Source organism: Pseudophryne corroboree, chromosome 4 (genome assembly GCF_028390025.1).
Source record: "Pseudophryne corroboree isolate aPseCor3 chromosome 4, aPseCor3.hap2, whole genome shotgun sequence".
Taxonomy (NCBI): Eukaryota; Metazoa; Chordata; class Amphibia; order Anura; family Myobatrachidae; genus Pseudophryne; species Pseudophryne corroboree.
Window position 1 is genome coordinate 434,008,914 of NC_086447.1, and position 144,179 is coordinate 434,153,092.

At 46.4% G+C, this 144,179-nt stretch overlaps 1 long non-coding RNA gene across 1 annotated transcript; it reads left to right on the forward strand.

Annotated features, from left to right (window-relative positions):
• Window positions 1–5,416: 5,416 nt before the first annotated feature.
• LOC134911478 (uncharacterized) lies at window positions 5,417–92,925 on the forward strand. The gene is made up of 3 exons (XR_010176609.1): window positions 5,417–5,511; window positions 92,544–92,621; window positions 92,715–92,925. It is a non-coding gene; the product is annotated as an uncharacterized LOC134911478 (long non-coding RNA).
• The last annotated feature ends 51,254 nt before the right edge of the window (window positions 92,926–144,179 follow it).

Consider the following 144,179-nt stretch of genomic DNA (forward strand, 5'->3'; position numbering starts at 1 on the left):
GGTGCAGGGCGCTAGGGGGGGCGCCCTGAGCAGCAATAAAAACACCTTGGCTGGCGAAAATACATCACATATAGCCCCCAGGGCTATATGGATGAATTTTAACCCCTGCCAGAATCCATAAAAAAGCAGGAGAAAAGTCAGCGAAAAAGGGGCGGAGCCTATCTCCTCAGCACACTGGCGCCATTTTCCCTCACAGCTCCGTTGGAGGGAAGCTCCCCTGGCTCTCCCCTGCAGTCACTACACTACAGAAAGGGTTAAAAAAGAGAGGGGGGCACTAATTAGGCGCAGTATTAACAATACAGCAGCTATAAGGGGAAAAACACTTATATAAGGTTATCCCTGTATATATATAGCGCTTTGGTGTGTGCTGGCAAACTCTCCCTCTGTCTCCCCAAAGGGCTAGTGGGGTCCTGTCCTCTATCAGAGCATTCCCTGTGTGTGTGCTGTATGTCGGTACGTTTGTGTCGACATGTATGAGGAGAAAAATGATGTGGAGACGGAGCAGATTGCCTGTAATAGTGAGGTCACCCCCTAGGGGGTCGACACCTGAGTGGATGAACTGTTGGAAGGAATTACGTGACAGTGTCAGCTCTGTATAAAAGACAGTGGTTGACATGAGACAGCCGGCTACTCAGCTTGTGCCTGTCCAGACGTCTCATAGGCCGTCAGGGGCTCTAAAGCGCCCGTTACCTCAGATGGCAGATATAGACGCCGACACGGATACTGACTCCAGTGTCGACGGTGAAGAGACAAATGTGACTTCCAGTAGGGCCACACGTTACATGATTGAGGCAATGAAAAATGTTTTACACATTTCTGATAATACGAGTACCACCAAAAAGGGGTATTATGTTCGGTGAGGAAAAACTACCTGTAGTTTTCCTGAATCTGAGAAATTAAATGAGGTGTGTGATGATGCGTGGTTTTCCCCCGATAACAACTGATAATTTCTAAAATGTTATTGGCATTATATCCTTTCCCGCCAGAGGTTAGGGTGCGTTGGGAAACACCCCCTAGGGTGGATAAAGCGCTCACACGCTTGTAAGGGCTCTATCCTCTCCTGAGATGGCCGCCCTTAAGGATCCTGCCGATAGAAAGCAGGAGGGTATCCTAAAATGTATTTACACACATACTGGTGTTATACTGCGACCAGCAATCGCCTCAGCCGGGATGTGCAGTGCTGGGTTGGCGTGGTCGGATTCCCTGACTGAAAATATTGATACCCTAGATAGGGACAGTATATTTTTGCCTATAGAGCATTTAAAAGATGCATTTCTATATATGCGTGATGCACAGCGGAATATTTGCCGACTGGCATCAAGTCTAAGTGCGTTGTCCATTTCTACCAGTAGAGGGTTATGGACACGTCAGTGGTCAGGTGATGCGTATTCCAAACGGCATTTGGAAGTATTGCCTTAATAAGGGGAGGAGTTATTTGGGGTCAGTCTTTCAGACCTGGTGGCCACGGCAACAGCTGGGAAATCCACGTTTGTACCCCAGGTCGCCTCTCAACATGAGAAGACGCCGTATTATCAGGCGCAGTCTTTTCGTGGACAAGCGGGCAAAATGTTCCTCATTTCTGCCCTGTGACAGAGGGAAAGGAAAAAGGCTGCAGAAATCAGCCAGTTCCCAGGAACAGAAACCCTCTCCCGCCTCTGCCAAGCCCTCAGTATGACGCTGGGGCTTTACAAGCAGAATCAGGCACGGTGGGGGGCCCGTCTCAATGAATTTCAGCGCGCAGTGGGCTCACTCGCAAGTAGACCCCTGGATCCTTCAGGTGATATCTCAGGGGTACAAATTAGAATTCGAGACGTCTCCCCCTCGCCGTTTTCCTAAAGTCGGCTTTACCGATGTCTCCTTCTGACAGGGAGACAGTTTTGGAAGCCATTCACAAGCTGTATTCCCAGCAGGTGATAATCAAGGTACCCCTCCTGCAACAGGGAACGGGGTATTATTCCACACTGTTGTGGTACCGAAGCCGGACGGCTCGGTGAGTCCGATTCTAAATCTAAAATCTTTGAACACTTACATACAGAGGTTCAAATTCAAGATTGAGTCACTCAGAGCAGTGATTGCGAACCTGGAAGAAGGGGACTACATGATGTCTCGGGACATCAAGGATGCTTACCTTCATGTCAAAATTTACCCTTCTCACCAAGGGTACCTCAGGTTTATGGTACAGAACTGTCACTATCAGTTCAGACGCTGCCGTATGGATGGTCCACGGCACCCCGGGTCTTTACCAAGGTAATGGCCGAAATGATGATATTCCTTCGAAGGAAGGGAATTTTAGTTATCCCTTACTTGGACGATTCCCTGACAAGGGTAAGATCCAGGGAACAGTTGGAGGTCGGTGTAGCACTATCTCAGGTAGTGTTGCGGCAGCACGATTGGATTCTCAATATTCCAAAATCGCAGCTGGTTCCGACGACTTGTCTTCTGTTCCTAGGGATGATCCTGGACACAGTCCAGAAAAAGGTGTTTCTCCCGGAGGGGAAAGCCAGGGAGTTATCCGAGCTAGTCAGGAACCTCCTAAAACCGAGCCAAGTCTCAGTGCATCAATGCACAAGGGTTCTGGGTAAAATGGTGGCTTCCTACGAAGCAATCCAATTCGGCAGATTCCACGCAAGAACTTTCCAGTGGGACCTGCTGGACAAATGGTCCGGGTCGCATCTTCAGATGCATCAGCGGATAACCCTGTCACCAAGGACAAGGGTGTCCCTCCTGTGGTAGTTGCAGAGTGCTCATCTTCTAGAGGGCCGCAGATTCGGCATTCAGGACTGGGTCCTGGTGACCACGGATGCCAGCCTGCGAGGCGGGGGAGCAGTCACACAGGGAAGGAATATCCAGGGCTTATGGTCAAGCCTGGAGACATCACTTCACATAAATATCCTGAAGCTAAGGGCCATTTACAATGCTCTAAGCTTAGCAAGACCTCTGCTTCAAGGTCAGCCGGTGTTGATCCAGTCGGACAACATCACGGCAGTCACCCACGTAAACAGACAGGGTGGCACAAGAAGCAGGAGGGCAATGGCAGAAGCTGCAAGGATTCTTCACTGGGCGGAAAATCATGTGATAGCACTGTCAGCAGTATTCATTCCGGGAGTGGACAACTGGGAAGCAGACTTCCTCAGCACGACCTCCACCCGGGAGAGTGGGGACTTCACCCAGAAGTCTTCCACATGATTATAAACCGTTGGGAAAAACTCGACAGGTATTGCGCCAGGTCAAGGGACCCTCAGGCAATAGCTGTAGACGCTCTGGTAACACCGTGGGTGTACCAGTCAGTGTATGTGTTCCCTCCTCTGCCTCTCATACCCAAGGTACTGAGATTGATAAGATGGAGAGGAGTAAGCACTATATTCGTGGCTTCGGATTGGCCAAGAAGGACTTGGTAACCGGAACTTCAAGAGATGCTCACGGAGGATCCGTGGCCTCTACCTCTAAGAAGGGACCTGCTCCAACAAGGACCCTGTCTGTTCCAAGACTTACCGCGGCTGCGTTTGACGGCATGGCGGTTGAACGCCGGATCCTGAAGGAAAAAAGGCATTCCGGATGAAGTCATCCCTATCCTGATCAAAGCCAGGAAGGATGTAACCGCAAAACATTATCACCGCATTTGGCGAAAATATGTTGCGTGGTGCGAGGCCAGTAAGGCCCGACGGAGGAAATTCAACTGGGTCGATTCCTACATTTCCTGCAAACAGGAGTGTCTATGGGCCTGAAATTGGGGTCCATTAAGGTTCAAATTTCGGCCCTGTCAATTTTCTTCCAAAAAGAACTAGCTTCAGTCCCTGAAGTTCAGACGTTTGTAAAAGGGGTACTGCATATACAGCCTCCTTTTGTGCCTCCAGTGGCACTTTGGGATCTCAATGTAGTTTTTTGGGTTCCAAAAGTCACATTGGTTTGAACCACTTAAATCTGTGGAGTTAAAATATCTCACATGGAAAGTGGTCATGCTGTTGGCCCTGGCCTGGGCCAGGCGCGTGTCAGAATTGGCGGCTGTATCCTGTAAAAGCCCTTATCTGATTTTCCATTCGGACAGGGCGGAATTGAGGACTCGTCCTCAGTTTCTCCCTAAGGTGGTTTCAGCGTTTCACCTGAACCAACCTATTGTGGTGCCTGCGGCTACTAGGGACTTGGAGGACTCCAAGTTGCTAGACGTTGTCAGGGCCCTGAAAATATATGTTTCCAGGACGGCTGGAGTCAGAAAATCTGACTCGCTGTTTATCCTGTATGCACCCAACAAGCTGGGTGCTCCTGCTTCTAAGCAGACTATTGCTCGTTGGATTTGTAGTACAATTCAGCTTGCACATTCTGTGGCAGGCCTGCCACAGCCAAAAATCTGTAAATGCCCACTCCACAAGGAAAGTGGGCTCATCTTGGGCGGCTGCCCGAGGGGTCTCGGCTTTACAACTTTGCCGAGCAGCTACTTGGTCAGGAGCAAATACGTTTGTAAAATTCTACAAAATTGATACCCTGGCTGAGGAGGACCTGGAGTTCTCTCAATTGGTGCTGCAGAGTCATCCGCACTCTCCCGCCCGTTTGGGAGCTTTGGTATAATCCCCATGGTCCTTACGGAGTCCCCAGCATCCACTTAGGACGATAGAGAAAATAAGAATTTACTTACCGATAATTCTATTTCTCGTAGTCCGTAGTGGATGCTGGGCGCCCATCCCAAGTGCGGATTGTCTGCAATACTGGTACATAGTTATTGTTACCAAAAAATCGGGTTATTGCTGTAGTGAGCCATCTTTTCTAGAGGCTCCTCTGTTATCATGCTGTTAACTGGGTTCAGATCACAAGTTGTACGGTGTGATTGGTGTGGCTGGTATGAGTCTTACCCGGGATTCAAAATCCTTCCTTATTGTGTACGCTCGTCCGGGCACAGTATCCTAACTGAGGCTTGGAGGAGGGTCATAGGGGGAGGAGCCAGTGCACACCAGATAGTCCTAAAGCTTTCTTTAGATGTGCCCAGTCTCCTGCGGAGCCGCTATTCCCCATGGTCCTTACGGAGTCCCCAGCATCCACTACGGACTACGAGAGATAGAATTATCGGTAAGTAAATTCTTATTATTGAATTGTTGAGGATAAGTGAGTTTACTTTGGTGAGTGCTGAGTTCTTTGTTTGTATATATATATATATATATATATATATATATTAGAACAGAAGATGTATAGTGGAAGCACATACTGACTGGCCTTCACTACGGCTTTATTTCGTCAGAATAATCACAGGTCAGCAACCTTTACACAGTACAGTGATCGTGGCCCTGTCACTGACAGAGATCTACTCCTTAGTCACTGGACAGCTTTCCCAGCTTTGGTCATCAACATAAATCCCCCCCCAGCGTTTTATACCTTAGACTCCTCCTCCCCTTACCAGACTGTCAGGCAAATGACACTCCCGCCCCTTGCCTTTAAAAGGGAGCTCTTCACAGCTGCTCTGGTTGATTAATCACATGCTTTTAGTTGCCTCAGACTGGAGAGAACTGCACAGAAATTTAGTGGGTAAGACACACATTTCATGTCCTCCAAATGCAATGGTTTCTTGGACTTAATCGATAAACACCCCTGGTTCCTTTTTAGCACACTGACCTTATTGCCAGATATTCCTCTCCCTAGTATTGACAAGTTAGGTGACGTAGACCTCTTGAGGAGCACGAGTATCCGGGACAGGGCATCTGCATTTTTGTGTAGGGTCTCAGGCCTATGTTACACTGTAAACTGCAAAGGCTTATAGCAGCAGGTACTACCTGGTATCCTTGGTGTTCACCACTCACTTTCTCTGCATCCACTGTAATGGAGCATGGTCCGTACGGATAATTCTCTCCCCAGCATAGTACTTATGACCAGGCACTCCTGCTCTCCTTCTGGCTGACTAATAATAAGCTTCAGCTGTCCTAGGCTGGAGAGGAGAACTGCACTGAAAATAATCAAACAGGTAAAACACACATTTCCTGTCCTTCAAGGTTTTCCTGGGATTAACAGATTTTGCATGTCTGGCAGACCTATAATTAAGATGGGCATACACTATACCATGGGTTTTCAACCTGTGGCCCTCCAGCTGCTGTGAAACTATACATCCCAGCATGCCCTGCCACAGTTTTGCTATTAAGATATGCTAAATCTGAGGCAGGGCATCCTAGGATGTGCAGTTCCACAGGAGCTGGAGGGCCGCAGGTTGAAGACCCATGCACTATATAATTTTCTCTTACGTCCTAGAGGATGCTGGGGACTCTGTAAGGACCATGGGGTATAGACGGGCTCCGCAGGAGATAGGGCACCTAAAAAGAACTTTGACTATGGGTGTGCACTGGCTCCTCCCTCTATGCCCCTCCTCCAGACCTCAGTTAGATCTTGTGCCCAGAGGAGAATGGGTGCACTGCAGAGAGCTCTCCAGAGTTTTCTGTTGAAGAAGAATTTTGTTAGGTTTTTTATTTTCAGGGAGTCCTGTTGGCAACAGGCTCCCTGCATCGTGGGACCGAGGAGAGAGAAGCAGAGCTGGCTTGTCAAGTTGGGCACTGCTTCTAAGGCTACTGGACACCATTAGCTCCAGAGGGAGTCGGAACACAGGTCTCACCTGGGGTTCGTCCCAGAGCCGCGCCGCCGTCCTCCTCACAGATGCCGAAGATAGAAGCCGGATAGAGAAGGCAGAAGACATCTTAGGCGGCAGAATACATCAGATCTTCATGAGGTAAGGCGTGCAGCGGTAAGCTGCGCGCCATTGCTCCCAGTCACACACACACACAGAGCAGCACTGAAGGGTGCAGGGGGGGGGGCGCCCTGGGCAGCAATAAACCTCACATTTGGGCAAATACAGATTGATTAGGCTGCGGAGGCAGTAAATCAATGATCCCCCGCCATTTTTATTGAAAAATCACTGGGACTGAAGCCCGCCGCCGGGTGGGCGGGGCTTGATCCTCAGCACTTACCAGCGCCATTTTCTCCACAGAAGCTGCATGAGGAAAACGCTGGCTCCCTGGTCTCTCCCCTGCTGAACTTCACAGGCTGGAAAAAAGAGGAGGGGGGCACATTAGCGACGCAGTGAGTGGGAATTGGCATATTATATATAGAAAAGCGCTATCTGGACATATTTTTTCCAGTGTTTTTAAGCGCTGGTGTGTGCTGGCATACTCCCTCTCTGTCTCTCCTTAGGGCCTGGTTGGGGCTTTGACCCCTTATAGGTTAATCCCTGTGTGTGTGGGGTGTCGGTACGTGTGTGTCGACATGTCTGAGGCGGAAGGCTTCTCCAAGGAGGAGGTGGAGCAAATGAGTGGTGTGTCCCTGTCGGTTGTGCCGACTCCAGATTGGATGGACATGTGGCATATGTTGAATGCAAGTGTGGCATCTTTACATAAAAGGCTTGATAAGGCTGATTTAGGGGGGACATCAGGGGGTCAATCCTCGGATTGGACCGACTCACAGGGCCCGTCGGGGTCTCAAAAGCGTCCCTTAACACAAGACACTACTACTGACACGGATTCTGATTCCAGTGTCGACTATGACGAAGTAAAATTGCACCCTAGTTTGACTAAAACCATTCAGTGTATGATTGTGGCAATAAGGGATGTATTGCATATCGTGGATGAACCCTCGGTCCCCGACACAAGGGTACACATGTTTAAGGAAAAGAACAGATTATTAACTTTCCCACATCTCATGAATTGAATGATTTCTTTGGAAAAGCTTGGGAGACTCCGGATAAGAGACCGCAGATCCCCAAAAGAATTTATATGGCATACCCCTTCCCTAAGCAGGACAGGGAGATTTGGGAATCACCCCCCACTGTGGACAAGGCCCTGACGCGCTTGTCCAAGAAAGTGGCGCTACCGTCTCCTGACACAGCAGCCCTTAAGGACCCTGCAGATCGCAGGCAAGACACTACCTTAAAGTGTATTTATTCTCATACGGGTGCTGTGCTAAGACCGACAATTGCGTCGGCATGGGTGTGTAGCGCAATTGCAGCTTGGACAGATGAGCTGACAGATCAATTTGATAATATGGATAAGGATACTATATTCCTAACTCTAGCCCATATTAAAGACGCAGTCTTATTTATGAGGGATGCTCAAAGGGACATTGGATTGCTAGCTTCTAGGGCCAATGCCATGTCTATCTCAGCGAGAAGATCCTTATGGACTCGCCAATGGATGGGTGATGCGGATTCCAAAAAACATATGGAAGTACTACCCTATAAGGGTGATGTATTGTTTGGGGATGGGCTGACGGACCTGGTTTCCACAGCTACAGCAGGTAAATCAAATTTTTTACCATATATTCCCCAACAGCAAAAGAAAGTAACACCCTATCAGATGCAGTCCTTTCGGTCGCACAAGTCCAAAAGAGGTCGGGGATCCTCTTTCCTCGCCAGAGGTAAGGGCAGAGGCAAGAGAGCACCTGCTTCGGCAGGTGCCCAGGAACAAAAGTCCTCCCCGGCTGCTCCAAAACCCACAGCATGACGCTGGGGCTCCCCTGAGGGAGTCCGCACCGGTGGGGGCACGTCTTCGACTTTTCAGTCAGGCCTGGGTCAGTTCGGACCTGAATCCCTGGGTGTTGGAAATAGTTTCCCAGGGTTACTTACAAATTGGAATTCGAGGAGGTGCCCCCACGCCGATTTTTCAAATCGGCCCTACCAGCTTCCACATCGGAAAGGGATATAGTGTTAGCTGCAATTCAAACGCTGTGTATACAGCAAGTGATAATCAAGGTTCCCCTGCACCAGCAGGAAAGAGGTTACTACTCAACCCTATTTGTGGTCCCGAAACCGGACGGTTCGGTCAGACCTATTTTGAATCTGAAATCCCTAAACCTGTACATAAAAAGATTCAAATTCAAAATGGAATCTCTCAGAGCGATAATAGCCAACATGGAGGAGGGGGAGTTTATGGTGTCTCTGGACATAAAGGATGCGTACCTTCCTGTCCCCATATATGCCCCCCATCAGGAATACCTGAGATTCGCTGTACAGGATTGTCATTACCAATTTCAGACGTTGCCGTTTGGACTCTCCACGGCCCCGAGGATTTTCACCAAGATAATGGCGGAAATGATGGTGGTCCTGCGCAAGCATGGAGTCACAATTATCCCATACCTGGACGATCTCCTGATAAAAGCGAGATCAAGGGAGAAATTGCTGAGCAGTGTGGCGCTCTCTCTGAGAGTGCTCCAGCAACACGGTTGGATTCTAAATCTACCGAAGTCACAGTTGATTCCGACAACTCGACTACCGTTCCTAGGTATGATACTGGATACGGAACAAATGAAGGTCTTCCTCCCAATAGAGAAAGCCCAAGACATCCAGAACATGGTCAGAGACCTGCTAAAACCGAAAAGGGTGTCAGTTCACCAATGCACTCGAGTTCTGGGGAAAATGGTGGCGGCCTACGAGGCCATTCCCTTCGGAAGGTTCCATGCAAGGACTTTTCAATGGGACCTTCTGGACAAGTGGTCCGGGTCCCATCTGCACTTACATCGGAAAATAACTCTGTCCCCAGGGACCAGAGTGTCCCTCCTGTGGTGGTTGCAAAGTGCTCACCTCCTGGAGGGTCGCAGGTTCGGAATTCAGGATTGGATCCTGGTTACCACGGACGCGAGCCTCCGAGGATGGGGAGCGGTCACACAGGGAAAAAATTTTCAGGGTCTTTGGTCAGACCAGGAGTCCTGTCTACACATCAATGTGTTGGAACTCAGGGCCATTTACAACGGCCTGCGACAAGCGGAGAGTTTTCTTCGAAACCTACCGGTTCTGATTCAATCAGACAATATCACAGCAGTGGCTCATGTGAACCGCCAAGGCGGGACAAGAAGCAGAGTCGCGATGGCGGAAGCACAAGGATCCTTCGCTGGGCGTAAAATCATGTAAGCGCTCTGTCGGCTGTCTTCATTCCGGGAGTGGACAACTGGGAAGCAGACTTCCTCAGCAGACACGATCTCCATCCAGGAGAGTGGGGACTTCATCAAGAAGTCTTTGCAGACGTAACACGTCTTTGGGGAACTCCTCAAATAGACATGATGGCGTCACGCCTCAACAAAAAACTTCAGAGGTATTGCGCCAGGTCTCGGGACCCTCAGGCAGTAGCAGTAGACGCTCTGGTAACACCGTGGGTGTTCAAATCGGTCTACGTGTTTCCTCCTCTTCCTCTCATCACAAAGGTGTTGAGGATCATAAGACGAAGAAGAGTACAGACGATACTCGTTGTCCCAGACTGGCCTCGAAGGGCCTGGTACTCGGATCTACAAGAGATGCTCACAGGAGATCCCTGGCCTCTTCCTCTGAGGGAAGACCTGTTGCAGCAGGGGCCCTGTGTATTTCAAGACTTACCGCGGTTACGTTTGACGGCATGGCGGTTGAACGCCGAATCCTAGCGAAAAAGGGGATTCCGGAAGAGGTCATCCCTACTCTAATGAAGGCTAGGAAAGAGGTGACGGTAAAACATTATCACCATATCTGGCGAAAGTATGTGTCTTGGTGTGAGACCAAGAATGCACCTACGGAAGATTTTTATCTGGGTCGTCTTCTCCACTTCCTACAGACAGGAGTGGATATGGGCCTGAAATTAGGCTCTGTTAAGGTACAGATTTCGGCCCTCTCGATTTTCTTTCAGAAGGAATTGGCTTCTCTTCCAGAAGTCCAGACGTTTGTAAAGGGAGTGCTGCACATCCAGCCCCCTTTTGTGCCTTCAGTGGCACCATGAGACCTGAACGTGGTGTTGCAGTTCCTAAAATCACACTGGTTTGAACCGCTTAACAAGGTTGAGTTGAAGTTCTTACCTGGAAGGTGGTCATGTTGTTGGCCTTAGCATCAGCAAGGCGAGTGTCAGAATTGGCGGCTTTGTCACACAAGAGCCCCTACTTGATTTTTCATGTGGATCGAGCTGAATTGAGGACACGTCCGCAATTTTTGCCTAAAGTGGTTTCTTCGTTCCATATGAATCAACCTATTGTGGTGCCTGTGGCTACAAGTGACCTGGAGGATTCCAGATCCCTGGACGTAGTCAGGGCCTTCAAAATTTATGTAGCCAGGATGGCTAGAATTAGGAAAACAGAGGCTCTGTTTGTCCTGTATGCGGCCAATAAGATTGGCGCTCCTGCTTCGAAGCAGACTATTGCTCGCTGGATCTGTAATACGATTCAGCAGGCTCACTCTACGGCTGGATTGCCGGTACCAAATTCGGTTAAGGCCCATTCCACTAGGAAGGTGGGCTCTTCTTGGGCGGCTGCCCGAGGCGTCTCGGCATTACAACTTTGCCGAGCGGCGACTTGGTCGGGGTCAAACACTTTTGCTAAATTCTACAAGTTTGATACCCTGGCTGATGAGGACCTAGCGTTTGCTCAGTCGGTGCTGCAGAGTCATACGCACTCTCCCGCCCGATTGGATGCTTGGTATAAACCCCATGGTCCTTACGGAGTCCCCAGCATCCTCTAGGACGTAAGAGAAAATAAGATTTTAAACCTACCGGTAAATCTATTTCTCCTAGTCCGTAGAGGATGCTGGGCGCCCGTCCCAGTGCGGAAACTCTGCAAGACTTGTATATAGTTGTTGCTTACATAAGGGTTATGTTACAGTTGACATCGGTCTTGGACCGTTACTGTCGTTTGTTCATACTGTTAACTGGTTATGTATGTTCCAGGTTACATGGTATGATTGGTGTGGGCTGGTATGAATCTTGCCCTTGGATTGCTAAATCCTGCCTTGTATTGTCCATCTCCTCTGGGCACAGTTCTCTAACTGAGGTCTGGAGGAGGGGCATAGAGGGAGGAGCCAGTGCACACTCATAGTCAAAGTTCTTTTTAGGTGCTCTATCTCCTGCGGGGCCCGTCTATACCCCATGGTCCTTACGGAGTGCCCAGCATCCTCTACGGACTAGGAGAAATAGATTTACCGGTAGGTTTAAAATCTTATTATCTGGCAGATAATCTATGGTTGGAATAAAAACCTGGTAATAAATGAGAGCAACTGACAATCGACCATTTGCTCCAAACACTGGAAAATGGACAAAATCTGTCGTTTATACAAATTTGGTAAATCACTGCCAGGTTTTGTCCATTTTCCAGTGTTTGAGAGCAAATGGTAGATTGTCAGTTGCTCTCATCCATTACCAGGTTTTCATTCCGACCACAGATTATCTGACAGATAATTGTATATTGTCTGCCCAATCTTACCTATCCGTCACATCAATACACTGTTCAGTTATTGGCCCAATTAGAAGACTGTCGGTCGATCGGGCTGATGATTGGATTGAACCAAACCAATTCTAAATAGCTGTTCCATACCTTAGACCAGTGGTTCCCAAACTTTTTTGAATCATGGCACCCTAGAGTATCAGATTTTTTTTCACGGCACCCCTAAGCCAATAGTTTCATATTGAAAAAGTTAGAAAGAAATATTAAATTAAGTAAATTGTCTTTATAGGTCATCCTTAGGGTAACTTATGTGGTGAGGGACAAGATTTGCTTCTGATTGTCAATATATTTTATGATTGTCAGCCATTAACACTGGTTTTGCTTTTTACATTGACGATGCAGAATTTGAATTGGTTCTGGACCACCAACCCGAGGCACCCCTGCAAGTGTCCCGAGGCACCCCAGGGAGCCACAGCACACAGTTTGGGAACCACTGCCTTAGACTATTTCTAACCTGCTACAGTGGTACCAAGGGTGGGGAGGGGCAGTTACTAATTACCCAGGTGTGGGCATGATAGAGGGGCTTCGCAGGAGCCTGGGTCCAGCGCTAAGCCCACCCCCCTTACCTGGCAATACCATGGCTTCTACATGTCATTCCTACACACACTGGTGTAGCAGCAGCATACTTCTCTGGCTGTGTGGGGGAGTGATCGCACTGATTACACCACCTCCCTCTTGATCACAAATGCTACATTTCCTCTTTTTTGTAAGGTGATGTTGCCATTCCTACTTATATTAGGACATGCCCCCTCAAAGTACTGTACCTGGGTCTAGCCATCCTCTCTGCCGCACTGACCTGTCAGAGGGTATCCGGACTCTGGGTCGACACCCATTGGTCGACAGTGAATAGGTTGACACTAGAAATATGTCGACATGACCATTAGGTCGACATGCAAAAAGGTCATCATGAGTTTTTCACTTTTCTTTTTTTGAACTTTCATACTTTACAATCCATGTGGACTACGATTGGGAACGGTAAACTGTGCAGAAGTAGTGGAGCGAGGCACCTTGCCCGAAGCATGGCGAGCGGAAACGGTGCACTAATTGGGGTTCCCGGTCACTTTACGAAGAAAACGACACAAAAATAATGATGAAAAACTCATGTCGACATTTTCCCATGTCGACCTAATGGCCGTGTCGACATATTTCTCGTGTTGACCAATAGATGTCGACCTCGAAACTGTCGAAACGGAGTCTCATACCCCTGTCAGAGACCTTAGTGTGCATCTACTGTTTTCGTTTACCCTGCATGTGCTGAGGTGTCTGAATTTAGTCTCGCCTTAAATTACTTATCAGGTATTTGTATTTTACTATTGAGCCTTTCTGCCATTGGAATACAGTATTTGTAAATACAAAGAGGAATCAGCAGCAGAAAGAAAGAAGTAATAATGTACAGGTACTGTATAGGTCATTGGTACAGCCTCATCTAGAATACTGTGTTCAATTCTGGAGGCCATATCTTCCAAAGGATATTAATACATTTGAGATTGTACAAAGAAGGGCAACTAAAATGGTGCATGGTCTACATCACAAAACATACCCAGAAAGACTATGAAATCTCAATATGTATAGTTTAGAGCAGAGAAGGGAAAGGGGGGACATGACAGAAACTTTCAAAAATATAAAGACCAAGAAGTAGATTGTAAGCTCGCAAAAGCAGGGACTTCTTTCCTCATGTGCCTTTCCTTTTCTTACTTACACTATCTTATACTCCATACTCCCTTTGATGGCACCTAACCCCGGGTTTTCTATACCTGTCCTATTTTGTCCTGTACTGTAAGTGCGGTCTTCTTGTTTGCTCATTTTAGTATGTACTGTGTAATGGGCGCTGCGAATCCCTTGTGGCGCCATATAAATAAAGGATAATAATAATAAGTAAATCCACATCGGTTTATGTGGCTACCAACCTGCTAACTGCATGATCAGGAGCGCTGAGAAATGGCTTAATCTCCAAGCAGCAGAGCAGACATGGTGTATTGGCAAGACTAAGGGTGTGTACACACGGTGAGATCCTTGCTATGCCCGATTTTCACTTGCGATTTCCCTTGAACTCCCCGGAGCACAGCACCACCGATTTTGACTAACTTTTCTTGAGATATGGACTATATGTGCTTACGATTTTGGCTTATGTGAGATTTTGGCTTATGTGAGATGTCATTGACATGTGAGATGAACTAGATAGTACACCGATCTAGCAAGGATTGACTTGCCTGCACAGTCTATCTTTTCTTGCGATGCCGACCTGGTGGGACCGCGCATCGGGATCAAATCGGGATCGCAAGGTGACTTTCACCTTGCGATCTGCACTAACTTTACTTGCGATTTTGACTATATAGTCAAAATCGAAAGAAAATATCTCACTGTGTGTACACACCCTTAGAGGCAGAGCCTGCATTAGCTATAGGCAATATAAGCAATTGCTTAGAGCAATTGGAGCTCTCAGCAGCATGAGCTGACGGGACAGGAACGGTCAGCGAGGGCAGTGGGGAGCATCAAAAATAGCTGCGGACGGATGGCTGCTGCACATGACCAGCAGCAGCTCCTCCTCCCAGTGGCCTTTGTGGAGACACTGTCTCTCTAAAGCCATGGCGCCACCTGGACTGCCACCCCATCCTCACAAAGCGTAGTCAGGGATTCAGGGAGCTGCAGGGGCGGACACAGTGACTGCCAGCAAACAAACGTAAGTTTTATTTTAAAAAAAGCTACTAGTATTACTAATGTGGGGCATATGTGTACAGTGCATTACTATGTGGAATTATGCAGGGCTGGACTGGTCCACAGAAGCGCAGGGTAAACCCCCGGTGGGCGCCACTGCCTGAGTAGTGCTGGGTCAGATGCAGAATTAACTGCGGTGCAAGGGGGACCAAGCAAAATCTTGCCTAGGGCATCAAATTGGCTAGGGCTAGCTCTGCTTAGAGGTGAGAATGTTTCTGGCTGTTGGTGGGGAAGAGGAGATAAAAAAGCAAATTACTGGCACAGTGAAAGATGGTACTGTCTATAGCAATTTTGCTAAAATACTGAGAGCCCAGGTGATCAAGCACTCACAGCAGCAAGTTGTCTACAAATTGAAGAATCTGAAAAAGCAGTACAGTAAAGTGCATGACCAGAAAGAAAAGTGGTGTGGGCTGTATGGAGCCTCTTCAAGCTGTGCTAACAGAAATGCAACACCTGAAAGCAGCCAATGACGTTCGTCTTCACCACAGATGATGAGAGAAGAGCTTCCAGACAATAATGAAAATAATTCCTCAGTGAAGACCAGAGAATAGTAGTATGGAAGAAGTAGTGCATAGGGGTCAGGACATACTCTCCATTTATAATAGAGGGGGATGTGATTGCTTGCTCCAAGTAGCCTTCAGGATGAGATTTATATGAATTTATGGAAATGTTTCTGTATTATTTTATTGTTAGATATCAACAATCTTTACATTTAGGTGAAAACTGCTGGAGTTTTTTCATAATATTATGAAGACAAAAAAACAGATAAATAGGCCCCTTTAGCCAGGTGTGGACAGTAATATGTAGGTTGCTGATCCTAATGTGTTTTGTATTTTTATTTATAGTAACCACTTTTCACTATTGAAGATGTCCTCAAAGATGGAGTAAGCCACTAACGTAGTGACCACAATATTGGTTGAGCAGTTGAGGGAGATAGATTTGTCTATGCAGGCGCAAGAAGATGACTGTATGCAGAGGTTCTTGGAAAATGAATTGGAGCTACAAAACACTTTCATGACTCAACTCATGGCCTTGAGCGTATCAGCCAAGTAAATAATGAGACTCGGATGGCTTTCCTAGATAATCTGTTTGCTAGAGCCCAAGGCCCCACCAGGGCCATCTCTACAGAAGTGTGGGCGCCTAGGCAAAGCAATGCACAGGTGGTGTGTGAGCTATTGGCTGCAGCAGTGTTCAAGGAGGGGTGGGTGGGTGGAGTCTGGGGGGTGGGGTTTATATCATGGTGAGCCCCTACAATCTTGGTCAACTACCCATAAAGCTTAATGCAAGAAATGGTTCTGGGCCCAACACCCCTCTGTCACGAGACTGGGTTTTGATGTTCCCGAAGGTTCTTCAGATGAAGAGATGGAACAGGAGTGTAGGATTAGCGTACTTGTCTGAAGTCTGAGGCAACCGACAGTTGTACTGTATCAGCTGATACTGGAGAAAGCATAATTGGTATAAAGGAACTGAAAACTGGACTAACGTGCTGACTGGACTGGAATTGGGATGATGTCACTTATTGCATAAACTGGAACTGAACTGAAGTAAAACCAGACTGGAACTGGATTGGAGTGCTGACCGGTCTGGAACCAGAATGATGACACTTCTTGAATGATGACACCGCTATCGCTGGACCGACTAGAACCGGGAGTATCACTGGACCGACTGGAACCGGGAGTATCGCTGGACCGGGAGACTGGCCCAGCTAGAACTGGGAATATAGCAAACAGCACCACTTGTAGGTGGTTGATCTGGAGCTGCTAATAATGCAGAACCATGACCTGGAAACGTAGTAGGAAGTGACGTTGTTCAGGCCACCTGCTAGTACCAGTGAAGATCCTTTTATTTCCCTTGTAATGCAATGACATACCTCCCAACACGACCCTCTCCAGGAGGGACAGAATGCTGTGCTCCTGGACTTCACTCTTAATTTATGATTGCCATCACTTTTGGTGAAACACATTTCTTATCCATTTCCTTTTCAAAACAGGTGCTGGCAATCATACATTAAGAGGGAAGTCCAGGAGCAGTGCATTTTGTCCCTTCTGGAGAGGGTCACGTTGGGAGGGATGCAGTGATAGGGCAGCGGAGTCAGCTGACCAGACTGTGGACTGCAGTTGGTGAGACACATGCTGGAGATCATGGGATGCAGCAAAGACAGACGGGCTTGGACTGGCCCGCAGGGGAAACCACCGGTGGGGGCCCACCTCCTGCTCTAAGGATCAGGTTCCAAACTGTGCACTGGAATTACACATATGTTACCTTATACTGGACTATGGTGTATTTTCTACAGTGCGTTGCTGTTAATTAATTTGGTACATTATAATGCATGCAGCAGCTGAATTTACTGTATATATTTATAAAGGGACCCAGATGTTGCACTCTCTAATGGTTAGTCAAACCAATGATGTGACAAGCCACACCCCCTCTGCAGACTGACCACACTCCTAAACATGGGCCCATACCACTGCATTCCCCTGGTGGACCTTTCACGCCCCAGTCCGACACTGAAAACAGAGAATATCACAGTCAGGGGTGCTTTAAGAGAAGAGGAAGCCCCGGGTGTAGCCTCCTCCGTTTGGGCCCCTTCCTCTCTGCTGGCAGCGCTGAGAGTCTGAGCACTAGAGCGCTCAGACTCTACTGCACATCCGCAGATCTCCGGGAAAATGGCACGCAAGTGTGCGATCGCATGTGTAGCAGAGCTGCTAAAAATCAGTTTGTGCAGTCTGCGCACAGCCCAGGACTTAAGGCCCATACACATGGAGCGATATGGCTGAGCGATTTTGACTATATAGTAAAATTGCTCAGAAAGTTAGTCCATATCGCTCTGTGTGTACACAGGCAGCGATAGCGATGCGCGTCCCCGCCAGATCGCTATCGCTGCTAAAAATAGACTCTGCAGGCAAGTCAATTTTTAGCAGCGTCAGTGATCCCATGAAGCAAAGCCACTATTACCTGTGCGGAGGCTTAAGAGGGAAGAGCCAGCAGCACATCAACCTTCAGGACAGGAGCTCCAAGTACGTGATTATGAATACTGCTATTCTCTGTTCGGGAGAGGGGAGAGATGCCGCTCTGTAGCGTCCGGTCCCGGGGGACCAGACGGCCGCGTGCGGCGCACATTAATGTCAGGTCCGGGAGGGGGAAGATGGCGCAGAGTGTCCGTGTAGCCGGGCGGCGCAGGTCCAGAGTAGGTGGCACAGTGGGATGGCGTGTAGTCCGGAGAGCAGCTCCTCTCAGGCTGACGAGCCTCCGTCCCTTAGCCCACTTGGATCTAGCTTCAACCCTGAGGTGAGAGCCGCTGACATGCTAAGGTGAGCAGCACTGTCAGTCTATGGGAAGCGGGGGGGGGATGATTGTGCTGTCCGTTCCATGGAGGAGGGCGGGTGGGGGGTGGGAGGAGGGGGGTGATGGTGCTATCCTGCCTGTGTGTGGTGGGGGAGAGGTGCTGTTGTCCCGCCAGTCTATATGGGGGTGGGGGGGCATGATGGTGCAGTACTGTCTGTCAATGGGGGGGGATTGCGGTACTGTCCTATCTGTGTATGGAGAAGAGGGAGATGATTGCACTATCCTGTGTCTGTTGGGGGGGGGGGGGGTGATCGGTCTGTCTATGGGGAGGTGGAGAGGTCCGAACTTCACCGGATAATACGTGAGTACTTCTTTTTCTCTGACGTCCTAGTGGATGCTGGGAACTCCGTAAGGACCATGGGGAATAGCGGCTCCGCAGGAGACTGGGCACATCTAAAGAAAGCTTTAGGATCACCTGGTGTGCACTGGCTCCTCCCCCTATGACCCTCCTCCAAGCCTCAGTTAGATTTCTGTGCCCGACGAGAAGGGTGCACACTAGGGGCTCTCCTGAGCTCTTTGTGAAAGTTTTAGTTTAGGTTTATTATTTTCAGTGAGACCTGCTGGCAACAGGCTCACTGCATCGAGGGACTAAGGGGAGAAGAAGCGAACTCACCTGCGTGCAGAGTGGATTGGGCTTCTTAGGCTACTGGACATTAGCTCCAGAGGGACGATCACAGGTTCAGCCTGGATGGGTCACCGGAGCCGCGCCGCCGTCCCCCTTACAGAGCCAGAAGAGCGAAGAGGTCCGGAAAAATCGGCGGCAGAAGACGATCCTGTCTTCAGATAAGGTAGCGCACAGCACCGCAGCTGTGCGCCATTGCTCTCAGCACACTTCACACTCCGGTCACTGAGGGTGCAGGGCGCTGGGGGGGGCAGCGCCCTGAGACGCAATAAATCGATAAAAAAACCTTATATGGCTAAAATAAATGCATCACATATAACTCCTGGGCTATATGGATGCATTTAACCCCTGCCAAAACATACAGAAAAAGGATGATAAGGACGCCGAGAAAGGGGCGGAGCCTATATCCTCAGCACACTGGCGCCATTTTCCCTCACAGCTCAGTTGGAGGGAAGCTCCCTGGCTCTCCCCTGCAGTCACTACACTACAGAAAGGGGTTAAAAAAGAGAGGGGGGCACAAATTAGGCGCAGTATATAACAATACAGCAGCTATAAAGGGAAAAAACACTTATATAAGGTTATCCCTGTATATATATAGCGCTCTGGTGTGTGCTGGCAAACTCTCCCTCTGTCTCCCCAAAGGGCTAGTGGGGTCCTGTCCTCTATCAGAGCATTCCCTGTGTGTGTGCTGTGTGTCGGTACGTTGGTGTCGACATGTATGAGGAGAAAAATGATGAGGAGACGGAGTAGAGTGTCTGAAATAGTGTTGTCACCCCCTAGGGGGTCGACACCTGAGTGGATGTACTGTTGAAATTGCGTGACAGTGTCAGCTTTGTATAAAAGACAGTGGTTGACATGAGACAGCCGGCTACTCAGCTTGTGCATGTCCAGACGTCTCATACAGGGGCCCTAAAGCGCCCGTTACCTCAGATACAGACGCCGACAGGGGTACTGACTCCTGTGTCGACGGTGAAGAGACAACCGTGATTTCCAATAAGGCCACACATTGCATGATTGAGGCAATGGAAAAAGTTTACACTTTTCTGATAATATGAATACCACCAAAAAAAGGGGTATTATGTTTGGTGAGGAAAAACTTCCTGTAGTTTTCCTGAATCTGAGAAATAAAATGAGGTGTGTGATGATGCGTGGGTTTCCCCCCGATAACAATTGATATTTTCTAAAAAGTTATTGGCAGTATACCTTTTCCCGCCAGAGGTTAGGGTGCGTTGGGAAACACCCCCTAGGGTGGATAAAGCGCTCACACGCTTGTAAAAACAAGGGCTCTACCCTCTCCTGAGATGGCCGCCCTTAAGGATCCTGCTGATAGAAAGCAGGAGCGTATCCTAAAATGTAATTACACACATACTGGTGTTATACTGCGACCAGCAATCGCCTCAGCCTGGATGTGCAGTGCTGGGTTGGCGTGGTCGGATTCCCTGACTGGAAATATGATATCCTAGATAAGGACAGTATATTATTGCCTATAGAGCAATTAAAAGATGCATTTCTATATATGCAGGATGCACAGCGGAATATTTGCCGACTGGCATCAAGTATAAGTGCGTTGTCCAATTATTCCAGTAAAGTGGTCAGGTGATGCGGATTCCAAACGGCATTTGGAAGTATTGCCTTAAAAGAGGGGATGTACCCCAGGTCGCCTCTCAAAATAAGACGCCGTATTATCAGGCGCAGTCCTGGTTGGCAGGCGGACAAAAGGGTTCCTCTTTTCTGCTCGTGACAGAGGGAGAGGAAAATGGCTGCAGAGATCAGCCAGTTCCAAGGAACAGAAACCCTTTTCCGCCGCTGCCAAGCCCTCAGTATGACGCTAGGGCTTTACAAGTTCAGGCACGGTGGGGTCCCGTTCTCAATGAATTTCAGTGCGCAGTGGGCTCACTCGCAAGTAGACCCCTGGATCCTTCAGATAATATTTCAGGGGTACAAATTGGAATTCGAGACGTATTCCCCTCGCCGTTTCCAAAAGTCTGTTTTACCGACGTCTCCCGCTGACAGGGAGGCAGTTTTGGAAGCCATTCACAAGCTGTATTCCCAGCAGGTGATAATCAAGGTACCCCTCCTGCAACAGGGAACGGGGTATTATTCCACACTATTGTGGTACCGAAGCCAGACGGCTCGGTGAGACCGATTTTAAAATCTAAAATCTTTGAACACTTGCATACAGAGGTTCAAATTCAAAATTGAGTCACTCAGAGCAGTGATTGCAAACCTGGAAGAAGGGGACTACATGATGTCTCGGGACATCAAGGAGGCTTACCTTCATGTCAAAATTTACCCTTCTCACCAAGGGTATTTCAGGTTATGGTACAGAACTGTATCAGTTCGGACGCTGCCGTAGGGATGGTCCACGGCACCCCGGGTCTTTACTGAAGTAATGACCAAAATGATGATATTCCTTCGAAGGAAGGGAATTTTAGTTATCCTTTACTTGGACGATTCCCTGATAAGGGTAAGATCCAGGGAACAGTTGGAGATCGGTGTAGCACTATATCAGGTAGTGTTGCGGCAGCACGATTGGATTTTCAATATTCCAAAATCACAGCTGGTTCCGACGACTTGTCTTCTGTTCCTAGGGATGATTCTGGACATAGTCCAGAAAGAAGGTGCTTCTCCCGGAGGAGAAAGCCAGGGAGTTATCCGAGCTAGTCAGGAACCTCCAAAAACCGAACCAAGTCTCAGTGCATCAATGCACAAGGGTTCTGGGTAAAAATGGTGGCTTCCTACGAAGCAATCCCATTCGGCAGATTCCACGCACAGTGGAACCTTCTGGACAAATGGTCCGGGTCGCATCTTCAGATGCTTCAACGGATAACCCTGTCACCAGGGACAAGGGTATCCCTCCTGTGGTGGTTGCAGAGTGCTCATCTTCTAGAGGGCCGCAGATTCGGCATTCGGGACTGGGTCCTGGTGGCCACGGATGCCAGCCTGCGAGGCTGGGGAGCAGTCACACAGGGAAGGAATTTCCAGGGCTTATGGTCAAGCCTGGAGACATCTCTTCATATAAACATTCTGGAACTAAGGGCCATTTACAATGCCCTAAGTCAAGCGAAACCCCTGCTTCAGGGTCAGGCGGTATTGATCCAATCGGACAACATCACGTCAGTCGCCCACGTAAACAGACAGGGCGGCACGAGAAGCAGGAGGGCAATGGCAGAAGCTGCAAGGATTTTCGCTGGGCGGAAAATCATGTGATAGCACTGTCAGCAGTGTTCATTCCGGGAGTGGACAACTGGGAAGCAGACTTCCTCAGCAGACACGACCTTCACCCGGGAGAGTGGGGACTTCACCCAGAAGTCTTCCACCTGATTGTAAACCGTTGGGAAAAACAAAAGGTGGACATAATGGCGTCCCGTCTAAACAAAAAACTAGACAGATATTGCGCCAGGTCAAGGGACCCTCAGGCAATAGCGGTGGACGCTCTGGTAACACCGTGGGTGTACCAGTCAGTGTATGTGTTCCCTCCTCTGCCCCTCGTACCAAAAGTACTGAGAATCATAAGAAGGAGAGGAGTAAGAACTATACTCGTGGTTCCGGATTGGCCAAGAAGGACTTGGTATCCGGAACTTCAAGAGATGCTCACGGACGAACCGTGGCCTCTACCTCTAAGAAAGGACCTGCTCCAGCAGGGGCCTTGTCTGTTCCAAGACTTACCGCGGCTGCGTTTGACGGCATGGCGGTTGAACGCCGGATCCTGAAGATCCCTACCCTGGTCAAGGCCAGGAAAGACGTAACCGCAAAACATTATCACCGCATTTGGCGAAAATATGTTGCGTGGAGTGAGGCCAAGAAGGCCCCTACAGAGGAATTTCAACTGGGTCGTTTCCTCCATTTCCTGCAAACAGGACTGTCTATGGGCCTAAAATTAGGGTCCATTAAGGTTCAAATTTCGGCCCTGTCGATTTTCTTCCAAAAAGAACTGGCTTCAGTGCCTGAAGTTCAGACATTTGTAAAAGGGGTACTGCATATACAGTCTCCTTTTGTGCCTCCAGTGGCACCTTGGGGATCTCAATGTTGTGTTGAGTTTCCTAAAGTCACATTGGTTTGAACCACTCACCACTGTGGACTTAAAATATCTCACATGGAAGTGACGAGTTAGCCCTGGTTTCAGCCAGGCGGGTGTCAGAATTGGCGGCTTTATCATATAAAAGCCCTTACTTAATATTTCATTCTGAAAGGGCAGAATTGAGGACTCGTCCTCAAATTTTCTACCTAAGGTGGTTTCTGCATTTCACATGAACCAACCTATTGTGGTACCTGCGGCTACTAAGGACTTGGAGGATTCCAAGTTGCTTGACGTGGTCAGGACCCTGAAAATACATGTTTCCAGGACGGCTGGAGTCAGAAAATCTGACTCGCTGTTTATCCTGTATGCACCCAACAAACTGGGTGCTCCTGCTTCTAAGCAGACGATTGCTCGTTGGATTTGTAGTACAATTCAGCTTGCACATTCTGTGGCAGGCCTGCCACAGCCAAAAATCTTAAAATGCCCACTCCACAAGGAAGGTGGGCTCATCTTGGGCAGCTGCCCGAGGGGTCTCGGCTTTACAACTTTGCCGAGCAGTTACTTGGTCAAGAGCAAATATGTTTGTAAAATTCTACAAAGTTGATATCTTGGCTGAGGAGGACCTGGAGTTCTCTCATTCGGTGCTGCAGAGTCATCCGCACTCTCCCGCCCGTTTGGGAGCTTTGGTATAATCCCCATGGTCCTTACGGAGTTCCCAGCATCCACTAGGACGTCAGAGAAAATAAGAATTTACTTACCGATAATTCTATTTCTCGTAGTCCGTAGTGGATGCTGGGCGCCCATCCCAAGTGCGGATTGTCTGCAATACTGGTACATAATTATTGTTACCAAAAAATTCGGGTTATTGTTGTAGTGAGCCATCTTTTCTAGAGGCTCCTCTATTATCATGCTGTTAACTGGGTTCAGATCACAAGTTGTACAGTGTGATTGGTGTGGCTGGTATGAGTCTTACCCGGGATTCAAGATCCTTCCTTATTGTGTACGCTCGTCCGGGCACAGTATCCTAACTGAGGCTTGGAGGAGGGTCATAGGGGGAGGAGCCAGTGCACACCAGGTGATCCTAAAGCTTTCTTTAGATGTGCCCAGTCTCCTGCGGAGCCGCTATTCCCCATGGTCCTTACGGAGTTCCCAGCATCCACTACGGACTACGAGAATTAGAATTATCGGTAAGTAAATTCTTATTTTTTTTTTATTTTTTTTTACAGGTACCCCTATTGGATTCTACTGGACAAGGGGACGTGATTGGCGGCGTGGGATGTAGGTAAGTATGTGTGTGTGTAAGTGTGTTTTAAATACATTTTTACTTTCACGGTGTGTGAGTTCTGTCTTTTTTTGGGTATTTCTTTTGTTGTGGAACTACAGGTACCAGCGGGCACGTTATTTCCCCGCATGCTGGTACTTGTGGTTCTCCAAGTACCAGCATGCGGGGGAGGCTTGCTAGGACTTGTAGTTCCACAGCAAAATACAATATTCTTTTTGTCATTTTGAAAGGCTATCAGCCTCCCATCCACCGCCCACGGATGGGGGGGACAGCCTCGGGCTTCACCCCTGGCCCTTGGGTGGCTGGAGGGGGGGACCCCTTGATTTAAGGGGTCCCCACTCCAGGGTACCCCGGCCAGGGGTGACTAGTTGGGAGGGTAATGGCACGGCTGCAGGGACCAATATAAAAGTGTCTCCCGGCTGTGGCATTATGTCCCTGGGTAGTGGAGCCCAGTGCTGGTTTTAAAAATATGGGAGACCCCTATGTCTTTTGTCCCCCGTATTTTTTAAACCAGGACCGGACACAGAGCCCGGTGCTGGTTGTCTAAATACGGGGGGACCCCACGCAATTTTTTTTTTTTTTTTTTACTTTTAGCTATTTAAATACCAGCCACCCTGTAAAATCATCCTATATATGACACTCCCCCACTCATCCCCTTATTTAAATGAGATAGTCAAAATCTCCCATAGCCAAAATCTCTTGCATAGCTAGACAAAATTGCTGGAAAAGTTAGTCAAAATCTCCGACTGCCAGTTCAAGGGAAATCTCTCAGTCAAAATCTCAGCCAAAATCTCTCCGTGTGTATGCACCTTTACTCTTCCAGTGCGATCGATTCCTGCTGATTGGGGTCGGAGCTGACGTCAGATACACTCCCTGAAACCGCTTGAGTCCGCATGCATTTTTCCGTACACTCCCTGTAAACGGTCAGTTGCCTCCCACAAACGACCTCTTCCTGTCAATCACCTTGCCGTGCGATTGTCTTTTTCGCACAATCCCGTCGCTGGCCGGCGATGCCTGTTGCTGTTGTCTGAAGTGCCTGCGCATTGTGGTGCATGCGCAGTTAGGCTCTGATTGCCCGCTGTGCAAAAACGCACAGTAGCGATCAGATCTGAATGACCCCATAGACCCATAATCTAGTGTACTTTGTTATATGTTTGCAGAAAAACATATCAGAAATTTGCATTTGTGTACCTATGTGTAGTCATATTAACTATTTTCTCATACGTCCTAGAGGATGCTGGGGTCCACTTCAGTACCATGGGGTATAGACGGTTCCGCAGGAGCCATGGGCACTTTAAGACTTTTCAAGGATGTGAACGGTCTCCTCCCTCTATGCCCCTCCTACAGACCTCCGTTTTAGAAATGTGCCCAGGCAGACTGGATGCATTCCAGAGGAGCTCTACTGAGTTTCTCTGAAAAGACTTATGTTAGGTTTTTTATTTTCAGGGAGAACTGCTGGCAACAGTCTCCCTGCTTCGTGGGACTGAGGGGGCAGAAGTAGGAACCAACTTCCTAAAGAGTTTCATGGCTCTGCTTCTGGCTGACAGGACACCATTAGCTCCTGAAGGGAACTGAACGCTAGCCGTGCCTAGATGCTCACTCCCACAGCACGCCGTCACCCCCCTCACAGAGCCAGAAGTCAGAAGACAGGTGAGTGTTACAAGAAAGATCTTCCATCAAGAAAGTGATGGCTAAAGGTACCGCGTGGCTGGCGGAAGTGCAGCACGCCATGTTGCCCACACATACACAGGCAGGGCAGCATACACGCCCTGGGCAGCATGAAACCTATAGAAACCGGCATAAATAAGGGGCATAAGTTGCTGAGGCACAGTCCTACCCCCGCCAGTATAAAAAACTACCTCATAAAAGCTGAGGAGAAACACACCATTGAAGAGTGGAGCTTCCTCCTCAGTCAGCCAGCACACTGCTCAGCACCATTTTTTCTCCTCAGGCTGCAGAGACAATGCTGGTCCTCTTCCACTACTGAATAAGTATCAGGGTGCAAAACAGGGGGGGGCCACAGTGAATTTGGTGCTATATAATTGTGTGATTAACATTAAAAAAAAGCGCTGCATGTCAGTGGGCATTTTGTGTTCACAGACATTGTGTTACTGGCGCTGGGTTGTGAACTGGCAAATTCTATCTGTGTCCCTCTGACAGATTTTACTGTGGGTCTGTCCCCTATAACTCCCGGAGTGTCTGTGGTGTGGTTGTGCACGTGTGTGACATGTCTGTGGCAGGGAACTCTGTGGAGACATGTTAGGGACACAGAGGTGTAATATGACACCAAGAGCCTGACTGGGTGAAAGGTTACATGATAGTGTGAATCATATCAGTAAGAGGTTGGACTGAATCTCATACAGAAAATGAAAATAATCTGTTGAAGATGTGATTTTTAATAGCTCTGCCTTTCATCCACAGGGACCTTTCTGGGTCACATACAAATTTGCACAAGTAGTACAAACTGATACCGACACGGACTCTGATTCCTGTGTCGACACTAGTGATTCCAGGGGAATAGGTCCTAAGTTAGCAAAAAAGCATTCAAAACATGTTTTAGCTATAAAGGAGGTGTTAGAAGTTACGAAGCCCCCTCTTTTACCACAAGGAGAGGGTTTACTTTAGTAAAGAAGTAATGTAATTTTCCCTCCACCTCTCTTGGAGGGAGTCTGATTTAACCTGGAATTTCATATTCCCAAAAGGAATTCAGGCAGCTTATCTTTTTCCAAAAAAGGTGGGAGTCACCCCGCATTTTAGACAGGGCCCTGTCATAAAAGAGAAAAGGTGTTTTTCCCTGCGCCTGGAATGGCTTCACTTAAGGAGCCGACAGACCGCAAGTGAGTGAGGTGATCTATTGATGTGGCCAATGGGACACTACTCAGGCCTACCATTGTCTGTGAGTGGGTGAGTAGTGCTATTGAAAAGTGGTCAGAAAACTTGTCATTAGACATTGACACAATAGATGGAGACGAGATACTCCTAACGTTAGGTCATATCAAAGACGCTGCTGCGTACGTACTAGAAACCATTAAATATATTGTTTTCTTGGGATCAAGAACCGCTGCCATGGCAGTATCGGCTCAGAGGGTGTTGTGGATTCGCCAGTGGAATGCTGATGCAGATTCCAAAAGAAATATGGAGGCTCTCCCGTATAAAGGTGTGGCCTTGTTTGGTGATGGGCTGGATGCGTTAGTAAGTCGACAGTCTTGCCTTATGCTCCTACACCGGCGAAAAAGACATATCACTCTCACATACAGTCCTTTCGGCCCAACAAATACAAAAAGGCCAAAGGTTCACCCTTCTTTGCAGGTAGGGGAAGGGGAAAAGGAAAGAAATCCGCAGCATCTCCCGGATCGCAGGAGCAGAAGTCCACCCCTGCTTCTGCCAAATCTGCAGCATAACGCTGGGACTCCCTTGCGGGAGTCCGCTCGGGTGGGAGCATGTCTGAAACTTTTCAGCCAAATCTGGATTCAATCTGGCCTGGACCAAAGGGTCTTACAAATAGTGTCCCATAGGTACAAACTAGAGTTTCAAGACGTCCCCCCATGCCGATTTTTCAAATTGACCTTGCCAGCTTCTCTTCCGGGAAGAGAGGCAGTAACAACGGCAATTAAAAAATTGTCAGTATCAGGTCATTGTCCTGGTACCCATGGCACAGTAAGGAGAAGGTTTTTTATTCAAGCCTCTTCGTAGTTCCGAAGCCGGACGGCTCTGTCAGACCGATTTTAAACATGAAAAATCTGAATCTCTACCTGAAAAGGTTCAAGTTCAAGATGTAATCCCTGAGGGTAGTTTTTTCCAGTCTGGAAGAGGGAGACTTCATGGTGTCAGTAGACATATCTTCCTCACCAAGCTTATCTGAGATTCGCAGTACAGGATTGCCATTACCAGTTTCAGACGTTGCCGTTCGGACTCTCCACGGCACCGAGGGTATTCACCAAGGTGATGGCGGAGATGATGGTCCTCCTTCGTTAAAAAGGAGTTAAAATAATTCCTTATCTGGACGATCTCCTGATAAAAGCGAGATCCAGGGAACAGTTGGTGCAGAACATCGCACTCTCCCTGTCAATACTCCAACAACACGGTTGGATCATGAATTTTCCAAAGTCGCAGTTGGAACCGACGACAAGATTGTCCTTTATAGGGATGATTCTGGACACAGAAGTATGGAGAGTATTTCTTCCAGTGGAAAAGGCTCTGGAAATCCAGAAAATGGTCAAACAAATATTGAAACCAACAAGCGTGTCGATCCATCAATGCATTCGGTTGTTGGGGAAAATGGTAGCGGCCTACGAGGCCATACAGTTTGGCCGATTTCATGCCAGAGTATTCCAGTGGGACCTGTTGGACAAGTGGTCTGGATCCCACCTACACATGCACCGGGAAATAATCCTGTCCCCCAAAGCCAGGATTTCACTCCTGTGGTGGCTACACAGTTTTCACCTACTAGAGGGACGCAGGTTTGGGATTCACGACTGGGTCCTAATAACCACGGATGCAAGTCTCCGAAAAAGACTCAATAGTCGAAACATGTTGGTCCAGGAGTGCTACTGATCACCTTTGCAGTGGGAACAGACAGTTTGGGCATTTCCTGTTGGGCAATTCGCGGCCGGTATTGCCTTTCAGGTACACCTAATTTTTTCCATCTACCATCTGTTATTCCCTTGTTTTTATATATTTTGGAATAAATTTTATGGATTTTAAGAGTGCCCTTTTGGTTTCTTTTGGGTCACTATATGCGTATTGAGGGATCCAGTGTACCCCACACTGTCCCTACTAGAAATTTGGAGGACACGGATAAAGAAACCGTTATATGAGGACAATTATTCTGTGCTATGTGAGTACGGTACGTCCCGCTTTAGGGGAACAACATTTGAAGGTGTGGTTGGGTCGGCTTTTTCTACACGTTTGAATACTGGTGGCTAAAAGATACCTTTATGAGAGTACATCCACTGTGTGTTATGTGAGTACGGTACGTCCTATCATTGGGAGTTCTGTGTAAAGGTGTGTACGGTATATACATCCACGTCTCTGGTTACTGGTGGCTAAAGATACCTTTATGGGAGTTATTCACCTTTATAAAGTGTAAGTTTTGGTACGCAGACCCTCTCATCGCGTTTACACTTTCACACGGGTGTTATTCATTTTATGTGGACATACTACACATTGTTGTTTCAATTTGGTTTATTCTGAGGTTCATTTATCATCATGGAGAACAATATGGACTGACGATTGAACATTGACACACCGTCCATTAGTGGTCTTGCGACATACGGAAGATACCGCTTCACATTGGACATTTATGTTGGAACAGGACTGAGCGCTGAGTTACATTCTTTTTCTTTGTTGTATTGCTTCCATATAGGGAATTGGTGGTTCCTTTGTTTGTAGCCAGCTGCACAAGTTTTGTTTGCGCATTGGGACAGTTCAATTTTCCATTTTCTAAGTCTCCGAGGCTGGGGAGCAGTCACACAGGGGGAAAGTTTCCAAGGAAAATGGTCAAGTCAGGAAGCCTGCCTTCACATAAACATTCTGGAATTGAGAGCCATTTACAACGGCCTTCTACAAGCGGTACATCTTCTTCAAGATCCCATGCAGATCCAGTCGGACAATGTAACAGCAGTCGCGTACATAAACAGGCAAGGCGGAACGAAAAGCAGAGCGGCAATGGCAGAGGTGACAAGTATTCTCCTCTGAGCAGAAAGACGTTAGAGCTCTGTCAGCAATTTTCATTCCGGGAGTGGACAACTGGGAAGCAGACTTCCTCAGCAGACACGATCTCCATCCAGGAGAGTGGGGCCTCCACCAAGAAGTCTTCGCAGAGGTGACAAGTGTTTTAGGAGTTCCTCCAGTAGACATGATGGCATCTCGTCTAAACTAGAAGCTTCAGAGATATTGTTCCAGGTCGGGAGACCCTCGAGCAATAGCAGTGGATGCACTGGTGATCCCAGTGGGTGTTTCGATCGGTATATGTTTTCCCTCCACTTCCACTGATTCCAAAAGTTCTCAAAATAATAATAACAAGAGTTTGAGCAATCTTCATTGCCCCAGACTGGCCAAGGAGGGCTTGGTATCCAGATCTTCAGGAGTTGCTCATAGAAGATCCTCGGCCTCTTCCTCCTCGAGAGGACCTACTACAGCAGGGGCCCTGTGTGTATCAAGACTTACCGCGGCTACGTTTGACGGCATGGCTGTTGAGCGTCGGATCCTAGCCCGAAAGGGTATACCCAAGGAAGTCATCCCCACTCTTATTCAGGCCAGGAAAGGAGTAACGTCTAAACATTATCACCGTATTTGGAGAAAATGTGTGTCTTGGTGTGAATCCAAGAAGGCTCCTATGGAAGAGTTTGAGTTGGGACGTTTTCTCCATTTTCTGCAGGCTGGTGTGGATGCGGGCCTTAGATTGGGGTCAATCAAGGTCCAGATTTCGGCCTGATCAGTTTTCTTTCAAAAACAATTGGCCTCCTTTCCAGAAGTTCAGACGTTCGTGAAAGGGGTTCTGCACATCCAGCCTCCATTTGTGCCTCCAGTGGCACCATGGGACCTTAATGTGGTGTTGCAGTTCCTTCAATCAGATTGGTTTGAACCTCTGCAGGAGATAAAATTGAAGTTTCTCACTTGGAAAGTGGTGATGCTTTTGGCCTTGGCATCCGCAAGGCGGATGTCTGAGTTGGGGGCCTTGTCTCACAAGAGCCCTTACCTGATCTTCCATGAAGATAGGGCAGAGTTAAGAACTCGTCAACAATTTCTTCCAAAGGCGGTTTCGTCCTTCCACATAAACCAACCTATTGTGGTGCCAGTAGCTACTGACACTTTCACTGAGTCACAGTCTCTAGATGTGGTTAGAGCAGAGGTTCTCAAACTCGGTCCTCGGGAGCCCACACAGTGCATGTTTTGCAGGTAACCCAGCAGGTGCACAGATGTATTAATTACTCACTGACACATTTTAAAAGGTCCACAGGTGGAGCTAATTATTTCACTTGCGATTCTGTGAGGAGACCTGCAAAACATGCACTGTGTGGGCCCCCGAGGACCGAGTTTGAGAACCTCTGGGTTAGAGCTTTGAAGATTTATGTCGCAAGAACAGCTCGATTACGGAAAACTGAGGCTCTGTTTGTCCTGTATGCTCCCAGCAAGATTGGGTGTCCTGCTTCTAAGCAGACTATTGCGCGTAGGGAGGCCAATCCCGGGATCGGGATCGGCGGGATCCCAGGATTTGGGCCCAAAAATGCCGGGATTTGAATCCCGGGATTGGAGCATCCAATCCCAGGATTCACGGAATTATACTGCGCATGCGCAGCGGCGGGAGGGTGGGCGTAAGTAATACTACTTACTAATATTAGGCGGGCGGCAGCCATGAACAAGTTGAATGCGGCAGCACTTCAAATGTAGCGCCGGCCGCCAGCCAATCAGAGCTGGCGGACCGGCAGCCAATCAGGGAAGTTGCAGCGGCAGCCAATCAGGAGCAACTGCTGCGACCGCTTCCCTGATTGGCTGCCGGTCCGCCAGCTCTGGTTGGCTGGCGGCCGGCGCTTCATTTGAAATGCCGCCGCGTTCAGTGTGTTCATGGTTGCCGCCCGCGTAATAGTAAGTACTATTACTTACACCCACCCTCTCTCCCTCCATGCAGTCAGTGGTGCTCCCTACAGCCTTCCTCCCTCCCGCGCCGCTACCAACCCTCCCTGCCGTGACCTACACCCTCCCTCCTGAGTCCTGCACCACTACCTACACTCTTCCTTCCTCCCGCACCGCTACCTACACCCTCCTACCTCCCGCACCGCTACCTACACCCTCCCTACCTCCCGCACCGCTACCTACACCCTCCCTACCTCCCGCACTGCTACTTACACCCTCCCTACCTCCCGCACCGCTACCTACACCCTCCCTCCCTCCCGCACCGCTACCTACACCCTCCCTCCAGCGCTGCTCACTACAACTTTCACTGATCCCTACGGCAATCCCGGGAATCCCGGGATTGACAGTTTTTCAATCCCGAATCCCGGGATTGAAAAAACGGCCCGGGATTGGCCTCCCTAATTGCGCACTGGATCAGAGGGACAATTCTGCACGCTCATTCTACGGCAGGCTTGCTGGTACCGAAATCGGTGAAGGCCCATTCTACTAGGAAAGTGGGCTCATCCCGGGGCGTCTCGGCTTTACAACTTTGCCGAGCAGCTACTTGGTCAGGGTCAAACACATTTGCTAAGTTTTATAAGTTTGACACCTTGGCCGATGAGGACCTCAAGTTCGGTCAATCGGTACTCGAGGGTCATCCGCACTCTCCCGCCCGTACTGGAACTTTGGTATAACCCCATGGTACTGAAGTGGACCCCAGCATCCTCTAGGACGTATGAGAAAATAGGATTTTAATACCTACTGGTAAATCCTTTTCTCCTAGTCCGTAGAGGATGCTGGGCACCCAACCCAGTGCGTACTTTACCTGCAGGTTGTTCTTTATAGTTACACAAGTTGTATTTCATTTGTTTTCAGCATGTTGCTGTAAATGGTTCATGCCTGTTGGCGTGTGTCATGTTGAATGCCATGTTGTGCGGCATGGTTGAGGTGTGAGCTGGTATGAATCTCACCTTTAGTATAAAAGTAAACCCTTTCCTCGAAATGTCCGTCTCCCTGGGCACAGTTCCTATAACTGAGGTCTGGAGGAGGGGCATAGAGGGAGGAGCCAGTTCACATCCTTGAAAAGTCTTAAAGTGCCCATGGCTCCTGCGGAACCGTCTATACCCCATGGTACTGAAGTGGACCCCAGCATCCTCTACGGACTAGGAGAAAAGGATTTACCGGGTAGGTATTAAAATCCTATTTTTTTTTTTTTACTATTGGTACGGTTAAAACTGTCACATAGTGAACGAATAGGAAGTGAGAGTGTATGTTATATTTTCAATTTGATGTCACACCTAAAACAGTTACATGACTGAACTCGGGTCACATGTGAATAAAACAATTTTTAATCATTTTACACTCTTTTCGAACTGCTTGTGTGACATCTAAAAGGGGGTGTGAATGCGGATTCGGTATGTAATATCAGCAGACAGGATACCGGCTATCAGTAAACCATCAGCGGCATCCCGTCTGCCGCTGCGCTCACCATGCATCGGGTCTGGTGCACAGTTTATATTCCCACTCAGGGTCCCGACAGCTGTCATTTTGACTGCATTACGTGAATGCAGCACTCCTGTAGTGTAGTAGGTTTTCTCTAACGTCCTAGTGGATGCTGGGGACTCCGTCAGGACCATGGGGAATAGCGGCTCCGCAGGAGACAGGGCACAAAAGCAAGCTTTTAGGATCACATGGTGTGTACTGGCTCCTCCCCCTATGACCCTCCTCCAAGCCTCAGTTAGGTTTTTGTGCCCGTCCGAGCAGGGTGCAATCTAGGTGGCTCGCCTAAAGAGCTGCTTAGAAAAAGTTTTTAGGTTTATTATTTTCAGTGAGTCCTGCTGGCAACAGGCTCACTGCATCGAGGGACTTAGGGGAGAGATTTTCAACTCACCTGCGTGCAGGATGGATTGGAGTCTTAGGCTACTGGACATAGCTTCAGAGGGAGTCGGAACACAGGTCACCCTGGGGTTCGTCCCGGAGCCGCGCCGCCGATCCCCCTTACAGATGCTGAAGATCGAGGGTCCGGAAACGGGCGGCAGAAGGCCATTCAGCCTTCATGAAGGTAGCGCACAGCACTGCAGCTGTGCGCCATTGTTGCTACACACTTCACACTGAACGGTCACGGAGGGTGCAGGGCGCTGCTGGGGGCGCCCTGGGCAGCAATATTTAATACCTTTGATGGCAAAGAATACATCACATATAGCCATTGAGGCTATATGTATGTATTTAACCCAGGCCAGATATCTCAAAACCCGGGAGAAAAGCCCGCCGAAAAGGGGGCGGGGCTTATTCTCCTCAGCACACAGCGCCATTTTCCTGCTCAGCTCCGCTGTGAGGAAGGCTCCCAGGACTCTCCCCTGCACTGCACTACAGAAACAGGGTAACAAAGAGAAGGGGGGCATATTTTGGCGATATTTATATATTTAAAGCGCATATAACAAAAACAACACCTTTTAGGGTTGTTTATATACATTTTATAGCGCTTTTGGTGTGTGCTGGCAAACTCTCCCTCTGTCTCCCCAAAGGGCTAGTGGGGTCCTGTCTTCGATAAGAGCATTCCCTGTGTGTCTGCTGTGTGTCGGTACGTGTGTGTCGACATGTATGAGGACGATGTTGGTGTGGAGGCGGAGCAATTGCCGGTAATGGTGATGTCACCCCCTAGGGAGTCGACACCGGAATGGATGGCTTTAATTATGGAATTACGTGATAATGTTAGTACATTACAAAAGTCAGTTGACGAAATGAGACGGCCGGAAAACCAGTTGGTACCTGCTCAGGCCTCTCAGACACCGTCAGGGGCTGTAAAACGTCCCTTACCTCAGTCAGTCGACACAGGTACCGACACAGATGAATCTAGTGTCGACGGTGAAGAAACAAACGTATTTTCCAATAGGGCCACACGTTATATGATCACGGCAATGAAGGAGGCTTTGCAGATCTCTGATACTGCAGGTACCTCAAAAAGGGGTATTATGTGGGGGGTAAAAAAACTACCTGTAGCTTTTCCAGAATCAGAGGAATTGAATGACGTGTGTGATGAAGCGTGGGTTAACCCAGATAGAAAACTGCTAATTTCTAAGAAGTTATTGGCATTATACCCTTTCCCACCAGAGGTTAGGGCGCGCTGGGAAACACCCCCTAGGGTGGATAAAGCGCTCACACGTTTATCAAAACAAGTGGCGTTGCCGTCTCCAGATACGGCCGCCCTCAAGGATCCAGCAGATAGGAGGCTGGAAACTACCCTGAAGAGTATATACACGCATACTGGTGTTATACTCCGACCAGCAATAGCCTCAGCCTGGATGTGCAGTGCTGGGGTAGTGTGGTTGGATTCCCTGACTGAAAATATTGATACCCTGGATAGGGACAGTATTTTATTGACTCTAGAGCAATTAAAGGATGCGTTTCTTTATATGCGAGATGCTCAGAGGGATGTTTGCACTCTGGCATCGAGAGTAAGTGCGATGTCCATATCTGCCAGAAGAAGTTTATGGACGCGACAGTGGTCAGGTGATGCGGATTCCAAAAGGCATATGGAAGTATTGCCATATAAAGGAGAGGAATTATTTGGGGTTGGTCTATCGGATCTGGTGGCCACGGCAACTGCCGGCAAATCCACTTTTTTACCTCAGACCCCCTCCCAACAGAAAAAGACACCGTCTTTTCAGCCGCAGTCCTTTCGCTCCTATAAAAACAAGCGGGCAAAAGGACAGTCTTATCTGCCACGAGGCAGAGGAAAGGGTAAGAGAGGGCAGCAAGCAGCCCCTGCCCAGGACCAGAAGCCCGCCCCGGGTTCTACAAAGCCATCAGCATGACGCTGGGGCTTTACAAGCGGACTCAGGAGCGGTGGGGGGTCGACTAAAGATTTTCAGCAATCAGTGGGCTCGCTCACAGGTGGACCCGTGGATCCTGCAGATAGTATCTCAGGGTTACATGTTGGAATTCGAAAGATCTCCCCCTCGCCGTTTCCTAAAGTCTGCTTTACCAACGTCTCCCTCAGAAAGGGCGACGGTATTGGAAGCCATTCACAAGCTGTATTCTCAGCAGGTGATAGTCAAGGTACCCCTCCTACAACAGGGAAAGGGGTATTATTCCACACTATTTGTGGTACCGAAGCCGGACGGTTCGGTAAGACCTATTCTAAATCTGAAATCCTTGAACCTGTACATACAGAAATTCAAGTTCAAGATGGAGTCACTAAGAGCAGTGATAGCGAATCTGGAAGAAGGGGACTTCATGGTGTCCCTGGACATAAAAGATGCTTATCTGCATGTCCCAATTTACCCCTCACACCAAGGGTATCTCAGGTTCGTGATACAAGACTGTCATTATCAGTTTCAAACGCTGCCGTTTGGGTTGTCCACGGCACCTCGGGTCTTTACCAAGGTAATGACCGAAATGATGGTTCTTCTACGAAGAAAAGGCGTATTAATTATCCCTTACTTGGACGATCTCCTGATAAGGGCAAAGTCCAGAGAACAGCTGGAAGTCGGTGTAGCACTAACCCAAGTAGTGCTTCAACAACACGGGTGGATTCTGAATCTTCCAAAATCTCAATTGTCCCCGACAACACGTCTGCTGTTCCTGGGAATGATTCTGGACACGGTTCAGAAAAAGGTGTTTCTCCCGGAGGAGAAAGCAAGGGAGTTATCCGAACTTGTCAGGAACCTCCTAAAACCAGGAAATGTGTCAGTACATCAATGCACAAGAGTCCTGGGAAAGATGGTGGCTTCTTACGAAGCAATTCCATTCGGCAGATTCCATGCACGAATATTTCAGTGGGATCTGCTGGACAAATGGTCCGGATCGCATCTGCACATGCATCAGCGGATAACACTGTCACCAAGGACAAGGTTGTCTCTCCTGTGGTGGTTGCAGAGTGCCCATCTGTTAGAGGGCCGCAGGTTCGGCATACAGGACTGGGTCCTGGTGACTACGGATGCCAGCCTACGGGGCTGGGGAGCAGTCACACAGGGAAGAAACTTCCAGGGTGTATGGTCAAACCTGGAGACGTCTCTTCACATAAATATACTAGAGCTAAGAGCAATCTACAATGCTCTAAGCTTGGCGAAACCGCTGCTTCAGGGTCAGCCGGTGTTGATCCAGTCGGACAACATCACGGCAGTCGCCCACGTAAACAGACAAGGCGGCACGAGAAGCAGAAGAGCAATGACAGAAGCTGCAAGGATTCTTCGCTGGGCGGAAAATCATGTCATAGCACTGTCAGCAGTGTTCATCCCGGGAGTGGACAACTGGGAAGCAGACTTCCTCAGCAGACACGACCTTCACCCGGGAGAGTGGGGACTTCATCCGGAAGTTTTCCACATGATTGTGAACCATTGGGAAAAACCAAAGGTGGACATGATGGCGTCTCGCCTCAACAAAAAACTGGACAGATATTGCGCCAGGTCAAGAGACCCTCAGGCAATAGCTGTGGACGCTCTGGTAACATCGTGGGTGTACCAGTCAGTGTATGTGTTTCCTCCTCTGCCTCTCATACCAAAGGTACTGAGAATTATACGGAAAAGGGGAGTAAGAACAATACTAGTGGCTCCGGATTGGCCAAGAAGAACTTGGTATCCGGAACTTCAAGAGATGCTCACGGAAGATCCGTGGCCTCTACCTCTAAGAAGGGATCTGCTTCAGCAGGGACCTTGTATGTTCCAAGACTTACCGCGACTGCGTTTGACGGCATGGCGGTTGAACGCCGGATTCTAAAAGAAAAGGGCATTCCAGAGGAAGTTATTCCTACCTTGATTAAAGCTAGGAAGGAAGTGACCACACAACATTATCACCGCATTTGGAGAAAATATGTTGCGTGGTGTGAGGCCAAGAAGGCCCCAACGGAAGAATTTCAATTGGGTCGATTCCTACATTTCCTGCAGGCAGGATTGTCTATGGGCCTCAAATTGGGGTCTATTAAAGTTCAAATTTCGGCCTTATCAATCTTCTTCCAGAAAGAATTGGCTTCAGTGCCTGAAGTACAAACTTTTGTCAAGGGTGTACTACATATACAACCCCCAATTGTGCCTCCAGTGGCACCGTGGGATCTAAACGTAGTTTTGGAATTTCTCAAATCTCATTGGTTTGAGCCTCTCAAATCGGTAGATTTGAAGTATCTTACATGGAAAGTAACCATGCTATTGGCCCTGGCTTCAGCCAGGAGAGTTTCAGAGTTGGCGGCTTTATCGTACAAAAGCCCATATCTGATTTTCCATTCGGACAGGGCAGAACTGCGGACACGTCCTCATTTTCTCCCTAAGGTGGTTTCGGCTTTTCACTTGAACCAGCCTATTGTGGTGCCTGCGGCTACTAGCGACTTGGAGGACTCCAAGTTACTGGACGTTGTCAGAGCATTGAAAATATATATTTCAAGGACAGCTGGAGTCAGAAAATCTGACTCGTTGTTTATCTTGTATGCACCCAACAAGATGGGTGCTCCTGCGTCTAAGCAGACGATTGCTCGTTGGATCTGTAGCACAATTCAACTTGCACATTCTGTGGCAGGCCTGCCACAGCCTAAAACTGTAAAAGCCCACTCCACAAGGAAGGTGGGCTCATCTTGGGCGGCTGCCCGAGGGGTCTCGGCATTACAACTTTGCCGAGCAGCTACGTGGTCAGGGGAGAACACGTTTGTAAAATTTTACAAATTTGATACTCTGGCTAAAGAGGACTTGGAGTTCTCTCATTCGGTGCGGCAGAGTCATCCGCACTCTCCCGCCCGTTTGGGAGCTTTGGTATAATCCCCATGGTCCTGACGGAGTCCCCAGCATCCACTAGGACGTTAGAGAAAATAAGAATTTACTTACCGATAATTCTATTTCTCGTAGTCCGTAGTGGATGCTGGGCGCCCATCCCAAGTGCGGATTGTCTGCATTACTTGTACATAGTTATTGTTACAAAAATCGGGTTATTATTGTTGTGAGCCATCTTTGTTAAGAGGCTACTTCTTTGTTATCATACTGTTAACTGGGTTCAGATCACAAGTTGTACGGTGTGATTGGTGTGGCTGGTATGAGTCTTACCCGGGATTCAAGATCCTTCCTTATTGTGTACGCTCGTCCGGGCACAGTACCTAACTGAGGCTTGGAGGAGGGTCATAGGGGGAGGAGCCAGTACACACCATGTGATCCTAAAAGCTTGCTTTTGTGCCCTGTCTCCTGCGGAGCCGCTATTCCCCATGGTCCTGACGGAGTCCCCAGCATCCACTACGGACTACGAGAAATAGAATTATCGGTAAGTAAATTCTTATTTTTCAGTTCAGTTTTTAGCCTTTCGGATATCAAAATCTTTATCTCTAATAGAAAGATTTTCTGCAGCAGGTTACATTGGTTTCCACAGAGAAACATCGGGGTAGAGTGGATCTTGAGCCAGAGGCACCGATAGGCTAAAGCTTTAGGTTGTCCCAGGATGCATTGGGGCCGCCTCTATAACCCGGCCTCCAGGCACTGAGCTCAGTTTTCAGTTGGTGTCTGCAGACAGCAGGTCACTTAACAGGTGGGCTGCACTGGGCAGCCCTGAAAATAGCTTTTTCTGACAGAAAAATTCTTCAAAACTGGGCTGTCAGCACTGTATGTCATGGTGACACTTCAGTGCTGCAGGTCCATCACCTCCCAAGTGGCGCTGCATACTCCTGCAGCCTGTTCCCGGGTTCTTGTGGCGGAGACGCTCTGGCTTTAGGCACACAGTCGCAGTCACTCTCCTGGTTCTCGTGGCTGCTACGGGGAGGAGGTAAGAAGGTCCCCCAGGCAGGACCCACCATTAAATCGTGCTCTGTCTGCGCCCAAGGGAGAAGCGGCACTGGCGCGGATACTGTCCCCGAGCAGGGACCCCACTAGACCACAAGGGCAATACAGCACAGGTCGGGTGCACTAATGCCCCATTTAATAAAGCTCGCATGTACCTGGGGTGGAAGTCCAGCATGGGGGAGCTGGAGCTTGACATGTAGCCTCTCCCCAGGGCAACATCTACTGCATAATGTCCCGCCCTGGAGCTGCCTCACACTCTCCCTCACTCCCTGAGACGCTGGGCGCCATCTTATAAGCATAGTTGCGGCTATTCTCTGGGACTGCAGGGCAAGGTCTCTCTTGTAAAGCCGCCTGTATACAGCGCTGTGACTTTACAAACACTTGAGTATTCTACATGTCATTATACAGACAGCGTTAGTTAAGAAAAAGTGTACCTATTACAGGATATATTGGGGGTCATTCCGAGTTGATTGCTAGCTGCATTCGTTCGCTGGGCAGCGATGAGACAAAAAAAGGGACTTCTGCGCATGCGTATGTGGTGCAATGCGCACACGCGACGCACTATTACAACGAACGTTGTAGTTTCACACAGGGTCTAGCGATGCTTTTCAGTCGCACTGTCTGCCGCAGAGTGATGGACATGAAGTGGGCGTTTCTGGGTGTCAACTGACCGTTTTCAGGGAGTGAAAAAATGCAGGCGTGTCAGGGAAAACGCAGGCGTGGCTGGGCGGACGCAGGGCGTGTTTGCGATGTCAAAACAGGAACTGAACAGTCTGAAGTGATCGCAAGCGCTGAGTAGGTTTTGAGCTACTCTAAAACTGCACAATAAACTTTTAAGCCGCTCTGCGATCCTTTCGTTTGCACTTCTGCTAAGCTAAAATACACTCCCAGTGGGAGGTGGCATAGCGTTTGTACGGCTGCAAAAAACTGCTAGCGAGCGATCAACTCGGAATGACCACCAATGTCACAGTATTTAACCATTACATGTGTTCTACTGTGTACTCTGTCACATAATACCGGATTTAGGGGGTCATTCCGAGTTGATCGCTCGCTGACGATTTTTGCAGCACAGCGATCAGGTAAAAAAATGGAAAAACTGAGCATGGGAATGCACCGCAATGCGCAGGCATGACGTACGGGTACAAAGAGGTTCGGTGCTGGGCGATGGATTTAGCGAGGAATCCATTCGTACAGCCGAACGCAAGGTGATTGACAGAAAGAGGGCATTTATGTGTGTCAACTGACCGTTTTCTGGGAGTGTTTGGGAAAACGCAGGCGTGTCCAGGCTTTTGCAGGGCGGATGTCTGACGTCAATTCCGGGCCCGGACAGGCTGAAGTGATCGCAAGGGCTGAGTAAGTCTAGAGCTACCCAGAAACTGCAAAAAACTTTTTTGTCCCGCTCGGCTGCACACGCGTTCACACACTTGCAAAGCGAAAATACACTCCCCCGTGGGCGGCAACTACGCGTTTGCATGGCTGCTAAAAGTAACTAGCGAGCGATCAACTCGGAATGACCCCCTTAATTGCTGGTGTTGTGTACTATGGGGGTCATTCCGAGTTGATCGCTCGCTGCCGATTTTCGCAGCGCAGCGATCAGGTAAAAAAATGGCAAAACTGCGCATGTGTATGCACTGCAATGCGCAGGTGTGACGTACGGGTACAAAGAGGTTCGGTGCTGGGCGATGGATTTAGCGAGGAATCCATTTGCACAGACGAATGCAAGGTGATTGACAGAAAGAGGGCGTTTATGGGTGTCAACTGACCATTTTCTGGGAGTGTTTGGGAAAATGCAGGCGTGTCCAGGTGTTTGCAGGGCGGGTGTCTGACGTCCGTTCCGGGCCCAGACAGGCTGAAGTGATCGCAAGGGCTGAGTAAGTCTAGAGCTACTCAGAAACTGCAAAAAACTTTTTTGTCCCACTCGGCTGCTCATGCGTTCGCACACTTGCAAAGTGAAAATACACTCCCCCGTGGGTGACGACTATGCGTTTGCACGGCTGCTAAAAGTAGTTAGCGAGCGATCAACTCGGAATGACCCCCCAATGTCTACAGTCACATACTAATGGTTTTAATCGTAGGTATTGTACTGTTTGGCTTTATCTTACTAAATCGCTCTGTTGCATTTGTGTACAATGTCTAACAAGAAGGGCAGTAAGTCTGTAGACACTCCTGCATCATGCAGAGCATGCGCCAAAGATTTACCAGAGGGGGAAGCTGTGTATGATGGTCTGTGTACTATGTGTCATACATCTCCCAGTCAGTCCGCAGCTCCTGTAACCAATCAGGAGCCACCCTAGGCGGTGTTCACAAACCTACTGGGTACTCTGGTGGAACGCCTTACGCTTCCTATGGGACCACCTGTGCCATTACAGCCACAAATTGTCCCTATGATTAATCCGCCAGTTGCAGCAATTAAATCATTCCTTGGTCAAGCAAAAATCTACTCCAGGTCACTTGTGTCTCTGGGTCATCTAAGTGGGCTGCTTCCTCGTCACAATCCACTAATCTCTCAGATGTTTCATCTGAAGAAGAGGGGGGCATACTGTCCTGTCAGACACTGAATCAGGTGTTTCTGACGAGGATTCTCCATTGCAAATTGTCCCTGCCCTTGTGGTTGCTATTAAGCAAATCCTAAAAATCACTGATGAGGATTCCACTACTTTTGCTAAGAAAACTGATATGTTCAAACAGCAGAAGGTGGTTAAAAATCTATTACCCCATTCTGACCATTTGGTGGACATCAGACAGGAACCCTGTTCTAATACAGAGAAGAAATTCCCTCTGTCTAAACGGGCCTTGGCTTGCTATCTTCTCCCTGCAGAGTTATGTAACAAGTGGGAAAATTCACCGCCTGTGGAATCTCAATTCACCCGCCTAGTGGTGTCATCCACTCTGCCTGTCACCACTATCGCTTCACTGAAGGAACCGACAGATAAGCGTGTGGAGGGATGCCTGAAGTCTATTTACTCCCTTACAGGTGCTGTACATAGACCCACTATTGCGGCCTCTTGGGCTGCAAAAGGAATTGAAGCATGGGTTCAGGCATTAGAGGAAGAGCTGCCCGAGGATATATCTGACAATGCCAGACAGTACCTGTCTCACATTACCACTGCTGCCTAATACATTCAGGAGGCATCCTCTAAGGCAGGCATGTCCAAACTGCGGCCCTCCAGCTGTTGAGAAACTACACTTTCCAGCATGCCCTGACACAGCTTTAGCATTCTCTGACAGCAAAACTGTGTCAGGGCATGCTGGGATATGTAGTTTCACAACAGCTGGAGGGCCACAGTTTGGACATGCCTGCTCTAAGGTGGGTGTGTTGGCAGCCAAGGCGTCGACTACTTCTATCCTGGCTTGCCATATTCTGTGGTTGAGGTCATGGAAGGTGGACCTAGACTCCAAAAAGACCTTGGAGGTACTCCCCTTTAAGGGGGACATTTTGTTTGAGAAAGACCTAAATATGTCTGAATTGGCAGCTGCTAAGACTGCCTTTCTCCCAAATACTAATCCTTCTGCACAGAAGGCTAAAGGTGTACCACTTTTCGTTCCTTTCGGTCTCAAGGGAAAGCTAAAGGTCAGGCATACCTAAGACAATCATGTGCTCCAAAAACCACTAAGCCCAAGGCAAAGCAGTCCTGGGCGGCCCATCAGCCTGCTTCTAAACAAGACAAGCCTGCCGCATGACGGGACGGGCCTCCCCCTGGGGGACTCCAGGGTAGGAGGCTGACTTCTGCAGTTCACCCAGGTCTGGTTTAAGACAACTTCAGACACATGGGTGCAGAAAGTTGTCTCTCATGGGTACGCAGTCTTCTTCGAGACGTCCCCATCACCAGTTTTGCACTACAGTTATCCCTTTGGATCCATTAAAGACGCAAGCTCTGCAAAAGGTTGTGGGTTCCCTCTAGAATACAGGAGTGGTAGTGCCGGTTCCTCTGGCCCAGAGAGGCAGAAGTTACTACTCAACCCTATTTCTAGTTCCGAAACCCAGTGGGTCTTTCCGGCCTATACTGAACCTCAAACCACTGAACAAGTTTGTGAGAGTGTTCAAGTTCCGTATGGAAACACTGCGCTCAATTGTACTGGTTATGGAACCTAGAGACTATATGGTATCCCTGGATATACAGGATGCGTACCTGCATATACCTATTGCCATGTCGCATCAGCAATATCTGCGGTTTGCTATTGGCAACCTCCACTATCAGTTCCAGGCTCTGCCATTTGGACTGGCTACGGCTCCTCAGATCTTCACCAAGGTCATGGTCGTAGTGACGGCCCATCTCCGTCACCAGGGAGTCAGAATCCTGCCGTATCTGGACAACGTGCTGATTCTGGCAAACTCCCACGATGTCCTCCTCAGTCATCTGCAACTGACTGTAAGCTTCCTACAAGCCCACAGGTGGCTCATCAATTGGAAGAAATCCTCGCTGGTCCCAGCTCAGTGCACCTGGGGGCACTCCTGGCCACACACAGTCAACGACTGTTTCTGTCGCCAGAAAAAGTCCAGAGACTTCAAGAAAGGATAAGATGCTTCCTTTGTCGCCCCAGAGTGTCGATACACTCGGTGATGCAAGTACTTGGCCTGATGGTGTCAGCATTCGACATGGCAGAGTACGCTCCATTTCATTCTCGCCCTCTGCAGAGGTTAATCCTTTCCAAGTGGGATGGCCTAACTCATCGGATCAGATCTCACATGATCACTTTGACTCTGGAGGTTTGTTTGTTGCTGACCTGGTGGCTACAGGACCAGCAATTGAGCAGGGGCCATCCCTTCTGGATCCCCATCTGGGTCTTGCTAACAACGGACGCCAGTTTGAGGGGATGGGGTGCGGTGTTGGAGCAACACTTTTTTCAGGGTCGCTGGACCAAAGAGGAGTCACTCCTCCCAATAAACATTCTGGAGTTGCGGGCAGTGTTCAATGCGCTATCTCTCGCCCTGCCTTTGGTACAGAACAGGCCTGTTCAAGTACAGTCAGACAACGCCACACCACGGTGGCATACATAAACCATTAAGGCGGCACTCGAAGCCGCATGGCAATGATGGAAGTGTCAAAAATCCTACATTGGGTGGAACGGTATCTGCCAACAATATCATCAGTGTTCATTCTGGGCATCCTGAACTGGGAAGCAGACTTCCTCAGTCACCAGGACATGCACGCCGGCGAGTGGAGTCTTCATCCAGAAGTCTTTCAACTCCTAGTGGACAAGTGGGGCCTACCAGACGTAGACCTGATGGCGTCTCGACACAAGCACAAGGTTCCGGTCTTCGGATCAAGGACCAGGGATCGTCAAGCAGCGTTCGTGAATGCACTGGCAATTCCATGGAACTTTCGGCTACCTCCGGTGTCACTCCTGCCCAAGGTCCTGCAGAAGTTCAAACAAGGAGGATTCTACTTCTAGTCGCTCTAGCGTGGCACAGACATCATTGGTTCTCAGACCTGCAGGGTCTATTGACAGAGCGTCCTTTTCTACTTCCTCAGCGCCCAGACCTCCTCGTACAGGGCCCTTGTCTTTATCCGGACCTGGCCAGGCTGGCTTTGACGGTGTGGCTCTTTAAGCATCACTCCTGAGAGCCGAAGGATTCTCTGAGTTGGTCATCCAAACTCTGTTAAAAGCCTGTAAACCGGCTTCAGCTCGGATTTATTACAGGGTCTGGAATTCTTACTTCACCTGGTGTGCTGATAAGAATTATGATGCATACAGATTCAGAACTTCCAGAATTCTGGCTTTTCTGCAATTAGGCCTGGACTTAGGCCTTTGTCTGGCCTCCCTCAAGGTTCACATACCTGCCTGGTCAGTATGGTTTCAGAGAAAAACTGCACCAATCCCTGACGTCCATACATTCAGTCAGGGTGTCTTATGGATTTCGCCTCCCTATGTCCCTCCTGTGGCTCCATGGGATCTGTCGGTTGTCCTGAATGCACTGCAAGAGTCTCCATTTGAACCTCTTGAGACTGTAAACCTTAAATGGATCACGGCCAAGTTCTTGTTTTTACTGGCTATTGCCTCTGCTAGAAGGGTGTCAGACTTAGGCTCATTGTCCTGTCGTCCAGGCAGTTCTTAGAACTCGCCAAGGTTATTTACCTAAGGTGGTGCCATCTATTCTCCTTAACCAAGAGATTGTGGTTCCGGCCTTTATCTCTTCTGATTTGTCCTCCAAAAAGTGGTATTTGGATGTGGTACGGGATCTACGTATATATGTGGAGAAGACTGCCGCAATCAGGAGGTCAGGCTTTTTTTTTGTCGTCTTTGGTTTTCACAACATGGCTGGCCTGCAGATAAGCAAACCTTGGCCAGATGGATTAGAATGGTGATGGCACAAGCTTATGCGCAGGCTGGTTTCCCAGCTCCTGCTGCTATTAATGCCCATTCTACTCTGTCTGTTGGACCTTCTTGGGCGGCTCACCATGGCACGTCCGCAGAACAATTGTGCAAAATCGGCTATGTGGTCCTCTGTGAACACGTTTATCAGGTTCTATGCCTTTGATACTTTCACCTCCCGGGAAGCTTCCTTTGGACGCTGGGTTCTCATACCCGCTAAGGTGCGTCCCCTCCCTTGAGGACATCCCTGATGTTTCCCTGTGGAAACCGATGTAACCTGCTGCAGAAAAGGAGTTATGGTAGACTTACCATTGTTAACTTTTTGCGAGGTACATTGGGTTCCACAGGGTGCAACCTAGCTTCTATGGGTTTGTTTGGCATTACCCGCTGGTCCCTTCTCCTGTCGTGAGAATGTGGTTCTATGTAACTAACATCTACCTTCTCTTACCTGCTCCTGCATTGGACTGGGTAACGAAACTGAGCTCACACTGCCTGGAGGTGGGGTTATAGAGGAGGCCCCAATGCATCCTGGGACAGCCTAAAGCTTTAGCCTGTTGGTGCCTATAGATCAAGATCCACTCTACCTCGATGTTTCCCTGTGGAACCCAATGTACCTCGCAGAAATAGTTTCTCAATGGTCAGTCTACCATAACTCTCCTTTTTATCTCCCACCTGACCATTAAATGTAATCCCTTATTTTATGGAATTACTCTGGGTCATATAAAAGAGCCCTGACATCAACAAACATTGTCAGTTCAGAGGCAGATTCAGAACCTGACGCTGATGAGCAAAAATCGACATGAAGCGGGGCTACTTCTAGAAATTTCCTGGCCTGCTTTGGGAATAACCTGGGTCCAACATGTGGTGTGAAAGATATATAACAGCTGTAACACAGTTTGAAACCCTGTTCATTATCTTGGCCTGCTCCTGGGATTTAGGTCTGAATGGGGTATAAACTAATCTTATGGTGATCACATTGATCTATCCCGGCATTCACCATCTCCCTACAGACACATTTACAACCAAGGATTTAATTTACTAAGAAGCAGTTTAAACAAAAGAAAACTGCAATGTTTTTTTTTTTTTTTTTTTTTACCACTTAACTGGCATGGTCTGATTACATGCGACTGCCCCACCATACTGTGATCCCCAGTTTTTGACGAGGAGATCCGTTCTGCAGATCTGCATAATATATTTAAATATTTTAAAAAATACTTTTTCAACTAAATACTAATATTTTAAAAATCAATATTATGAACTGTTATGAAGGGGGGAAAAATCATCAGTGAAAGTGAAAAGCAAAACCAATTGAAATCTAGAAATTTTCAAAACAGCCCGCTGATTTTATTTTCACAATGAAAAATACTGTATAAGCCACCCAATTTAACATGCAGCTCTCCTGAATACTGGTGAAAAACATTTGCAAAAACTCCCCAAAAATTAGGTGTTCGTAGGAGGCAAGATAATGTAGTTCAAACCACTGCCAGTTTGAGATATATATGGGGGAATTCAACTGTTATCCCACTCCGATCTCCCGTCTAAAGTGACAGGAGAACACAAGGGCAATATTCAATCTGCGTTATCGTGCTGATCGTGCCCATTAGTGTCGGGTTTAGCAGCATAAAGCAGCTAAACCCGACTAAACACATGGGCCCACTCCCGAAAAGTGCCATTAGGGTGCCCAAACGGGGGTGTGAGCTGAAATGTCAGCACCTGCAGTCAATCGCGCCCAAACAGAGCTACAATTTAATTGATCCGTTGGGCGCTATCTGGTTACCCGCGTGAATGTGTATTCCGCCTGTTGACTGGGCTGCTGGAGGTTTACAAATGCTGGTAAAACTGACTAAATTTAGCCTCAAGTTCCTAACCTTTCAACTACAGGCAACAACGAAAAAAAGTTTGCTTTTTCATGGAGTACTGTAGCTATACTATTATATTTTTGTCATGTGATTTAGAATATGCCAATTTTCTGAAGCAGCAGGAAAGGTTAATTAATAATCATCTACATTTTTTTTTTTTTTTTTTACTTTGGAGACTAAAAAGAAGCCTTGTAAAAAAGGAATTATTTAGAGATGAGCGGGTTCGGTTCGTTGAGATCCGAACCCCCCCGAACTTCACCTATTTTACACGGGTCCGAGGCAGCCTCGGATCTTCCCGCCTTGCTCGGTTAACCCAAACGCGCCCGAACGTCATCATCCCGCTGTTGGATTCTCGCGAGATTCGTATTCTATATAAAGAGCAGCGTGCCGCCGCCATTTTCAGTCGTGCATTGGAGATTGAACGGCTGCGTTCTCTCCCTGAAAAGCTCCGTATCTGTGCTCAGTGTGCTGCAAATATCTGTGCTCAGTGTGCTGCAAATATCTGTGCTCAGTGTGCTGCAAATATCTGTGCTCAGTGTGCTGCAAATATCCGTGCTCAGTGTGCTGAAAATATCTACGTTCTCTGCCTGAAACGCTCCATATCTGTGCTCAGTGTGCTGCAAATATCTGTGCTCAGTGTGCTGCATTGTGTGGAGCAGTATATAGTAGGACAGTACAGCATTTTGGTGACCAGCAGTATACATATACAGTAGTACAGTAGGCCATTGCTGTATCTTGCAGCTGTGTCAAGTATACTATCCATATCTGTGCTGCATTGTTGTGAGCAGTATATAGTAGGACAGTGCAGCATTTTGGTGTCCAGCAGTATACATATAGTACAGTACAGTAGGCCATTGCTGTATCTTGCAGCTTTGTGTCACTTCTAGTATCCTGATCAGTGCTCAATATCTGCTGCATTGTAGTGACCAGTATGTAATCTGTACTGAGCGATGTGTGAGATACATCTGGGGATTATACACCCTGTATACTGTACTGTGCGGCGTGTGATACACCTGGTGATTATACACCCTTTATACTGTACTGTGCAACGTTTGTGATACACCTGGTGATTATACACCCTGTATACTGTACTGAGCGATGTGTGAGATACACCCAGGGGTGTATCTACCCATTGGCCAGGATGGCACTCGCCAGGGGCGCCAGCCAAGGAGGGGGCGCCGCCTGGCAGTGCCACCCTCGGCCAATGGGAGGAATCACTTAGTAGTCGCATCTCCTGTGCTGGAGGATCGCACAGTATTCAGGAACAAGCGCTGGTATTCGGCACCACAATGCACTAGTGAAGAAAGTGAATATAAACTACAGTTACCAGCAGCCCTTGCTGTCGGGAGCTCCTGCAAGCAAAGGTTGCTGGGAGCTGTAGTTTACTTTCACTTTCTTCAGAAAGTGTGGTGCGGTGCGGAAGTGTGGTGTTCCTGCCTACTGTGCGATCCTTCAGCCCAGGTGATGCCCAGCTCATCACACTAGGTATACATATTACGGATATGTTCTTTGAGAGGAGAGGACGATATGCAGGGAGGGGGAAGACATTGTGCAGGGAGGGGGAGACTATGGCTATGTGCAGGGAGGGGGAGACTATGTCTATGTGCAGGGAGGGGGAGACTATGTCTATGTGCAGGGAGGGGGAGACTATGTCTATGTGCAGGGAGGGGGGAGACTATGTCTATGTGCAGGGAGGGGGAGACTATGGCTATGTGCAGGGAGGGGGAAGACATTGTGCAGGGAGGGGAGACTATGCCTATGTGCAGGGAGGGGGGAGACTATGCCTATGTGGAGGGGGGAGACTATGTCTATGTGCAGGGAGGGGGGAGACTATGCCTATATGCAGGGAATGGGGAGACTATGCCTATGTGCAGGGAGGAGGGAGACTATGCCTATGTGCAGGGAGGGGGGAGACTATGCTTATGTGCAGGGAGGGGGGAGACTATGCCTATGTGCAGGGAGGGGGAGACTATGCTTATGTGCAGGGAGGGGGGAGACTATGCCTATGTGCAGGGAGGAGGGAGACTATGCCTAAATGCAGGGAGGAGGGAGACTATGCCTTTGTGCAGGGAGGGGGGAGACTATGCCTATGTGCAGGGAGGAGGGAGACTATGCCTATGTGCAGGGAGGGGGGAGACTATGCCTATGTGCAGGGAGGAGGGAGACTATGCCTATGTGCAGGGAGGAGGGAGACTATGCCTATGTGCAGGGAGGAGGGAGACTATGCCTATGTGCAGGGAGGAGGGAGACTATGCCTATGTACAGGGAGGAGGGAGACTATGCCTATGTGCAGGGAGGAGGGAGACTATGCCTATGTACAGGGAGGAGGGAGACTATGCCTATGTGCAGGGAGGAGGGAGACTATGCCTATGTACAGGGAGGAGGGAGACTATGCCTATGTGCAGGGAGGAGGGAGACTATGCCTATGTGCAGGGAGGAGGGAGACTATGCCTATGTGCAGGGAGGAGGGAGACTATGCCTATGTGCGACTATGCCTATGTGCAGGGAGGGGGGAGACTATGCCTATGTGCAGGGAGGAGGGAGACTATGCCTATGTGCAGGGAGGAGGGAGACTATGCCTATGTGCAGGGAGGAGGGAGACTATGCCTATGTGCGACTATGCCTATGTGCAGGGAGGGGGGAGACTATGCCTATGTGCAGGGAGGGGGGAGACTATGCCTATGTGCAGGGAGGAGGGAGACTATGCCTATGTGCAGGGAGGAGGGAGACTATGCCTATGTGCAGGGAGGAGGGAGACTGCCTATGTGCAGGGAGGAGGGAGACTATGCCTATGTGTGACTATGCCTATGTGCAGGGAGGGGGGAGACTATGCCTATGTGCAGGGAGGAGGGAGACTATGCCTATGTGCAGGGAGGAGGGAGACTATACCTATGTGCGACTATGCCTATGTGCAGGGAGGGGGGAGACTATGCCTATGTGCAGGGAGGGGGGAGACTATGCCTATGTGCAGGGAGGAGGGAGACTATGCCTATGTGCAGGGAGGAGGGAGACTATGCCTATGTGCAGGGAGGAGGGAGACTATGCCTATGTGCAGGGAGGAGGGAGACTATGCCTATGTGCGACTATGCCTATGTGCAGGGAGGGGGGAGACTATGCCTATGTGCAGGGAGGAGGGAGACTATGCCTATGTGCAGGGAGGAGGGAGACTATGCCTATGTGCAGGGAGGGGGGAGACTGCCTATGTGCAGGGAGGAGGGAGACTATGCCTATGTGCAGGGAGGAGGGAGACTATGCCTATGTGCAGGGAGGAGGGAGACTATGCCTATGTGCAGGGAGGAGGGAGACTATGCCTATGTACAGGGAGGAGGGAGACTATGCCTATGTGCAGGGAGGAGGGAGACTATGCCTATGTGCAGGGAGGAGGGAGACTATGCCTATGTGCAGGGAGGAGGGAGACTATGCCTATGTACAGGGAGGAGGGAGACTATGCCTATGTACAGGGAGGAGGGAGACTATGCCTATGTGCAGGGAGGAGGGAGACTATGCCTATGTACAGGGAGGAGGGAGACTATGCCTATGTGCAGGGAGGAGGGAGACTATGCCTATGTGCAGGGAGGAGGGAGACTATGCCTATGTGCAGGGAGGAGGGAGACTATGCCTATGTACAGGGAGGAGGGAGACTATGCCTATGTGCAGGGAGGAGGGAGACTATGCCTATGTACAGGGAGGAGGGAGACTATGCCTATGTGCAGGGAGGAGGGAGACTATGCCTATGTGCGACTATGCCTATGTGCAGGGAGGAGGGAGACTATGCCTATGTGCAGAGAGGGGGGGGACTATGGCTATGTGCAGGGAGGGGGGAGACTATGCCTATTTGCAGGGAGGGGGGAGACTATGCCTATGTGCAGGGAGGGAGATGGGGGCTATGTGCTGGAATGGGGGCTATGGCTATGTGCTGAGAGAGGGATGGAGACTACGGCTATCGTGCTGGAAGGGGGATGGGGACTACTTGAATGCGCTCGGAGGGGGATGGAGACTATGGCTATGTGCTGGAAGGGGAATGGAGACTACTTCTGTGTGCAGGGAACAGAATGGAGACTACGGCCAAGTGCTGGGAGGGGAATGGGGACTACTTCTATGCTGGAAGGATGTGGGGACTACGGCTATGTGCTCGGGACAGGAGGTTATCTACAGTACCCATTGGCCAGGATGGCCAGGGCAGGTGGTTCACACAGCAGCCAGGAGCTGGCACCGGTGTTCGGCACTGCAATGCACCTCAGTGAAGAAAATCAAAATAAACTACTAGAATACTATCCTTAATATATCACTACATTACCACTACTAGGTAGTGAGCAGAGATACCTTTTCATTGCCTTTAATATTTGATTATACCCCCCTGGCTGCGGGTGGCATCACCGGTCAGTGCCCCTCCTTGGCCACGCCAGGCACTGCTGATTTCTCCACAGTGTGACAAGGATTACTACTGTAATACTGTGAAACGTAATTTTAATTGGGAGTACTATTGTGTGGTCGTGTCGCTTTCCCACAAGATCATGCCCCTTTTTTGCACATGCGCCTTCCCTATTTCAAATATGGGGGCGCCAGTCTCTTACTTTGCCAGGGGCGCCCGGACCCCTAGATACACCTCTGGATACACCTGGGGATTATACACCCTATATATTGTACTGTGTGATGTGTGAGATACACCTGGGGATTATACACCCCATATACTGTACTGTGCGATGTGTGTGATACACCTGGTAATTAATTATACACCCTGTATGCTGTACTGTGCGACGTGTTATACACCTGGTGATTATACATCCTGTAATCTGTACTGAGCGATGTGTGAGATACACCTGGGGATTATACACCCTATATACTGTACTGAGCGATGTGTGAGATACACCTGGGGATTATACATCCTGTAATCTGTACTGAGCGATGTGTGAGATACACCTGGGGATTATACATCCTATATACTGTACTGAGTGATGTGTGAGATACACCTGGGGATTATACATCCTATATACTGTACTGAGTGATGTGTGAGATACACCTGGTGATTATACATCCTGTAATCTGTACTGAGCGATGTCTGAGATACACCTGGGGATTATACACCGTATATACTGTACTGAGCGATGTGTGAGATACACCTGGGGATTATACACCCTATATACTGTACTGAGCGATGTGTGAGATACACCTGGGGATTATACACCCTATATATTGTACTGAGCGATGTGTGAGATACACCTGGGGATTATACACCCTATATACTGTACTGAGCGATGTGTGAGATACACCTGGGGATTATACATCCTGTTATCTGTACTGAGCGATGTGTGAGATACACCTGGGGATTATACACCCTATATACTGTGCTGAGCGATGTGTGAGATACACCTGGGGATTATACACCCTATATACTGTACTGAGCGATGTGTGAGATACACCTGGGGATTATACACCCTATATACTGTACTGTGCGATGTGTGTGATACATCTGGTAATTATACACCCTGTATACTGTACTGTGCGACGTGTGTTATACACCTGGTGATTATACATCCTGTAATCTGTACTGAGCGATGTGTGAGATACACCTGGTAATATCTGTGCTCAGTGTGCTGCATTGTGGTGACCACCAGTATATTATAGTAGTACAGTACAGTAGGCCATTGCTGTATCTTGCAGCTCCGTGTCAGACTCAGTTCTAGTATCCTGATCAGTGCTTAATATCTGCTGCATTGTTGTGACCAGTATATAGTAGTACAGTGCAGCATTGTGGTGACCACCAGTATATAGTAGTACAGTACAGTAGGCCATTGCTGTATCTTGCAGCTCTGTCACTTCTAGTATCCTGATCAGTGCTTAATATCTGTGCTCGGTGTCAGTGCTGCATTGTGGTGACCAGTATACTACAGTACAATAGTCCAGTGCTGTTCTTGCTGCTCAGTGTCAGTTCTCCGTAGTATCATCAGTGATCATTATAATCAGTTCTCAGTATAATCAGTGCGCTGTTAGACGTGTGCCCATTTTCTGCCATTAGTGCAGTGGGATTTAGACAATTGATGGTTATTGTGTCCCCGGTACAAAATCCCATCTAGATTCCACTTCACTAGGCAGGCGATAGCGAGATTTTACCCATTAATATCAGTGATTTATAATTATTAATTACAGTGATCTTGCCAAATAATTCCAGTGATTTTGTCATTTTCTTCCAGTGACTTGGACCAATAATACCATTGATTAGAACGAGTAATTCCTGTGATTTTGTCATTTTCTTCCAGTGATTTGGACCATTAATACCATTGATTAGAACAAATAATTCCTGTGATGTTGAGGTGTTTGTGTTGCTTAGCTTAGCCATCCAGCGACCACAGTGCACCTCTTTTTCTCTTTTCTTTGCATCATGTGCTGTTTGGGGCCAATTTTTATAAGTGCCTCCTGTCTGACACTGCAGTGCCACTCCTAGATGGGCCAGGTGTTTGTGCCGGCCACTTGGGTCGCTTAGCTTAGTCATCCAGCTACCTCTGTGCAAATTTTAGGACTAAAAATAATATTGTGAGGTGTGAGGTGTTCAGAATAGACTGGAAATGAGTGGAAATTGTGGATATTGAGGTTAATAATACTACAGGATCAAAATTACCCCCAAATTCTATGATTTAAGCTGTTTTTGAGGGGTTTTTGAAAAAAAAACACCCGAATCCGACAAAAAAATTTCAGGGAGGTTTTGCCAAAACGCGTCCGAATCCAAAACACGGCCGCGGAACCGAATCCAAAACCCGAAAAATTTCCAGTGCACATCTCTAAAATTATTAGTTTGTAAGAGGTACACAAGTTTCCAAAGGTGGGACCCAGCGGGTGGCATTGGCAAGTGCATATACACTTGCTGATGTCAGCAGTGACATAACGGCGGTGGGGGCCATACTGCATCTGGCAGCATGGCCCTCACTACCGATGTTACACTGGGCCGACGGAGGATGTTGCTGATGATACACGCATCGTCCGCGACATAGCGTGTATACACTAGACAATGTGTCCGATATGTTGGTCCTCTCCGTCGGATTGGATGGCATATCGTTTAGTGTGTACCCAGCTTAAGTTGATATGTTTTTTCTTTAGGCATTCTCATCTACTTAGATCCAATTCTGTTTGGTTACTCTATTGCAAGATATTTTTTTCATAACAAAAAGTTGTGCAACTTACTGCTTCCTCTGTGGATTGCACAGGAATTTGAATTTCTTTACAGAGCAATGGTATCCTTCAGTTTTGCAATGCTGCAATGTACTTGCCTCATATGTGTTTAATTGGATAAGTAATTAGTTGCTCATTCAGGAGATCTAAGTTACCGGTCTGGTGCAGAACATTTCTATTGAAACAAAAAACACTGTAACAATTTGTTCTTTTGAGAACCTACTGTAATTTCATGAAATTAATCACTATCTAAATAAAGTTGCATTGTTTCCTTAACTGAGTAACGATACCAGTTATTCAGAGTCCGATATCCACCCGTTATCCCTGCCAAACTGCAGCAGCTCTGACTGCAAGTACTGAGAGCAGCCAAACGTAGAGAATTCTTTTGCAGCAGTCTGTATCTTGATTGTAGCTATAATGAGGATTAAAATGGTACTGCTAGAGTTTTGATGTTATGTTTGTTGATTTGAGTATGTGGCTCCATTTCATTTACAGCAATTATTAGCACAATAGCAATGTACACATCTGCTCATACTTGCCTACTCTCCCGGAATGGCCGGGAGGCTCTTGAAAATCGGGTGACCTTCCCGGCCCCTCGGAAGAACAGGCAAGTCTCCAGATTTCGGTGGTTCCCCCCTGCCCGGCCGCCCACTTAGTGCGTAAAGTGGGCGTTCTGGGCTGTCGATGACGCGATTCTTGTTGAATAGCGTCATCATAGCCACGGCCCCTGCAGTATAATGCTGGTAATATCGGCATTACACAGCGGGGGGCGTGGCTTAAATGACGTGATACATCAGCCATGCCCCTACCCACCTCTGCCGCGCTCCCATTCTACCTCTGCCCCGCCCCCTCTGCTCGTCACTACCCTGCCCCGCTCCCTGCTGAGCCGACCTGGCTGCTCTCTCCCGGAAAGAGCAGCCATAAAGTCGGTAAGCATGCATCTGCTTAATCCAAATTATGGGCCTGACTCAGAGATGGACATAATTCCGCTGTACTCTGTGTTGCATATGTCGTATGGTCTTGTGGAGGCAGCCGCAGTGAGGATGTCTCTGCAAAGTGATAGGCAGGTAACAGGTCAGCCAGTGTGTCACAGCCACATCAAGAGCATGTCTGAGCTTTTGACTGCTGTAACTTACTGCGGTTCTGCTTCGCAACCTTGGGGATACTCAGAAGGTCCATCATCAACTGATGTGTGTCTGATGTCTGTGCAGCAGTGGATCTCAGATGCCCTCAGTTGGTGTCTTAGTACAAATCCCAGTGGCTGTGACATTAGCATATTTTCATACAGTATAGTTGCACCATACTATAGTAAATCGCAGCTGTGATGGTATATGTATACATCTGTGAGTCAGGCCCTATGTTACTGTGGTATACATAGTGTCACAGTGGGCACCAAAAACTGTGGTCACAGCCCCCGCAACTTACCTTTTGGATGCCATCAAATCTTCTCAACCATCCACCAGGGGTCCACCTCCCGATGTATGACTCCACTTGCCTGCAGGCGCCTGCACATTGTGTGTGGCTGGCACCAGTGTCCATGTGGGGATTCCTGCAGGCTCCAGACCAAGGGCATTACCATCTTCCTTCACGACAGCTGGCTGTTGCACTACCAGTGAGAACATAGCACACTTGGCAAACTGAGAGGGCAGCGAGGGCAGCACAACAGGGGCATCAAGGTGCGTGGGCGTGGAGGCGTCATCGCGGTCCCACCCCCCGCTCTACAATGAGCAGTCACCGGCTTTGTAAAGCGGAGGGGCAGGGCTACAATGATGCGATTCGCGTCATTGCCCAGCTCACTTGCTATAGGTAAGCGGTGACTGCGGGGCTGTATGGGCTGCTGGAGGAGCTGGTTGGCTGGCATAAGCAGGCTCCGGGAGACGTGCCCTGATTATCGGGAGCGCCTCTGCCAATCCGGGAGCATAGGCAAGTATGGAACATGGTTCCTGGTTCTCTGAAGGTCTCAGCCAATCTGATGCCAGCAGTCTGTGCTGGCAGGTTGCCATTGCAATGTTTCTCACAGCCTGCAGTGTGAGCAGATTCTCTGTGCTCCCTAGTGTGGTCTCCCTGGGTCTTCTACTGCTTTACCTCATATCAAGTACAACTGGTCCCAGTTCAGTGTCCAGAACCACCGGTACCAGCCCAGTGTTCAGTACCAGTACCACTGGTTTTGATCCAGTGTCCAGCACCAGTCCGGTGTTCAGTTACAGTACCGCTGTTCCCAGTCCAGTGTCCAGTACCACTAGTTACAGCCTGGTGTCCAGTTCTGGTACCACCAGTTCCAGCCCAGTGTCCAATTCCAGCCTGGTGTTCAGCCCTAATACCACTGATCCCAGTCCAGTACCACTATTTCTAACCTGGTATCCAGTTCACGTACTATTAGTTCTGGCCCAGTGTCTAGCTCAAGTATCACTGGTCCCTGTTAAGTGCCCAGTACCATGGGTACCAGTCCGCTGTTCAGCATTCTGGATTCCAAAGCCACCAGTTCGAGTCTGGTGTCCAGTACTTTTGGATCTTGCCCAGAACCCAGCTCTGATGTCTACAGTCCAGTCCCTAATACCACACACTATGTTAATACCAACATGGCACCCTTAGTTCACAACCGGTGGGAATACCCACATGGAGGACACTGGAGCCAGCCACACACACAATGTGCTGCAGGCGTCGGCAGGCCAGTTGAGGAGAAGCAGTGACAGACATCAGCCAGAGGACCCCTGGCGGATGGCTGGAAAGATCCTATCGCATCCAAACAGGTAAGTTGCAGGGTCTGTGATTGGGGGTCTTCAGTGCCCACTGTGACACCTGGTATACCACACACTGTGAACAGTAACATAGGGCCTGACTCAAAGATGTATGCAAATGCAGTCACAGATGCAATTTGCTATAGTACTTGACAACTGTACTGTATCAAAATGTCACAGCCACCGGGATTTGTAATAAGTCCATCAGCATTCACAGATACCTATACTTCCTGTATCGCCAGAGCTCCAGTCCATGGGCAGGAACTTCATTAAACCACCTAGCTTCTTGCACACAGCTGCTCCTCCTACTCCAACCCTAGACTCCAGAACAGAAACACAAACTAACCCAGACCTGATACTAGGTTGACATTCATAAAAATGTTGACATGCAGCATTTCAACATTGACCATGTCACCATTCGGGTTGCAATTACAATTCCTATAGTTGGGATCCCGGCTCATGAGATATTGGTGCCAGAATCCTGACACACGATGGAATGCTGCCATTAGAATTCCAAAAAGGGGCCAGGAGACCGACGCCGCTTGTTGAGACAGCGGGGCGGGTAAGTACTACACCAGGGATATAGGGGCTTAGGTGTAAGTGACCCACAGGGACTTAGGGCTAGATGGGAAGGTTTAGGGTGTGGGTAGTGGGGGGTTAGGCACCACCAGGGAGGGGTGAGGTTAGGCTGCAGGAGGAGACAGTTAGGTTTAGAGTGCGGAAAGGGGGGGTTTAGGTGCCACCTGGGACCATTAAGGTTAGATTGGGGAGGGTTAGACTAACCGCAAATTGTTGGCAATTCGACTGTTGGGATGCCGCTGTCTCCCAACCACTGACATTTCATACCCAACCCCAATATTTATTATGTAGTAACTGCTAAAATGTCGAAATAATAGAATGCTGACAAACCATTCCTGGTGATTTAGTGGTATACCAATGGCAGCGGCATCTTCAGTGTTGGCTTCTGGGTCCTGGCAGTAATGTCAGGAATAGTTCTGGTGGAGTCATCTGATGCTCCAGCATTTTGGGAGTACAGCCCCATATCCCTAGCTCTAATCACTAGCCATTCTAGTGCCTAATCGTAACCTCCCCCTAGTGTCTAACCCCCATCTCTTAGCCTAACCCTAATGTTGACATTTCACATGTCGATATTGTGGACACGTCAACATTCTGAGGATGTTCACATGTTGCCTGTAAACATTTCAACAATGTTGACCACCAGGTGCAGATCCAGAATGAAATGAAAGGAGGAGGGGGGGAGGGGGCATCATGACAGGGTGAAAGTGAGTGTGGTCTCCTAAAAAGGGGCATGGTCTCAAAGGGATTGCTGTATCCATATGAGTAGAGGGTGATGCCTTGCAGAGGGTGATGTAGAGATACTGACGCAGGGGAGAGGTAGTGGGTGACAGGGGGATGCAGTCTGTGACGCCAGGCAGAGCCGGCCTTTAGGCATAGGCAAACTAGGCAAATGCCTAGGGCATTTGGTATGCTTAGGGGCACCAGCAGCTTCTGCTGATTAAAATGATATGCGGCATGCCTATATTCTGTGTGTGACTGCGGCTGTATCTGCATACGAAATGCTACGTTGCAGTATATTCCTGCAAATCACTGTAATGTAGCATTTCATATGCAGATACAGCCGCAGTCACACACAGAATATAGGCATGCTGCATATCATTTTAATCAGCAGAAGCTGCTTGTGCATCCTAGCCACATAGTAATGCAAATAAGATGCATTTTCATAAACAAAAGGCGCCCAACGTTAGCAGAGCTGCCAGCTGACTCATGCCAGGCATCTCCTGCAGAACTAGCGGCGGTACTAAGGGGCACCAGCCAAAATCTTGCCTAGGGCATCATATTCGTTAGGGCCGGCTCTGACGCCAGGGAATGGGTGACAGTAGGAGAAAGTGAATGATGCCGGGGGGGAGGCAGTGGCTGATGGAGAGGAGATGATGAGGTAGGGAGTAACAAGGAGAAGTTGACGGGGAGAGACAGTAAGTGACAGGGAGAGGGTGATGCCGTGGAGAAGGTAGTGGGTTATGCCAGGGAATGGGTGACGGTGAGAAGAAGTTAGTGATGCCAGGGGAAGGCAGTGAGTGAGGCAGTGGTTGACTGAGAGGAAGTGTTTGACAAGGAAAGAGTGATGAAGCGAGACAGGGAGAGGCAGTGGGTGATGCCAGGGAGAGGCAATTGGTGAGGCCAGGTATAGAGTGAAAGGCAGTGGGTGACAGGGAGAGTGTAAGGAGTAGAGGCAGTGGGTAATATATAGGGGGCACTGGACTGCATGGGAAGGGGGCAGTCAGATGGTGGTTGGAGGGGGGACACTTTGCTAGAGAAGGGGGTACACAGGGCTGAATGAGGAGGGTAACACTGTGCCTGCACTGGCTGGGGGGGAGTTCTTGCTGAGGGGCAGTTAATGTGGCAGTGGTCTGGTTTGTGGAGGGAAGAACAGAGACACTGAGCTTGCAGGGTGGTAGACACTGGGATGGGGGAGTTAGATGATGGGGGACACCGGGCTGGATTAGGTTAGCTGCACACCCATGAAAATAAATCTTGTGGATTTTCTGAAATTATTAAAGTACGAGGATTGTCCAAAAAGTAATGCCTAAATGTTCATAACTCTGAAATAATATGCAACAATAATTTGAAACTTTGTCAATTTGTAATTTAATATGTCTGCAAACTATATATTTATTTTTGTTGAGGTAGTTCAAGATATACCGTAGAATCTAAGATCAAACAAAGAGCCGTCATTGAATTTCTGGAAAAAGAAGGCTGCAGTGCTACAGAAATCCACAGAAGACTGAAAAAAGTGTATGGTGAGCATACAATTGACTGTAGCAATGTCAGAAGGTGGATAAAGCGTATTCAATTGGGAGAACCGTCCGTGTGCGATAAACCTCGTGGTGGCAGACCATCAACTGCAGTGACACCAGAGAACCAACCCAAAGTTGATGCCATGATTCAGAAAGACCATTGTGTGACCATCAGAGATATCAGTGATGAGCTTGAATGTAGACATGGCACTGTAGAAATGCGAATCAATTATTTGGGATATCGTAAAGGGTGTACTAAATGGGTTCCAAGGCAATTAACCAGGCATCATAAGGCCCAGAGTATGGAAGTGTACAATGAGCTTTTAACCAACTTTGAAGCCAACCCTAAGACATTTTTGGAAAAGGAAATTACAGGAGATGAGACCTGGGTATTCCTTTATGGCCCAGAAACAAAGGCCCAATCAAAGCAATGGAAAGACCCAAGTTCACCTAGGCCAAAAATCAACAGTGATCGATACATTATTACACTTAAGAAGCTGAAAGAAGCTATCCGCAGAAAAGGTCAATAATTCCACTGTCAAATGTCATCTTACACCACGACAATGCCAGACCTCACTTCGATGGCAACATCTGCGGCCATTGCCAAAATGGGGTTGGCAATAATGCCACATCCACCATACAGTCCTGATTTGGCCCCTTCTGCCTTTCATTTATTTGGCCCTCTCAAAAACTCTCTGGGGTCAACATTTTGATGACCTAGAAGGTTGTTAAAAATGCCATATTTTCCTGGGTCAAACACCAACCCCTGGAATTTTTCCAAAGTGGCTTCACAGCTTGGGTTGAGAGGTGGAGAAAATGTCTGAGGGCAGATGGTTAATTTTTTGGGTAGAGTCATTCTGTTACTAAGACTTCAAAGTATTTTACAGCAAATTTTCAAATCTGTCTATAATAAATTTTGAGTTATGAGCATTTAGGCATTACTTTTTGGACAACCCTCATACATTGGTGCAAAAATAGGTCTTGCCATAATACTGCATTTTAAACAGAGTTCATTCACTTTTGTAAGTGTCGAAAACATTATCCGGATGCTTGGTCGACAGTCAATAGTTAATTTTTTATTATTTTATTCATAGTTTACAATCCACGTGGACTACGATTGGGAATAGTGACCTGTGCCAAGTGCAGCTGTAGCGATGCGAAAGTGGTGCACTAATTGGAGTTCCTGGTCACTTTACGGAGTAAACTACACTAAAAAAAATAAAATCTCATGATGACCTTTGTCACGATCTAGGTAATTCCTTATCAGTATTTACCTTCCAAATGCCTCCTGAGACTGTCCCAGTGTTCCAAGCCTGGATTCCATCTGCACTGTCTGTGTGCAGCACGCTGCATCTCATTGTCTCAAATCTCTTTACTGTGATTCTGGCAGCTTCATATGGTTAAAGCTCACATTCAAGTTATAAACAATCTTTCCCTCCAAAAGCTACCATGGGCGCAGCCATGTTTTCCTAATCACATGTTACCTTTCAGCCTATCAGCTGCACTCTGCTCCCAGCCTGATTACACAGCAGCTGCACTCTGGTCTCTGGTTAATCAGCCAGCCAATCCCTGCTTCCCAGCAGGTATAAATATCCTATTCCTGGGGTGGAAAGATGTCAGTGCTTCAATTGTCTTCAGTGATTCCAGTGTGCAGTTCTCCCATGGACTTTCTCTGCAGTACAGCTTACTCCCTGGTGATTATACTCTGCAGTGTAACCCGACACTCCAGTGATTAACCCTCTACAGTCTACCCTGATTCACCTGTGTCTGAACTCCGGCTTCCCAGCAGCCATTCTCCAGCGATCCCCAGCATCACTTCATGCTTCACCTGTGCTTCTAAGTACAATAGTGCATTTCTATCTGCGAACCCCAGCTTCACTCAAAGCTTACCAACGATCCCAAAGTAACCATCGGTGTTCCGTCATCGATTCCAAGTCAACATCGGTGTTCCGTCATCGATCCCAAGTATTTCTCTGAACTGTGTTTCCTATTACCAGTACAAAGTCATCAGTATTCCTCTGAACTGTGTTTAATAAAACCTTTGAACTTTCCCTTGTTGTCGTGGTCACGCCTTCGCGCATTTGTTCTAACGGTTCCCTGCATGTCCAAGAACCCTGTACTGCCTCCCAGGTACACATATACCTCAGCCCCTACAACTGAGGCTTCCCCCTGGTCAGCACCAGCCCTCGGTTGTGACAACCTTTTTCTGTGTTTACCTTTTTGTCATATCAACCTTTTTTGGGTGTCAACCTTGTGCCCGTCGACCTTTTTCAGGTCGAGTTAAACAGCCATACCCGTGGAAAACAGACCCCTATTTCCCCATGTGCAATAGGTTGAGAAATCCTAGCTACTTTATACTTCAGAAAAGTTTTCCATACTTGCGAAAGTGCTATTCTATCGGCGCTCATCACCTATACACATACAAAATGTGTTCATAACTGCCCTATGATACATTAAAGGCTGTGAAGTAGTTCATATTCTTCATATTATTAATATTCATGTTTCTATAGATAAAGTGTGGCATACAGTACATCACTCCAGCAGGTTTATGCAGTTGCTTTGTGTAAAGGTATTTATGAAATGTAACGATAAGCTGACGCCAAATTAAACATTTTCATAAAGTCCTACTGTTAAACTCCAGTACAGCTAACCATGAATCAGTGTAAAGGATAGCTTTATGATTTGTTTTCATTTCTCTATTGGCAATGGAATTCATGTATTGTATGATCTTTAGAAAGCCTCAAACTGAGCAAGAATATTTAATAAAAGTAGAATATAATCAGAGGTACTAATTAAGACACCTGTGCCTAAGCATGGATAGCCTTCAAACCCGACTATTGCATACCTCCCAACATCCACGGAAGGTAAATCGTGATGGCGTCAAAAAGGGGGCGTGATCTATTGGAAAGGGGTGAGGATGCCGTGATCGCGGGCCCCGCCTCCCATTTTAGTCACAGTGGGGACACGGCCAGCACTCTGTGAGCTGCTGGCAATGCACCCAGTCCCTCTGCCTCCCGTCTATTCATTGCTGCTCAGCACTAAGCAGGGCAGCGAGTGGCAGGAGGCTCCCAACTGCCTCCCCACCGCAGGACATTTCCCCAAAAAATGGGACTGTCCCGTGAAAATTGGGACATTTGGGAGGTATGCTATTGTGGTGTCCTATGATTTCCCAATTCAGCTAAGCCCCTCAGGTCTAATCTGTCTACAGGTCCCCATACACTACTGCGACTTCTCTGAGGGGAGAAGTCGCATATGTCTCCCTTAAACTTCCCGGCAGCTTCTCGGGCAGCAGGATCACATACGATACATCGTGTACAGTCCTTTTGCATACAATGTATTGTATGCGATCCCAGCCAAGGTTGCCAGATCCAAGAAATCTATAGTGCAGCCCTTGCGATTCGCAGGCTTCAATCCAATGAGCACGGGACCGCACATCGGATCGGATTCACATGCGATTTGCCACTTTTCATCCGATTTCTTGGCCCGATGTGTTGGAACCGGATAAAAAGGGCCCAAATCGCACTAGTGTATGGGTACCTTAAGGCTGTTTAAACTACACTACCGGCCTGGCATAGGATGGTGTCCCTCTCACAATATGCCACTACCTTCCCCAGCTCTATCATTACCAGTTGTTGCTAATTTAATTCCTGACTGAATTTAGACTCATGAGGGTATACAGTATGTACTAAAAGTCCATTTGAGTCAAAGTTGATCTATTTTTGGTTGAAGTTTGGTTGATTTTTGATCGATTCTGTGTTTCAGGGTCTAAATTGCATATTTTCTAACAGATGATTTTTGAAATTGTTTAATTTTTTTTTTTTTAATTATCTGTTAGTAAATGTGGGATTTAGACCCTAAAATACAAAATCGACCAAACATAGATCCAGATCGATTTTTAGTAAATATACCCACCTTGTTTAGAGCATAAAGGGGAAGGGGAGATGGGGTATGCGCTGCACCAGCTAAATAATTGAAAAATTTAAAAAGAAAACCCCGATTTAATATCTGTCTAAGAATCAATCCCTTATATCTGGATATTCGGGGGTACAACCAGAGACAATTGAATTGTACAAAGAAAAAAGGAGAGGAAAGAATGTCTCTTTGTTGGCGCATGAGAAGTAATATTAAAATTTAACTTTTATTAAATATATTAAGATTGTCCAAACACGAAATAAGACAGTACAGTACACTAACTATTCCAAAGTGATATACATATAACACACAGTGAGTGAATGACTAAATAAAGTGAATTTTAAAACCAAGGCTCGCTACCTGTGTTGTATCTTGTATTGAGTCAATTTAATTTTGTTATGAATCTAGATGTATTAAAATAATTATCCAATAATCAAAATATAATATGTTGGAGAGACTATAAGTCTATTGGGTTGAATACCTAGACGAATGTCCTGTCGGCACCCAAAATTTGGGGTGCTGTAAGCTGAACAATAGCTACTCAAAGTATGGCGTTAATGGTTCCCATTGAGAACCCCTCACAGATGGAGTTGCACTAATACGTTAATATTTGGAGATTTTGGGTGTGATATCCCTTCTCCAATGTCTTATATTTATTATGAATGCGTAAATAAATTTTAGTGATGTGCACCGGAAATATTTCGGGTTTTGTGTTTTGGTTTTGGATTCGGTTCCGCGGCCGTGTTTTGGATTCGGACGCGTTTTGCCAAAACCTCCCTGAAAATTTTTTGTCGGATTCGGGTGTGTTTTGGATTCGGGTGTTTTTTACAAAAAACCCTCAAAAACAGCTTAAATCATAGAATTTGGGGGTCATTTTGATCCCATAGTATTATTAACCTCAATAACCATAATTTACACTCATTTTCAGTCTATTCTGAACACCTCACACCTCACAATATTATTTTTAGTCCTAAAATTTGCACCGAGGTCGCTGGATGGCTAAGCTAAGCGACACAAGTGGCCGACACAAACACCTGGCCCATCTAGGAGTGGCACTGCAGTGTCAGGCAGGATGACACTTCAAAAAAATAGTCCCCAAACAGCACATGATGCAAAGAAAAAAAGAGGCGCACCAAGGTCGCTGTGTGACTAAGCTAAGCGACACAAGTGGCCGACACAAACACCTGGCCCATCTAGGAGTGGCACTGCAGTGTCAGACAAGATGGCACTTCAAAAAAATAGTCCCCAAACAGCACATGATGCAAAGAAAAAAAGAGGCGCACCAAGGTCGCTGTGTGACTAAGCTAAGCGACCCAAGTGGCCGACACAAACACCTGGCCCATCTAGGAGTGGCACTGCAGTTTTCTAGCGAGAGGATGAGTGCTTATATCCTCATGTGAAGCTGAACCACTAGCCATGAACATAGGCCAGGGCCTCAGCCGTTCCTTGCCACTCCGTGTCGTAAATGGCATATTAGCAAGTTTACGCTTCTCATCAGACGCTTTTAATTTTGATTTTTGGGTCATTTTACTGAACTTTTGTTTTTTGGATTTTACATGCTCTCTACTATGACATTGGGCATCGGCCTTGGCAGACGACGTTGATGGCATTTCATCGTCTCGGCCATGACTAGTGGCAGCAGCTTCAGCACGAGGTGGAAGTGGATCTTGATCTTTCCCTATTTTAACCTCCACATTTTTGTTCTCCATTTTTTAATGTGTGGAATTATATGCCAGTATCAATAGCAATGGCCTACTACTATATATACTGTGCACAACTGAAATGCACCACAGGTATGGATGGATAGTATACTTGACGACACAGAGGTAGGTAGAGCAGTGGCCTTCCGTACCGTACTGCTATATATACTGGTGGTCACTGTCAGCAAACTGCAAAACTAAAATGCACCACAGGTATAGAATCTAGATGGATAGTATACTTGACGACACAGAGGTAGGTAGAGCAGTGGCCGTCCGTACCGTACTGCTATATATACTGGTGGTCACTGTCAGCAAACTGCAAAACTAAAATGCACCACAGGTATAGAATCTAGATGGATAGTATACTTGACGACACAGAGGTAGATAGAGCAGTGGCCTTCCGTACTGTACTGCTATATATACTGGTGGTCACTGTCAGCAAACTGCAAAACTAAAATGCACCACAGGTATAGAATCTAGATGGATAGTATACTTGACGACACAGAGGTAGGTAGAGCAGTGGCCTTCCGTACCGTAGTGATATATACTGGTGGTCACTGTCAGCAAAACTCTGCACTGTACTCCTCCTATATAATACTGCTGGTCCCCACTCCCCACAATAAAGCAGTGTGAGCACAGATATATGCAGCACACTGAGCACAGATATGGAGTGTTTTTCAGGCAGACAACGTATACTGGTGGTCACTGGTCAGCAAAACTCTGCACTGTACTCCTCCTATATAATATACTGGTGGTCCCCAGTCCCCACAATAAAGCAGTGTGAGCACAGATATATACAGCACACTGAGCACAGATATGGAGTGTTTTTCAGGCAGACAACGTATACTGGTGGTCACTGTCAGCAAAACTCTGCACTGTACTCCTCCTATATAATACTGCTGGTCCCCAGTCCCCACAATAAAGCAGTGTGAGCACAGATATATGCAGCACACTGAGCACAGATATGGAGTGTTTTTCAGGCAGACAACGTATACTGGTGGTCACTGTCAGCAAAACTCTGCACTGTACTCCTCCTATATAATATACTGGTGGTCCCTAGTCCCCACAATAAAGCAGTGTGAGCACAGATATATGCAGCACACTGAGCACAGATATGGAGTATTTTTCAGGCAGACAACGTATACTGGTGGTCACTGTCAGCAAAACTCTGCACTGTACTCCTCCTATATAATACAGCTGCTCCCCAGTCCCCACAATTAAGCAATAAGCACAAATATTTGCATCAACATTAATAAACGGAGAGGACGCCAGCCACGTCCTCTCCCTAACATTTCCAATGCACGAGTGAAAATGTCGGCGACGCGCGGCTGCTTATATAGAATCCGAATCTCGCGAGAATCCGACAGCGGGATGATGACGTTCGGGCGCGCTCGGGTTAACCGAGCCATACGGGAGAATCCAAGTATGCCTCGGACCCGTGTAAAATGGGTGAAGTTCGGGGGGTTCGGTTTCCGAGGAACCGAACCCGCTCATCACTAGTAAATATATCATTACTCCACAGAGTCATCAAGCATTCTGCAGTGATTTGATTACTACGTGTAACCCATTCATTCATACGAATAGTTTCTTCCTTTGGCATTAGATGCTACACAGCTATATCTGTGCTACTAGTATCTATGCATAGTATCTATTGTAGCAACATTGAGTTCCACATATCATGTCTTTATTGCTGGCAGCTGTGAGGGATGAGGATGTGTAAATGTAGCTTCCTCTGTTGCAAAGTAGAAACAAGTAGAAACAATTGTAACTTTCAGCAGATGACTGTATTGCTAGCAGGTGCATACAGTGTATCTATTGAGATGAGATCACTGGGTCTGTCCCCAGTTCCTGAGTATAATGAAAAGGCTGCTTGTGTATTGATAGTAATTAAATAAAAATATGAATATATATATTCTTAACATACATGAACTAGCCTTTTTACTAATTTATAGATGCAGCTCTTAGATTGTACTATTCACAGGTACAAGCAGTATAGTAAATGCAATAGGATCATATTGACATGCAGTGGGATAAGTCTGCCACCACATATAATCATATGGATATTAGTATGATGTACTGATATGTGCAGTATTCAATTCACACATTTAGTTTTCAAAGGGGACATTATATTGTTCCAGCACTCTTAGTTCAGTATATCATGTCAGCAGTATTATATCACAGCATTATATGCAATAGATGCTGCAGCTATTAAATTGTCTCTATGCATTAGTTTGTGTGTATATATATATTAATCACATTCCTATAAGGTGGAATAGAGTTGCTGGTATTTGTAGTTGCATAGATACCAGCATGCTATGTTGAAATGTGTAGTATATTAATCACATTCTCATATGTGTAATATATTAATCAAATTCTCATATAGTAGGATAGAGCTGCTAATATTTGTAGTTGTATAGATGTTAGCATACTATCAGTGCCGTTTCTTGCGGCGGGCGAGCCGTGCAACCGCACGGGGCGCCCGCCGCGGCACTTCTTGAGGACTTTGAAACCCTCCTTCCCTCTCCTCCCGAGTGCCCAGCTCGGGGGGTGAGGTCTCGCGTAATGACGCGTTTGCGTCGTGACGTCACGACGCAATCGCGTCATTCAGCGAAACCCCGCCCCCCGAGCTGGGCACTCGAGAAGGGGGAGCCAAGCCGGCCGCGCAGACGAGGGAGAGGCGGCTGAAGAGCGGGAAGAACCGCTTGAAATGTAAGTCAGCCCCTCTCGCTCTCTCTCTCTCTCTCTCTCTCTCTCTCTCCCTCTCTCTCCCTCCCTCCCCCCCACCACCACCTGCCGTACTGTGTAAAATGGGGACGCAGTCTGCCGGCATGTGTTAAATGGGGACGTAGTCTCCTGGAATGTGTTAAATGGGGACTCTTGCCTGCCTTAATGTGTAAAATAGGGACACCTGTCTGCCGGAATGTGTAAAATGGGGACGCAGTCTGCCGGAATGTGTTAAATGGGGACGCAGTCTGCCGGAATGTGTTAAATGGGGACTCTTGCCTGCCTTAATGTGTAAAATAGGGACACCTGTCTACCGGAATGTGTAAGATGGGGACACTTGCCTGCCGGATTGTGTAAAATGGGGACACTTGCCTGCCGGAATGTGTAAAATGGGGACGCAGTCTGCCGTAATGTGTAAAATGGGGGCACATGCTTGCCGCAATGTGTAAAATGGGGACACTTTCCTGCCGCAATGTGTAAAATGGGGCACGTGCCTGCCGCAATGTGTAAAATGGGGACACTTTCCTGCCACAATGTGTAAAATGGGGGCACGTGCCTGCCGCAATGTGTAAAATGGGGACACTTGCCTGCCGTGCTGTGTAAAATGGGGTCGCGTGCCTGCTGTAATGTGTAAAATGAGGACTTTTTTTTTTTTATCCTGTGGTGGCCATGATGATGAGATCAGATGAGACCACGCCCACCTTAACGCCACGCCCATTTTAACGAGGCCACGCCCCCTTGCCAGGAGCGCTGCTTTCGCTCTTTATATCTATGGGGGGCGCATTTTTTTGTTATGTGAGTGGGGGGGGGGGCGCATTTTTAAATCTCGCACTGGGAGCCAAATTGGCTAGAAACGGCCCTGCATACTATGTTAAACTGTGTAATAATCAGCTCTCTTATAAATTGCCAAGGAGAACATTAGGTAGTGCCTGCATACACAGCCCAGTATCTCCTATCAGCAGTGCAATTGTACAGGTATTAGCATACTATGTTAAATTATGTGGCAGTCAGCATTTCTCATATGTTGTCAGGGCAAACGTTAAGGCTTTACAGCCTGCATAACCCAAAGTCTCCTATCAACAGTATTTGCACAATGGCGTATATGTATTGTTCTGATACATTAATGCATAAATAAAATCAGGTAGCGGCCATAGCACTGCTGACATGTGTTTCGTTTTAGACTTTCTCTAGGCTAACCCGATTGTTGTGCCTGGTTACCCGATATTGGCAACCAGTAACCAATCCCATTGTTGATAAGGTGTCATCAGGGCCGGTTCCGGGGCTTCTGGCGCCCCGGGTGGCATTAGGGGGCGTGGCTTCATACAGGGGGTGTGGCCAGTTACGCCCCCTGTACTGTAGTAGGATGTGCGGTGCGCGATGACGTTATCGCGCACCGCACAGCAAAGGTCCTCTCCAGGATGTTAAACTAGACGCTAAGCGTCTAGTTCCCTTCGTGGAGAGGACCTTTGCTGTGCGGTGCGCGATGACATCAACGCGCACCGCACATCATTACAGTTAAGGTCCTCTCCAGGAAGGGAAACTAGACGCGTAGCGTCTAGTTTCCCTTCACAGCGGGCAGGCCGCGCGTCTAGTTTCCCTGGACAGCGGGCCGCGGCAGCTGGGGGCACCACAGCAGCAGCGGGGGGCACCACAGCAGCAGCGGATCTTGCCATGATGCGGCGCCCTCCGGATGGCGCCGGCGCCCTCCGGAAGGCGGCGCCCCGGGCAAAAGTCCTGCTTGCCCGTGGCAAGATCCGCTACTGGGTGTTATGTGTTTCTCTTAACCAATCGCGCTACTCCTGTGTTAGATACAGAAGTGCAAGTGTCTTCCTGTCTGCGGCTCCCTGGGTCCTACGTCATGCCAGTCACATGATCTATCCGGCCAATGGCAGTTAGTCCCATTGTAAACTTGGGAGAGTTGGTCACATGATGCCTCCTGGCCAATAGACGGTCTCCCATGTTAAGTATAGGGAGAGATCGATATCCCGCAGATCTAGAGCATTCATTTGTGTATGTATTGTTTTACTGTTTGATATGTTGAAAAAAAGGGAGGGGAAAGAAGTTACATAACTAAAGTTTAGTATTAACAATAGGAAAATGGATGGATCTGAGTACCATACTTTATGTGCCTGAAGCATCATATGGTCTTTATCGGCCAATCGATAGTATTCTAATGTGAACTTAATGTATTATTAGATGATACTGCATTATTATAGATGTACATCCTTGTTGTAATAATCATGAATAAATTCCTTTGCTCCCTGTGTTGTAGATTTAATTGTATTACCCTGAACCTTAAGGGATCCTCTTAGTGGATAATATTCTATTTAGTATTAGTTGATACCCAGGGCCGGTGCAAGGTTTCTCGGCACCCTAGGCAAGACTTCAGCCTCCCCCCACCCCCCCACCATCACACCTATCAGCCACCACAGGATAAAATAAAACACATTGGCATCCACAGGAACAAATAATAACAAACACAATGACCCCTTTCAGGAAAAAAAGAAAAAAACACATTGGCTTCCACAGGGTAAAAGAAACACACATTTGCCCTGACAGGAAAAACCAAAACACAATGCTCCCCAGTACATAACTTGCATATAGCCCTTTATTATTGTCAGAACAGCAAATTAATGTGCTCCTGCTAAGTACAAAGGGAAAACGTGATGGCTTCTCCAACATATGTGCAAGGCCCTATCTTAGTATCAAAATTATTATTATTATTTACTTATATTGTGCCACTAATTTGTACACAGAACATCAGAATTCATATCTCTCCCTGTTCCACTGGAATGGGAGTGATACTCTCTAAAATGCAAACACACACAGACAAATCCACATAACCTGACCATATGTTTTTGGAGTGTGGGAGGAAACAGGAATACCCAGAGGAAACCCATAGAAACATAAAAAGAACATGCAAACTCTACACAGACAGGCCATGACCAGGAATTGAACTCATGACCTGAGTGCTGTGAGGCAGTAATGCTTACCCTATGCTACTGTTCCGCCAATTGGATAATAACGTATCAAAAATGTTGCAGACTGTATAGAGAATACACCCTACAGCAGTTTGGGAAAGGGATCCTGACGCTTAGGATGCCGGTAGTCAGAAGAATGACAGCAGCATCCTGCTGCTTATAGGTGGTCATTCCGAGTTGATCACTCGCTAGCAGTTTTTAGTAGCCGTGCAAACGCTATGCCGCCGCCCACTGGGAGTGTATTTTAGCTTAGCAGAAGTGCGAACTAAAGGATCGCAGAGCGGCAGCAAAAACAAATTGTGCAGTTTCAGAGTAGCTTCAGACCTACTCAGCGCTTGCGATCACTTCAGACCATTCAGTTCCGGATTTGACGTCACAAACACACCCTGCGTTCTCCCAGCCACGCCTGCGTTTTTCCTGGAACGTCTGCGTTTTTTCGAACACTACCTGGAAACGGTCAGTTGACACCCAGAAAAGCCCACTTCATGTCAATCACTCTGAGGCCGCCATTGCGACTGAAAAGCAACGCTAGACCTTGTGTGAAACTACATCGGCCATTGTGAAAGTACTTTGTGCATACGCATGCGCAGAAGTGCTGTTTTTTCACTTAATCGCAGCGCAGTGAACATTTTAATCTAGCGATCAACTCGGAATGACCCCCATAATCCCAACCCCTCGTAGGAAAGTATGCTAACCCCCTTCCCTCCCCTACCTGCCGCCTAACCCTCCCTTCCTGCAGTCTAACTCTAATTCCCCCCCTGCAACCTAACCCTCCCCTGGTTCCTAACCCTAACCCCCTCCCCCCACAGCCTAACTGTAACCCTCCCCGGCATACTTACATTCAGTATGCTGACTCTTGGGATTCCGGCATCGGGATTCTGATCGTTGTCGGGCAGTTTATTTTTAGTGTGTGCAGTTAGATTTCAGTACTAATAAATGGTAAAAAAAAATAGAACACGACAAACTGACAAATACGTTTTCTGAGCAGCAGGTACGGATGTCTTGTTCAGCCATACACTATATATCTTGTGATATACTATGTTGGTTCATTGACAGTTTTTATGTTGCAAATATAGGTGAAATGTGGCACCCCCAGCCAATGTGGAACTGCAAGTCCCAGCATATCCTGCCAAAAAAGAAGCAGGGCATACTGGACAATGTAGTTTCAAACCAGCTACAGCTGACGCATGGAAAAAAAACTCCACTACTTACTTGCAAGGAGGAGTAACCGTCAGACGGAGAAGCAATCAGTCTGCATCCATCACAGCCTATGGACCTACAGGTGTTCCGTAGCTCTGTAGGACAAAGTAAAAAAAAGTCTATAGTAGTATCACATGCTGGTGCTGGTCCCACAATGACAGTTGGATCAGGCTGCAGATGCATAAACCACTGGTCCGCTTTCTGTAGATGAGGCGGACCAGGACATAAATGACGGAGCGGCCTGGGGCATATCCCCCCCCCCCCTCCCTCCAGTGCAGCACGCCTGTTGCTCGGGGGGGGGGGGGGGGGCTCAGTGCTGCCACTGAATCTGCCTATACTCTCAGCAACTGCAGGCCTTTTGTGATACAGTATGGCAGTGCTAGGGATCCCAGCGCCCAGCATACCGTCGCTGGGATCCTGACCGCTGGTATACCGGCAAAAGAGCCCCTTGCGGGCACAGTGGCGCTTGTTATTCTCCCTCCAGGGGGATCGTGGACACCCCAAGAGGGAAAATAGTTGTCGGTATGCCGGCTGTCGGGATTCCGGCGTCTGTATGCTGAGCGCTGGGATCCCGACAGCCGGCATATCAAATGCCACACCTTTAACAGAGTGTGAGGTATAGCATTACAGGTACTGGATGTTTCCCAGTGAGCCCTGTAACACATACACAACTACTCACACTGAGGCCCACACACACTCATACTGAGACACACACACACACACACACACACACACACACACACACACAGAGTGACACTCATACTGAGACACACACACAGTGACACTCATACTGAGACACACACACACTGACACTCATACTGGGACGGACACACAGTGGCACTCATACTGAGACACACAGTGACACTCACACTGAGACACACACACTGACACTCATACTGAGGTAGAGGCACATGTACACTCATACTGAGAAACACAAAGACACTCAGGGGCGGATCCAGAACAAAATGACGGGGGGGGGGCACCATGACAGAGGAAATGAGGGGGAGGTACTTTAGTGCGCACATAAGACGCACGTGCTCCAGAAAAGTGGGTTTGGCCTTGCAACAATGGTTGTGGCTTCAAAGAGAATGCCATATCCATGAGGCAGTGGGTGACGCCACAGAATGTGAGATTGTTTGTGACATAGTGGATGACGGGGAGAGATAGTGGGTGACAGGGAGAGGCAGACAGGAGGGAGAAGTGATGGGGTGAAATAGTGGGAGAAAGAAAGGCAGTGGGTGACAGGGAGAATGTGACGGGGAGAGGTAGTGGGTGATGTCAGGTAGAGAGTAAAAGGCAATAGGTGACAGGAGAGAAAAGTGATGGGGAGAGATAGTTGGAGACAGAAAGGCAGTGGGTGACAGGGAGAATGTGACGGGGAGAGGCAGTGGGTGATGTCAGGTTGAGAGTAGAAGGCAATGGGTAACGGGAGAAAAGTGATGGGGAGAGATAGCTGGAGACAGAAAGGCAGTAGGTGACAGGCAGTGGGATCTATATATGGGACACCGGCCTAGATGGAAATGGGGCAGAGAGATGGTGGTGGGAGGGGGAAACACTAGGCCGTAGAAGGGGATACACTGGGCTGAATGAGGGGATGTCCTTGCTGAGGGGCAGTGAGATGGGGGCAGGGGGCTGGGAGAGGGGAGACACTGGGCAGACAGGGTGGTAGATACTGGGATAAGGGAGTTAGTGAGATGGTGGGGGACACTGGGCTGGATTGGGGGGCCCAGGGCACTATGAGTGGGGAGGCACTTGGCAGGATGGGAAGAGGGCAGTGAAAGGGGTAACACTGGGCTGGTGAGGAGGGATCAGTATGTCTAGACTCACTGGGGGGTTCTAGATGGGAGAGCAGTGAGATGGGAACAGTGGGCTGGTTGGGGAGGGAAGGGGAAACATTGGGCTGGCAGGATGGGAGACACTGGGGCTAGGGGCAGTAAAGGTGGGGGCACCAGGCTGGAGAAGGGGGCAGACACTGAGAGAGCACTGTTTCTGTCTGGCCCTGCACATGCGAGTGCAGCACCGCACACTCACTCAGTAGCCCTTCCCGTGTCCCTGCACCCTACCTGCTTCCTCGGTCCCCAGCTCAGCTCAATCACCCCTGCACTGCCAACTCTGTGCAGGGATCTGTCTCCTGGTGGCGGGTCCGGCTGGCTCCATCAGGCGGCAGCTTGCTCCATCTAACAGGCGGCGGCATTGACTGCTCTCACTCCCCCGCAATCAGCGTACCGCGGAGCCCCTCCTCCCCCGTGTACTAGTGCAGCCAGGAAGAGGGTGACACTAAAGTCCGAATTAGGCCCAGCCCGCGAATCAGAATGCAGGAGGCGGAGCTGGGCTGTTCGTTCCTAGGTAAGCTGCTACAGGAAGGAGGGACCGACAGCCGGCGGCCTCATTGTGCAGTGCAGCATAAAAAAAAAAACACCTCCTAAATGACAGGGGGAGCACGTGCCTTGGTGCCCCCCCCCCTGAATCCGCGTATGATGACACTAATACTAAGTCAGAGACACACACACACACACACACACACTGATACTGAGACACACACTCATACTGAGACACACACTGATACTGAGACACACACACACTCATACTGAGACACATACTGAGACAACAAACTCATACTGAGGCACACACTGATACTGAGGCACACACACACACACACACACACTGATACTGAGACACACACACACACACACACACACTGATACTGAGACACACACACACACACACACACACACACACACACAGTAGTTAGTTACCTCCAGCTTACAGTATATCACAGGAGCAAGTCTGAAAGAACAGGCAGCAGAGCCATAGAAAGACTGCCGAGGACCTAGCATACTCGGGGGGCGTGGCCTAATCATGGAGGTGTGGCCACGCCCCTTTTATAAAAAAACCCACCAAAAAAAAACCCATCAAGCAGCAGGCTATGGAGCCGGCCCGGCAGGTGGGGGACACGGGACTGGCGAGGGGGAAACCAACTCTCTGCTCCCACTGCATAGCGGTGCGGCAGTGAATTGTCTAGCTGCCTGTCAGTCAGCTTAGCATCGTTGCAGGACTACCCGCAGCGCTGCTATGTGTCCATACCCTCCAACATGATCCGCCCCACTAGGTACAAAATGCTCTGTTTCTGGACTTCCCTCTTAATTTATTATTGCCATCACCTGTGAAGAAACAGCTTTCTTATCATTTAACTAGTTCAACACAGGTGATGGAAATCATAAATTAGGAGGGAAGTCCAGGAACAGAGCATTTTGTACCTAGTGGGGCGGGTCATGTTGGAGGGTCTGTGTGTCTCCCTTGCCGCCGGGTGCCTTGCTGCTGCTATTTCATGGGGGCTAGTAAAGGGCGAAGGGGGGAGAGCGGGTTGGCGGCTAACAGTCAAAACGACCAGGGCTCCTGACAGCCTCAGCATACCGCCCCCTCAGGTCCTGGCGCCCATAGGCAGCTGCCTAAAGCTGCCTAATGGAAGCGCCGGCCCTGTTGATACCTTTACTGTATAGGGTTATTGTAGTCAGAATAGATGGTTAATTATTATTGTTAAAGTAGGCTCCACTAACAACAATCTGATATTATCCAACTTAATGATCCTTCCAGAATGTATAATAAAAAATATTAATAACAAAATTATAAATAAAAAAATTCCTAAATACATGTCCCGAAGAGGCATGATTTTAATAATGCCATAGTATCTGTGTTATGTGACAAATATTATAGTGAAGAAAGAATTTAATAGTGCAATAGAAATAGCTGTGCATCTGTGTGTGTGTGTGTGTGTGTGTGTAGATATACAAATATATGTACGTGCAGTGTGACTAATGATGGGAATTATTGTGATGATCATTGAATCAGTTATTAAATGTGAATATGCTGATGATGTGAAATCAAATCATACAAAGCTGCAAACTAGATAGGTGAAGAAAGTGAGAAAATTGATATTGTGAATGTAATAAGTGCTCAAACGAAAAGGTGCATGCTTTAATAACTCTACGGTCATTATTGTGTTGTCAGTAAAAAGAGAACCTTAATATTCTAAGATGGTACAGTAAAGAGCCCATAAAAACAGATTTTGTGGTCACTGGTAAGGAATAGGTGAAATATAATTATTCATTTGATTCTGACAGATTGCTTGTCAGGTAAGTACTGTTAACATTGGTCACTGTCGACTGAATTTATCTGATGACATTAATAAATACAAGGTAAGTATATCGTCGGGGGTAAGTATGGATAAAGGTAAGTACAAACATTGGGAGCAAGATAGAAACATTCATATTTTGCTAATTCATGAACTTAATAATATCTATATCTGCAAATACTCAGGAGCGGTGATATTCCAGCACCGGTGGATAAAAAAAGGATGCGTTTCCACCTGATAGTTGTTTAATGGTATCCATAATCTCAGTGGCAAGGAATTATTGACTTCCATTCTAAAGGAAGGGAACATAACTATTCTGCTCATTCAGTCCTTTAGGAGATTGAGAATCCATCAAAAAAATATTTTTTGTTTCGAACTTCAGCAATTCCTTGTCAATATCGCATCCTCTGATGCCGGGTTTGATCTGTTTCATACCAAATGCAGTTAGCCCTTTAGGGTTACCATCGTGATGGTACAGGAAGTGATTGGCCACCGGAGACAAAGTTCTAAATCTAAGTTTATCCTGTCTGGCATTCCTTATGCTTCCTACATGTTCGAGTAACCTTGTTTTCAAAGTTCTTACGGTTTTACCGATGTATACCTTGTTACACGGACAGGTAAGTTGGTAAACCACCCCTATTGATTTACAATCCATCAATAGTCCATTTTCTTCTAAATCTGTCCATATAATTCTCTCTTGGTATCATACATTGGCAGGCCCTACATTGCCTGCATTGATATGAACCTTTTCTGAAATAAAGAGATGGTTTGGAAGTAGGTAGATGACTTTGCACTAGAATGTCCTTTGATGATTTTCTTCTTTGGAATCAACAGGGAATCTCTTGAGTAGTTGCGTACTTGCTGTTTGACTGTCCGGATATTTCTATTACTATAGCCCCTTTGTTTCAAGCGATCACAAAGCTGTTGTTCTCTCATTTGGTATGTGATACTCTCCAAACAGTTCCTTTTCATTCTTAACAGCTCCCCTTTTGGGATCCCTTTAATGGTCGCCGGGAAGTGAGAACTTTGAGCATGTAATATGCTATTTGTAGCTGTTTTTTTGCTAAATATATTAGTTGTCACTTGTCCTGTTTCATCAATTTGGATAGTCAAGTCCAAAAAATTCACTTGCTGCTGACTAACTTCCCTTGTCAACTTGAGATTGGAGTCATTGGTGTTAAGGATGCTAATAAATTCTTCTAGAGTGCTTTGATCACTTTCCCATAGAAACATAATGTCATCTATGTATCTAAAGTAAAGTACGGTGTGTTCCGTATATTTTTCAAGATGTTCGCTAAACACCATCTCCCCAGGTAGAGGTTGGCATACGACGGAGCACAAGCTGTCCCCATCGCTGTCCCTCTAACCTGGAGAAAGGACTTGCCATCACAGGTGAAGAAGGTTTTTTGTCAGTATGAAGTTAAGCAAAGTTAGGAGAAAGGAATTAAATTCTAAATACTTTCCCATCTCTAAGAAGAATTTAACCCTTCCAGACCTTTCCGATGGTCAATACTGGTATAAAGGCTTTCCACGTCATACGTGGCCAGCCATGTACCCAGTTTGACACACAGTCCTTGAATCTTAGTCAGGACATCCATCGTGTCCCTAGTATACGATGGCAATGCCAGAACATGATGGCGAAGAAATTGATCTACGTATATGCTTGCTCTCTGTCAGACTTCCTACTCCCGACACAATAGGTCTTCCTGGTGGTGTCTTGTCATTCTTGTGTATGTTCGGGAGTAGGTATAGTGTTAGAATTATTGGTTTGTCCGTTTTCAAGAATTCAAAGACACTGCATGTCAATATGATGATCCTATTGCATTTACTATACTGCTTGTACCTGTGAATAGTACAATTTAAGAACTGCAGCATCTATTAATTAGTAAAAAGGCTAGCTCATGTATGTTAAGAATATATATATATTCATATTTTTATTTAATTACTATCAATACACAAGCAGCCTTTTCATTAAACTCAGGAACTGGGGACAGACCCAGTGATCTCATCTCAATAGATACACTGTATGCACCTGCTAGCAATACAGTCATCTGCTGAAAGTTACAATTGTTTCTACTTTGCAACAGAGGAAGCTACATTTACACATCCTCATCCCTCACAGCTGCCAGCAATAAAGACATATGTGGAACTCAATGTTGCTACAATAGATACTATGCATAGATACTAGTAGCACAGATACAGCTGTGTAACATCTAATGCCAAGGGAAGAAACTATTCTTATGAATGAATGGGTTACATGTAGTAATCAAATCACTGCAGAATGCTTGATGACTCTGTGGAGTAATGATATATTTACGCATTCATAATAAATATAAGACATTGGAGAAGGGATATCACACCCAAAATCTCCAAATATTAACGTATTAGTGCAACTCCATCTGTGAGGGGTTCTCAATACATATATGGGAACCATTAACGGCATACTTTGAGTAGCTATTGTTCAGCTTACAGCACCCTAAAGGGCTAACTGCGTTTGTTATGAAACGGATCAACCCCGGCATCAGAGGATGCGATGTGGACAAGGAATTGCTGAAGTTCGATACAAAAATGATTTTTTTGATGGATTCTCAATCTCCTAAAGGACTGAATGAGCAGAATAATTATGTTCACTTCCTTTAGAATGGAAGTCAATAATTCCTTGCCACTGAGATTATGGATACCATTAAACAACTATCAGGTGGAAACGCATCCTGAGTATTTGCAGATATAGATATTAAGTTCATGAATTAGCGAAATATGAATGTTTAAATCTTGCTCCCAATGTTTGTACTTACCGTTATCCATACTTACCTCGGACGATATACTTACCTTGTATTTATTAATGTCATCAGATAAATTCAGTCGACAGGGACCAATGTTAATAGTACTTACCTGACAAGCAATCTGTCAGAATCAAATGAATAATTATTTTTCACCTATTCCTTACCAGTGACCACAAAATCTGTTTTTATGGGCTCTTTACTGTGCCATCTTAGAATATTAAGGTACTCATTTTTTACTGACAACACAATAATGACCGTAGAGTTATTAAAGCATGCACCTTATCGTTTGAGCACTTATTTCATTCACAATATCAATTTTCTCACTTTCTTCACCTATCTAGTTTGCAGCTTTGTATGATTTGATTTCACATCATCAGCATATTCACATTTAATAACTGATTCAATGATCATCACAATAATTCCCATCATTAGTCACACTGCACGTACATATATTTGTATATCTGCACACACACACAGATGCACAGCTATTTCTATTGCACTATTAAATTCTTTCTTCACTATAATATTTGTCACATAACACAGATACTATGGTATTATTAAAATCATGCCTCTTCGGGACATGTATTTAGGAATTTTTTTATTTATAATTTTGTTGTTAATTTTTATTATACATTCTGGAAGGATCATTAAGTTGGATAATATCAGATTGTTGTTAGTGGAGCCTACTTTAACAATAATAATTAATTAATCATCTATTCTGACTACAATAACCCTATACAGTAAAGGTATCAACTAATACTAAATAGAATATTATCCACTAAGAGGATCCCTTAAGGTTCAGGGTAATACAATTAAATCTACAACACAGGGAGCAAAGGAATTTATTCATGATTATTACAACAAGGATGTACATCTATAATAATGCAGTATCATCTAATAATACATTATGTTCACATTAGGAGACTATCAATTGGCCGATAAAGACCATATGATGCTTCAGGCACATAAAGTATGGTACTCAGATCCATCCATTTTCCTATTGTTAATACTATACTTAAGTTATGTAACTTCTTTCCCCTTCCTTTTTTTCAACATATCAAACAGTAAAACAATACATACACAAATGAATGCTCTAGATCTGTGGGATATCGATCTCTCCCTATGCTTAACATGGGAGACGGTCTATTGGCCAGGAGGCAACATGTGACCAACTTTCCCATGTTTACAATGGGACTAATTGCCATTGGCCGGATAGATCATGTGACTGGCATGACGTAGGACCCTGGGAGCCGCAGACAGGAAGACACTTGCACTTCTCCTGTATCTAACACAGGAGTAGCGCGATTGGTTAAGAGAAACACATGACACCTTATCAACAATGGGATTGGTTACTGGTTGCCAATATAGGGTAACCAGGCACAACAATCGGGTTAGCCTAGAGAAAGTCTAAAAACGAAACATGTGTCGGCAGTGCTATGGCCGCTACCTGATTTTATTTATGCATTAATGTATCAGAACAATACATATACGCCATTGTGCAAATACTGTTGATAGGAGACTTTGGGTTATGCAGGCTGTAAAGACTTAACGTTTGCCCTGACAACATATGAGAAAAGCTGACTGCCACATAATTTAACATAGTATGCCAATACCTGTACAATTGCACTGCTGATAGGAGATACTGGGCTGTGTATGCAGGCACTACCTAATGTTCTCCTTGGCAATTTATGAGGAAGCTGATTATTACACAGTTTAACATAGTATGCTAACATCTATACAACTACAAATATTAGCAGACAGGTGTCCCTATTTTACACATTAAGGCAGGCAAGAGTCCCCATTTAACACATTCCAGGAGACTAAGTCCCCATTTAACACATAGAAACATAGAAACATAGAATTTGTCGGCAGATAAGAACCACTTGGCCCATCTAGTCTGCCCCTTTTTTTTTTTTTATATATTATTTTTTTTTATCACTAACCTTATTTGATCCTTATTTCTTTGTAAGGATATCCTTATGTCTATCCCATGCATGTTTAAATTGCTCTACTGTCTTAGCCTCTACCACCTCTGATGGGAGGCTATTCCACTTGTCCACTACCCTTTCTGTGAAATAATTTTTCCGCAAATTTCCCCTGAACCTCCCCCCCTCCAGTCTCAGTGCATGTCCTCGTGTCCTATTGCTTCTCTTCATTTGGAGAATGTTTCCCTCCTGGACTTTGTTAAAACCCTTCATATATTTGAAAGTTTCTATCATGTCGCCCCTTTCTCTTCTCTGCTCCAAACTATACATATTGAGATTTCTTAGTCTTTCTGGGTATGTTTTGTGATGTAGGCCATGCACCATTTTATATCACACATGCCGGCAAACTGCGTCCCCATTTTACACAGTACGGCAGGTGGTGGGGGTGGGGAGGGAGGGAGAGAGAGAGCGAGAGGGGCTGTCTTACATTTCAAGCGGTTCTTCCCGCTCTTAAGCCGCCTCTCCCTTGTCTGCGCGGCGCCGCCGCCGGCCGGCTTGGCTCCCCTTTCTCGAGTGCCCAGCTCGGGGGGCGGGGTTTCACGGAATGACGCGATTGCATCGTGACGTCACGACGCAAACGCGTCATTCCGCGAGACCTCAACCCCCGAGCTGGGCACTCGGGAGGAGAGGGGAGGAGGGTTTCAAAGTCCTCAAGAAGTGCCGCGGCGGGCGCCCCGTGCGGTTGCACGGCTCGCCCGCCGCAAGAAACGGCACTGATAGTATGCTAACATCTATACAACTACAAATATTAGCAGCTCTATCCTACTACATGAGAATTTGATTAATATATTACACATATGAGAATGTGATTAATATACTACACATTTCAACATAGCATGCTGGTATCTATGCAACTACAAATACCAGCAACTCTATTCCACCTTATAGGAATGTGATTAATATATATACACAAACTATTGCAGAGAGACAATTTAATAGCTGCAGCATCTATTGCATATAATGCTGTGATATAATACTGCTGACATGATATACTGAACTAAGAGTGCTGGAACAATATAATGTCCCCTTTGAAAACTAAATGTGTGAATTGAATACTGCACATATCAGTACATCATACTAATATCCATATGATTATATGTGGTGGCAGACTTATCCCACTGCATGTCAATATGATGATCCTATTGCATTTACTATACTGCTTGTACCTGTGAATAGTACAATTTAAGAGCTGCAGCATCTATTAATTAGTAAAAAGGCTAGCTCATGTATGTTAAGAATATATATATTCATATTTTTATTTAATTACTATCAATACACAAGCAGCCTTTTCATTATACTCAAGAACTGGGGACAGACCCAGTGATCTCATATCAATAGATACACTGTATGCACCTGCTAGCAATACAGTCATCTGTGGGGTGGGGCTTAAAACGAAGTTCTCTTTATCATGGGACACCTCCCGCCTCAACTACCTAGGGGTTACTCTTCCTAGAGACCTCTCACGCATCTTCGATTTTAATTTTGCCCCATTATTGACTAGGCTACGATCTAACCTCCAATCATGGAAGTCAAGACCATTTTCTTGGTTTGGGAGAATGGGTATTCTCAAAATGAATTCCCTTCCCAAGATTCTCTATTTACTACAGACTCTCCCTATTAAAATACCTCTAAAGTGGTTTCAGGATATCCAGTCATTATTTAGGGACTTCCTTTGGGGAGGGAAGCGCCCGCGACTGAGGCTCAGCCTGCTGTTCAGACAGAAAGATAAAGGCGGGATCGGTCTACCAAACATCCAGGGTTACTACCATGCCTGCCACTTGAGCAGGATCTTGGAATGGTCCAGACCGGATTCACCCAAACAGTTGACCCAGATAGAAAAACATTCTCTGTTGATCCCTCTGGATATTGCCCCATGCCTCCCCACCCTCCTTAGTCCCCCACATCCCACTATTGGCCCCACCCTGTTGTGTTAGAAAAAGGTCAGGAAACTGCCGTCGGTCTTTTCCTTGCACTCCTCCTATCTCTCCTTTTTGCTTAACCCCCATTCCTCCCCGGGCTTGAATTTAACCACTTTCCATTCCTGGTACGCCAGGGGCCTTTACTGTGTTGGACAGCTGGTGAGTGGGGACGGCATTGTCTCTTTCTCTGACCTGCGGACTAGGTGGGGACTGACTCAGGGAGACTTTTAGCGTTACCTACAGGTTCGCCACTTTCTAAAATCGTTAGGCCCCTTAAGATCTTGGTACTCTGTTTTGATACCTTTTGAACGATTATGTGCCAGCTCAGAGACCCCTGCCCATTCCATCTCCAAGATCTATACCATTCTACTCACAGATTCCAGTGTACCCCTTCCGCCTTTTACCCAGGTGTGGAATAAAGAAATGGGTGCTGACCTAGACGATGACCAGTGGAACAAGATTTTTAAATTGACACAAGCCTGCTCTGTTAGCACGCTGGTTATTGAGACTCAATATAAGCTAATCTCCAGGTGGTGTAGATGCCCTGATACCCTCTCCAAAATGGGTTTGGGTATCCCTAATATATGTTGGCGCTGCTCTAATGATGTCGGTTACCCGTTCCACATTTGGTGGCTATGTCCCGCTATTCAACTCCTCTGGAAGGATGTTCTTTCCCTATCAACTATAATAACAGGAAGGGATGTTCCTGTTGATCCGCTGTTTTGGCTTTTTCACCTCTCTTCTGGTCCTATCTCTAGCTATAAGCACTCCTTGCTGTGCCACCTAAATAATGCGGCGAAGGCGGTTATCCCTATTTTCTGACGCTCACCCTCTCCTCCGACAGTGCTGGACTGGTTCCATAGGATTGATCTTTATATGGACATGGACGATGTCATGTCCTCTATAGACAACGGTTACGACCGTTTTAGAGATACTTGGTTCCGGTGGATGACATTTAAAGATTCTTCTGTATATCGGGAGATCCTCACTAATAACTGCCACCAACCCCCCTGAGTATCCCTGACAGGGCATTCCATATCCTAGATTCCACCACATAGATTGCTTTCCCTCTTTTTTGTCTTTTTTCTCTCCCTCTCGCTGGTAGGTTTTGGATCAGGATTTTTCTTTTCTTTCTTCCCTTTCTCTCTCTTTCTATTCTGGATTTCTTCTTGTTCAATTTGTACTTTTTCTTTTTCTTTCCCGTCCAGACAGGTCTGTGTACATGCATGCTTTTTAATTGGGATAGTTGTTTTCTAAGGTTTATATAACTGTGGGCTGTATATCTGTTTGCCCATAGACTGTTATGAATGGTCCAGACCTGCTCTCCCTATCAGTTTCTGCTGTTAGTACAGAGTACTTTTGTTATTTGTATTGATTTTTGTTATGCAATAAAAATCTAATTTGCACTAAAATCCGAAAAGTGTCCGGTGCACATCTCTAAAAAATAAATAAATAAATATAAATATATATATATATTTATATATATTGGGACAAAAAAGTATTTGGACAGCCACCGATTGTGCAAGTTGACCCACTTAAAAAGATGAGAGAGGTCTGTAATTTCCATCATAGGTATACTTCAACTGTGAGAGACAGAATCTGAAAAAAAAACCCCTAGGAAATCACATTGTATGATTTTAAACAATTTATTTGTATATTTTTGCGGAAATAAATATTTGGACAATCAAAAAGTTTAACTCAATACTTTGTAATATAACCTCGGTTGGCAATTACAGAGGTCAAATGTTTCCTGTAGTTCTTGACCAGGTTTGCACACACTGTGGCAGGTATTTTGGCCCACTCTTCCATGCAGATCGGTCATGTTTTGGGGCTGTCGCTGGGCAACACGGACTTTCATCTCCACAGATTTTCTATTGGGTTGAGGTCTGGAGACTGGCTAGGACACTACAGGACCTTGAAATGCTTCTTACAGAGCCACTCCTTAGTTGCCCGGGTTGTTTGTTTGGGGTCATTGTCATGCTGGAAAACCCAGCCATGTTTCATCTTCAATGCTCTTACTGAGGGAAGGAGGTTTTTGCCCAAAATCTCACTATACATGGCCCATTCATCCTCTACTTAATACGGATCAGTCGTCCTGTCCCCTTTGCAGAAAAGCAGCCTCAAAGCATGATGTTTCCACCCCCATGCTTCACAGTGGGTATGGTGTTCTTGGGATGCCATTCATCATTCTTCTCCCTCCAAACACGGCAAGTGGAGTTTATACCAAAAAGTTAGATTTTCCTCTCATCTGACCACACTACATTCTCCCAATCCTCCTCTGGGTCATCCAGATGGTCACTGGCAAACTTTAGACGGGCCTGGACATGTGCTGGCTTAAGCAGGGGGACCTTTCAGGCACTGCAGGATTCCAATCCATGACGACGTAGTGTTACTAATGGTAACCTTTGTGACTGTGGTTCCAGCTCTCTTGAGGTCATTGACCAGGTCCCCCCCATGTAGTTCTGGGCTGATTCCTCACCGTTCTCAAGATCATTGATACCCCACGAGGTGAGATCTTGCATGGAGCCCCAGGTCGAGGGAGATTGTCAGTGATCTTGTATTTTTTCCATTTTTTTTAATAATTGTACCAATAGTTGACCTCTTCTCACCAAGCTGCTTGCCTATTGTTGAGTAGCTTATCCCAGCCTTGTGCAGCTCTACAATTTTGTCCCTGGTGTCCTTAGACAGCTCTCTGGTCTTGGCCATGGTGGAGAGGTAGCAGTCTGACTGTTGAGGGTGTGGACAGCTGTCTTTTATACAGATAACCAGTTGAAACAGGTGCCATTAATACAGGTAATGAGTGGAGGATAGAAGAGCTTCTTAAAGGAGTAACAGGTCTGTGAGAGCCAGAAATCTTGCTGCTTGGTAGGTGTCCAAATATTTATTTTCCACAAGAATATACAAGTAAATTGTTTAAAAATCATACAATGTGATTTCCTGTTTTCTTTTTTCTTCAGATTCTGTCTCTCACAGTTGAAGTGTACCTATGATGGAAATTACAGACCTCTCTCATCTTTTTAAGTGGGTCAACTTGCACAATCGGTGGCTGTCCAAATACTTTTTTGCCCCACTGTATGTATGTATGTATGTATATATATATATATATATATATATATATATAGAGAGAGAGAGATATCATGCATTTGTTATATTTTTTTCCTTTTTGAAGCTCTTTGCTTTCTAAAAGCATATCATTAGTCCTAGGAACCCACTTTAGTCACTCTGCTTTCACCCCACACCTTAATTTCCTACAGTGTATTTTAGCAATAACTTTCAAAGTAAATTGAAAGGCATAGCCATCCTATTTGCAAAAAAGCTTTCCACCTCTCATTAAGTGTACAATTTTTGAATGCTTTTACATCATTATGCTCCTAACCAGGCCCAGTAATCTTTCCTGTCAAAAATACTGTATAAGCTGTAGCTGCAGGAGGGTATCCTGATTATTGGTTGAGACTTTAATTGGGGACTAGATCCTCACCATGATACCTCTTTTGTCTCATCAGCCCCCTATGGTCAGCCCACTCAAGATAAGAAGTTGCTTTGTGCACACCAGCTGTCTGACGTTGGCGTATACTTAACCCAACAAAAAAAGATTTCACATTATACTTACATCTCCATGGGACTTACTCCTTACATAAACTATTTGTTTATAGGACATAGACATCTACACCTTTTCAGAGCAGCCCTCCATTGGTGTTACTATGTCTAACCACACCCCCATTTTCTTGGATTTTGCCCTTACCCAATCCTCTCCAGTGTCATGCCAGAGGGTTTGGATAGGCTTGGGGTGGCATGTGAGGCTGGAGCCAAAACAGCTGGAGTGTGGTGGAAATGCAGAGACTTAATCCAGCTTTTACTCATGAAGTGTTGTACACTAGGAGATGTATGGTTTAGTGTAGTTGATGAAATAAATAGATGCTCTTGTAGTGGCTGTCCGAAGGTGAGATGAAGAGAGAGAAAACTTTATAAAACAGTAATAGTCAGTAGGCTTGCACTCTTGATAGATGTAGGCAGCAGTGACTGGATACAGGAACCAGATTTACTAGATATCTGATGATACTGCACTAGCATAAAGATAACATAACTGTAGGTTGGTAGTGACCAGACTGGATCTGGAGAGGAGACTGGACTAGGACCAATAGTAACCTGCCTAGAACTGGAGTGGAAGCTGGATTGGATCCAGTATGAACCGGGCTGGAAACTGAACCAAAATTAACATGGGCTGGAACCAGAGTGGAAGCTAGACTTGAACCAGTGTTATCCAGGTTAGTACCAGAGTGGAAGCTGGACTGGAACTAGTAGTGACTGGGGTGGAACCGGAATGGAACCAGTACTAACCAGAGCAATGGTAATGACACCTAAGTATCAGGGAGCTCAGCACAAAGCTGCAAACACTAGGGAAGCAACGTTGTACTGGTGGCTTTGGAGTAGACAAGCTGCTTCTTTTATAGGTATCAGTCTCTCATGATTGGCTTCAGTAATCAGCTGATGTGGATGCAGCAGATGAAATGGCTGAGAATGATCAGGTAACTTCCTTCAGCATGGCCCTGCTATTTCAAGGTCCCCCCCCCCCCCCCCCCGGCCAGTTCTGCTGACTGCTGCAGAGGGGCGAATTTGTCCATTTCCAGGCTGAACCGGCAGCAGAAGCTCTCCCAGCAGCAGTGGTAGCTATTGGGAGAGCTGCTGCTGGGGGCGGAACATTGAATTCATCCAAGACACTCCTGAAACTGGGACTATTGGACTCTGTAGCCGCAGCGGCAGTGCTGCTGCCTCCCCTCCTCTGTCGGCATCAGTGACTAGTAGATGCGCTGTGCAGCTGACCCTGGGGGATGAGACATTCATGATGTCTCATCATGCCCCCAAGAAGGTAACGAGCGGGAGGCTGGAGTGTGGAATCAGAATCTGAGTCTGACTGAGGTTAGTGAGAATGTAACTCTATAGCAGTAGAAAATCATTAATGTATCTTAAAAGGTGGGTAGAAATGTATTAAATATATAAAGGGTGGGGGTGTACATTAAATAGGTAAGGGGTGGGGGGATCATTAAATATCTAAGGGGTGTGGGTGAGGGGGGTCATTAAATATATTGCCACTATCCAACTTGGAAAAAATCGGTCCCCTTTTCCCAGTTCTTTCAGGTCAGGAGAAACTGTAGTGACATTCAAGACTATTGGATTCAATCACAAGTGTTATACGATCGCTTTATCCAAAGAGGTTACAATCTATCTTTAATTGATGATGCACGAATAAGGGCATCTCTTCGAGATGGGGATGATTTATTGACACCCAAACTGATATCGAAAAAATAATGGCATCATAGACCATTTATTACTCAGTTCAACAAGGAAAATTTCATTGTACGAAAAGTCTTGGATCGTCATTGGGGGATCCTCCTGAAAGATCCCATTCTGGGTCCTCCTCTACCCCACAGACCAAACTTGTAAATCTATGAATCTTAAGAGCATCTTGCACCTAGGAAATTGCAACAGAATATAGTCCCAGTTTCATGCAATAAGAACTTTTTTTATAACTAAAAGTTCTGGCTGCAATCTGTACATTTGCTGAAAATTTCTTGATCGCATTAAGTTCAATTTTAAGCTGGATACTGGTAGAATGTACACGCTAAATTGCCTGGTCACCTGTAACTCTGAATACGTTGTATACAAATTCACATGTGGATGTGGACTGATATACGTAGGAAAGACCAAGAGACAGATAAAAATCCAAAAACAGGAACACATGCGCAATATAAAAAAAAAATCAAGACCCACAGTTTACCTCTTCATTATGCAGAAAAACATCAATCAGAGGTTGTTCCATCTACCTTTCGTTTTACAATACTAGAGCATATCAAAGAACCAGTAGGGGGAGGTAATACAGACCTTAGTTTGGCAAAAAAAGATAGCTTTTGGATTTATACCCTTAACTCAATTTCTTCTTACAGCCTTAATGAGGGTATAGATGTAGCCTCCTTCTTATAGACCAACTTTGAGTCTTCACTCTGCAATTTCTGCTATTAAATTAGTTATTTTCACCTTTTTCTTAGGCCATTGAGGAATATTAATTTCCCTTCCATCTAGAGGGGAGATATTAACCCCCCCCCCCCCCCCCTTACCTATATGTTTATGTATTAATATTATCACACTGATATATTAATCCTTATGATAGAGTTGATTGATTCCTGTTCTGTTCTATGGGTGAATTCATATTTTTTGTAAACTGATTATTATCCATTGAAATGATGACCATATATCTATTGCTAAACACTCGAATCTGCAGATTAGACCTTCACTGCTGTTTCAATAAGTAGGCAATGGAAATTATAGGGTCACCTGGACAGCTACTTTTACTATATAGAGATATATAAGTTTCTGTTAAAATTCACTCTACCCTTCTGTCACCTTTGTATAGTAATAAGGTTAGTTCAGAGACTACTATGCATTAATCCAATATTTATAAACTGCTCCTTATAAAGTATGATGGAACACTATTCACTTATCTTTCTATGCCTAGTTCTTTAAAAGTATAACTAAGTGCACTTATTTAGCCTCTTACAAAGTAGGAAGAAACACCATTCATTAACTATTTTATACGATGGAACATTATTCACTCACCTATCTATGCTTAGTTTTTTAAAAGTATCACTAAGTATATCTATTTAGTCACTTATAAAGTAGGATGAGACACAACTCAACTATTTTAAGCGTAGCCCTTTAAAGTATGAAGAATAGCCTCCCATTAATAATAATTTTGTTCATCACTAATTTAATTTTATTAGTACTGTCCCTTTAATTGCAGTTATGGTCACTATAGGTATAGCCACTTTATGTTTAGTCCATAAAAAATAGGCTGATTTGCTTATCCTCAATAAAATATTTAAAATATTTAGTTTATCATCATTACTATTCACTAGCACTGTCCCTTTAATTAATCTGTCCATAAAAAATAGGCTGATTTGCTTATCCTCAATAAAATATTTAAAATATTTAGTTTATCATCATTACTATTCACCAGCACTGTCCCTTTAATTTGTCTCCCCTTAATAAAATATGTAGTCTCTCATCAATACTATTCAATAGCACTGTCCCTTTAATGAAATTAGTTATGGCTTTTATAATCAGTTAGTCCCCTAGTGATATGTAATCTGGATTTTATATTTTTTTTAGTTATTTATTTTTTATATTCCCTGTGTGATCAATCTTACTTTTGAATTGGATGGACGGAACTAGCAGTGAATCAGTTAAAATAATTCTTCTACCTGCCTTATTGCACCTGTATTCACTTCATTAGATTACTCCATAGGTAACTGTAGGAAGAAGTGGTCACTAACCAGAGGGATATAAATAGTCCCTCTTATGCCCTCTCTCAGTTATTCACAGAACTCTGAGAGGAGCACATCACCCTTGGTATAAGTATCACTAGGTTTTTCCTGTGTATTTCCATTGCCTCTTATATAGATTTATATATAAATATAGATATAAAATACTGGATTTAAAATCTTATTTTAAGTATCCTATGTATTTCTATACTATAATTTTGTTTTTAGTAATTGACATTTTTTTAATCTAAAAAACTGGATTTAATATCCCTTTTGAATATCTGTGTAATTTCATGATACATCTATGTTATAGCAATAATTAATATCTATCATTACCTGTGAATTTTGATGAAAAAATGAATACAGGTTGAGTATCCCTTATCCAAAATGCTTGGGACCAGAGGTATTTTGGATATGGGATTTTTCCGTATTTTGGAATAATTGCATACCATATTGAGATATCATGGTGATGGGACCTAAATCTAAGCACAGAATGCATTTATGTGACATATACACCTTATACACACAGCCTGAAGGTCATTTTAGCCAATATTTTTTATAACTTTGTGCATTAAACAAAGTGTGTCTACATTCACACAATTCATTTATGTTTCATATACACCTTATACACACAGCCTGAAGGTCATTTAATACAATATTTTTAATAATTTTGTGTATTAAACAAAGTTTGTGTACATTGAGCCATCAAAAAACTAAGGTTTCACTATATCACTCTCACTCAAAAAAGTCCGTATTTCGGAATATTCCGTATTTCGGAATATTTGGATATGGGATACTCAACCTGTACCTACTTAATAATCTTGCATTATATTCTTTATTTGCACTATATGTGCTATTGTACTGTATTACTGTTGTATTTAATCTTGCTTTGGGAAATTATTTACTTTCCCCAAATGGCTCAGTTGAGTTGGATCAATGTTTTGTTTGAGCACCAGTTGAAAGATACCTAAAATTATGGTAATTCACTTTATAGGCATATCCCTATATTATGTGCAGAAGGCTGTTCTATATCTACTAAAGTTCAGTGGTAGACACTTATCTGCATTCCATAGCAGTATGTATTATAGTCTTTCCCCTCACTTTTACTTTGAGACCCATTTATAGGGGGAAATTCAATTGTTTGAAAAGTAAATTGGGTGTCTGTTTTTTCCTATCTAATAGACAAGAAAAAACAGACACCCAACTGACTTTTCAAACAATTAAATTCCCTCCATAGAGATTATAATTAACTCCTCCCACTATGTTTATTTATATAGGTCATTTTAGACCATCGTTGAGATATAGCATATCAGTGTATGGACACTTTTTTTTCCATAATGGAGCCACATCACGCTGAGATTTTTAATACTAGTTATTAGTCTGGTATGTATCCTCATTTCCTCTCTCCACCACCTATTTTCTATCTTTATTTTATAGTCTAAAGTAATTTATTATTCATTAACTAGGTATCATATCCAGATAACCTGGTTTTAATAGAGGTTTATACATTTCATCAGATTTTCTTCACATCATTGAGCATTTTGGTATGTATGGTTCCACATATGTTGTAAAGAATCATATATACAGTATTTGGAAATTGGTACTGTTCATATATTCAATTTTATTTCCTTGTTTAGATAACGTACCCCTGATGAAGTCCCGATAGGGATGAAACACATTGGATCGATCTATTGTTTTACTTCTGTATCGTATGTTTCAACAAAGATATACACTAAAAACTGAATGTAAAACCGGATATAGCCGAAGACGTCCTCTGTAAAATCACAAAGACGTACTATGTTTTATTCTGTACTTTTATGAATAAATTTTATTCTATGTAATTGAAAATAGTTTTGTTCTAAACTGATGTACTAATATTATCGAAACAGTACCATACATTTAAATGACCTCAGATCTATATCCCCACCTAACTGTGCGGAGTTTGTATAGTCTCCCTGTACTTGTGTGGGTTTCCTCCCACAATCCAAAAATATACTGGTAGGATAATTGGCTCCGAACAAAATTAACCCTAGCGTGAATGTGTGTACGTGTGGTAGGGAATATAGGTTGTAAGCTCCACTGGGGCAGGGACTGATGTGATTCGGCAAATATTCTCTGTAAAGCGCTGCGGAATATGTGTGCGCTATATAAGTAAGTAACTGGTAATGTAAAATTTATATATATATAAAGTGATGTGCACCGGACATTTTTCGGGTTTTGGTTTTGGATTCGGACGCATTTTGGCAAAACCTCCCTTAAAATTTTTTCTCGGATTCGGGTGTGTTTTGGATTCGGGTGTTTTTAAAAAAAACAAAAACCTCGAAAACAGCTTAAATCATAGAATTTGGGGGTAATTTTGATACCATAGTATTAAAAACCTCAATAACCATAATTTCCACTCATTTCCAGTCTATTCTGGACACCTCACAATATTATTTTTAGTCCTAAAATTTGCACCAAGGTCGCTGGATGACTAAGCTAAGCGACCCAAGTGGCCGGCACAAACACCTGGCCCATCTAGGAGTGGCACTGCAGTGTCAGACCGGATGGCACTTAAAGAAAATTGGCCCCAAACATCACATGATGCAAAGATAAATAAAAAAAAAAAGAGGTGCAAGATGGAATTGTCCTTGGGCCCTCCCACCCACCCTTATGTTGTATAAACAGGACATGCACACTTTAACAAACCCATAATTTCAGCCACAGGGTCTGCCACACGACTGTGGCTGAAATGACTGGTTGGTTTGGGCCCCCACCAAAAAAGAAGCAATCAATCTCTCCTTGCACAAACTGGCTCTACAGAGGCAAGATGTCCACCTCCTCCTCATCGTCCGATTCCTCGCCCCTTTCACTGTGTAAATCCCCCTCCTCACAGAGTATTAATTCGTCCCCACTGGAATCCGCCATCACAGGTCCCTGTGTACTTTCTGGAGGCAATTGCTGGTATATGTCTCCACGGAGGAATTAATTATAATTCATTTTGACGAACATCATCTTCTCCACATTTTGTGGAAGTAACCTCGTACGCCGATCACTGACAAGGTGACCGGCTGCACTAAACACTCTTTCGGAGTACACACTGGAGGTGGGGGGGCAACTTAGGTAAAATAAAGCCAATTTGTGCAAGGGCCTCCAAATTGCCTCTTTTTCCTGCCAGTATACGTACGGACTGTCTGACATGCCTACAGTGATGCTGTCACTCATATAATCCTCCACCATTCTTTCAATGGTGACAGAATCATATGCAGTGACAGTAGACGACATGTCAGTAATCGTTGGCAGGTCCTTCAGGCCGGACCATATGTCAGTTTTCGTTCCTGACTGCCCTGCATCACTGCCAGTGGGTGGTTTTGGAAATTTGATCCTTTTCCTGGCAGCTCCAGTGGCGGTAGAAAATGAAGGAGGAGCTGTTGGCAGGTGACGTTCCGCTTGAGTTGACAAGTGTCTCACCAGCAGGTCTTTGAACATGTGCAGACTTGTGTCTGCCGGAAAGATACAACGTAGGCTTTAAACCTAGGATCGAGCACGATGGCCAAAATGTAGTGCTCTGATTTCAACAGATTGACCACCCGTGAATCCTGGTTAAGCAAATGAAGGGCTCCATACACAAGTCCCACATGCCTAGCGGGATCACTTCGTTTTAGCTCCTCCTTCAATCTCTCCAGCTGCTTCTGCAAAAGCCTGATGAGGGGAATGACCTGACTCAGGCTGGCAGTGTCTGAACTGACTTCACGTGTGACAAGTTCAAAGGGTTGCAGAACCTTGCACAATGTTGAAATCATTCTCCACTGCGCTTGAGTCAGGTGCATTCCCCCTCCTTTGCCTATATCGTAGGCAGATGTATAGGCTTGAATGGCCTTTTGCTGCTCCTCCATCCTCTGAAGCATATAGAGGGCTGAATTCCACCTCGTTACCACCTCTTGATTCAGCTGATGGCGGGGAATGTTCAGGAGTGTTTGCTGGGGCTCCAGTCTTCGGCATGCGGTGGCTGCCGAAAGTGGCCCGCATTTCTTCAGGCCACCGACAGCATCTCTTGCATGCCCCTGTTTTTTTTTTTTTAATTCTGCACCACCAAATTCATTGTATGTGCAAAACATGGGACGTGCTGGAATTTGCCCACATGTAATGCACGCACAATATAGGTGGCGTTGTCCAATGTCACAAATTCCCAGGAGAGTCCAATTGATACAATCGGCAGCAGCAGATGCCGTTTAACCACTTAGTGTATTCAATAAGATTCGGATTCGGCAACCCCTATTCAATGGATGGCCAAATCCGACTGTCGAATTTGGCTGTACCCGGGGTCCTGTCCTGCCGCTGCTGTCTGCGGCTGCAGGGTGCGCTGACAGTGACGGCAGGGGGTGCAGATAGCGGCAGCCGGCGGGGAAAGTAACTGCAGCGGACGGCAGGGGTGAGCTGGATGGCGGCGGGGGTAAGCTGGCGTGCAGTGGGGGAGCTGAGAGGTGGGGGGAGGTGCTGCAGGGAGAGAGGTGCTTGGCCGGCTGGACGGCCAGGCAAGGTACCTCTCATCCCCGTAGCCTCCCACACCACTCCCCGTCTCCTCACCTCAATCCGACTTGTTTTCAAGTCAGATTGAGTTTGTCGGAAAGGGGGCCAAAACCTGTCGGATTTGGCCCCATTTCTGACAGAAGCATGTAGATCGGCGGCTTTTCCCCCATCCACTTGTTTTCCGACACGTGGATTCCCGACTTGTAGGAGAAAAACTGCCTCTAATGAATAGGTCGGAACCCCTTACGACCTATTTCTGTCGGAAGCTGCCGTCTTTCCGACAAGACGGCAGCTTCTGACAGTTATTGAATACACCCCCCTTAAAGTGTGAATTTAAAAAAAAAAAACAACTCAAAAATTGACAGGTGTTTTGTTTTAGTAAAACAGGTGAAGAACATGTATTTAAACTTATCCAAAACGATTTTATTTATTTAAAAAAAAAAAAAATATATATATATATATATATATATATATATATATATATATTTTTTTTTTTTTTTTTCAATATTTGTAAAACAAAATATTGCATTTCCAAACATCAGATAGTCACCATCGGAAACCTCGGGAACATTGCGACCACCAGGTACACACTAGGGGACTAAGTGTGTGTGTGTGTGTGTGTGTGGGGGGGGGGGGGGGGGGGGTTAATTTACATTTTCCCAGCAGTTGCTAATGTCTGCAGCCACTGGGTAGGGAGTCCTGCTTTGCTGAACGCTGAGCACGAAGACACTGCTGAGGGCACAGTGAAGCAGAGGGACTGGAAGGTTCCTCTGAGTGCAGCAGCTGTGGGAAGATTCTCTTCCTGCAGCCACCCATGCAGTGTATCTGACTGGTCGCATCATTTGCGACCAGAACAGATAAGTCATTGCCTGGTGTGGTTCCAAATAATGTGACCATGCCAGGCACCTGGTTAAGAGAAGACACCACATGTAGAGACCACCAGTGCTCCCACTCGTCCTGAATATGAATGATGCTGGTCAGTCCGGCCTCCATGAAATTGGGATGAATTATTCAGGAAGTGGGGCCCACCAGAAATATCCCTGACTAACCACTTTGAGTCCTATTAGGAGAAAAGTGCTATATAAATATTATTATTATTATTATTATTATTATTATTACTAGGGATGGACAATGGTGCACTCACCATCAATGGTAGCAAACTATACAATAGATGACCATCAATGTTTTCACCCAGTTATGGTCATCCCTTCTCTTCCACTCACTGCACATGGGCAAATCAGAACCTGGTATTGGGCCCTCATGGGTGCACTGGGGCTTAGCTCCATGTACTAGCACCAACTAGGGGAGACCATTAGGGGGCTCTGTTCCTTTGATGGTGGAAAACCATAGGTTCTGGATGGTCCATGGCATATTCTACACTAGGCTAGTCAAGCCCTGAAGTTAGATCAATGCTTTTGAGCTATCTAGCTAATCAGAAGATGAAGAAGCTCAATACACTTAGACCCCTTTCACACCGCACAAATAACCCAGTATTGACACGGTATACTGCCGGGTTGACGTTGGTCGCTGTGCTGTATAAATGGGGCCACTGCCAAATTCCCGTTATTTCAACCCAAGAATAAAGGAGGATTATTTCTGGATTATTACCTGGTCGGGTGCAGTGTGAACAGGTTGCCGGGTCAACGCGACCCAGGACCCGTTCACAGTATAGGCATCTCATCTCCCAATGCAGCCTCTGTGCCCGCCCCCGATACCGCCTCTGTCCCCGCCCCCAATGGCACCCGACCCAGCATATTGCCAGGTCGGAAAGCCGGTCTGAAAGGGACCAATGCCGGGTCGCACCTAGGAAGGAACTGTTTCCAATTCCCGGGTGCGACCCAGCATTGTGACGTGAAAGTGATATTATTTGGACAGTAATCATAGGTGCGCACAGGCACCCCCTAATGTCCGGCACCCCGATCTCGCATGCCTGATGCAGCAATCGTCGAGCAGGCTGATTACTGTCCCCTCTGCGCTGCACCCTGTCAGGAATGCATTACTGACTGGACGCCTGGGTTAATCAAGGGTGCAACTGACACCGGCTTTCAAATTCCCAGCTCCACCTCCATGTACAAAAACAGTGTGATGTGAGGTGATTACGACATGCTGCTCGCACACCCACCCGTCACACCCGCCACATACACACCTCTCTCCTTCTATGCTATGCCAACGCCAGCCACTGATGAGGAGCAGCATGCAGCCAGCGTTCCTCTTAGGAAGACAAATTCAATACTAGCAGACGGCCGGCAGCAGCATCAGTACTAGTCTGCGACAGTCAGTGTCAGTGAGTGACTGACTTGTAAGTAAGCTGGTGCAGCTTGCAGGGGAAAGAGAGGGGCAGCAAGACCAGGCTGAGGAGGAGCAGTGTAATTGCAGTGAGTGCCATCAGGGGTGTTTGTTTGGTGCACACCACAACATCTGACAATGTATCTGCTTTATTAGGATTTGTACAAAGATGGATATTTTATATGTGTTGACCATCAATAGATGGTACTAAACACGCCCAAAAGGCGGTGCTAGACCCCCCCCCCCCCCCCCCCGACGGTGCACCCCCTAATAAAATGTGCTGCGCACGCCAGTGACAGTAATCATTAGGTATGGACTAGAAGGACAAAAACCATGAATAATTATCTTATGAGAGCATTAATTCATAAATATATTAGGTGTCTAAATTAATGTTTATATATATTTATAGAGCAGAATTATATAGGTTTACAATCACCCTGCAACCTGCTTAATAAATCACTAACATTGGCAACTGATGCACATCTCCTAGTAAATTTTCCCCTCTGATCTCTGCCAGCTCTAAGCAAGTGTACACATAGGGCCTAATTCAGTAAATACTGCAAAATCTGATAATTAGCTGAATTTGCTCTCCTTTTGTTAGCATGTTGGGGGCCGACCATCGCAGTGCAAGGCCACCCAGCATGCTGGCCGCCGCTTCCCCCTCTTCAACAAGCAGAAATTGTGATTGCATCGCAATTTCTGCTTGTTAGCAGAAATCAGGAATGCCTCCTGCTGGCGTAGCTTAGCTGCGCCCACAGGAGGCCCACCGCCATGTTCCCGATCACGGCGGCTGCGTGTGACGTCACGCAGCCACCACAGCAACGCCCCCGTGCGCGCCTGCATGCTCCCCGTTTACAGGCCACGGCCCCTCAATGCTCCGTCTCTGCTTAGGAAATGGAGCGTTGCCGTTCTGCCCCACGAACATCTCTGCCTGATTGACAGGCAGAGGTGTTCGCAATTTCAACAGGGCACCCGCAGAAAGGGCGAGCGCATGCACAGGATGGGCGCATGCGCAGGAAGGGCGCTGCGTATGCGCCCTCGGGGCGAACACAATAATTCCATTTGGATCGCAATTTGCAATCTAACTTGAATTAGCCCCATTAATTGGTCTTGCAGAGTAAAACTCCCACAAAGCAAGAAATGTCCTTTCACCCTTTATCTTATTTTAATAATCTTGCTCTGCAAAACAAAGTCTCCTTTTTGCACTGCTCTGCAAACAGTTTGCACCTGTGCACACTGACTTTCTACTTAATAATAAATGCCCTTGCTCCATTCATTTACCTCGATCTGCTCTGCTTCTCTTCATGCCCTGCCACCTTTCTCTGCAAATCTATTGTACCTTGCAGTGGCTGAAATCTAAGGAAATCTAATGCAAATTGAAGCATATGACAACACCAGAGAGTACTTTTAAAAACACCTCATCCGTTATAAGCTTAATAATTGACCTCCACACAGCAATTATTTATTAAAACTGAGAAGCAGAAACCTAAAAATGAACATGCAATATAAGATTGCTGTCACAGTACCTGAGTTGTGTTATATGATCTCCTGGATTGTTTTGTTATTCTAGGTTTGTGCTTACACAGGACCTTTTAACATTGTTAGTTTTGAAGGGCGTTACATGATATTTCCTGTGGGATAATGACTGAACATATATAGAAATGATTTGCTTGAATACCATGTCAAGCTCACAACGATGACTGACTCTTTTTTTTTTATTCTTTTTTTTTTTTTATAAAAAGAATTGTATTTTATTTGTTACCCGCAAGGGGCTCATTTGTGCTCGCCCAGCTGTCGGTATGCCGGTGGTCAAGATTCCGGCGCCGGTATGCTGGTCGCCGGGACCCCGACCGCCGTCAAACCATACTACACCCGTTGTAGTGATGTGAGCTTTAATGTATAATCCATCCTCCACTACGGTGTTCTAATCTTCAACGTTCTATTCAGTGTCTTGTCCTCAATCACATCTATTCTGTAACCATCTCATTCAATGCTGACTTCCCCATTCTGTAACTTCTCTGCCCCTGGCTTATCATTATCTACAGTATCTGTTCCCCCACTCATTCTACTGCTCATCACCCCCAGCCAGTGTTCCTCCAGTACCACTCCCACTATTCCTTCCTCCCTGGGGTAGATGTACTAAGCCTTGAAAAGTGATAAATTGCACTGTGATAAAGTACCATCCAATCAACTCCTAACTGCAATGTTACAGGCTGGGTTTGAAAAAAATGACAAGTGCTGGTTGGTTGGTATTTTATCACTGCGCAATTTAGCACTTTTCGAGGCTTAGTACATCTGGCCCCTTGCATCATGACCCCTTTTACCACCAAACTCATACTCCTCTCAATACCTTTCTTGTTACACTCAGTGACACTAGATATAGGGCTGGTTCTAGAACATGTGGCGCCCAGGAATGTTTTCTTTGGTGCTCCCCCCATTTAAAATGGATTGGGGCTGTAATGCCGACGGTTGGGATCCCCGAAGGCCTGCTAGCCCGCACCTAAAACCGCCACTGCCTAAATATGCCCCAAAGGTGGAGCTAGACATGCCCCTTTGGTAAAGCTTGACTTGCCCATCTCCCTCAAATGCATTTTCAAAAGTAGGCAAGTTTCACAGTGAGTCAGATATAACTTATGCTGTGCATACATTATACAATTATCTTGGTGATTCGGTCGAACATGCCAAATAGTCTAGCATGTCCATCCGATGTGATGTTTTTAAGTTACAAATTGGCCACATTGGGCAGTGTATGTACTGCCACGGCTAACTAACAGACATTTTCCATGTTGCTTCACAGAAGAGAATTGAGGAATGTCTCCTCTCCAGGGGAGGAACCCAGATATCATGTGGCCATACACTGTCAGATGTCAGGCTGTCAGATAAAATGTCTGTCTGACAAGCATTTTATCTGACCATATATGCCCAGCAGAGCCGGTGCTAGGATGTTCGGCGCCCCCTGCAAACTATACATTTGTGCCTTCCCACCCTTTACAAAGGGACAGGATGCACTGAAAAAGAGGGGTGTGGTCCCACAAAGGAAAGGGCATGGCCACACAATAGTACTATCATTTAAAATTATGCCACACAGTAGCACAATCTCATTCACGTTACACCGCACGTAGTGCCGCTTATACACACAATGCCCCCAGAAGTAGTGCCGGTATTATACACATAATGCCCCCAGTAGTAGTGCCGCTTACACACATAATGCCCACAGTAATAGTGCCGCTTATACACATAATGCCATAGGTAGTAGTGCTGCTTATACACAATGGGCCTAATTCAAGGTTGATTGCGAAAGCAAAATCTTCCTCTAATGTGCAATACAATGTGGACTGCAGGGGAGGCAGATATAACATTTGCAGAGAGAGTTACATTTGGTTGGGTTATATTGTTTCTGTGCAGGGTAAATACTGGCTGCTTTATTTTTACACTGCAATTTAGATTTCAGTTTGAACACACCCCACCCAAATCTAACTCTCTCTGCACATTATATCTGCCCCACCTGCAGTCCACATTGTCGCACTAACAGGTTGAACTTGATGGACAAATTGTCTTTTTTAAATCTCAGAAACTATGTTATATCTGCCCCACCTGCAATGCACATGGTTTTGCCCATTAGAGGAAGATTTTGCTTTTGCGATCAACCTTGAATTAGGCCCAATGTCCACAGTAGTAGTGCTGCTTATACATATAATGCCCCAAGAAGTAATGCCTCTTATACACATAATGTCCCCAGTAGTAGTGCCGCCTTTTACACATAATGGGCGGTATTCAATTCTTTTCACCCACTGCGACACCAGTTCTGTTTCTCCTGATGGGCGTGGTATAATTATTTCAGCTCGCCCATAGTAGTAGCGCTGCTTATACACATAGTGCTCTAGTGATAGAGTCCCTTATACATAATGACCCCCTTTTCAGGTCCTGCATACAGCCGATGTCACAGGGGGAGGAACGCTTCAAGCTGCCGCTGCCTGTCATACAGTGTGACAGGCACAGCAGCTGGCAGCAGCAGGGGACATCAGCAGGGATGCAGAGCACTGAGAGTGACTCTCCAGCCTGGTGCATCCCTGCTTTGCATCCCTTTGCTGAGTGGGTAGCACCAGCCCTGATGCCCAGCAAAATCTGAGTCTCTTGAATGCCTTATAGAAAACCTTGCTGGAATCACTATTTTCACAGCACTTTAGGTCAGCCTCTCCCTGCTCCCTCTCTGCAGGCACTCTTCCAGGCTATCTCTTCAGTGTCTAAAACGAATAGGTTTGAAGTGTTTCCACTTGTTTTTAATTGTTTATCACAATATCTGCAAGTGGCAAATTTGCTTAAGCTACTGGACATGACAACGAGAACAGCACTCAAAGCAGAGTGCGTGCAACATCAGTAGAAGGAAAACATACACCATGGGCAATTATAGAATACATAATAAGATTAATTTAACAGCATGTCACGCAATGGTGTCATCCAAGATGGAAGACTAATAGAATGGTGTGAACCCAGATCCATGTCTACTACTTTCCTTCTATCTATGTGTTAGGGTCTCCTGCCCTGTGCTGCCACGTCGTCATGGCAACCGGGAGACAAGTGCTAGCGGAGTAACCTGAGCGCAGCTGATACTCCGGTTCGGGTCTTTTGCTGTGCAGTGGTTACAGGCTCTGTGCACGGCAGGGGATCCGGTGCTGGTTTTTGTGCCCACAGTCTGTGAGGTCTGAGTGGGGCGTGGACAGCACCTGCTTTATAAGGCCTCTTCTCAGGTTAAGCAGATGCTGCTGAATCTTTGTTGGTTAGTCAGTTCCTGAAAGTTAGCCAGTACTGTGTAGCTTTGTATTTGTTGTTGCTTACTGCAAATAGGCCTGGGGATTTGGTACTACACTCTGCCAATCCAGACCTAGCAGTAAGACTGGAGTCAGTCGTTTAGCTTGCTGGGGTTCTTTTACTACTCTGTGAACTTAGCAAGTTTGCGGCTGTATTCTAAGACTTGCCTGCCTAAATCCTGTCTCACTGTGCAAGGTGTCAGGTGTCAGTTTAGTGGCAGTAAGCTGAACCTGTGCACTGCAAGTGAGAATTAGGATTGTGGAGACTCTCCTTGTGTCTATCATTCCATCTCTGACCAAGGAGTTTACTGCCACACCCGTTGGTAACCCTTTAGGGTTTTGCTGTTGCCCTTAGCAACAGCATTTCGGGTTCTCTACGTATTAAAACACAACATCTTGCTTTTCCCATCTGAGCATTACTAATACTAGGGAGACACCCAGTTCCTTAGCCTCTGGGCTTCTCTGTTCACTTTGTGTGTATTTTGTTACCCTATCACCTTCTGTGTCTGTCTGTGAGTTCATTTGCTTTGCATACCTATCCGTTCAGACACCAGTACATTCCTGCAGGCACTGGTGTGCATAACAGTTCAAACACCAGTACATTCCTGCAGGCACTGGAGTGCATAACAGTTCTGACACCAGTACATTCCTGCAGGCACTGGTGTGCATAACATATTCAGCAGCCTAATACTCCTGTTGAAATTTTGTGGGAATATGGAGCATACCCCTCAAAATACGTTGCAACAGGTGGTCGATCAGGTGCAGGTCCTGACTCGACAATTTAATGATTTGTCCATTAAAATGCACACCTCCCAGGCCGCTGGCGGAGCTCCCGCAGCAGCAGCACCTTCAGGGGTTAAGGAGCCGAAAGTAAATCTCCCGGATCGTTTTTCTGGAGATCGCTCGCAGTTCTTTTGTTTCGAGGAGAGCTGCAAGCTATACTTCCGGCTTAGGCCTCAGTCTTCTGGGTCGGAGATTCAGCGGGTGGGCATAGTGATTTCCTTGCTACAAGGAGACCCACAGGTCTGGGCATATGGGTTGCAGCCTGACTGTCCGTCGCTTAAAAGTGTTGATGCTTTTTTTACGGCACTGGGCATGTTGTATGATGACCCTGACAAGACGGCCTCAGCCGAGGCTCAGATTTCGATCCTTAAGCAAGGGCGAAGGCCAGTTGAGGTTTACTGTACGGAGTTTTGGAGGTTGGCCCATGATACCCAGTGGAATGACCCAGCCCTGAGACACCAGTACCGAAGAGGTCTTTCTAACCAGATAAAGGACCAACTGGTACAATATCCCTTGCCTGATAGCTTGGATCAGCTCATGCAGTTATCCATCCGGGTGGATAGACGGCTGAGAGAGCGTAGGCTTGAAAGGGAGACTGAGGTTTCCTTCTTTCCCAAGGGAACCTCAGACTCTGAGGAATTTTCCGAGGAGCCTATGCAGATTGGGGCTACCCGCCTCTCCTCGCGTGAGAAGACGCGGAGGAGACAGCAGGGGTTGTGTTTGTACTGTGGGAATAAAGGTCATGTGGTAGTATCATGCCCAGAAAAGCCGGAAAACTTTAGGGCCTGAGGGTGATGGGAAATATCCTGTCAGGCCAGAAGTCAGAATTTCCCAAGAAGACTTTTATCATTCCGGTGACCTTGAAGATCCTCGGTCAAACTGTCAAGACTGAGGCCTTTGTGGACAGTGGGGCCGACGGGGTTTTTATGGACCGCCAATTCGCCCTGAAACACTCTGTTCCCTTAGTACCCTTGGCATCGGAAATTGAGATTTGTGGGTTAAACGGGGAACCATTATCCCAAGGTAAAATTACCTCTTGCACTAGCCAGATTTCTTTGTTTATTGGAGCCACACACTCTGAAAAATTGTCCTTTTATGTGACTGTCTGTACTTTTGCCCCATTGGTGTTGGGGTTACCCTGGTTAAGGGCCCACAATCCTCAATTTGACTTGGTCTCTGGGGAGATTCTTAGTTGGGGTACTGATTGTTTCAGGAGTTGCTTGAGCCTTCCAGTCAGGCTCTCGCAGCTAAGTTTGCCAGGATTGCCAGGGTGTTATGCAGATTTTGCGGACGTGTTCTCCAAAAAAGTTGCAGAGGTACTACCTCCCCATCGCCCCTATGACTGTGCCATTGATTTGTTGCCAAATGCTAAGCTTCCCAAGAGCAGGTTGTACTCCCTGTCACGTCCTGAGACTCAGGCTATGGCAGAGTACATTCAGGAGAACTTGGCTAAGGGATTTATCAGACCTTCACAGTCTCCAGTTGGGTCGGGGTTCTTCTTCGTGGGTAAAAAGGACGGTTCGTTGCGACCCTGCATCGACTTCAGGGAATTGAACCGTATCACGATTAAAACTCATACCCACTGCCTCTCATTTCGGTCTTGTTTGACCAGCTTCGTACTGCCACCATTTTTTCTAAGATTGACCTACGCGGTGCGTACAATCTAATCCGAATAAGAGAGGGGGATGAATGGAAGACTGCCTTTAATACCCACTCAGGGCATTATGAATATTTGGTGATGCCTTTTGGGCTCTGTAATGCCCCGGCAGTCTTCCAGGATTTCATGAATGATGTGCTCAGGGAATATTTGGATAGATTCTTAGTTGTATACTTAGATGACATCCTAATCTTCTCCCATTCCCTGGAGGAACATCGGAAGCATGTACGCTTAGTCCTCCAGAAACTCAGAGACCACCGGCTTGGGGCGAAGCTGGAGAAGTGCGAATTTGAAGTTCAGCAAATCGCATTTCTAGGATATATTATCTCCCCAGAAGGTTTCCAAATGGAGGGTTCCAAGGTACAGGCAGTCCTGGATTGGGTGCAGCCCACTAGTTTGAAGGCGCTTCAGCGTTTCCTGGGCTTTGCGAATTTTTATAGACGATTTATCGCTGGATTTTCGTCTATAGTGGCGCCTTTGGTGGCACTCACTAAGAAAGGGGCGGATGTTGCTCACTGGTCTTGTGAGGCTAAAGCGGCTTTTGCCCGTCTCAAAAGGGCATTTGTATCGGCCAAGGTGCTGCGACACCCAGATCCAGAGCGTCCTTTTGTGGTGGAGGTGGATGCCTCTGAGATGGGTATTGGGGCAGTGCTTTCTCAGATGGGAGTGTCTGATAATCGCCTTCATCCCTGTGCTTACTTTTCCCGTAAATTTTCGCCTGCCGAGATGAATTATGACGTGGGTAACCGGGAATTGTTGGCTATTAAGGATGCACTCGAGGAGTGGAGACACTGGCTTGAGGGGGCTAAGTTTGTGGTCTCAATTCTCACCGACCATAAGAATCTGGCATATTTAGAGTCAACGAAGCATCTCAATGCCAGGCAGGCACGATGGGCTTTGTTTTTTGCTCGCTTTAATTTTTTGATAACATATCGCCCTGGGTCAAAAAACATCAAGGCTGATGCACTCTCGCGGAGTTTTGCTCCAATCCAGGAGACCACCGAGGAGCCGTTGCCCATTGTGTCCCCATCATGTATTAAAGTGGGCATTACCCAGGACCTCTTATCATTAGTCCTTAGAGCACAGGAGCAGGCTCCTCCAGACCTTCCGGTAGGTCTTTTGTTTGTGCCTCCTAGGTTAAGACAGCGAGTGTTCCTGGAATTCCATGCCAAGAAGTCGGCAGGTCACCCGGGTATTGCCAGAACTCGGGAGTTGCTATCTAGGGCGGTGTGGTGGCCCTCGGTGGCTAAGGATGTGGATCAGTGGGTTCGGGCATGTGACATCTGTGCCCGAAATAAGACTCCTAGAGGGGTTCCTGTTGGCCCATTACATCCACTCTCTATCCCATCTAAGCCATGGACCCACATTTCAATGGATTTTGTGGTGGACTTGCCCAAATCCTCGGGGATGACAGCCATCTGGGTTGTCGTTGACAGGTTTTCGAAGATGGCGCACTTCGTTCCACTGGTTGGGCTGCCATCGGCCAGACGCCTGTCTGAATTATTTATGCTGCATGTTGTGCGTCTCCACGGGTTGCCACTTGATGTGGTCTCTGACCGCGGATCCCAGTTTGTGGCCAAATTCTGGAGGGCATTTTGTTCCGATCTCCAGATTTCTGTCGGCTTGTCGTCAGGCTACCATCCGCAGTCTAATGGGCAGACTGAAAGGGTGAACCAGTCCTTGGAGCAGTTCCTCAGGTGTTATGTCTCCAAGTGTCAGACTGACTGGGTTGCTCATCTGTCCATGGCGGAGTTTGCCTATAACAACGCGGCTCACTCTGCTACAGGGATCTCTCCCTTCCTTTGTGTGTATGGGCATCATCCTAAGGCCAATTCTTTTGACCCCCTGGACTCCACGCCTGGTGGTTCCTCTGTGGTTTCGGTCCTTAGAGGTATTTGGCGGAAAGTGAAGAAAGCCCTTGTGTCTGTGTCATTAGTGACCAAAAGGGTTTTTGATAAGCGGAAAAGACCCTGCAGCTTCAAATTAGGAGACTTCGTCTGGTTGTCTACCAAGAATTTGAAGTTGAGACAGCCATCTCATAAGTTAGGCCCCCGGTTCATCGGCCCTTATAAGATCACCAGGGTTATCAATCCGGTGGCATTTCAGTTAGATCTGCCCCGTTCTTTGGGTATCAATAAAACATTTAATTGTTCCCTTTTAAAACGGGCGATTAGTAATCCTTCCAGTGGAAGACCTTCCCCTCTTCTGATACGTGGCCAGAGGGAGTTTGTTGTTGAAAGGATTCTTGACTCCAAGATGGTTCGGGGTCGGCTGTCATTTTTGGTGCACTGGAAGGGGTATGGCCCGGAGGAGCGGTCGTGGGTGCGCAGTTGTGATCTTCATGCCCCCAGACTGATACGCTCTTTCTTCTCGCAGTTCCCCGATAAACCCGGTGGTAGGGGTTCTTTGACCCCTCGTCAGAGGGGGGGTACTGTTAGGGTCTCCTGCCCTGTGCTGCCACGTCGTCATGGCAACCGGGAGACAAGTGCTAGCGGAGTAACCTGAGCGCAGCTGATACTCCGGTTCGGGTCTTTTGCTGTGCAGTGGTTACAGGCTCTGTGCACGGCAGGGGATCCGGTGCTGGTTTTTGTGCCCACAGTCTGTGAGGTCTGAGTGGGGCGTGGACAGCACCTGCTTTATAAGGCCTCTTCTCAGGTTAAGCAGATGCTGCTGAATCTTTGTTGGTTAGTCAGTTCCTGAAAGTTAGCCAGTACTGTGTAGCTTTGTATTTGTTGTTGCTTACTGCAAATAGGCCTGGGGATTTGGTACTACACTCTGCCAATCCAGACCTAGCAGTAAGACTGGAGTCAGTCGTTTAGCTTGCTGGGGTTCTTTTACTACTCTGTGAACTTAGCAAGTTTGCGGCTGTATTCTAAGACTTGCCTGCCTAAATCCTGTCTCACTGTGCAAGGTGTCAGGTGTCAGTTTAGTGGCAGTAAGCTGAACCTGTGCACTGCAAGTGAGAATTAGGATTGTGGAGACTCTCCTTGTGTCTATCATTCCATCTCTGACCAAGGAGTTTACTGCCACACCCGTTGGTAACCCTTTAGGGTTTTGCTGTTGCCCTTAGCAACAGCATTTCGGGTTCTCTACGTATTAAAACACAACATCTTGCTTTTCCCATATGAGCATTACTAATACTAGGGAGACACCCAGTTCCTTAGCCTCTGGGCTTCTCTGTTCACTTTGTGTGTATTTTGTTACCCTATCACCTTCTGTGTACGTAATGTCATATTCCCCAGTCTGTCTGTGAGTTCATTTGCTTTGCATACCTATCCGTTCAGACACCAGTACATTCCTGCAGGCACTGGTGTGCATAACAGTTCAAACACCAGTACATTCCTGCAGGCACTGGAGTGCATAACAGTTCTGACACCAGTACATTCCTGCAGGCACTGGTGTGCATAACACTATGGTTAAGATAAAATATTTTGCCAGAACTTAAGGCCTAATTCAGACTGGATAGTCGCCGCTGAGCCGGAGTAAAAATCTGCCCTGTGCAAGTTTGCGTACACCGTGTGTAAAGCTTTGCAAACACAGTCAGCTGCAAATCTGTTCGCAATTCACTCACCATCTAATGATTTTTCCAGTCTGCACGTAGCCCAGGACTTAAACATACTGTGAGAAAAAAACAGGATGATCAGGCCGGAGCTGACGTCACATACCCTCCCTGAAAACGCTTGAGAACACCTGCGTGTTTCCGGACACTCCCAGAAAACGGACAGTTACCACCCCCAAACGTTCGCTTCCTGTCAATCCTGTCTGTGTACGCCTAGCGATAAAAAAACGCAGGATTTTTTTCGCAGTTTGGCCTGCTCCTGCGCATTACGATCCGTATGCATGCGGAGTCGTTCGATAATCAGCCGCTTTGCGATTTCGCACAAGAGCGATCAGGTCTGAATTAAGCCCTTAGATCAAGCATGAGCTAATTATCTATGTGGGGCAATATTTATTATGCCCCACATGATACTCCTGAAAACTATCATTCCTTATAGCTGATGAGAATTTCTTTTTTTATTTTCTGCTTGGGAATGTATTAGAAAAATCTTGCAGGGACAAGGGCTCTGATAGTTCAGGGGCAAATGCAGGAATTCTGGAGGGGCTTATCAAAAGTTTTGATTTTAGAGCGACTGTCGCCAGCCCATGAAGGTTGCATAATTAGTTTGTAACAAGCTATAGGCTGGAATGTAATGGGAGTCGATAATGCCACCCAGGAAATTTTCACACCACATCGGACATTGCAATTGTGTGTCTATTTCCTAGAACTTGGCCAATGTATGGCATGTGTCTATTTCCTGGCTTCTGGGCATTGGATCTGAGGTGTTGCAGTATTTAGACTTCAGAACATCCGATATTTTTTTCGGACCAACCTGAATGTGTCTTTTAGTGTAGGAGGACTACAGTGTCAGTGAAAGTCACCCATTGGCCTCCCGTGATTAAAGCAACACACATCTTAAATAAACAGTCCTCCAGGATGCACAAGCAGCTTTTGCTGATTTAAGTGATATGTGGTATGGCTGTATGAAGTGTGTAATTGTGACTGTATCAGCATACCAAATTATGTTACAGTGTTTGGCTGGAAGACACTGTAGCATAACATTTGGTATGCAAATACAGTTACTACACACATAATAATGCATACAATTTCAAACAGTAGAAGCTGCTTGTACGTCATATTTGCCGCAAAACTATGCAAATAGGACGCACAAGCAGCACTGTAACATAATTAGGTAGGTACACTCGCGATTACAAACAGAATATAGCCATGCCGCATATCATGTAAATCAGCACAAACTGCTTGTGCATCCTAATACATCCATTTGTGCATAACACGCATTTTACTGGCAAAATGTGCAAAAATGACACATACACTACATGGACTATTTTTACAGACCAAAGTTTTTTCTTTTTGTTTTATTGTGTCAAAATGTGTTTAAATGCGTTTATTTATTGCAAATGTGTTTGAAAAGTGTACTTATAATTGATTTCCAACATTTTCATAACCAACCCGGCCAAAAAAACACCTCTAAATTCTTTTGAGAGTTTTAGAGCTGTTTTGTGTTTAACTTGCAATATCGGACTCCGGGGGTTATTCAGTCCTTATCGCTGTTGCAAATAAATGCACAAGCGGTGACTTTTTTGCCTACTGCGCAACCGTAAAACACTTACCGGGCATGTGCCAGAACATGAGTAGTGAAAAATTTGCAGTTATACGGTCAAAAACCAGAACACAGACAGGCAATGGGAAAGAGGCGTGCTGAGGGTAGGCCGGGGGTGCGGCTTCGCATCCCTGTAAAAAGGGGATTGAAGCTGGGTGTGCAGTGGGCATGTGACAGCAGGCCTGCAGATGGAGTTTTTGCATGTCTGCGAATAAGCTGCCTGCCACTGCACACAAACAGATCGCAGGTTCTAAGTATAGGGTTGCGCAGACCATGCGATGACCCATCACAGGTGCTCCACGATCGAAGTTTCTGCAGATAATTGCACAATCACAAAATCACACACAGCTGAATCATAGCTAATTACCTAAAAACCTCATTACACCTCAGACCTGTGTGGCGTTGTATGTAGGTTTTATTTCTCTGGATGTGTTCACCACTCAATCTTTTAAATTGTGTATTCCTAATTATTACTGTTAGGAACAGATTATCCATGTGTGTCTTTTAGCAACAATTTTTGCATTAGTGTTTCCACATATTTATACATTTAAACAACCCTGTTTGTATTTTCACATTAAAGGAAACAGTATCTTGAACATGGCATGTTGGTGCAATACCTGCATGCAGCCAGTGTTTGCATAATGCACAGCACTTATGCTACAGTAACAGATGATGCAGTTAGGAAGATATATCAAATCTTATGTTGTAGTTTTCTTTCGTTTACTTTTTTTTCCTAAAACATCTATAAATTAAATCTATTAGACATAAATAAAATCTAAGTAAAAATAAAATCTAAAACAAAAATGCAGAGGGAAAAGCAGCAGTTCTGCAAGCGCACCAACAATCACATGGCCGTGCAGAGGAAGAGGTAACTGCCCATTACCCAATCTCAGGCAGCACAGTACCAATTAAGTGGGAAGGATTTTGACATTCAAATTCCTCAAGCAATAGTAGAATGTCACCATGGCCCAAACACATGTGGGGGCCTAATTCAGATCTGATCGCAGCAGCAAATTTGTTAGCTAATGGGCAAAACCATGTGCACTGGGGGGGGGGGGGGGGGGGCAGATATAACATGTGCAAAGACAGTTAGATTTAGGTGTGGTGTGTTCAAACTGAAATCTAAATTGCAGTATAAAGATAAAGCAGCCAGTGTTTACCCTGCACAGAAACAACATAACCCAACCAAATCTAACTCTCTCTGCACGTTATATCTGCCACACCTGTGGGGCACATGGTTTTGCCCATTAGCTAACAAATTTGTTACTGCAATCAGATCTGAATTAGGCCCTTGGTCCAGCAACTTAAAAGGGCATCTGACAAGAGATTACAGATGTCAGCTTTGTGGTCTTCTCTTTGCCAGCTGAAGGGGGTCTTCAGCTGAGGGTGGCCGCTGGGTTGATCTGTGAGCGCGCTGGCCAGAGGTGTTACGATCCTGACCAAGGCTGGGAGATGGTGCAGACAGAGCCGGCCCTAGGCATACCAAATTGCCTAAGCATTTGCCTAGTTTGCCTATGGGCATTTGATATGCCTAGGGGAACAAGAAGCGTCTGCTGATTAAAATGATATACGGCATGCCTATATTCTGTGTGTGACTGCGGCTGTATCTGCATACGAAATGCTATGTTACAGTATATTCCTGGAAATCACTGTAATGTAGCATTTCGTATGCAGATACAGCCACAGTCGCACACAGCATATAGGCATGCCACATATCATTTTAATAAGCAGACACTGCTTGTGCACCCTACCCACATAGCAATGCAAATAAGATGCATTTTTATAAAAAAAGGCACCCAACGTTAGCAGAGCTGCCAGATGACTCACGCCAGGTATTTCCTGCTGCATGGCGTATTGAGGCAAGATGTATGAGGACACATCTGTATCCAAGCAGAGGCAGAGGTCCCAGTGTTAGTGGCCATGTAAGTGCTGTGTGCGGGTGGGTTTGTTGTGCAGTAGTGTTCGGCATACGTGTAAGGGGCATTGTGTGCCATGTACAAATGCATTAATAATGTGCAGCATATGTGTAAGGGACATTATTAAAGGTTGGCATAATGTGTAAGGCGCATTATGTGTATAAGGACTTTAATAATGTATGTCATATGTGTAAGGGACAATACTGTGTGGTATTATGTGTATAAATACATTCCTAATGCGTGGCATTGTGTATAAGGTGCTCTACTGTGTGGCATAACATACAGAAATGGCACTACTGTGTGGTGTAATGTGAATAAAGAGCAATGTGGTGTGTTGTAATGTGAATAAGGAGCAATTCAGTGTGATGTAATGTGAATAAGGGACACTACTGTGAGGAGTAACGTATATAAGGTAAAGTGGTACTACTGTGTGATGTAACGAGAATAAGGGACACTATCGCATGATATAATGTGAATAAAGTTGCACTACTGTGTGGCATAATTTGAATTGGGGGTACTATTGTGTGGCCATGCCCCTTCCTAGCAAGAACACACCCATTTTTGAGGTGCGTGCCGAATGTGTGCACTGTTCCTATTTAAAATATAGGGGGAAGCAACACCAAACTGAGCACTGCTATGGGTGAGGGGTGATGGTGCTGGGAAAGGGGTGCAGGGTCAGAGGCGGTACTAGCGGTGGTGCTAGGGGGCACCAGCCAAAATCTTGCCTAGGACATCATATTGGTTAGGGCCAGCTCTGGGTGCAGATGAGCTGTTGGGTCTCAGACTTTGGGCCAGAAGGGAGGCTATCTCCCACATGCCTTGCCTGATGATAGAGGTCATGTCACGCAGCTCCAGGAGCACCTGGGGGGGGGGGGGGTACTCAGCAGGCTCCTCCAGGTCTGCCAGAGACTCTGGGGCATCCTCTCCAGATTGTGGAACTGACCCCCCCCCCCCCCTCTTCAGGCTGCGTGAGCTGATCATCCCCATCTGAAATTTAAACAAACGCAAATAAAAATGAGCATTGACGTTCTGTATATCATAAAATTTAACTTCTATATCAGACACGCCTGCCACCTCCTCTTCGGCAGCACACCCCAACAGCATCTCTCCAATGGGGTGTATTCCAAAGTTTGAGGAATTCACCCACCACCTGTCCCCCTCGCACGTCAGTAGTGGACACCCATCTTCCCCTTCAGTCAGCACTTGAAGTCCGCCCATCTAAAATAAATTACAACACAGAGGATACATATTACTATGGTATTTAAAACATGTAAAAATATTTCTACACACTCTTGAAAACTTTCTGGTACATTCTCTAATAGTTGTTACTAAAACCATACACCACTGTTTATAGTAATTTAAAACAGCAGTCCACACCCCCCTACAGTAGATGAGTTCATCTTACTTGTCCTTCATGGCTTACATATACACTTCTTCTCATAAACATTGTTTATAAAGCGTACGGCCTACGTGGAAGAACGCAGGAAGATCCGTGTGCGTATCCTGCAGCTCGAACGGTGGTGGTCTGACCTCTGCCGCTGGGATTGTTGGCACATGTATGTGAGCGGATACATGCCCGTAAGTAGATATATGCACCCATTTTGCATACTGTAGCATTCCCGTGTGAATGTGCTCAAGCATGAGTGTGTTTATTTTGCATGTGTACGGAGAGATCTAAAGTGGCAGGGAGTAGTGTGCACATGTTTTGATGTGTTAAAGTGGTAGGTACCTGGCTCCTAAATAAAAGTGTAATACAAAGAATTATCTGCTCTGTCATTGTTAGTTGTTCTTAATATTGTTGTTGTTCTTGTTATTATTAATAGTATTATTATTATTATTATTACTAGTAGTAGTAATCTTAGTAATATTTTTTGTGTGTTTTTACCAGACCAAGCATGTGTGGCATGCATTTGGAATGTTAGCATTTTGAATGAGTGAGCATTTAAAAATGATGATACACATATTTGATTTATAGTTAAGTTTATGTACATTTTTGGTAAATTATATAAATAATGTTTACATAACACATGAATGTTACAGGAACATTAAAACTGTGGGCCTAATTCAGACCTGATCGCAGCAGCAAAATTTTTCTCTAATGGCCAAAACCATGTGCAGTGCAGGTGGGGCAGATATAACTTATGCAAAGAGAGTTAGATTTGGGTGGGGTTTGTTCAAACTGAAATCTAAATTGCAGTGTAAAAATAAAGCACCCACCCAAATCTAACTCTCTCTGCACGTTATATCTGCCCAACCTGCACTGCACATGGTTTTGCCAATTAAAGAAAAATGTTGCTGCTGTGATCAGGTCTGAATTAGGCCCTGTGTTCCTCTCTCCTGAGGCTGAACACAACAATGTCAAGCAGAGGCGGAACTACCGGCAGTGCAGGCAGTGCACTGCACTGGGGCCCGCCTCTGTCCAGGGGCCCAAGCATGTAATGAGTCAAACTGACTCATTACATGCCGCTGTGCGCTGCGGGCAACCGCTGCCCGCAGCGCACAGCCGCCCGGCGAAGAGAGGAGAGGAGAGGAGCAGCGGTACTACAGACGGGGGAAGGAGGAGGAGGGAGGCTGAGAAGGGAGCCGCAGCAGCGCTTTGTTACTGGTGGAGGCGCTGCTGCTGCTGCCCCTCTGCTTCCCTATAGGCTGTCTTCCGAGAACAGCCTATAGGGAAGCAGAGGGGCAGCAGCAGCAGCGCCTCCACCAGTAACACAGCGCTGCTGCGGCTCCCTTCTCAGCCTCCCTCCTCCTCCTTCTCTCCAGCCCGGGAATCGTCTCTGACGCTGCACCGAGGAGCCTGAGCCAGCGGAGAGGGTAAGTATAATTCTTCTTTCTTTCTTTCTTTCTTTCTTTCTTTCTTTCTTTCTTTCTTTCTTTCTTTCTTTCCTTCTTTCCTTCTTTCCTTCTTTCCTTCTTTCCTTCTTTCCTTCTTTCCTTCTTTCCTTCTTTCCTTCTTTCTTTCTTTCCTTCTTTCCTTCTTTCTTGTGCCTGCCTGCCGCAATGTGTAAAAATGGGGGACTACCTGCCGCACTGTGTAAAAATGGGGGACTACCTGCCGCACTGTGTAAAAATGGGGGACTACCTGCCGCAATGTGTAAAAAGGGGGGCATACCTGCCGCAATGTGTAAAAAGGGGGGACTGCCTGCAGCAATGTGTAAAAAGGGGGGACTGCCTGCAGCAATGTGTAAAAAGGGGGGACTGCCTGCCGCAATGTGTAAAAAGGGGGGACTGCCTGCCGCAATGTGTAAAAAGGGGGGACTGCCTGCCGCAATGTGTAAAAAGGGGGAATCAGCCTGCCGCAATGTGTAAAAATGGGGGACTGCCTGCCGCTATGTGTAAAAAGGGGTAATCTGCCCGACGCAATGTGTAAAAAGGGGAATCTGCCTGCCGTAATGTGTAAAAAAGGGGGACTGCCTGACGCTATGTGTAAAACAGGGGGACTGCCTGACGCTATGTGTAAAAATGGGGAATCTGCCTGCTGCTATGTGTAAAAATGGGGAATCTGCCTGCCGTAATGTGTAAAAATGGGGACGCTGTCTGCCGTAATGTGTAACAAGGGCACGCTGTCTGCCGTAATGTGTAAAAATGGGGACGCTGTCTGCCGTAATGTGTAACAAGGGCACGCTGTCTGCCGTAATGTGTAACAAGGGCACGCTGTCTGCCGTAATGTGTAACAAGGGCACGCGGTCTGCCGTAATGTGTAACAAGGGCACGCTGTCTGCCGTAATGTGTAAAAAGGGCACGCTGTCTGCCGCTATGTGTAACAAGGGCACGCTGTCTGCTGTAATGTGTAAAAAGGGCACGTTGTCTGCCGTAATGTGTAACAAGGGCACGCGGTCTGCCGTTATGTGTAAAAAGGGCACGCTGTCTGCTGTAATGTGTAAAAAGAGGAATCTGTTCGCTGTAAGGTGTAAAAGGGTCTCTACCTGGTGTAGTGGTGCTACTGTGCGGCGTAATTTGAATAATGGAGACTACTGTGTTGGTATTATTTTGTGGCCACACCCCTTCCCCACGAAGCCACGCGCACTGCCCCTGGGGTGGACTTGGATGGGGGGGGGCCCAAAGCATTTTGTCGCACCTGGGCCCACCGCTTGCTTGTTCCGCCACTGATGTCAAGGTGTCCCAAGATACCCCTCCAAAACCCCTCCCCTTCTTCACCTCAACCCTCACCCCCTCCCAATCTCAAACTACACTTCTATCCCCCCTTCCAAAACCCCTCCTCCATCCCACCTCCATCCCCCTTCCACTCCCACTCCAGCCCTCAATAGAGGAATGAAGAAGAGGCCCAAGAGGCGAGAGCGAATGGTAAAAGTAAGCACAATAATGCAAATTATTAAAATGTATTTATTTACAGTTTCTTATATAGTGCAGCATATTCCATTGCGCTTTACAATTGGAAACAGTCATAAGACAAACTGAGTAATAAAAGACAGACAGAGGTGGGAAGGCCCTGCTTGCAAGCTTACAATCTACACAGTGCATCCGGAAAGTATTCACAGCGCTTCACTTTTTCTCTGGCTGGGTCCACAGGATTATCCACAGGATAACATTGGGATATTGTCGAGCGACAGCGAAAATGGCACCAACACGGTCACGAGCTTTGTGGCCTCCCAGGATGCATTGCGGCCTCCACTATATAGTCCCGCCCACTGACTCAGTCAGATCAGTTTTTTGCTTGGTGCGGCAGGAAGCCGCATGGTCACAGGGCTGCTGTGAGAGCAGCCTCAAGTTTTCATTACTTTATTTTTATAGACTTACTATAATGTTTTTTAGAGCGACTTCTCTTAACAGCGTCTTAAACGCATATTAGAAAGAGTCGCTCCAACAACTCCTCCCCGGGTCGCAACAACGCTTACCTTCGGGTATCAATGCTGTCTCGACGGGCGTATGTGTTGGTTGTTCTAGCAGGTCCAGCAGACGTAACCAGGCTGTGGCCGGAGCATGGGGAGACGGTGAGTCTATGGACTTCCTCTTACTAGAGAGGTCAGGACACAGCTACACTGATTTGGTGGAGACTACAAACAGTGTGTTGATGCGCCGAACATCTCGAGTGTGACAGCGCTACGCTCCGGGGATCATAGGCACCAGGACTAGGTAGAGGCCGCGATCCTGGGAGTTTAAGTCAACAGGGGGATTCAGACGCTCTCCTGGCCGCCCCTCCTCCGAGTTCATGGCCAGTTCCCGCGGGTATCTCGTTTCATGAACTGAATGACCTCACTTCCGGCTCAGACGCTACCACGAGGGTACTCGGTCGCAGCTTAGACGCTGTGGTTGTGTACACTGGAGATAAACCCGCCAGACCGAGTCGCAGGCCTTAGCGTCTGCATACACGTGGAAGTCGCTCAGCGTCCGTGTCCGTTGGTGAGCGTCCGTGTCCGTTATCAGTTATCAAGAGCGGCAGTGTACACCAGTAGCATTTGAATCCACTCAGCGTCTTACGAGCGTATTTGCTTGGATATGGAAGTGTGGTGAGCCTCCTTGTATCCCGCTCTACAGAGGCAGGGTATAAAAGTACTAAAAATTCTCTCTACTTCTTAGTATGCATTGTTAATTTTTAGTACCTATTGCATATGAGACCTGTTTATTACTGTGTTTTCTGCATGTTATGTTGAAAAAAGAACCAGTTTAAAACAGAAGTACAATTTTCCTACTTATGTATAAGTTGATATGGAGGTTGTATTCTCATATGACAATGTCTAATGCTTTAACATGTGACTGACTTCTAGTATGCGTGCTGACTTTTCTGTGTAATGTCAGTCCTGTACTGACCCTCAAATCAGGTGCACTGTGGTCAGATTGATCTCACCTCTATATACTGACATATAGGGTGATTTTCAGTCACAAATTGTGTAGTCAATAACCGGTTAATACCATGTCTGTGAGCGGCAAAAGTGATGAGAATTTATCAAGCACTCCTACAGCCCTAACATGCTTATCTTGTAAGTCAGGGGTAATTGATATGAATCAGTTGGTCACTTATGAGGGGTTGTGTGCAAACTGTTTCGCTTTTCAGCGAAGTAAAAAACAGGAGGTGGTTCAACCACCAACAGAGCCACCATGGAATATGTTCGCGAAATACTCTATCTTCTATAGCGGACAAGTTAACTACAGTAGCACCACCTCAGGGGTTAGGTTACACTATGAACCCATACATGCAGCTCCCTTCCTATGGTTTGGTTCCAGTAGCCTCTACAAGCAACCAAGGGGCAGGTTAGACTAAGACAGATACGTCTGTGTGGCAGACTACACAAAAATATGATACATCGGGTGATGATGATGAGACAATAGATTCAACTCCGTATGATGATCAGTCGCAGAGTTTTAGTTCAGATGATGTAGCTGAACTTATTAATGCTGTGAAGGCTGTTCTTTCGTTGGAAGAGCCAGCCAAGACAGTGTTAAAATCTAAAGCACCTGTATTTAAATGAACAAAATCAGTGAAAGCTGAATTCCCAGAGTCAGATGAGTTGACGGAAATGATGGATGAGTCTTGGGCAGCGCCCAGTACAAAGTATAAGATTCCTAAGAGATGGGATTCTTATTATCCATTTCCTGCTGTGGATTGTTCGAAAATAAGATTTTACTCACCGGTAAATCTATTTCTCGTAGTCCATAGTGGATGCTGGGAACTCCGTAAGGACCATGGGGAACAGCGGGCTCCGAAGGAGGCTGGGCACTCTAGAAAGATTTATGACTACCTGGTGTGCACTGGCTCCTCCCACCATGACCCTCCTCCAAGCCCCAGTCAGGACACCGTGCCCGGACGAGCAGACATAATAAGGAAGGATTTAGAATCCCGGGTAAGACTCTTACCAGCCACACCAATCACACCGTACAACTCGTGATACTATATCCAGTTTGACAGTATGAAAACAACTGAGCCTCTCAACAGATGGCTCAACAATAACCCTTTAGTTAGGCAATAACTATATACAAGTATTGCAGACAATCCGCACTTGGGATGGGCGCCCAGCATCCACTACGGACTACGAGAAATAGATTTACCGGTGAGTAAAATCTTATTTCTCTGACGTCCTAGTGGATGCTGGGAACTCCGTAAGGACCAAGGGGGACAGCGGCTCCGCAGGAGACTGGGCACAAAAGTAAAAGCTTTAGGACTACCTGGTGTGCACTGGCTCCTCCCCCTACGACCCTCCTCCAAGCCTCAGTTAAATTTTTGTGCCCGAACGAGAAGGGTGCATACTAGGTGGCTCTCCTGAGCTGCTTAGAGTAAAAGTTTAAATTAGGTTTTTTATTTTCAGTGAGTCCTGCTGGCAACAGGCTCACTGCACCGAGGGACTAAGGGGAGAAGAAGCGAACTCACCTGCGTGCAGAGTGGATTGGGCTTCTTAGGCTACTGGACATTAGCTCCAGAGGGACGATCACAGGCCCAGCCATGGATGGGTCCCAGAGCCGCGCCGCCGGCCCCCTTACAGAGCCAGAAGACAGAAGAGGTCCGGAAAATCGGCGGCAGAAGACGTCCTGTCTTCAATAAGGTAGCGCACAGCACCGCAGCTGTGCGCCATTGCTCTCAGCACACTTCACACTCCGGTCACTGAGGGTGCAGGGCGCTGGGGGGGGGCTCCCTGAGACGCAATAAAAACACCTTAGATGGCTAAAAATACATCACATATAGCTCCTGGGCTATATGGATGCATTTAACCCCTGCCAGTTTTTCCTTAAAAAAGTGGGAGAAAGGCCGCCGAGAAGGGGGCGGAGCCTATCTCCTCAGCACACCAGCGCCATTTTCCCTCACAGCTCCGTTGGAGGGAAGCTCCCTGGCTCTCCCCTGCAGTCCTGCACTACAGAAACAGGGTAAAACAAGAGAGGGGGGGCACTAATTTGGCAGATTAATAAATACAGCAGCTATATAAGGAAAAAACACTTATGTAAGGTTATCCCTGTATATATATAGCGCTCTGGTGTGTGCTGGCAAACTCTCCCTCTGTCTCCCCAAAGGGCTAGTGGGGTCCTGTCCTCTATCAGAGCATTCCCTGTGTGTGTGCTGTGTGTCGGTACGTTGTGTCGACATGTATGAGGAGGAAAATGGTATGGAGGCGGAGCAATTGCCTGTAATACTGATGTCACCCCCTAGGGAGTCGACACCTGACTGGATGGTCTTATGGAAGGAATTACGTGATAGCGTCAGCACTTTACAAAAGACTGTTGACGACATGAGACAGCCGGAAAAACAGTTAATACCTGTCCAGGCGTCTCAAACACCGTCAGGGGCTCTAAAGCGCCCGTTACCTCAGATGGTCGACACAGACCCAGACACGCACACTGACTCCAGTGTCGACGGTGAGGAAACAAACGTATTTTCCAGTAGGGCCACACGTTACATGATCACGGCAATAAAGGAGGTTTTGAACATTTCTGATACTACAAGTACCACAAAAAAGGGTATTATGTGGGGTGTGAAAAAAATACCCATAGTTTTTCCTGAATCAGATGAATTAAATGAGGTGTGTGATGAAGCGTGGGTTTCCCCCGATAAAAAACTGCTAATTTCTAAAAAATTATTGGCATTATACCCTTTCCCGCCAGAGGTTAGGGCGCGTTGGGAAACACCCCCTAGGGTAGATAAGGCGCTCACACGCTTATCAAAACAAGTGGCGTTACCGTCTCCTGATACGGCCGCCCTCAAAGAGCCAGCTGATAGGAAGCTGGAAAATATCCTAAAAAGTATATACACACATACTGGTGTTATACTGCGACCAGCAATCGCCTCAGCCTGGATGTGCAGTGCGGGGCTGGCTTGGTCGGATTCCCTGACTGAAAATATTGATACCCTGGACAGGGACAGTATTTTATTGACTATAGAGCATTTAAAGGATGCATTTCTATATATGCGAGATGCACAGAGGGATATTTGCACTCTGGCATCAAGAGTAAGTGCGCTGTCCATTTCTGCCAGAAGAGGGTTATGGACGCGACAGTGGTCAGGTGATGCGGATTCCAAACGGCATATGGAAGTATTGCCGTATAAAGGGGAGGAGTTATTTGGGGTCGGTCTATCGGACCTGGTGGCCACGGCAACGGCTGGGAAATCCACCTTTTTACCCCAGGTCACCTCTCAGCAGAAAAATACACCATCTTTTCAGGCTCAGTCCTTTCGTCCCCATAAGGGCAAGCGGGCAAAAGGCCACTCATATCTGCCCCGGGGCAGAGGAAGGGGAAAAAGACTGCAGCAGGCAGCCTCTTCCCAGGAACAGAAGCCCTCCCCCGCTTCTGCCAAGTCCTCAGCATGACGCTGGGGCCTTACAAGCGGACTCAGGTACGGTGGGGGGTCGTCTCAAGAATTTCAGCGCGCAGTGGGCTCACTCGCAAGTGGACCCCTGGATCCTGCAGGTAGTATCTCAGGGGTACAAATTGGAATTCGAGACGTCTCCCCCTCGCCGGTTCCTGAAGTCTGCTTTACCAACGTCTCCCTCCAACAGGGAGGCGGTATTGGAAGCCATTCACAAGCTGTATTCCCAGCAGGTGATAATCAAGGTACCCCTCCTACAACAGGGAAAGGGGTATTATTCCACGCTGATTGTGGTACCAAAGCCGGACGGCTCGGTGAGACCTATTTTAAATCTGAAATCATTGAACACTTACATACAAAGGTTCAAATTCAAGATGGAGTCACTCAGAGCAGTGATAGCGAACCTGGAAGAAGGGGACTATATGGTGTCTCTGGACATCAAGGATGCTTACCTCCATGTCCCAATTTGCCCTTCTCACCAAGGGTACCTCAGGTTTGTGGTACAGAACTGTCACTATCAGTTTCAGACGCTGCCGTTTGGATTGTCCACGGCACCCCTGGTCTTTACCAAGGTAATGGCCGAAATGATGATTCTTCTTCGAAGAAAAGGCGTCTTAATTATCCCTTACTTGGACGATCTCCTGATAAGGGCAAGGTCCAGGGAACAGTTAGAGGTCGGAGTAGCACTATCTCAAGTAGTACTACGACAGCACGGGTGGATTCTAAATATTCCAAAATCGCAGCTGATTCCGACGACACGTCTGCTGTTCCTAGGGATGATTCTGGACACAGTCCAGAAAAAGGTGTTTCTCCCGGAGGAGAAAGCCAGGGAGTTATCCGAGCTAGTCAGGAACCTCCTAAAACCAGGCCAAGTGTCAGTGCATCAATGCACAAGGGTCCTGGGAAAAATGGTGGCTTCTTACGAAGCGATTCCATTCGGCAGATTCCACGCAAGAACTTTTCAGTGGGATCTGCTGGACAAATGGTCCGGATCGCATCTTCAGATGCATCAGCGGATAACCCTGTCTCCAAGGACAAGGGTGTCTCTCCTGTGGTGGTTGCAGAGTGCTCATCTTCTAGAGGGCCGCAGATTCGGCATTCAGGACTGGGTCCTGGTGACCACGGATGCCAGCCTGAGAGGCTGGGGAGCAGTCACACAGGGAAGAAATTTCCAGGGCTTGTGGTCAAGCATGGAAACGTCATTTCACATAAATATCCTGGAACTAAGGGCCATTTACAATGCCCTAAGTCAAGCAAGGCCTCTGCTTCAGGGTCAGCCGGTGTTGATCCAGTCGGACAACATCACGGCAGTCGCCCACGTAAACAGACAGGGCGGCACAAGAAGCAGGAGGACGACCTCCACCCGGGGGAGTGGGGACTTCACCCAGAAGTCTTCCACATGATTGTGAACCGTTGGGAAAAACCAAAGGTGGACATGATGGCGTCCCGCCTCAACAAAAAGCTAGACAGATATTGCGCCAGGTCAAGGGACCCTCAGGCAATAGCTGTGGACGCTCTGGTAACACCGTGGGTGTACCAGTCAGTGTATGTGTTCCCTCCTCTGCCTCTCATACCCAAGGTACTGAGAATCATAAGAAGGAGAGGAGTAAGGACTATACTCGTGGCTCCGGATTGGCCAAGAAGGACTTGGTTCCCGGAACTTCAAGAGATGCTCACGGAGGACCCGTGGCCTCTACCTCTAAGAAAGGACCTGCTCCAGCAGGGACCCTGTCTGTTCCAAGACTTACCGCGGCTGCGTTTGACGGCATGGCGGTTGAACGCCGGATCCTGAAGGAAAAAGGCATTCCGGATGAAGTCATCCCTACCCTGATCAAAGCCAGGAAGGATGTAACCGTGCAACATTATCACCGTATTTGGCGTAAATATGTTGCGTGGTGTGAGGCCAGGAAGGCCCCTACAGAGGAATTTCAACTGGGTCGTTTCCTGCATTTCCTGCAAACAGGACTGTCTATGGGCCTAAAATTAGGGTCCATTAAGGTTCAAATTTCGGCCCTGTCGATTTTCTTCCAGAAAGAACTGGCTTCAGTTCTTGAAGTTCAGACGTTTGTCAAGGGGGTACTGCATATACAGCCTCCTTTTGTGCCTCCAGTGGCACCTTGGGATCTCAATGTAGTTTTGGGGTTCCTAAAATCACATTGGTTTGAACCACTCACCACTGTGGACTTAAAATATCTCACATGGAAAGTGGTAATGCTGTTAGCCCTGGCGTCAGCCAGGCGTGTCTCAGAATTGGCGGCTTTATCCTGTAAAAGCCCTTACCTAATTTTTCATACGGACAGGGCAGAATTGAGGACTCGTCCTCAATTTCTCCCTAAGGTGGTTTCAGCGTTTCACTTGAACCAGCCTATTGTGGTACCTGCGGCTACTAGGGACTTGGAGGACTCCAAGTTGCTGGACGTAGTCAGGGCCCTGAAAATATATGTTTCCAGGACGGCTGGAGTCAGAAAATCTGACTCGCTGTTTATCCTGTATGCACCCAACAAGCTGGGTGCTCCTGCTTCTAAGCAGACTATTGCTCGTTGGATTTGTAGTACAATTCAGCTTGCACATTCTGTGGCAGGCCTGCCACAGCCAAAATCTGTAAAAGCCCATTCCACAAGGAAAGTGGGCTCATCTTGGGCGGCTGCCCGAGGGGTCTCGGCTTTACAACTTTGCCGAGCAGCTACTTGGTCAGGGGCAAACACGTTTGCTAAATTCTACAAATTTGATACCCTGGCTGAGGAGGACCTGGAGTTCTCTCATTCGGTGCTGCAGAGTCATCCGCACTCTCCCGCCCGTTTGGGAGATTTGGTATAATCCCCATGGTCCTTACGGAGTTCCCAGCATCCACTAGGACGTCAGAGAAAATAAGAATTTACTTACCGATAATTCTATTTCTCATAGTCCGTAGTGGATGCTGGGCGCCCATCCCAAGTGCGGATTGTCTGCAATACTTGTACATAGTTATTGTTACAAAAATCGGGTTATTATTGTTGTGAGCCATCTTTTCAGAGGCTCCTCTGTTATCATGCTGTTAACTGGGTTCAGATCACAGGTTGTACGGTGTGATTGGTGTGGCTGATATGAGTCTTACCCGGGATTCAAAATCCTTCCTTATTGTGTACGCTCGTCCGGGCACAGTATCCTAACTGAGGCTTGGAGGAGGGTCGTAGGGGGAGGAGCCAGTGCACACCAGGTAGTCCTAAAGCTTTTACTTTTGTGCCCAGTCTCCTGCGGAGCCGCTGTCCCCCTTGGTCCTTACGGAGTTCCCAGCATCCACTACGGACTATGAGAAATAGAATTATCGGTAAGTAAATTCTTATTTTTCTCTGACGTCCTAGTGGATGCTGGGAACTCCGTAAGGACCATGGGGATTATGCCAAAGCTCCCAAACGGGCGGGAGAGTGCGGGTGACTCTGCAGCACCGAATGAGAGAACTCCAGGTCCTCCTCAGCCAGGGTATCAATTTTGTAGAATTTTGCAAACGTGTTTGCCCCTGACCAAGTAACAGCTCGGCAAAGTTGTAAAGCCGAGACCCCTCGGGCAGCCGCCCAAGATGAGCCCACCTTCCCTGTGGAATGGGCTTTCACTGATTTAAGATGCGGCAGTCCAGCCGCAGAATGCGCCTGCTGAATCGTGTCACAGATCCAGCGAGCGATAGGCTGCTTAGAAGCAGGAGCACCCAGCCTGTTGGGTGCATACAGGATAAATAGCGAGTCAATTTTCCTGACTCTAGCCGTCCTGGAAACATAATTTTTCAAGGCCCTGACTACGTCCAGTAACTTGGAATCCTCCAAGTCCCTAGTAGCCGCAGGCACCACAATAGGTTGTTTCAAGTGAAAACCTGATACCACCTTAGGGAGAAACTGGGGACGAGTCCTCAATTCTGCCCTATCCATATGGAAAATCAGATAAGGACTTTTATATAACAAAGCCGCCAATTCTGATACACGCCTGGCCGAAGCCAAGGCCAATAACATGACCACTTTCCGCGTGAGATATTTTAGATCCACGGTTTTTAGTGGTTCAAACCAATGTGATTTTAAGAAACTCAACACCACGTTGAGATCCCAAGGTGCCACTGGAGGCACAACCGGGGGCTGAATATGCAGCACTCCTTTCACAATGTCTGAACTTCAGGTACTGAAGCTAATTCTTTCTGGAAGAAAATCGACAGAGCCGAGATCTGTATCTTAATGGAGCCTAATTTTAGGCCCATAGACACTCCTGCTTGTAGGAAATGCAGAAATCGACCTAGTTGAAATTCCTCTGTTGGGGCCTTTTGTGGCCTCATACCAAGCAACATATTTCCGCCATATGCGGTGATAATGTTTTGCAGTTACATCTTTCCTGGCTTGAATCAGCGTAGGAATGACTTCCTCTGGAATGCCCTTTTCCTTTAGGATGCGGCGTTCAACCGCCATGCCATCAAAACGTAGCCGCGGTAAGTCTTGGAACAGACAGGGCCCCTGCTGCAGCAGGTCCTGTCTGAGCGGCAGAGGCCATGGGTCCTCTGATATAATTTCTTGAAGTTCTGGGTACCAGGCTCTTCTTGGCCAATCCTGAACCACGAGTATCGTTCTTACTCCTCGCCTTCTTATTATTCTCAGTACCTTTGGTATGAGAGGCAGAGGGGGGAACACATAAACCGACTGGTACACCCACGGTGTTACCAGAGCGTCCACAGCTATCGCCTGAAGGTCCCTTGACCTGGCGCAATATCTTTTATAGCTTTTTGTTGAGGCGGGACGCCTTCATGTCCACCTGTGGCCTTTCCCAATGGTGTACAATCCTTTGGAAGACTTCTGGATGAAGTCCCCACTCTCTCGGGTGGAAGTCGTGTCTGCTGAGAAGATCTGCTTCCCAGTTGTCCACTCCGGGAATGAACACTGCTGACAGTGCTAACACATGATTTTCCGCCCATCGGAGAATCCTTGTGGCTTCTGCCATCGCCATCCTGCTTCTTGTGCCGCCCTGTTGGTTTACATGGACGACTGCCGTGATGTTGTCCGATTGGATCAGGACCGGTTGGTTTTGAAGCAGAGGCCTTGCCTGACTCAGGGCATTGTAAATGGCCCTCAGTTCCAGAATATTTATGTAGGGAAGTCACCTGACTTGACCAAAGTCCCTGGAAGCTTCTTCCCTGTGTGACTGCCCCCCAGCCTCAAAGGCTGGCATCCATGGTCACTAGGACCTAGTCCTGTATGTCGAACCTGCGACCCTCTTGAAGATGGGCACTCTGCAGCCACTACAGTAGAGATACCCTGGTCCTTGGAGACAGGGTTATCAGCCTAATGCATCTGAAGATGCGACCCGGACCACTGGTCTAACAGGTCCCCCTGAAAAGTTCTTGTATGGAACCTGCCGAATGGGATTGCTTCGTAGGAAGCTAACATTTTTCCCAAGACTCGCGTGCAATGATGCACCGATAGCTGTTTTGGCTTCAGGAGGTCTCTGACTAGAGATGACAGCTCCTTGGCTTTCTCCACCGGGAGAAACACTTATTTCTGGTCTGTGTCCAGAACCATCCCCAGGAACAGTAGACGTGTCGTAGGAACCAGCTGTGACTTTGGACTGTTTAGAATCCAACCGTGCTGTTGTAGCACTTTCCAAAATAGTGCTACCCCGACTAGCAACTGCTCCTTGGACCTCGCCCTTATAAGGAGATTGTCCAAGTACGGGATAATTAAAACTCCTCTTTTTTGAAGGAGTATCATCATTCCGGCCATTACCTTGGTAACACCCTCGGTGCCATGTACAGTCCAACCGGCAGAGTCTGGACTTGGTAATGGTAATCCTGTACCACAAATCTGAGGTACTCCTGACGAGGATAGTAAATAGGGACATGCAGGTAAGCATCCTTGATATCCCGGGATACCATGTAATCCCCCTCGTCCAGGCTTGCAATAACCGCCCTGAGCGATTCCATCTTGAACTTGAATTTTTTATGCATGTGTTCAAGGATTTTAAATATAAAGAAGGGTCACACCGAACCATGCGGTTTCGGTACCCCAACCCGTGTGGAATAGTAACCCCGTCCTTGTTGAAGTAGGGGCACCTTAAGTATTGTAAGAAAGAAATATCACCAAAATATCTTCAGGCGCTGATGTAAATCATGTGGGGTACTTTTCAAAGATCTATCTGACCATCAGTGTATTGACCCTCAAACAGAAAGAATAAAAATACAATAGTGTAATACTGATAACAATATAAACTGTCCTTCTCTATGTAGGTAGAATCCGTACCGTAGGGTGATGTCTAACTAGTAGACAGTATGCATGTGTGGGAGAGAGGATACGATCCTATTGAGATTCCAAGTGTATCATCAGTCCGTCACTCCATTTCCAGTATATCTCACAAATAGATAAAAGCAAACATAGTGTAATACTGATAACAATATATATAAACTGTCCTTCTCTATGTAGGTAGAATCCGTACCGTAAGGTAATGTCTAACTAATAGACAATATGCATGTATGGGAGAGAGGATACGATCCTATTGGGATTCCAAATGTATCATCAGTCCGTCACTCCATTTCCAGTATATCTCACAAAAAGATAAAAGCAAACATAGTGCAGTAATGCTTTTAATGTTAAAACCAAAAGTTTAAAAAAGCCAATCAGAATGGCTGGACTCTCACCATATGGAAGAAAATACAAGGCAGATGTAATTATAACCAGGCGTCCCCAGTTCCTCGCACTTCTTCCTGCGGGTTGATTCCAGACTCCAAAAGACCACTGGCCAACGCGTTTCAATACTCTTCAGTATCTTTTTCAAGGCATATGTCTTCTGTTCCTCAGGATATTATATTTATACCCCTCTTACTGATGACCTCATATCCTATGTGTAAAAACTATTTCCAGACATGGATCTACTAACTTCTATGTTCTATGTGTAACATTCACCATAAATCCCATCCGTTTATCCAGTTCTATTATTCTGTGAACCCTCACAGGTGCCACGTCTTCTCTCCTTGAGACACCTGAAGTTATCACTTCCGCAATCACAGTCACAGTTACCTCTATTAGCCGGAAGTGACGTCTCTCCGCATCACTTCCGGTTAAGGCGGAACGCACATGCGCTCCACTAGTGCTCGCCGGAAGTGACATCGCTCTATCCGCATCACTTCCGGTCGCGGCGGTGTTTTGCGTTCCACGTGTTTATCCCAAGGTGTATCATAACTTGGTCCTGTAGCAGTTCTTTATTTTCTCCATAAAATCCTCCTTTTTTATAAGTTTGTTGTTCAAGGAGATATTTAAGGAGATATTTAAACAGGGTCCGTAATATGAAATATAAACGTCACTTCCGGTCGCGGCAGTATCTTGCGCTCCATATGTTTATTCCAGGATATATCATGACTGTAGTCCTACACCAGTTCTATATTCTCTCCATAATCCTTCATTTGGAGTTTTATATCCATAAAGTCCTCCTTTCTCTTAAATGTTCCTCAAGCAGATATTTTTGTAGAGTCCATAACATGAAAAATAAATATATGTAATTACACACTAGTGGTAAAAAACATATTCGCTGAAATGCCCTAAAAACATTTAAAAACATTATAAAGAACCTTATAAAAAACCATTTCAGTTCAAAATCTTTATTGATGCCGTTTGGGGCTAATGTGTTATAATTATAAATAGTGCTCATTTCACATTTAGCTAATTTGGCTGCAATATCGCCCCCTCTGGCATCAGAACAGATCTTTTTAAGAACATAAAATTTTTTCAAATATTTAATATCAGAATTATGGGTTTCTTTAAAATGTTTGGAAAGTGCATGTGTGTCTAAACCCTTCCGGATATTCCTAATGTGTTCCCCCATTCTAACCTTAAAAGCCCTATTAGTCCTACCTATATAAAATGTTCCGCATGAGCATTCAATGGCATAAATAACATTAAAAGAGTGACATGTTAAAAATTCATTAATTTTAAAATTCTTCTTATTTATCTCTAAACTTGTTAATTTGTTGCCAAAGGTGTTGGGAATATTCTTACATCCCACACAGCTACCACAGCGAAAAAATCCTTTTGTTAAAACATTTCCCTTCTTTGGGGAAGGTGGACAAAGACTCTTAACTAATTTTGTTTTTAGATTGGGGGCTCTTCTAAAAATGCAATTCGGATTACTTGGTAGATCCTTTCCTATCACTGGATCCTTTTGTAATATTTTCCAATGTTTTTTTAAAATTCTTTTCACATGATGGTGTTGGGAGGTGTAATTAGTAATAAATGACCATTTGAATGTATCGTTGTTAGTATCTTTTTTCCTGTTATCAGGCTTTTTCAACAATTCCTCCCTATCTATAGCGTTCGCCCTCTCAAGGGAATCTGATACAATATGGTCTTTGTATCCACTTCCCTTGAAGCTGGAGGACATTTCTTTCGCCTGAGTTAGGAATACTTCCCCATCAGTGCAATTCCTCTTTTCTAATAAGGACCGTTCTTCCTCTAATAGCACATGTGTGCTCAGATTGAAAATTTTTGTTCCTCTTTTCCCATTTTCAGATTCCAAAATAGGTTGTTTTTTACTCTTTCTGATTTTCCTTTTTCTGATTTGTTTATGGTCATAAACACAAACATAAACAAATCAGAAAAAGTATGGAATAATAACCCATTCAGGGCGAACCTGGTCTCATGGCGAAGATATATAGACGATATTGTTTTTATATGGGGAGGGAACATGGAAGAATTGGAACAATTTTGTACATATTTAAATGAAAATGAATCCAACATTTTATTGACCTTTGAGAAGAGCCAATCTTCAGTTAATTTTTTAGATTTGACCATTTACATTGAACAGGGTAAGATCAAAACTAAAAATTTTATCAAGCCCACGGATTCTAGTACTTATATTGATGTAGAAAGTTGTCACCACAGTAGGTGGTTGGAGACTATACCCATCAGTCAATTCAAAAGATTGAAGAGGAATTGCACTGATGGGGAAGTATTCCTAACTCAGGCGAAAGAAATGTCCTCCAGCTTCAAGGGAAGTGGATACAAAGACCATATTGTATCAGATTCCCTTGAGAGGGTGAACGCTATAGATAGGGAGGAATTGTTGAAAAAGCCTGATAACAGGAAAAAAGATACTAACAACGATACATTCAAATGGTCATTTATTACTAATTACACCTCCCAACACCATCATGTGAAAAGAATTTTAAAAAAACATTGGAAAATATTACAAAAGGATCCAGTGATAGGAAAGGATCTACCAAGTAATCCGAATTGCATTTTTAGAAGAGCCCCCAATCTAGAAACAAAATTAGTTAAGAGTCTTTGTCCACCTTCCCCAAAGAAGGGAAATGTTTTAACAAAAGGATTTTTTCGCTGTGGTAGCTGTGTGGGATGTAAGAATATTCCCAACACCTTTGGCAACAAATTAACAAATTTAGAGATAAATAAGAAGAATTTTAAAATTAATGAATTTTTAACATGTCACTCTTTTAATGTTATTTATGCCATTGAATGCTCATGCGGAAAATTTTATATAGGTAGGACTAGTAGGGCTTTTAAGGTTAGAATGGGGGAACACATTAGGAATATCCGGAAGGGTTTAGACACACATGCACTTTCCAAACATTTTAAAGAAACCCATAATTCTGATATTAAATATTTGAAAATTTTTTATGTTCTTAAAAAGATCTGTTCTGATGCCAGAGGGGGCGATATTGCAGCCAAATTAGCTAAATGTGAAATGAGCACTATTTATAATTATAACACATTAGCCCCAAACGGCATCAATAAAGATTTTGAACTGAAATGGTTTTTATAAGGTTCTTTATAATGTTTTTAAATGTTTTTAGGGCATTTCAGCGAATATGTTTTTTACCACTAGTGTGTAATTACATATATTTATTTTTCATGTTATGGACTCTACAAAAATATCTGCTTGAGGAACATTTAAGAGAAAGGAGGACTTTATGGATATAAAACTCCAAATGAAGGATTATGGAGAGAATATAGAACTGGTGTAGGACTACAGTCATGATATATCCTGGAATAAACATATGGAGCGCAAGATACTGCCGCGACCGGAAGTGACGTTTATATTTCACATTACGGACCCTGTTTAAATATCTCCTTAAATATCTCCTTGAACAACAAACTTATAAAAAAGGAGGATTTTATGGAGAAAATAAAGAACTGCTACAGGACCAAGTTATGATACACCTTGGGATAAACACGTGGAACGCAAAACACCGCCGCGACCGGAAGTGATGCGGATAGAGCGATGTCACTTCCGGCGAGCACTAGTGGAGCGCATGTGCGTTCCGCCTTAACCGGAAGTGATGCGGAGAGACGTCACTTCCGGCTAATAGAGGTAACTGTGACTGTGATTGCGAAAGTGATAACTTCAGGTGTCTCAAGGAGAGAAGACGTGGCACCTGTGAGGGTTCACAGAATAATAGAACTGGATAAACGGATGGGATTTATGGTGAATGTTACACATAGAACATAGAAGTTAGTAGATCCATGTCTGGAAATAGTTTTTACACATAGGATACGAGGTCATCAGTAAGAGGGGTATAAATATAATATCCTGAGGAACAGAAGACATATGCCTTGAAAAAGATACTGAAGAGTATTGAAACGCGTTGGAAAGTGGTCTTTTGGAGTCTGGAATCAACCCGCAGGAAGAAGTGCGAGGAGCTGGGGACGCCTGGTTATAATTACATCTGCCTTGTATTTTCTTCCATATGGTGAGAGTCCAGCCATTCTGATTGGCTTTTTTAAACTTTTGGTTTTAACATTAAAAGCATTACTGCACTATGTTTGCTTTTATCTTTTTGTGAGATATACTGGAAATGGAGTGACGGACTGATGATACATTTGGAATCCCAATAGGATCGTATCCTCTCTCCCATACATGCATATTGTCTATTAGTTAGACATTACCTTACGGTACGGATTCTACCTACATAGAGAAGGACAGTTTATATATATTGTTATCAGTATTACACTATGTTTGCTTTTATCTATTTGTGAGATATACTGGAAATGGAGTGACGGACTGATGATACACTTGGAATCTCAATAGGATCGTATCCTCTCTCCCACACATGCATACTGTCTACTAGTTAGACATCACCCTACGGTACGGATTCTACCTACATAGAGAAGGACAGTTTATATTGTTATCAGTATTACACTATTGTATTTTTATTCTTTCTGTTTGAGGGTCAATACACTGATGGTCAGATAGATCACTGAAAAGTACCCCACACGATTTACATCAGCGCCTGAAGACATTTTGGTGATATTTCTTTCTTACATTTTGTGTTGGGGTGTGCGGTGACACCTGGTTTCACTGAAAAGTCATTAGGCAGCTATAGCGCACCATAAAATCTTCACATTTTTTGATAGTAGTTGTTTGTTTGCACCTTAAGTATTACCTGCTGGGAATACAGCTTATTAATTGCCTCTAGCACAGCCTCCCTGCCTGAGGGAGTTGTCGGCAAGGCATATTTGAGGAAACGGCGGGGGGAAGACATCTCGAATTCCAGCTTGTACCCCTGAAATAGTACTTGAATGAAACAGGGATCCACCTGTGAGCGAGCCCACTGATCGCTGAAATTTTTGAGACGGCCCCCCACCGTACCTGGCTACACCTGTGGAGCCCCCGCGTCATGCTGTGGACTCAGAGGAGGCGAGAGAAGAATTATGATTCTGGGAACAGGCTGACTGGTGCAGCTTTTTCCCTCTTCCCTTGTCTTTGTACAGAAAGGAAGCGCCCTTTGACCCGCTTGCTTTTCTGAAGCCGAAAGGACTGTACCTGATAATACAGTGCTTTCTTAGTCTGTGAGGAAAACTGAGGTAAAAATATTTCTTCCCAGCTGTTGCTGCGGATACGAGGTCCCAGAGACCATCCCCAAATAATTCCTCACCCTTATCAGGCAGAATCTCTATGCCCCTTTTAAGGTCAGCATCACCTGTCCAGTGACAGGTCTCTAATACCCTCCTGACAGAATGGACATTACATTCATTTTGGATGCCAGCCGGCAAAATATCCCTCTGTGCATCCCTCATATATAAGACGACGTCTTTAATATGTTCTCATGTTAGCAAACTAGTATGTTTGACAGGGTCACCGACCACGCTGCAGCAGCACGCTCTGCAGGTTTCAGTCTAGTACCTGAGTGTGTAAATACAGACTTCAGGATAGCCTCCTGCTTTTTATCAACAGGTACCTTCAAAGTGGCCGTTCCTAAAACGGCAGTGCCACCTATTTTGACAACAGTGTGAGCGCCTTATCCACCCTAGGGGATATCTCCCAGCGTAACTTATCCTCTGGCGGGAAAAGGTACGCCATCAGTAACTTTTTAGAAATTACCAGTTTCTTATCAGGGGGAACCCACGCTTTTCACACACTTCATTCATTCATCTGATGGGGGAACAAAACACTGCCTGCTTTTTCTCCCCAAACATAAAAACCCCATTTTTAGAGGTTAATGTCAGAAATGTGTAACACATTCTTTTTATTGCCGGGATCAAGTCACGGATGTTCCTAGTGGATTGTGTATATGTCTCAACCTTGTCGACACTGGAGTCAGACTCCGTGTCGACATCTGTGTCTGCCATCTGAATTAGCGGGCGTTTTTGAGCCCCTGATGGCCTTTGAGACGCCTGGACAGGCGCGGGCTGAGAAGCCGGCTGTCCCACAGCTGTTACGTCATCCACCCTTTTATGTAAGGAGTTGACACTGTCGGTTAATACCTTTTACCTAACCATCCACTCTGGTGTCGGCCCCACAGGGGGCGACATCACATTTATCGGCATCTGCTCCGTCACTATATAAGCCTCCTCCTCAAACATGTCGACACAGCTGTACCGACACACCGCACACACACAGGGAATGCTCTGACTGAGGACAGGACCCACAAAGCCCTTTGGGGAGACAGAGAGAGAGTATGCCAGCACACACCAGAGCGCTATATAATGAGGGGATTAACACTATAACTGAGTGAATTTTCCCCCATAGCTGCTTGTATATACAATATTGCGCCTAAATTTAGTGCCCCGCCTCTCTTTTTTACCCTTTGAGCCTGAAAACTACAGGGGAGAGCCTGGGGAGCTTTCTTCCAGTTGCACTGTGAAGAGAAAATGGCGCCAGTGTGTCTGAGGGAGATAGCTCCGCCCCTTTTCCGCGGCCTATTCTCCCGCTTTTTTCTGGATTCTGGCAGGGGTATTTTCCACATATATAGCCTCTGGGACTATATATTGTGGAGTTTTTGCCAGCCAAGGTGTTTTTATTGCTTCTCAGGGCGCCCCCCCCCCCCCCAGCGCCCTGCACCCTCAGTGACCGGAGTATGAAGTGTGTATGAGGAGCAATAATGGCGCACAGCTGCAGTGCTGTGCGCTACCTTGGTGAAGACTGATGTCTTCTGCCGCCGTTTTTCCGGACCTCTTCTTGCTTCTGGCTCTGTAAGGGGGACGGCGGCGCGGCTCCGGGACCGAACACCAAGGACTGGGCCTGCGGTCGATCCCTCTGGAGCTAATGGTGTCCAGTAGCCTAAGAAGCCCAATCCGGCTGCAAGCAGGCGAGTTCGCTTCTTCTCCCCTTAGTCCCTCGCTGCAGTGAGCCTGTTGCCAGCAGGTCTCACTGAAAATAAAAAACCTAAATCTATACTTTCTTTCTAAGGGCTCAGGAGAGCCCCTAGTGTGCATCCAACCTCGGCCGGGCACGAAATCTAACTGGGGCTTGGAGGAGGGTCATGGTGGGAGGAGCCAGTGCACACCAGGTAGTCATAAATCTTTCTAGAGTGCCCAGCCTCCTTCGGAGCCCGCTGTTCCCCATGGTCCTTACGGAGTTCCCAGCATCCACTAGGAAGTCAGAGAAAAGAGTAGTTCCTCCAAAAGTAGATGCACATGTTCTGCGACTCGTGCATAAATCTGCTTTACCACTGTCATCTACCTCATTGAATGATGTCAAAGACAGAAGGGTAGAGAGCCTATTGAAAAATATTTTTTCTCTTGTAGGAGCAGTGGTAAGACCTGCTATGGCTTCGGCCTGGGTAGCAAAGGCAATGGGCGAATGGATAGAGGAACTAGAGAATGACATCCCCTCTCCTACTAGGGAGCAGGAGGATCGTTTTTGCCGTTTAAGACAATCTGCCCAGTATTTGGAAGAAGCAGCAATTGACGTAGGTACAGTTGCTTCTAAAGCTTCAGCCTTGACAGTAGTCGCTCGCAGAGCAATTTGGCTACGTACCTGGAAGGCAGATGCGGAATCCAAGAAAGAGTTGGAAGCATTGCCTTTTGTGGGTAATATATTATTTGGAAAACCTCTATCGGATATCCTGGAATCATAGGCTGAATCGAAAAAGGTCAGATTTCCGGCTACCTATAACCCTAAGTCCAAGGGTTTAAAATTTCGCTCTTTTCGTTGGCAAAGCAGAGCGAAAGCAAAAGAGGAGCCTAAACAACCCCAGTTTAAATCCAGGGGTAGGAAGCAGTGGACTAGCAAAAAGCCAGTTTCCAAACCTGAACAGAAACCCTCAGCCTGAAGAGACGGGCCTCCGACTGGAGGATTCCAGGGTTGGGGGCCGACTCCTTCAATTTGCACACATATGGCATCAGTCAACAGCAGATGCCTGGGTGCAGAAGGTAGTATCTCAGGGGTATGGGTTCCCGTTCAGGAGGCAGCCTCCTCAAAGATTTTTTTGCACCAGCCCATCTCGTATAGAGTCGAAGGCCAATGCCCTGCGAGAAGCAGTCCACAAATTACTGCAGTCAGGTGTGATTGTCCCAGTACCTCCATCACAAAAGGGACCGGGGTATTACTCCAATCTATTTCTAATCCAGAAACCAAATGGGTCATATCGACCAATTCTAAATCTAAAAATGTTGAACAAATACATTTGGATCCCAAAGTTCCACATGGAGACGTTACGCTCCATAATGTTGGCTATGGAACCGGGAGATTACATGGTATCTCTGGATGTACAGGATGCTTACCTACATGTGCCTATAGCACTGTCGCATCAGTGTTACCTCAGGTTTGCCATCCTCCAGGAACATTTTCAGTTCCAAGCTCTGCCCTTCGGGCTAGCTACAGCACCCAGGGTGTTTACCAAGATCATGGTGGTTATGGTAGCTTGGCTGCGCAAACAAGGGATAAGAATATTCCCATACCTCGACGACCTGTTAATCTTAGCACAGTCGCAAGATTTACTGTTGAGCCATCTTCAACAGACGATAGTTTGTTTACAGAGACACGGGTGGCTCATAAATTGGGAAAAGTCGTCTCTGAATCCGTCACAGCGGATGGTTCATTTGGGGCCATATTGGATTCAGACCTACAGAAGGTTCTCTTACCAGAGAAGAAGATAGTCAAGGTGCAGGTCATGGCTCAGGAAGCGTTGCAAGCCCAGACAATGTCAGTCCATGCAGCAATGCGACTGTTGGGTCTGATGGTATCCACCTTCCACATGGTGGAATATGCGCAATTCCACTCCAGACCGTTGCAGCACCTTATTCTGACCAAATGGAACGGAAATCATCAGACAATAAAGAAGCAGATGATAAAGTTTCCAGTAAACGTAAAAAGGTCTCTAGCATGGTGGCTACAGACAGACCATTTAAACAAGGGGAGACCCTTTTGGATAAAAGAGTGGCAAGTCCTGACAACAGATGCCAGCCTGCAAGGCTGTGGGGCGGTACTCGGAAGCCTATGGTTCCAGGGAAAATGGACTGCAAGGGAAAGTCGCCTGCCGATAAATCTGTTGGAGATGAGGGCCGTTTACTTGGCTCTAGTTCAGGCAAAGGACAATCTACATGGAAGACCAGTCCAGATCCGCTCAGACAATGTGACGGCAGTAGCATACCTCAATCATCAAGGAGAAACTCACAGCAAGAGTCTGATGGAGGAAGTAACTCCCATTCTAAGATGGGCAGAACTCCATCTCCCGGCATTGTCAGCAGTATTTGTTCCGGGTGTACTAAATTGGGAAGCAGATTTTCTCAGTCGGCACACCATTCAGGAAACCGAATGGGCACTACATCCAGAAGTGTTTCAGACACTGGTGAACAGATGGGGTCTACCAGAGATAGACCTTATGGCGTCTCGTCTAAACAACAAAGTTCCGAGGTACAAGGGACCCAGGAGCGGTCCTGATAGACGCACTGTCAGTAGAAGGGAGGTGTCAGCTGGCATATCTGTTCCCTCCAATATCTCTGTTACCCAGAGTAGTGAGAAAGATAAAACAGGCAAAAGGAGCAATCATTCTGATAGCTCCAGCTTGGCCAAGAAGGCATTGGTACACAGATCTGTTGAGAATGTCCGTGGCAGCACCGATACTGCTCCCTCAACGTCCAGATCTGTTAATGCAGGGTCCTTGTTGTCACAGGCATCTGGATCTCCTATCTTTGACGGCGTGGCTGTTGAAACCTCTATCTTAGAGGCTAAAGGATTTTCGAAACAAGTAATCCAAACCATGCTTAGAGCAAGAAAGCCTCCTTCGGCCCGTGTGTATCATAGAATATGGCAAGCCTATATTCACTGGTGTACTGGAAAAAATTACAATCCGAGATCTTTTAAAGTAGCTAGGATTTTGGATTTCCTTCAGGCAGGATTGGATAAAGGGTTGAAAGTTGCTTCCTTGAGGGTTCAAGTCTCAGCGTTAACTGTATGGTTTCAGCAGAAGATTGCTGATTTACAGGATGTACGTACATTTTTCAAAGGAGTAGTACATATTCAACCTCCATTTGTTCCTCCTGCAGCTCCCTGGGATTTGAATTTAGTTCTTAAATTTCTCCAGGGTCCTTTGTTTGAACCACTTGAGAGAGCAGATCTTAAGTGGTTAACGGTTAAATTTCTTTTTTTACTGGCAATGGCGTCAGCCAGAAGAGTGTCAGATTTAGGAGAATTATCATGTAAGTCTCCTTTCCTAAGTTTTTTTCCAGACAGAGCAGTTCTCAGAACGAGATCTAGCTATCTTCCAAAGGTGGTATCAAAGTTTCACCTGAATGAAGAAATTGTAGTCCCAGCTTTTCAGATATCGGGACTATCTGCGGGAGAAGCGTCGCTGGACGTGGTCCGGGCTTTAAGAATCTACATAGATCGTACTAGTGCCATCAGGAAAACAGATTCTCTCTTCATCCTCTACGGATTCCATAGGAGAAGTTTGCCTGCTAGTAAACAGACGCTGGCGAGATGGCTCCGAATGGTAATAGCAGAAGCTTATTCTCATGCAGATCTCCCTATTCCGGCTAATGTCTCTGCACACTCTACACGTAAGGTAGGTCCTTCTTGGGCAGCACAGCAGGGTGCTTCAGCAGAACAGATATGTAGGGCAGCCACATGGTCTTCCATAAACACATTCATCAGACATTATGCCTTGGATACTTTTGCCGCTCATGACGCAGACTTCGGGTGAAAGGTCCTCCTGTGCAATCAGGAGCGTCCCCACCACTAAAATGGCTTTGGGAATCCCAATGTTATCCTGTGGATAATCCTGTGGACCCAGCCAGAGAAATATACGTTATGGTAAGAACTTACCGTTGATAACGTGATTTCTCTTATGTCCACAGGTATCCCACCCTGACGCATCTGATTTGAGGATCTAGACAATCACTAAAACCTCTTCCTTCTTGTATGGAAGGGTGTGCATGTGTGTTCTTATCGCCTGTACAGGTCTCTACCTAATGTTCCTGCCTAAAATCGCTGTGGAAAGAACTGATCTGACTGAGTCAGTGGGCGGGACTATATAGTGGAGGCCCCAATGCATACTGGGAGGCCAGAAAGCTCGTGACCGTGTTGGTGCCATTTTCGCTGTCGCTCGACAATATCCCAATGTTATCCTGTGGATATATATATTGGTAGATGCTCAATTAGCTTTGTGATATCATTCAGGTGCTTGAAAGGGAGGGGTATGGATACCTGTGGACATAAGAGAAATCACGTTATCAATGGTAAGTTCTTACCATAACGTATATTTCAACATTTTGTTATGTTACAGCCTTATTCCAAAATGGAATAAATTCATATTTTCCCCTCAAAATTCTACACACAATACCCCATAATGCAACGTGAAAAAAAGTTCATTTTTAGATTTTTGCTAAATTATTAAAAATAAAACACTTAGAAATCACATGTACATAAGTATTCACAGCCTTTGCTCAATACTTTGTTGATGCACCTTTGGCAGCAATTACAGCCTCAAGTCTTTTTGAATGTGATGCCACAAGCTTGGCACACCTGTCGTTGGGCAGTTTCGCTCATTCTTTTTTGCAGCACCTCTCAAGCTCCATCAGGTTGGATGTGAAGCGTCGGTGCACAGACATTTTCGGATCTCTCCAGAAATGTTCAATCGGATTCAAGTCTGGGCTCTGGCTGGGCCACTCATGGACATTCACAGAGTTGTCCTGAAGCCACTTCTTTGATATCTTGGCTGTGGGCTTTGGGTCATTGTCCTGCTGAAAGTTGTACCGTCGCCCCAGTCTGAGGACAAGAGCGCTCTGGAGCAGGTTTTCATCCAGGATGTCTCTGTACATTGCTGAATTCATCTTTCCCTCTTTCCTGACTAGTCTCCCAGTAACTGTCGCTGAAAAAGATCCCCACAGCATGATGCTGCCACCACCATGCTTCATTGTAGGGATGGTATTGGCCTGGTGATGAGCGGTTCCTGGTTTCCTACAAACATGACGCCTGGCATTCACACCAAAGAGTTCAATCTTTGTCTCTCATGGTCTGCGAGTCCTTCAGGTACATGATGACAAAATCCAGGCGGGCTACCGTGTGCTTTTTACTAAGGAGTGGCTTCCGTATGGCCACTCTACTATACAGCCCTGATTGGTGGATTGCTGCAGAGATGGTTGTCCTTCTGGAAGGTTCTCCTCTCTCCACAGAGGAATGCTGTAGCTCTGACAGAGTGACCACTGGGTTCTTAGGCACCTCCCTGACTAAGGCCCTTCTCCCCCAATCACACAGTTTAAACGGCCAGCCAGCTCTTGGAAGAGTCCTGGTGGTTCCGAACTTCTTCCATTTATGGATGATGGAGGCCACTGTGCTCATTGGGACCTTCAAAGCCGCAGATATTTTTCTGTACCCTTCCCCAGATTTGTGCCTCGAGAAAATTCTGTCTTGGTGGTCTACAGACAATTCCTTTGTCTTCATGCTTGGTTTGTGCTCAGACATGCACTGTCAAATGTGGGACCTTATATAGAATGGGTTATGCATTTCCAAATCATGTCCAATCAACTGCAGTTAACACAGGTGGACTCCAATTAAGCTGTAGGAACATCTCAAGGATGATCAGTGGAAACAGGATGCACCTGAGCTCAATTTTGCACCTGAGCTCAATGCACTCGGCGGTCACGGGACCACTGGTTGGGTGTGGGACAACATTCAACCTATAGAGTATGCTGGGACAGTGCTTTGGCCTATAATGTCTGATTTGCGATGAACATTTCACACATACATGTACCTACGGCTTTGTACACTGATGTTTGGATTTGATTGAGGTTCTGCTGGGTAGATGAAAAAGACGCAAACAAATCGTGACAGTGACATATAAAATTTTCATGATCTACATATTCCTATCATTTTCTGAACATTGTTTCCATTTCTGGAACGTATGCTAGGTCTGTTTAATCATTGAACAAGGGTTATAAGTAGTGTTCTTCCTAAATAACATAAACCTTCGGAGTTCGGGGAGAGTCACTCATAAACCTTTCTTCCACATATGTTAGTGAGCTCTTTATCTGCAGTGTGTGAATAGCCATTGTCTGACTGTTCCTGATTACCTCTGAACTCCATAACTACTAGACCTTTGATTTTTCTCTGACTTTAACAAACTGATCGGCTAATCCTGGGATCCTATAAGGAGATCACTCCTTCCTACAGAACCAGTTCCAGTCCCACACTCGACTCCTCATAAAAAAAAACCTTGCAAAAATAGAATACCCTGAAAGAAAATGTTTGTCAGCGGGAAAGAGAGAAAAGAGAAATAGAACAAAACAACTCTTGTTCATAACAAATAAATTACAATGACTGGTTTTCTGCAGTCCTTTAGTACGCTCAGGTAGTGTCCAACAGTGCCGCCTCTCAGTCTTCACGGAACAGAGTCTCTGGTGATACGAGGTTCTCTTTGTCTTGCTCTTTGGACACACAGTTCACTTGAAACACACAGTTCACTTTGCTCTCCACCTTGCTCTTTGAACACACAAACTCGATAAATGTGAGCAATAAACTACTTTGTCATGAGTTCTCTCTGGGTCAGCGACCTTCTTGCAGTGGGATGAGTGGACCCAAGTCTCTCTTTCGGCGACCTTTAGTGCTGTCAACAAATCTTGGTATGGTCCTTCCCACCTGTCTATTAGGCAACCTGAGCGTAAGAACAATCACACAGTCTCTTGGTTCACAATCAAGACAGTTAGCATTTGGCATACCAGCAATCAACAGTTTCAAGTTCTTTGTCAAGTTCTCAAATGCTGGCTCATCTCAACAAGGTACTGTACTGTCACCTCATTGGTGTATTTCTGATCATTGTGCGGATCAATCATGACATGAGGTTGTCTTCCAAAAACAACCCAAAAAAAACACAAATACCAAAACCAAAACAACAACAAATTTCGAAGAGGGTGATTCGTTGAGTGAAGATCTGGGAGTGGTTCCGAAGCTACATAATACTAGTGGCAGTATCTATGATCACAATAGTACAATTTCAAGCTTTGCTCCTACTTCTAGGGGTACCATTATCTACACACAAATTTCTGCGCAATTTTTCTTTGCAGTAAACACAGCAGCATCCGTGGCGGCAGGAAATGCCTCTACCCAGTTTGAGAAAACATCAGTGCACACCAATATATAACAATAATTCCTAATGGGTGTTAACTGTACGAAGTCCATTTGTATTTCCTGAAAAGATCCGTCTGCAGGAGGGATATGGGATGGCTCTGTTGGTATTGCTTTACCAATATTCTTCCTCAAGCAAGTAAGACAGGTCATTGCTCTCTTTACCTGCATGAGAATAGAATCCTGGCGTACACCAGTAGACTCTCATCAGCCTGCACCTACCCTCTTTGCCTAGATGAGTCAGATCGTGTGCCACCTCAGCTAGACTTGGAAGGTATGCTCTGGGGGCTACTGGCTTACCGTGTCCACCTGCCCACAGTCCTGAGGACTCCTGGCCATACCCCTTTGTCCTCCAGACTGCCTCTTCCTGCAGGGAACACAATTTTTTTGTATCTTAATTTAACTATCGTGTGTTTGCAATGTAGAGTACCATGAGCATAACTAAAAAAAAAAACAAAAAAAAACATCTCTACAGAAGAGAAAGAAGAAGAAAATGAAAAAGAAAATGTCAGGTTTGCCATTCACCAACAGGCATATGAGTGTCTATACAAAATTTCCCTTCACCAGTATTCCCATTCTGCACCCTTTGTGCATGACAAGGCACACTGCAGTAATACTGGTGTCATCGTGCTGTTGAGATATACTGGGTTTGGGCAGAACTCTGAAGGACCTAGGCATGTGGAGTTTGAACTGTACTTGGGTCCATGTATTGTACCACCCTGTGTGAACGCAAAAGATGAAGAGGAAACTGTAGAGAAACAGAATAGAGGTTGGTGACAGATGAGTTTGTAGAGGTGGAGAAGATTTTATAAAAATTTGACAACTGGATTGGGCACTATGTGGAAGTGATTCTCTACTTGGTCTATACCCCTAAAAAAAAATTTGTGTGTCTTATCTCTACTGGGACTATCCCAGCCATCAAACCCGTGTCCTGTCCATCCTAAGTTCATAGGGAACCCGGTATCTGTGAGATAATTTCCTCTACCTGTGATGGACATGCATCTAGAACAGTGAAATGTAACATTAGTAAGTTGCATTTATTCTGTTTTTCCCATTAGCCGAATCTTTGTTTTCTATATGGCTTATGATTCCTTACTATATGTCCCTTGGTCCCGTCTATGTGTTTAATAATGTGGCTTGTGTTTTCTGTCTAGGGGATCTATACTGACTATGTGTCCTACTACTACTACAATCTCTGGCAAAATGCCCTTCCTTCCTACAAGTGTAACATATTATTGTCATTAGGGATCTGGGGTTTGGACTGATGGGTCTTTCCTGTATGTGCCAGTATACTTACCATCCTCAACCTCTCCACCTGTTCTCTGCGCCTAGCACTATTCTTGTGATGTTCAATAGCACACTATCTAAAATTAGCTACTGTGACCTTTCCAATTTTGCAAAGAGGTCTGCACCCTGACACTCAATGCCTTATTGAGCCCGTCCATTTGCACAGAGACAGCCACCTCCCATTTGCCGAATTAGTGTTTACCAGTGATCTTATCCAGATGGAGAGTTTTCTATTTCTGCAAGAGACAAAAACAAAAAAAAAAGTTTAACAAGCTTCTAGGTCATGCGAAGTATTTCATTCAATCCTTCTCATCCCGTATTAAGGGTCTGTACGTGGTCCAACAAACATTTCCAAGCTCATCTTGACTAGGAGCATTACTAGGAATGAATACTTCTTATATGGTAACTGAAAGAAATACCCTGGGGTTATCTTGTCTCTGTCTGCTTTCCTACTGGCAAATACTAATGTGCGGACAGGTTTTTTCTCCATTTCTGACGTTACTTTCTTGATTTTTTTTTTTTACTATATATGTACACGAATGATACCATACTTACCTGTTCCACTGGTTTCAGCCACTTCCCCCACAGGCTACTGCTCTTCTTTTACTGGTTGGATACTTCTCTGGGTGCATGAGAAATGGCTGAAAACAA